The sequence below is a fragment of the Vombatus ursinus genome, unplaced genomic scaffold, assembly GCF_900497805.2.
Source record: "Vombatus ursinus unplaced genomic scaffold, bare-nosed wombat genome assembly UNPS02010219.1, whole genome shotgun sequence".
Classification (NCBI taxonomy): Eukaryota; Metazoa; Chordata; class Mammalia; order Diprotodontia; family Vombatidae; genus Vombatus; species Vombatus ursinus.
Window position 1 is genome coordinate 9,209,644 of NW_020949997.1, and position 144,179 is coordinate 9,353,822.

The 144,179-nt window shown below is 38.3% G+C and overlaps 2 protein-coding genes across 6 annotated transcripts; both read left to right on the plus strand.

Moving 5' to 3' along the window:
- The first annotated feature begins 33,806 nt into the window (after positions 1–33,806).
- Positions 33,807–82,857, plus strand: TTL (tubulin tyrosine ligase). Of its 3 annotated transcripts, none has more exons than XM_027853956.1 (8): positions 33,807–33,865; positions 34,161–34,385; positions 48,234–48,312; positions 55,115–55,356; positions 60,969–61,104; positions 63,235–63,504; positions 75,647–75,790; positions 80,536–82,857. In XM_027853956.1, the coding sequence occupies exons 2-8, from the start codon at positions 34,229–34,231 to the stop codon at positions 80,648–80,650; spliced, it is 1,143 nt and encodes a 380-aa protein (XP_027709757.1). In that variant the 5' UTR covers positions 33,807–33,865; positions 34,161–34,228; the 3' UTR covers positions 80,651–82,857. The 3 variants fall into 3 exon arrangements, 2 of the variants coding, with proteins under 2 accessions (XP_027709757.1, XP_027709758.1); XR_003568419.1 differs by lacking the exons at positions 33,807–33,865; positions 80,536–82,857 and adding exons at positions 70,308–70,410; positions 71,199–71,312 and having other exon boundaries at positions 34,069–34,385; positions 75,647–75,733; XM_027853957.1 differs by lacking the exons at positions 33,807–33,865; positions 75,647–75,790; positions 80,536–82,857 and adding an exon at positions 70,308–70,438 and having other exon boundaries at positions 34,069–34,385.
- Positions 82,858–93,238: 10,381 nt separating this feature from the next.
- On the plus strand, positions 93,239–115,722 carry POLR1B (RNA polymerase I subunit B). Of its 3 annotated transcripts, none has more exons than XM_027853966.1 (15): positions 93,239–93,466; positions 95,683–95,850; positions 96,169–96,315; positions 97,358–97,490; positions 99,519–99,655; positions 99,780–100,003; positions 100,815–100,986; positions 103,742–103,913; positions 104,858–105,139; positions 106,574–106,707; positions 107,768–107,938; positions 109,405–109,561; positions 111,197–111,393; positions 112,517–112,770; positions 114,745–115,722. In XM_027853966.1, exons 1-15 carry the CDS (start codon positions 93,290–93,292, stop codon positions 115,625–115,627), a joined length of 3,408 nt encoding a protein of 1,135 aa, XP_027709767.1. In that variant the 5' UTR covers positions 93,239–93,289; the 3' UTR covers positions 115,628–115,722. The 3 variants fall into 3 exon arrangements, with proteins under 3 accessions (XP_027709767.1, XP_027709765.1, XP_027709766.1); XM_027853964.1 differs by lacking the exon at positions 93,239–93,466 and adding an exon at positions 93,827–93,931; XM_027853965.1 differs by lacking the exons at positions 93,239–93,466; positions 95,683–95,850; positions 96,169–96,315 and adding an exon at positions 96,546–96,634.
- Positions 115,723–144,179: the final 28,457 nt, after the last annotated feature.

The window sequence follows — 144,179 nt, forward strand, 5'->3', positions numbered from 1 at the left end:
CATTTGTCTTTTAACCTCCTTCCTCCTGCTTAATATGAGCAGCATCTGTCTCAAACTTAAATTAATTAGACTTTAGGTTAAAAAGTACCTTTCATCCTCCATTCTAATTACTGTACCAACCTGCACCCTTTCAAAAATCATTTATAGGAATCACCTGTCAACAAATTACCTCAGGCTGTCAAGGTATGAGGCCCCATGGATATTCTTAACTTCTTCTTGTTGTCATGTCCAACTCTTTGTGACCCAATGGAACCTACCGTCCATAGGGTTTTCTTGGCAAAGATGCTGGAGTGGTTTGCCATTTCTTTCTCCAGGAGATTAAGGCAAGCAGGGCTAAGTGACTTGCCCAGGGTCACACAGCTAGTAAATATCTGAAGCCAGATTTGAACTCAGGAAGATGAGTCTTCCCGATTCCAAGCCACTGCCCTGTCCACTGAGCCACCTAGCTGCCCATTGAGGATATAAAGACAAAAAACAAAATGGCCTTGCCCTCAAGAAACTTACATTCCAAACAAGAATAAGATATGTGCATAGGTAGGTATAATAAAAGATGCAGAGTTAAAAGTGGTAAAGGAGAGATTGGAGTAGCTAAAAAAAAATCAAGAAGAAAGAGGGCACTAGAATTTAGGGAGGATCAGACAAGGCTTCACAAAGGAGGTAGCACCTGAGCTGAGCCTTGAATGAATATAAACTCTGAAATGCAAAGATGAGTAGAGGCTACATTCCAGGTATAAATGTCCAGAGGAAGGAGGGAAGGAAACATGTGTTTATTATGTGCCAGGTACTGTATTAAGCACTTTACCAATATTAGCTCATTTGATCCTTACAACAATTACGGGAGGTAGGTGCTTTTGTCACCCCCATTTTACAGTTGAGGAAACTGAGGCAAACAGCAGTTAGGTGGTTGCTCCAAGTCACTCAGCTATTAAGTGTCTGAGGCTAGATTTGAACCTGGGTCTTCCTGACTCCAGGCCCAACACTCTATCCACTGTACCACTTAACTGGATAAACAGTCAAGTATAATCCCGTTTGGATCTAGGTTTATAGATTGACAGCTAGAAAGGGAGATCTGGTACAAACCTTTCATTTTGCATATGAGGAAACTGGGCTGTGATGATTTTCCCAAGGTGAGACAGGTTGTAAGCAACAGAGTCATGATTCAAACCCAAGCTATCCAACTCTGCCCCCAGAGCAGTCTTTCTGCTGCATCTACTGACCTAACCCTCATTCATACTCTGCTCTTTTCCCTCACATCCACCTAAACCACAGATTTACACATACTTTCTGTGTTTCCACACAAAGCTTAAGAGAAAAACTAAAGTTTAAGTTCAAGGGAAAAGCTGATCATATTGTTTCTTCAAATTAGACACTTAAAGCCCAATCAGGTCCTATAAACCACTAAGATGAAACTGTCCTGTCCAGTGTATCAGGGGCACTGACATTCAGAATCTTTCTTTCTTGGTCTCTTAAGACTCAGAATCCTTCTTTCCTGATCTCTAAGACTCAGAATCCTTCTTTCCTGGTCTCTAAGACTCAGAATCCTTCTTTCCAAGTCTCTAAGACTCAGAATCCTTACCTATCTCAGTAGCTCCATCTCAGTCAACTAATGATGGAAAGGAAACCTGCCTTCCAACTTGGCAAAGAGAGCAATATAACCAAGAGTCTGTTCCTATGAAGGGGTAATGGTGGGGAGACAAAAGGGAGAGAAGCCCCGCTGGAGGCTGACAGCTTGTTGATAGTCTGAGCAGGTTTTCTTTTTCCATGAAACCTCCATGCCTAACAGCAAGGCATATTAGAAATGATAAAAGTCTGAACTATAGATGGTTTTTGTTTAGAAAGAAGCCAGGCAGTGGCATTGTCTGTCTCCACATGCATCCCCCTCTCCCCGGGGATGTAGACTGGTTCTCATACTTTTTAGTCTCAGGACAACTTTCCACTCTTAAACATTTTTGAGGACGATCATTTGTTGTATTTGCTTTTTTGTTTGTTTGTTGTTTGTTTGGTTTCTATCTATCGATACTTACTGGATTAGAAGTATTTGCTAATTTATTTTAAAATAACAAAAATGAACCCATTACATGTTAACAAAAATAATATATTTTATGGAAAATACATTTTCCAAAAAAATTGCTAAGAAGAGTGTCATTGCTTTATATAATTTTCTTTGAAATCTCTTTAATGTCTGGCATGAAAGAAGACAGCTGGATTCTCATATCTGCTTTGCTTTCAATCTGTTGCAATCTGTGGGTTTGGTTGAAGTATGTGAAGAAAAGCTAGCCTCACATAGATATCTAGCTGGAAAGGGAAGGAGTATTCTTAGACAAATAATGTCTTGGTATTATTATGAAAATACTTTTGGCCCCATGAATCCCTTGAAAAGGTTCCAGGGATGTCCAGGGGTCCATAGACCACACTTCATTAGCCACTGTCATACAAATGCTGAGTCGGGTGCTAGACAGCATGGTGTCCCTTTAGTGAACATCACAAAAAGCTAGTTGTTTGTTTGGGGGTTTTTCTTTCTGTTGTAGTTTTGAAGTTTGATAGGTGTAAATCATAACTCAGTGAAGGAGACTGTCCTTTTTGGGAGTGTGCTGAAGTCAACTAGAAACAGATACTGAGAACTAATACTTAAATTTTCAGGGTGAGCATTTACACGTTGGGGCAGCTAGGTGGTGGAATGGAAAGAGTGCTGGGCATGAAATCAGTAAGACCTGAGTTCAAATTTGAATTCAGACACTTACTGGCTGTGTGACCCTAGGCTAGTCACTTAACCCTGTTTGCCTCAGTTTCCTCATCTGCAAAATGAGCTGGAGAAGAAAATGGCATACCACTCCAGGATCTTTGCCAAGAAAACTCCAAAAGGGTTTATGAAGAGTTGGATATAACTGAAAAAGACTAAACAGCAAAACAACCTCACAAATAGTACACTAAACTCTCCAAAAGTGCAGCTTTTGAAAAAAAAAATCTAACTGTCCAGATGGCCTAGGCACATTATCAACTCCAGGATACTAAAATGAATTATTCTGGCATTTCAGAAAGACCCTTGAACTTTAAGGCAGAACTCCTTGAGGAAATCACTTAATCTATCTGAGTCTCTAGAAAATGAAATAATGACCCCTGTATTGTCTATTCACAAGCTTGTGAGGACAATTCTTTGAAACCTTAAAATACTATATAGATGCATCATTATTATCTTGGGATACCAGCTAACATTTACACACAGCACTTGAATGATTGCAAAGTGAGTCACAAATGTTTTGAACCCCACAATAATCCTTAAAGTAGATACAGGCATTCTTATCACCATTTTACGATTGAGAAAACTAAGGCTCAGAACACTGAAGGAATTTGCTCAGTTATATTGCCAGTATGTGTCAGAGGTAGATCATCACTACTACCATCTTTGCTATTTCACCACAGAATCTCTTCTACATTCTTGCACTCTTTCTTTGATCTTCTAAGCCAAGAATGAATAAAAATATATTTTCCCATTGACAAGACAATCATTTCCTTTTGTTTCTCCTTTTTCTTAGATGATGCAGGCACTCCTGCCAAGGCACTGAGGGCAGCTGATGGTAGAGAAGCTGCCAAGCCAATTACAGACTAATACTCTACAAGATTCCCTTCACTACTGCTCTCTAATTGTTTCACTATGGAGAGCACCCCTTTCCAAAGGGGGTATTATTGTATACAAGGAAGGCATTCTCTTCAAGAGTCCAGGATGTCAATGTAGAAAACAGGAACTGCACTGGACATAAGAGCGGGGAAAACTAGCTACTCTTGGTTTTATTCTCCTGGACGATGGTTCAATTCTAAGACTCTACGTAAGAAAAGTAAATCCTTTAGGTGGCAAGGTATGTGGAGTGTTGTGCTTGTAGTTAGGAAGACATGAATTCAAATATTGTTTCAGACATTCACTAGCTGATTGTGTGATCCTGGGCCACATTTAATCTCTCAGTCTCATTTTCTTAATCTGTAAAATGGGGATAATATTAGTACCTACCTCCCAGGGTTGTTGTGAGGATAAAAGAGATATTTGTAAAGTACTTTCCAAAATGCTTAAAGTGCTATATAAATGTTTCTTATTGTTGTTGTTGATTATGGGGGATGAGGATTAATCTGGAGGCTGTGATGGTAGAAATTAGTTCCAGAGCAGGAAAGGAGTTAAAACGCAGGATTGGAAAGCCTTGCCAACACTGCAGCCAAAAATCCTAATGGAGCAAGACAACAGCTCCCCACAGGACCTCCATGGGCAGGCTGTAACCAGGCCCTGGAAAGAACATCCCTGAGTCCTACAGCTGTCCCTTCATCTGGCTACAGATCATATAATCAAATAGTCCATCTGGTTCCTTCAAGGGTCATCAACCAGTAAGAAAAACTGAAATGGGAGAAATCTAGAGAGGAAAAAAAAACAGTAACCTAGAAATATAAGGAGCAGATGGGGGAATATGAAAGATGTAAGAAAAGGGATTTAAATAGCTTTTCTTTTTTAAAATTAATTTTATTTTTTTAATTTTGAACTTAAATACCAAAAAACCCACAAAGAAATTAGCATTTCCCTAAAACAGTTGAACTCAAAAAGAGGATCTTATATGAAACCATGAATCTCCGTTTCATGCCTCTTGCTTTTTAAAAAGTGTATAATAAATTCCATGTGATACTTTCAAAACTGTCCAGCTTATCTTGGTTTCCGTCTGAATTTTTTTCTTTTCTCTCATGTGCACTTTTTGAAAATATGATGGTTCTCTTTCTCTCTCTCTCTCTCTCTTTCTTTCTCTCTCCCCCCTTCCCTCCCTCCCTTCCCCCACCATGACTGTTGTTAATCTCACCTCTCTCTCCTAATACCATCTCCTCTCCCTTAAAAACTGAGAGATGGAGGGGAGAGCCCTTCTAACAAATAAATGTAGTTAAACAAGGCAAATCCACACACAGTGGCCTTAACCAAAAACATATATCTCTTTTTGCACCTTAAGTCTATCTTGCCTCTGTCAGGGGGAGGGTGACATACTTCATCATAGGTCTTCTGGAGACATGGTTGGTCATTTCATTGATCAGTGTTATGTCTTTGAAAACTGTCTTTTACAATGTTGTTGTCCTTCTGTAAATTGTTCTCTAGATTCTGCTCATTTGCCTATATGTTAGTTCACACTTCCTAGGATTCTCTGAAACCATCATTTCAGCATTTCTTACAGCAAAATAATATTGCATTTTATTAATATACCACACTTCATTCAACCATTCTGTAACTGATAAATACTCATTTACTTCATTGCTTTTCCCCTCTCCTTTTAATCCCCCCCTTAAGAATCACAAAATGTGTTTTGCTTACAACGATTCTTTCTCAGTATTATCCTTCCTCTTAATCCTTCCCCTCCATCTCTACTTGTTTCCAATTTGTGTATATAAATGTGTTAAACTCTTTTTTGTCCATTTCAAATAAAAGTGGGATTCGTCTGACTGATCTCCCCATTCTTTCCTCCATTTTTATAATTTTTTTCCTCTCAAGCATCAATTAGGAGAAATAGCACGTGCCACCCCCTTTTTCCCCATTTCTACTGTAGTCTAGTTCTTTTAGCATCCTTTCTCTTTTTACTCTTAAAACTCTCAGAATGAAACCAGTTCACCCCTAGATCTTATATTTTTCTTATTTAGCTCCCTCAATGCCCTGTGAAGACACTAATGTTTTGAAAGGATTCTTCTTTCTTCTCCCCCTCCTAGAATGTTAACACCACCTCTAATAAATGTTTCTCTCTAAGTTTCTCTTGATTCTGGTATTTGTATTCAAAGGTCCTACTCCACTCTGGTCTTTTCATCAATGCATAAATATCTCTGAGGATGTCATTCTTGGTTGTAAGCCTCTCTCTTTTTCCTTTTAGAATATTATATTCCAAGATTTCTTATCAAAAGTCATAGAAGCTGCTAGGTTTTGTGGGATACTGACAATGGCTCCTTGGTTCTTGAATTTTTTTTCTGGGTTCCAGCAGGATTTTTTAATATGGAAGTTTTGAATTTGGGTTATGACATCCCTGGAATTTTTTCTTTTGGAGTTTCTTTCAGGAGGTTATTAGTTGATTCTATTTTCATCTTGCTCTCTGGTTCTAATAGTTCTGGAAAGTTCTTGTTTATGATTTCCTAAGCTATAGTCTAGGTCTTTTTTTTTTAATCAAGGTTTTCAGGCAGTTCAATGATTCTTAAATTATATCTTCTGTGTATATGTACAATCTGTATCAGATTGCTTGCTGTCTTGGGGAGAGGAGATGGAAGGAAGGGAGGGAGAAAAATTTGGAATTCAAAACGTTACCAAAAAATGAATGTTGAGAACTATCTTTGCATGTAATTGGAAAAATAAAATAATATTAAGTGCAAAAACTATCTCTTCTGATCTTTTTCATATCAGATATCTATTACAATTTCTTCTATTTCTCCATTCTTTAGATTTTGTTCTAATATCTCTTGTTGTCCTGTGGAGTCATTCATTTCTGTTTGGTATACTCTAGTTTTTAGGGAGTCAGTTAATTGGATAAGATTTATTATTTTCTCTTCTAAAATATTTATTCTCCATCCAATTCTTTCCTCCAGAGCTTTTCTTTCTTTCTTTTTAAATTTCTTGCTTTATTTCTTCTAGGTATTCATATTGTGCTTGTAGAAAAATCATTTTTCCCTTTTAGTCGGGGCTTACAGGCACTATGTAGTTATTTCCTCCTTCTAGGCAGTAATTTTTTGGCACCTCTAGAACTCTGTGTGTGTGTGTGTGTGTGTGTGTGTGTGTGTGTGTGTTAATGCTGATCAGTGTCTTCCTTTATTTCCTCATCTCTCCAGCTTTAGTTCCTAAATTGGAATTTGGAGCCAGGACCAGGTTCCCCACCTGCTGGGTTTTTTTTAACAGCTCTACTTGGTTTCATCCTGAGTCACATGGGTTTTTGTGGTGACCTCTACCTCCCAATGCCAGGTCTCCCTGGATTTTAAAGGTTCAGAGTGTTAGATCTTTAGGGCTCTCTGTGGCATCTTAGAACAGAGTACTCGGAAATTTTTGTGCCCATGGGGCTAGGATGTCTAGATCTGAGTGCTGGCACACCACTAGCTGGTCACTACAGCTCTCTGAGGCTTCCAAATTCCCCATCCTGGGGCGTTTTTTCACTACCCTAGGGCTTTCTTGGGGGATCCTTGAGCTGCCTCCAGACACAGAGCCCTACAGGCTACCCTTGTCTCTGGCTAGGATCAAGTATGACTCAGGTTGTGAGCTTGTATGCCTGAACTGGAGCTAACTTTGCTGGTGGCCCAATTTCCAATTGACTATGAGCTTCTGGCTATTTTTTTTTTTTTTTACAATTCTGGGGTAGAAGTAGTCACTTACTGAAGTTTTTATTACATTTCTTAATCATTGATCATTCTGGTTCAAATTTCAAGTTTTTATTGAAACAGATATTATTGGAGCTAGAGTGCCATCTTAGCCAGAAGTTTCTCACTTATCTTCTCTCATAATCAGAAGCTCTGAGGAAGAAGATTGGAAATGTATAATAATGTGTATTTACATAGTGTGTCACATAACATTTTGTTCTCATTTGATTCGCCACACAATGCTGTGATCCAGGTGGCAGAAAAATTATTTATCGCCATTTTACAGATGAGGAAATGGAGGCACAAAGTAACAAAGTGACTGCCCAAGGTTATACAGCTAAGAAGTGTCAGAGCAAAGACTCATTTCTAGAACTTCTGGCTCTGAATCTTTCTAGATTGTTCACAAAATAACTGACCAATAATATCATTCCCAAAAGCAAGGTCCACATCCTAGGCAAAATTGTAAAGTAAACAAAATGTATATTACTAAAAAAGACCCTTTCCCTCTCAACTTTCCTCCCTACCTCTTTTTGCTAGGAAAGGCACATCATAAGCTAATTAGCATAAAGGTTTTAGTAACTTGTTCATCCTTCCAAAAGGACCAATGACATGAGGAGGCTTATGTCTTGACTTGCAAGTCATTATTACTTAAGGTGTTAACCATTGCTGACTCCATGACATTTTAAAAGAGGACCCCAGAAAAAGCTGTTCAACCAAAAGGAATGATTCCATAATAGTGGAATTTCAAGTCCTTTAGCACCTTAATGTGAAGGACAATGGACAATGGCCTTCCAAAAGGAAATCAGACTACACAGGCAAACGTATTCTACATCTCCATGTGAGACTTGCGTCATGAATCAATTACCTAATGAAACGAAATATATTGCAGCTGCAATAGGAAGACTTTAGGTTAAACCTGAGCAAACTTTCCATGACATAATCCTATTGAAACTGAGAGGGAGAGGGGACAGTTTTGTCTAGGATAGTGAGAGTACTATGGACTTGAAATGGAAATGGGGAGGGGAGAGATCACCAATGAAAGAGAGGAGGCTATATTGCCTGGGGTCCTCCTTGAGTATTATAGCATTAAGGGGACAAAAGAAAGAAAATCCAAAGCATCTCTCCCTAGGGCTCTGTGCATGACCCCCATTACTCTTGTATTTCAAGGAATTTTGGTAATTCAATTCAAGACATTTTTTTAAATGCCTATTATATGCAACTGTGGCATAGTGCCTGGAGACCTTGATGAAGAGCTGGATTCAAGTTCTCCCTTTGACACATATTGGCTATGTGGCAGGTAACTGGACAGGTAACTTAACCTCTCAGTGCTCTAGTCAACTCTCTAAGACTATTAGTCATAGAGAGGGATTTGATCTGCATTGGGAGATGGATTGGACTCGATCCAGGGGTCGTTTATACTACTGCAATTACATGTCCAAGTGAAGAGGAGGGGGGTTGTGGGGTGCTCCTAGATGCACAGAGGCACCCCAAGGACGAGCAAGTGTGAGGCAGTCTCAGCCTCTTGGGCATGAAGAAAGTTCAGCGTCTGAGTGGGGGCTGGGGTGGATAGGCCACATGATGCCCATGAGGACAAGCTGGCGGGAGCCTCAGCCTCTAGGCTTGAGAACTGCTCATCAGAATGGGGCAAAGATGAGTCTTAAGTACAGAAAGACTGGGGGAGGGGTCTAGGAGTGGCCAAGCAGTTTGGAGTGATGGGAGGAGGGGTCTAAGGAGATCTGGATGGGAGTGGCTAGTAAGCTGGGATGAACAGAACTCCTGGGTCCTGGACCTCGTGGGGCCTAGCTACGATTAAGGGTGAGAAGGCAAAACAATGGAATGAGAGGCCAGTAGAAGGGGGAAGGTGATAAAGAAAAAGGGTCCAGGTGAGAATTTCCATTTAGAATGTCTGAGAGATTTGAACAGACAGTGAGAATAGATAATGAAGAGAACTGGAAGGGGGGAGGTCTGCTTTTCAAAAGGAAATAAAGCAGCTTCCAAAACTTTAAGGTTTTCCTGGGACGGGCAGACAACTGAAGACAGGTTCTTTTTGGAGCCAGGAAGGAAAGCGCATTTGAATAATATTTCAAAGAGACAATCTAAAAGTTTTAAAGTTTTTCTGGGAATTGTAAACAAAGGAGTCAAATTCCTTTTGAAAAGGGGAAAAAAGGGAAAAAGAGCAAAGGTAAACCTCTTCACAAGGACTTTCAAGGAAAATGGAATACCACTGCCTCCAAAGAGTTAAATCTGAGGGTCATCCAATATGTAATGGGAAGATATAGGACACATGGGTAGATTGTAACACATTACCAACCAAGAAATAGACAGGAAAGGGAGCATAATAGATGTCATCACAAAGATGGGAAGGTCATTTGGCAAAAAGCAAGAGATCACTGACAGACAGCTTGTGTATTCAGACAATGTCAAAAGATCAAGGGTTATTAATATTTTTGTGTCATGGACTCCTTTAGCAGTCAGGTGAAACACATTGACCTCTTCTTGGAATAATGTTTTTAAATGCATCAAATAAAATATACGGGATAAAAAGGAAACCAATTGTATTGGAATACAGTTATCAAATTTTTTTAAAAACAAGTTCACAGACTCCAGAACAAGTACCTCTGAATTAGAGAAAGTGCCCAAGTCCATCAAATGGACTCTCTTTGAAAAGTGTATGGAAAATTCATTCTGGAAAGCAATTTGGAACTGTATACAAAATGTTACTAAATTGTACCTTCCCTTTGACATAGAAATACCATTACTAGGCCTGTACTCCAAAAGAAATCAAGGAAAGAGGGAAAGGATCCATATGTTCAAAAATATTTATGGCATGTCTATTTGCGGTGGCAAACAACTAGAAAATACGGAAGTGCTCGTCATTTGGAGAATGACTGAACAAATCATAGTACATGAGCGTAATATAATATTATTGTGCTGAAAGAAATAGTGAAAAGGATGGCTGATTGATGAAAAAGACAGAAAGATTTGTATGAGTTGATACAAAGTGAAGTAAGCGGTACCAGGAGGACAAGTACACAATAACATTAAAAACAGAAACAACTTTAAAAGACTTAAGAACTCTGACCAACACAATGACCAACCATGATTCCAGAGGACCAGTGATGAAGCATGTTGCTCACCACCTGACAGAGAGGTGATGGAATCAGGGTGCAAAATGAGACATAAACTTTAGGAACACAGCCAATGTGGGAATTTGTTTTGTCTGACTATGCATATTTGTTACATGGGTTTTGTTTTCCTTTACCTTTTTTTCAATGGAAAAGGATAGGAGGAGGTAAAGAAAATAGATTTTTGTTGATTGAAAAAACTTTAACTTAATTAAAAAGAAAAATGTGTTGGAGTACATAGATAATAGTTGCACAAGATAGGCAGGAATTGCTAATTGAGTTGGAGAGAGTATACATAGCACTGAAATCCCAGATCCCATGGAAGCATGTACAATGTGTTGTGCTAGGTGGGAGGGAAAACAGAAATAGAAATGCAGTTGTTCCTGCTCTCAAGGAGATTATATTCTACTAAGAGATTTCAGTGTGAACCAAAACTGGTTTTTGTCTTTCTTTGAATCTCCAGCACTTAGCATAGTGCCTGGCACATAGTAAGCTTTTCATAAATGGTTATTAACAGTTGACTTTATACAAATTAGTAAATAAGAAGTAATTTGAGGAAGGTGAAAATATTATCAAGTGCACAGGTCAGGAAATGCCTGGAAGAAGAGGTGGTACTCGCTGTAATTCTTGAAGGTAGATAAGAAATCTGAGGGACAGAGACAAAGAAACGGTACATTCCTGGCATGGGCAGCAAGAACTTTTCAGATGTACAGATTAATGGATTGAACAGTGTATGGAAGATTAAGGTCACTGCACACAATTGTTTCCCAAGGTAGAAGAGAGGAGTACCAAGGAAACATTTCTTATCTCGATAGCAGCTTGAAGGACCAGATGGCAGAGAAAGACAGGTTCCTAAGGAAAGAAGAGGACAGATACTGACATCAGCAAAATAATCAAATGGAGCCTTGAAATGGCAGGACAACGGGAAGTGCCTGGAAAAGATCTTGTACAGACCCGTCTCACTGTGACATTCAGATTTTTCTCCCTCTGCCAACACTTTTCTGAAATTCAATCTGACCAGCAATTGTGAATTAGGAATGGCTATTTTAGATGTTTATTCATATGCCTTTTCTATTTATTTCTCATTTGCAATCCACATGTGCTCATTTCCGAATACTCACAACAATCTTACCAATCTTCTGTCAAGCATCTGGTTTTTGTCTTTCTAATTAGCCCTATTTGCAGCTAATCTTTAAAGAGCTCTTTGGGGGGGGGGGGATGATACACTTTGTTTTTAATTCCTTAACCAAAATTGTTTGTTGTTCATCCTTCTTTCTCAAAGAAGACAATGACATCAGGAAAGTGATGTCATGACTCGCAAGTGAATTGGATTTCAGTGAGGCAGAGCTGTGCAAAGTCATCGGTCTCACTTTCTCCTCCAGAGTCATCAGAGTCCAGTGGCAAGACATAGGTCAAGTTGATTGGCGATGGCCCAGGATGCAGTGGGAAACCTTGGTCATTTTAAGGTAAGGTTTTCCCCAGGCCTCAGTTTATCTGAGGCAACACCTGTTCAATAATTAAAGACTAGGTAAAAATTGGGGCAAAAGATGGCCCGGTTTGCCTTCTTAAAAGAATCACTGTGGGAGAGAAAGACCCTCAGAGTGTCTGGCCCAAACAGAAACAGTTGCTATTTGCCCTTTAACTAAGAGGAACAATGTGAAAAGAGCTTCAAATCTAATTCCCACTCCCCCACCTCCAGTATCTCTCAAGTTGAACTATCTAATTCTGGCTGCCTAGCATTTCCCTAGTAGGGTCCACGAAACTAAAATAAATAAATAACTTTTTTGGTGGATAGAGGAAGGCATCACCAGTAAGGGATAGTTTGATGCAATGAAGTTTGTGGGTCTTTTGTTAATAACAAAGATAAAATAGGGAGGCATGGCTAGACAAAAAAATCATTTGAAAAAAGATATGAGTATTTTAGAGGGCTACAAGCTTAATATGAGTCAACAGTATGATATGGTAGCCAAGAAAGCTAATGTACTCTTGCCTTCATGGAGAGGCAGAGCTTCCAAGAATATGGAAGTGATAATAGTCCTGTGCCCTGCCCCAGTCACACCACATCTGGCTTATGTTCAGTTCTAAGCACAAAAGTTTACAAAGAACATGGTTAAGCTGGAGAACATCCAGAAGATGACAATCAGTGTGATCAACGGTTCTGAGTTCATGCAATGCAAGATCTGGTTAGGGGAGCTTGAGATGCTTAGCCTGGGGAAGAGGGACATGACAGTTGTCAAGTATTTGAAGGATCTCTGTTGAGTTCCAGAGGTCAGAAGTAAGAGCAATACATGAAAGCTGAAAAATGCAAATTGAATTGTGAGGTAAAGAAAAACTTCCTAACAATGAAAGCTGTCCAGAGGTGGAGAGGGTCTTCTTGAGGGGTAGCTAGTTTCTTCTCACTAGACTAACTTTAAGCAAAGGTATGCAGACATAACTGTTATTCAGTTATAAGTTCAATTAGATGATCTTCAAGGAAGCAAAGTAGGACAATGGGGGAAAAAACTGGATTTAGAATCAGAAGAACTAGGTTTGAATCCTTGCTCTTCCACTTGCTACCTGTATGACTTTGAGTAGGTCAGTTCACCAATCTAGGCCTCAGTTTCATCATCTGTAAAATTAGGGGATTGGACTAAGTGCAGGGAGGTACTGAAACCAGCTCAAAATGGCTCACAAGAAGCAGCAGGTAAATTCTTCAGGTGGAGCATTTATGCCTCAGAAATCAGCAAATGTTACAGATCAGGGCTTGATTTATTGCATTGCTGATTGTCCAGATTTAAGAAAGTGATGAAGAAAATGTTAATAACGAAGATTAAATTTTAAAGTGTGATATGCAGACATTTCTTTTTGGGAGAGCTGTGTGACCCTGGGCAAGTCACTTAACCCCATTGCCCAGCCAAAAAGAAAGGAAAAGAAAAGAATTCCTCTAAGCAGTGTAGAATGGAGAGTAACAACACCAGATTAATCAACTTGGTGAGCACCAAAACTATGGGCTGGACCAAGGTAGTATAAAGCACATAGAACCAAGGGCAGAGTCATACAACAGAGCAGACTCTGCAAAAAAGGCTACAGCCAATACAAGGATCTAGAACATCTCTAAAGGCCTTGTGATGGAAAATGCTATCCACATCCAGAGAAAGAACTATGGAGTTTGAATGCAGATTGGAGCATACTATTTGCTATTTTTTTTCTTCTGTTGTGTTTTGTTTCCTCTTTCTGGTGGTTCCCCTTATTGGTTCTAGTTCTTATTTACAACATCACTAATGTGAAAATATATTTAGCCTATGTCAGATTGCACACCTTCTTGGGGAGGGAGGTGGGGAGGGAGGGGGAGAAAAATTTAAAACTCAAAAGCCTATGGAAGTGATTGTTGATCATTCAAAATAAATTAATTTTTAAAAAAAGACTACAGCTCCTTGCCTGATGATTGACCACACATGGAGCCCCCATACAGATAAAATCAGCATCCTTCACTACAATGGACAACAACATCCATATTCTATACAGGGCCCTTATCACCACGTGTCTGGATTATTGTATTGTACACTTACCCATCTAGTTTCTCCCCCTTCCAATTTGTCCTACCCCTTTAATATTCCCCAAACATCCCAGGGGATGATGACACTTCCCTGCTCATATGACTTCCTTTTGTCTCTTTCATCAAGTTCAAAGTCTGTCCCTATTTGGACTGAATGTTTCTTGAGAATATGTATCATATCTCATATTTTTTTCTGTCTCTCCAAAACCACCTAACGTAGTCCTGGACATGTAGCAGGGGCTAATTACATACTAATGAAGTTTAATTTTATTAAAATCTTTACAATTGGGGGTTAGCCCTTTACAGGTTTCAAGAATGAATATAGTGATATCTAACAGCGAAGAATGTATATATAGGATCTTAATCAATATTTTGCTACTTGGCAATGGTGAAGAATAGCTTAGGAAATAGTCTGCTGCAGATAACATTGATCTCCATTTGACCTCATAGGAAAATCAATCTTTCGTACCAAATGGATCCCAGAAAAAACATACAGTGAAAGTCCTATTAAAGTATCCACATAACACTTGCCCTTGAAAACCATCTTCAGGTTAATTAATAATTTTTAAATCATTTTTTCATGTTAAAATTTAGAGCAATGTTTATTAACTTAGCTAGAAAAAGGTGGTCCTTGCCTCACATATCATCCCATACATTTTAATTTTTGGTCAAGACCCATGTAAGGAGCTCCAGGTGTCAAAACTCTCTCTGCTAAGGTAGATCAATGACTTCCCTGGGACTTACAGTCTTAAAAAGTTGTGGGGGGGGGCAGCTAGGTGGTGCAATGGATAGAGCACCTCCTGAAATCAGGAGGACCTGAGTTCAAATCCCACTTCAGACATCTACTAGCTATGTGACTCTGGGCAAGTCACTTAACCCAGATTGCCCTCCCAAAAAAAGTTATGTTAGTGACTTGCCCAGGGTCACTCAGCTAATGTGTGTCAGAGGCAGCACTTGAACCCAAGTCTTCCTGACTCCAAGGCTAGCTTCCTACATCATATGCAGATTGTCTCTCTATCCTATACTTTTTTTGTTGTTGTTCCATACCTGTAAACTCCCTTTACCAAAGCAGTTAAACAACAGTTCTACTATTCATAATCTTGGAATTGCTTGAGACATTGAGAGATTAAGTGGCTTACCCAGGGTCACAACTAGTTGTATGTCAGAGGCAGGTCTTAAACCCAGGTGTCTCTGACTCAGAGATACTGCAGCCCTTTCTATCCACTATGCCATGTTGCGTCTCATTTTGTAGATACTATTAATTAGTTATGTGAGCTAGTAAGTCAACAAATGTAAGATATGTAAAGATATAAGTAAATAAATGAAAATTGGCTAATAAACCAGTTAGCAGAATAGGAGCAACACTTTTTTTTCTTTCACTAGTAAAATATGGGGATAAGAGGTGCATTTTTTTTTTAACTAGAACAGGTTTACTTCAGCTATCTGCTACATCATTTAGGTTTCTAACACCACAGTGTTGATACTAAGCACTGCTATTATAAGCAAGGACCAAAGAAGAAATCAGATAAAGATAAAAAGACAAAAGTCATTCAACGAGGTAAGATTCTGGTACTAATAGAAAGGCAGTGTGGCTCAGAGTAAAGAGCAGAGAAGCTGGAATCTATGAACCTTGGATCTAAATCCCAATTCAAATACAGCTTGGGTGATCATGGCAAAGTAATTTCAGCTATATGATCTCATTTTCCTTATTTATAAAAATGAAGGGATTAGAAAAGGTGATTACTAAGGTTCCTTGCAATTCTCAATCTTCTAATCTTATGAACTGGAAGAAATTATGTTGATGTGTTGAATGGTGATATCTGAAAGGTTTGTCATTGTGAGAGATGATCTCTCAGATGTGAAACCTCCTCAGAGGGTTAATAGCTTTTGTTAATAGTTCTCACAAAGGGCAGCAATTAGGAGATCACTGGTCATTTGGAGAGAGATAAGGTCAGAAGAGGGATAGTAAGAAGAGTGGGAGGAGAGAAAATGGAGGCACCTGTTGTAGATGACTTTCTAATTGTATTGTTGAAACACTCCCTTCTGACCTTGTCAAAACCCCCTCTGACCCTGTTTTTAAGCACTTAGCAGAAAGAATAGAATAGCCCTACCCCCAACCTAAAACCCTTGCAAGACTTCCTGCCTTTTCTTGTCTCTGGACAAACTTGTGTACTCTGTTGCTGGGGCAGATTTCCATGAAGAGATTGTGGCCCCTGAAGCCCAGCCTATGGGAGAAGGGGAAGGGGGGTAGGGAGGAGGAACTCACATTAGGATATAAATAAGCCTTGCTTTTTGTAACCAACTTGTACCGATATGTGCCGTTAGGGCGATGGGTACCAATGCACATCCTCCCTGGCCCTTGCCATTAGGGCTACCAGGGCGGTACCCTTTCTCATGAGAAAGCAATAAACTCCTTTCTGCTTTCAAGGTAACTAAGTCTTTGTTTTGAATTTGAGTAGTGGTCTCTGTCCCACATGTCATGAGGTATTGCTGTAGAACAATGGGAAACCAATGAAGATAAAATTCTTCATAACTTGGCTCCTTCCCACCTTTCCAGCCTTCTCACACTTTACTCTCTTCCACAAACTCAGCCATCCAGCTACAATGGCCTCCTTGTTATTCCTTGTCCAGGACATTCTATCTCCATACCTGGAATATTCTCCCTCCTGACCTTTGCCTCTCAATTTCCCTGGCTACCTTCAATACTCTGCTCAAATGCCAAAGGCCTTTCCTTCCCTGTTTTACCCACTCCCCACCCCAGCTGCTCATGACTTCCCTTCTGCATCTTCCATCTCATCTGTATACAACTTGCATGTGACCAAATTATTTATATGTGGTGTCCCCCATTAAAATGTGAGATCCTTGACTTTGTTTTTCTCTGTATCCCCAAAACTAGCTGTTTCTTGCACACAGTAAGTGCTTAAAAATATGTATTCACCGACCAAATGACCCCAAACTGAATAGTTCACTAAGCTGTCAATTAAACAACATCCGCTAAGTGATATTCTAACAGGGGAAATAGCATTTATACACCTAAGTATAAACAAAGTACATACAATGTAATTTTGATTGGGGAGAGATAATAGAAGAGGGTGGGCACTGAGAAGAGTATCACCTAAGAGGTAGTGCTTCAGGTGATCTTTGAAGGAAATGAGGCATTCAAGAGATGGAGGGGAGGAGTAAGAATATTCCAGGCATGGAAAACAGTGTATGCATGGAGGGGCAGCTCGGTGGCGAAGTGGATAGAGCTCTGGCCTTGGAGTCAGGAGGACCTGAGTTCAAATCGGGCTTCAGACACTCGATACTTATTAGCTGTGTGACCCCAGGCAAGTCACTTAACCCCAATTGCCTCACCAAAAAGCCAAAAAAAAAAAAAAAAGAAAAGGCACAGAAATGGAAGATAGAATATCATCTGGTTTGTTTGGATCAAAGAGTACATTAAAAAAGATGGTAACATGTAATAAGCCTGGAAAAGCAGGTCATGAAGTGTTTTAATGCCAGAGGGGTTTGTATTTGTATTTGAGGCAATGTAGAGATGTTGGAGTCTCAAGCAGTATAGTGACATGATCTGACTGTTGCTTTAGGAAAATCATTTTGGCAGCTTTGTGGAGGATGGATTAGAGAGGAGAGAGTCAGGAAAACCAATTAGGAGGCATTTGCAATAGTTCAGGGGAAAGGTGACAAAGGCTTGAACTAGATGGTAAGTAGAGAGGAGAGGACAGAGAAGAGTGAACTAGATTAATTTTCCTGGGCGAGTTTGGTTTAAGCAAAGAGTCGATAAGAGGGAGGGTTTTCTCACCTCCCTGAGGCTCTACAAAGTGTGTTATTTCATCCTCCAGAGTTTGACAGGTAGGGCCTTCTGTTCCTTCTTACTGGTGGGTGGTAAGAGCTAAGGAATGACACAGGGAGTGTGGGCAGAAATTCAGGAGTGACTCCTCCAAATCTTTATTGCCCAATCTGTTCTAGAAGGATATTTCAGAGGGTGGCCAGGATATCCTGGGGAGGTCTGGCCTAACCAATGGAACCGCGACCTGGGCCAGAAGACGGGAGACCAGCTGTCCTGTCTGCTGTGATCTCTGCCTCGGCAACTCAAAGTGATCACAAGCACTGAAAATACCCCCATGAAAATGGACTGCTTGTGGCTGCTGGTAAGTCTCCTGTCCTAAATTGGCTTTTTTTCCCTTTATGCCCCTCCTTTGCTCTCTGGCTGTGTGCCCAACTTCTTCTCAGAAGAAGGAAGAGTTAGTTGAAAGAAATAGATTTAAGTTTCTCATGAATCTTAAGGATTGTTCTATATATTCTGTTTGGACTCTGTATTTATGTTCCAGCTAGCTATGTGACCTCAGACAAGTCACTTCTCTGGGCCTGTTTCCTCACCTATAAAATGAGAGGGTTACACTGGATCAAGAGTTCTTGACCTGGGGTCCATGAACTTATTTATTTTATATTTTGATAACTATATTCCAATATAATTGGTTTCCTTTGTAATCCTATATATTTTTTATGCATTTAAAAACATTGTTCTGAAAAGGGATCCATAGGCTTTACCAATTCAATTTCATTTCAATTCAATAAATATTTATTAAGCACCTACTATGTTCCAGGCAGCTAAAGGCTAGGGATACAAAAAGAGGCAAAAGATAGTCCCTACCCTCAAGAAGCTTATGGGGGAAGACAACACGCAAATAAATATATACAAAGCAAGCTACATGCAGGATGAATAAGAAATACTTAAAAGAGGGAAAACACTGAAATTAAGAGGAGTGAGGGAAGGGTTCCTATAGAAAGCAGGATTTTATTTAAGATTTAAAGTAAGCCAGAGAGGTCAGTAGTCAGAGTGTATGAGGAAGAATATTCCAGGAATTGGGGATAGCCAGAGAAAATTCCTGGAGCTGAGTGATGGAGTGTCTTGTTGGTGGAGCAACCAGGAGGCCAATGTCACTGGACTGAAGATTGCCAGAGGGATCCATGACATACCCCAAAAAGGTTGAGAACCCCTGGCCCAGATAATCTGTGAGGTCCCTTCCAGTTCTGACTTTCTATAAATTCCATGAACTTATATCCCAGGTTTAGAAAATGATGGTGCCACATATAAATGAAGAGAATGCCTTGCTCTAGTGGCTAACATTCTGAGTGGTTTCCATGTTTGAAAAGATACTACAAATTCATAATTAACTTGGCTTATTCACAGGACAGTTACACTGCATACAAATGTGGGTGGGTAGCCAGAGCATGAGTCATATGGGTGGCAGCCTACCATGACAAAAAGGAATGGGGTGTGCCAAAATGGCTTTGCTAATAGTGGGGTAGTGCCTGACACCAACAGCCTTTATTACTAAAGAGGTTGGAAAAGAGACTATTGATACACCCTGCTGAGCTATTTTGGACATAAAGATGGCTGGCTGGTGCTTTCTCTCCCTCTTCCTTTTCTCTTTATGGGCGGTTCATCATTGTATTCTTCTATTCAGTAACCCTAGAAGAGGCAAGAGAGGGGAGGAGAAAATGATTCAAGGTGGGAGATGAAACCATACTAACAAGTAATTAGAGTAGGTGGCTGCCTACACAGTGTAATTTGAGGGCCCACAAGAAAGTTTGCCTGCCCCAAAATACCACCCCTTCTGGTCTGAAATGATACCATTAGAAATTCATTCTTTTGGATTAAATCACTACTATTCTTCAAGAATTCTCTTTAAAGTGCTATTACCGGGGCAGCTAGGTGGCATAGTAGATAGAACTCCACTCTTGGAGTCAGGAAGACCTGAGTTCAAATCCAGCCTCAGACACATGACACTTACTAGCTATGTGACCCTGGGCAAGTCACTTAACCCCGATTACCTCACTAAAGAGAAAAAATATATATATTTTTAAAATGCTACCAGAGTACAGTAAAAAGAACCAGATATATACTAGAACAATATACACAATAGCTACATAGTGTAATGAAAACATACATAATTTACATAATGTAATGAAAAAGAAAACGCCAAAAGAAAACCAAACTCCAAGCAATGATAATGTGCAATCTTGGTCCCAGAGAATAAATAATAGTATATACTTCCATTCTCTGGGCAACGAAGTAGGAGACTATGGGTGCAGTGTTACAAATACTCTAAAAAAAAAAATACTTTCAAACATGGTCACTGTATTGGTTTTGCTTGATTTTTTATTTGTTCCAAGGGCTGGCTTCATGTTGGGAGGGAGTGTTTCATAGAGAAATCCAGAATGCTATATTTAGAAATGATATAAAAATAAGACAACAATAAAGCTACATTTAAAAACTAAAATGCAAAGAGAAAGAGCTAATACTCACAGGTATGGTTGCATGTTAAGTCAATGATAGAATAGAAGGAATTAGTTCATTCATTTAAAGTTACTGAGTCTCCTATAAGCAAGGCACTATGGAAGGCCCTATAAGGACAGCATGTTAAGATGGATTCTTGTCTTCCAGGAGCTTACAATCTAGTTAAATTATCTAAGATTGCTTTCCATGTAACAAATGCACTTTTATTGATATGAAGGTGGATGTGAGAATTGAAATGGGCCTTCTAGCCCAACCCCTTGTTTTACAGATGAGGAAACTGAGGCCGAGTGGCTAAAAGATTTTCTGCTAATAAAGCTCAATAATGAAAAAGTTAGGACTAGAACCTAGGTCTCCTGACTAAATTCATTGAGCTTTTCATTATACCTTGCCAATCCATAGCCTAAAGGCCTACTTCCACAGCAGACCAGAACAGAGCACTGTACCCTACGCTCAGAATGAAGGTACCATGTGCTCACTGGTAAGGGATTAGTGAGAGGAAGTGACTACCTGACCTTGGAGTTCATGGAAGAGGAAAAATGACCTAGATTTTGGGGAAAAAAAATACCTTAGATTTTGGGAAAGCAGATTTTTAAAAACAGTAAAGACAACCTCTACCTATTTTGAATTCTGTCTACGACTGGTTTTTGCTGAACACCAAGAAAGGAAAGGGACAACAATCCTACCACGGGCACGTAGGATTTCATGCCACTTCACTTTAAGCCAATAATAATAACTGACATTTATGTATTGCTTTAAAATTTTCAAAGCAGCTAACATTCTTCTCGTTTTGAATGTAATAGTAACTCTGTTAAATTGGTAATACAGGAGTTCTTATGTCTCTCTAATCCACCCACCCCCTTTTTTTAAGCAGATAAGGAAATTGAAGCTCAGAGAGATTAAGATGTGGTCACACATCTAGTAATATTCAGAAATAGGGTTTGGACCCGGGTCTTCCTGACTTCAAGTCCAGTACACTGTCCACTATATATTGCTTAAATTCTGATTACCAAAGAAAAGTACATGAAGGCAATGCCCTTGTTGCCTCTTAACAAGAAATATCTTCCTTCCTGTTCCTCAAGGGTGTCTTTAAGAGTGGTCATGTCTATATCCATAATCACTTGAGCGGTACCCAGAGAAAGGTAAAACTGATCAGAAAAGGTTCCTGTCCAAATTTTCCAAAACCTGAAATAAGGATGATGTTCACAGATGTTTCCAGCATCGTGTAAAAAGAAAATTTATTGAAAATAACAGATTGAGCAAAGAATATCAGCAGCATATTAAACCAAACACTTTTTCCCCTGATGTAAGATTTTGTAATGATCTCAGTTACCTTTCCAAGTGGAGGCATCAATAGCCCATTTCCCTATCAATTATTCATGCTGGCATAAACACTAATATCAACAAAAGCCAGCTAAGCCTTTAGAGATCATGTTTCTACTTCCAAAGTGATCTAAATACACACACACACACACACACACACAATTACACAAAACTAACACCTCACATTTCAAATACAATCAATGCCCTACTGTTCAGCATTGTACAGGAAAGAAGGTTATAGTTCCAGCAAAAGTTATAAGACCATTTGTTGGGGAAATCATAGCAGGGATTCATGATCTATAAGGTCATCAGCCTACATAACCTACAAGGTTCCTTTCATGCCTATTTCCTTCAATCATATAGTCACCTCCAGATCCCAGGCTTCAACTCTGGAATATCCGGAAAGAAAGATGTCATCAAAACATTCACCAGCCAGGCACAGCTCAAAGCCAGCAACTGCAACTAAGCTGACCCAACAGTCAGCTACGGGAGTAGGTTTTATACAGTTTCAAACAGAATGAATCAGCATAAATCCTAACAGAACTAAGGAAGAGATCAACGGAAATTAAGCATTGTAAAGCGACTAATCATGGCCAATCTCAACAGGGTAAGAAAATCTTACCTGATTAGGGATAAACAGGGGAATATATGTGTTGTGTACACACAGAAACCATTCCAAAGATACAAGCTGGGATAGGGCATAAGGAAAATTCTGCATCACAAAACAGTCGTGATCTTTTGAAAGTAAGTCCTAAAGGCTTTCTTGTTCCCTCTACAGTGAATTATCTTTGAAAGCAGGAGGAAGAGGAGGAGGAAAAGGAGGAGGAAGAGGAGGAAAAGGACCTATATGTACAAAAATATTCATAGCAGCTCTTTTTGTGGTAGCAAAGAATTGGAAATTGAGGGGACACCCATCAATTGGGGAATGACTGAACAAGTTGTGGTATATGATTGTTATGGAATACTATTGTGCTTTAAGAAATGATGAGCATTCACCAAAAATTAAAAAAAGAAAGAAAGAAATGAAATGATGAGCAGGATGGGCTCAGAAAAACCTGGGAAGACTTATATGACTCACATACTGATGTAAAGACTTAGAAGACTTATATACTGATGCAAAGAGGAAGAGAAAAGGAGGAGGAGAAGGGAGGAGAAGAAGGCAAAGAAGGAGAAGAAAAAAAGAAGAGGAAGAGGAGGAGGAGGAAGAAGACAATGCACTAGACCTCACAAAAACTAGATTGAACACAATTAATTCTGTCTTTAAAGTTTCAGGAGCTTCTGAATCTTTCAGTGCACCTGTGACATGACTACGAACATCAGTTATGATGGTACTGCAGATTTGCAGACGTGTCAGTTCAGAGTGAGTGCAGTTAATAGAATGTCCATTAAATGCAACAATACTGTATTTGAGGAAATATCTTTATTCAAACTATTGTCTTTTCCATTCCTATCACTATGACTCTGATAAATGTCCTATTTTAAATGAAAAAAAAGTGATTGTTTAAGCTTGTCTTTTCATTTGCTGCCAGAATATATATTCTTCCATACAGATATGAAGACCTATGGACCCATGGTGGGAGGTGGCCTCTTTTCCAAAAGAGCTTCGTCTTTGGTATTAATGTGGGTCTGAGTTCAGTCCTGGTGAAGTCTGATTTACAAATGAAATAGAATAAGGCTTTTTTCATACTCACTGACTCATTACCAGAGCTCCCAGAGAAAATGTTTAAAATAAGGCTTAGAAAAGGTTCATTTTGGCTTCCTCAAAATGGATTAACAGGGTCCCTTCTAGAAAGCTATTTAGATTTACAAAGTAAATCAGGTATAGGTCAGTTATGTATTTTCTCCAGCATAAAGGAAATGATTAAAACACAAGACTCATAAGAATGCATTAACAAGCACTTAAAACATGATATTGTAACTTCTAGTTCCTATTATGTTCTCCTGGGAGACTGACGCTTAAAACATGAAAACATGAAAACATGAAACACTTTGGTGGATTGCTAACAGGCATTTCTCTTTCACCTTGGATCTGAACTGTCCAAGCAATGCACAAAAGGTACATCTTTTTTGTCTAACCAGGGCATGACCCTAGTGGTCATCTTCTCCTCTAAAAATCTGTTTCAAAACTATCCCCAAAAGGCTATAAAAATGTGCATATCCTTTGATCCAGCAATGCCACTACAAAGTCTATATCCCAAAGAGATCAAAGAAAAAGGAAAAGGACCTATAGGTACAAAAATATTTGTAGCAGCTCTTTTTGTGGTGGCAAAGTATTGGAAATTAAGGGGATGCCCATTAATTAGGGAATGGCTGAACAAGTGTTATATATGATTGTTATGGAATACTATTGTGCTATAAGAAATAATGAGCAGGACAGTTTCAGAAAAACATGGGAAGACACATGAATTAATGCAAAGTGAAGTGAGCAGAACCAAAAGAACATCATATACATTAACAGCAATATTGTACGATGATCAACTGTAAATGACTAGCTACTCTGAACAATACAATGATCCAAGACAATTCTAAAGGAATTATGATGAAAAATGCTATCCACCTCTAGAGAGATAACTGATGAAGTCTGAGTAGAGACTGAAGTATGATTTTTTCACTTTCTTGTTTTTTTTGCAACACAGCTAATATGGAAATATGTTTTGTATGATTTCACATGTATAATTGATATCACAATTCTTGTCTTCTCAAGGAATAGGAAGTGAGGGGGAAAATTCAGAACTCAAAAAAAATTAATGTAAAAAATAAATAAATAATATATTCTTTTAAAATATTGTTTCAGAGATCACCCCCTACTGGGTAACCAGCACCAGACCTAGGAGTTCCCAACCTCTTGAACTTATCATGTTATTCTCAAGTCTAGAAGCATCCATATCAGCATTGCTATTGTCACCTATCCTTGGGGTGGGGGGGCACAAAGCAGAAGAAGCAGGCAGGGCTTTAAGATTCTAACTCAGATTCACCTAGCTAAATATTTGTTTTGGGCCGCTTTAAGAAAGCAACTATCACAGCTGGAGGGGAAGGGGAAAATCTCATTCCCCCTTAAAGGAAATCCAAAGGACAGCACATTATCATATGTTCAGAAGAGAGGAAGAAGAAATTGAGAGTGGGAGTCTTCTTGCTAAGTGGCCAATTCTTTTCTTTCTTTTGACCCTGTCCCTCCTCAGAAGTATTTGCTTCTGATTACCCCCTTTCCTAATCTGCCCTCCTCTCTATCATCCCCCTACTCTCTTGTCCCCTTCCCCTCCTATTTTCCTGTAGGGTAAGACAGATTTCCATACCCAATTGAGTGTGTATGTTATACCCTCCTTAAGTCAAATCCTATGAGAATAAGATTCAATCATTTCCTCTCACCTTCCCCTGGTTCCCCTCCACTGTAAGAGCCTTTTCTTTTCTGTTTTTTTGTGAGATAATTTACCTTGTTCTACATTTCCCTTTCTCCTTCTCCTAGTATAATCCTCTCTGACCCCTTAATTTTATTCTCCAGATATGACCCCTTCATCTTCAACTCACCCTGTGCAATCTATCTATCTATCTATCTATATATACATACATGTAATTTTTCCCTCCAACTACCCTAATACTGACAAAGGTCTCATGAGTTACAAATATCATCTTTCCATGCAGGAATGTAAACAGGTCAACCTTAATAAGTCTCTTATGATTTCTCTTTCCTGTTTAACTCTTCATTTTCCACTTGAGTCTTGTATTGGAAAGTCAAATTTTCTATTCAGCTCTGGTCTTTTCATCAAGAATGCTTGAAAGTCCTCTATTTCACTGAATGACCACTTTTTCCCCTGAAGAATTATACTCATTTTTGCTGGGTAGGTGATTCTTGGTTGTAATCCTATCTCCTTTGCCCTCTGGAATATTATATTCCATGCCCTGCGGTCCCTTAATGTAGAAGCAGCTAAATCTTGTGTTATCCAGATTGTGTTTCCACAATACTTGAATTGTTTCTTTCTGGCTGCTTGCAATATTTTATCCTTGACCTGTGAACTCTGGAATTTGGCTACAATATTCCTAGGAGTTTTCCCTTGGGGATCTCTTTCAGGAGGGGATCGGTGGATTCTTTCAATTTTTATTTTGCTCTCTGGTTCTAAAATATCAGGGCAGTTTTCCTTGATAATTTCTTGAAAGATGATGTCTAGGCTCTTTTTTTGTTCGTGGCTTTCAGATAGTCCAATAATTTTTAAATTCTCTCTCCTGGATCTATTTTCCAGGTCAGTTGTTTTTCCAATGAGGTATTTCACATTTTTTTCTAATTTTTCATTCTTTTGGATTTGTTTTACAGTGTCTTGATTTCTCATAAAGTCACTAGCTTCCAATTGCTCTATTCTAATTTTTAAGGAAGTATTTTTTTCAGTAATCTTTTGGACTTTCTTTTCCATTTGTCCAATTTTGTTCTTTAGGGCATTCTTTTCTTCATTGGCTTTTTGGACCTCTTTTGCCATTTGGGTTAGGCTATTTTTTAAGGTGTTATTTTCTTCAGTATTTTTTTGGGTCTCCTTTAGCAAACTGTTAACTTGCTTTTCATGATTTTCTTGCATTACTCTTATTTCTCTTCCCAGTTTTTCCTCTACTTCTCTTACTTGCTTCTCAAAATCCCTTTTGAGCTCTTCCAAGGCCTGGGACTGATTCATATTTTTCTTGGAAGTTTTGGATGTAGGAGCTTTTGACTTTGTTTTCTTCTTCTGGTTGTATGTTTTGATCTTCTTTGTCACCAAAGTAAGATAATATAGTCTGACTCTTTTTGCACTGCTTGCTCATGATCCCAACCAATTACTTGAGTTTTAAACTCTTTGTTAAGGTAAGAGTCTGTTTCCAATGTGGAGAATGTACTGTCCCAAGCTTTGGGGGTTTGTACAGCTGTTTTCAGAGATACTTCTAGGGACCTGAAAAGTGTCAGTTCTTCCAAGGTGCTATGATAAGGGGCAAGGTGTTTCCTCTCCACTGCCACAACAAGCTCCACCACACCAGCACTCCTCCTCGCCCCAGGACCGCCCCTCAGAACTGTGACCCAGATCCAAGCACAGGTAAAGCAAGAGATTCCTGCCTTAGCCCTGGCAAAGAGATCCTTGCAATCTGCCTCTGATCAGCCACTCAGTTCCCACTTAGTCTGTGGGCCGGAAGTTCAGAAGCCAGCTGCTGCCCTGGGGTGGCTGAGATCTAGCTTCTTCTCTCACCGCAGTAAGAGACTTTTCCCACTGACCTTCTAAGTTGTCTTTAGCATTCGTGGGTTGAGAAGTCTGGAAACTGCCACAGCTGCCTGCGATTCAGTCCTCTGAGGCCTGCTCCAGGGTCGCTGCAGCCTGCACACCCACGCTGAACTGTGCTCCTCTCCCAGCCCGGCGCGATATACCTTTCCGATCAGCCATCCAGGTTATATTGGGCTGGAAATTTGTTTTACTCTGTTTTTTTGTGGGTTCTGCTGCTTTAAAATTTGTTTAGAGTCATTTTTTATAGGTATTTGGAGAGGTTTGGGGGAGAGCTCTAGAAAGTCACTGCTTTCCCTCCCCATCTTGGCTCTGCCCTAAGTGGCCAATTCTTTCCAGTCCTCTTTGATGAGGAATCTTATACAGATATTGAATGACTTGCCTGAGGTCACCCAGGCAGAGTCAAATTTAAACCCAGGTGTTTTGACTCCAAATCCAGCACTCTTAGGCTATCAATATACTTTTTAACATACTCAAGGAAGAAAAATCTCATCTTACTTGATAGTACTCTGATTCTTTTATGGATTCGTGATCTCAGCCAAATTAGAAGGGAAGAAAGGTACTCGTTCAATAGTGCTCTCCAGAAATTAAATGAAGTGTCCTCTCATAGTTTCATAGAGGAAAGTGAATATGTCAGGGATGAAAAAAAGAGCACGTTCAATGTATTTTAGGCAAGCTTCTTGGGTTTTTTGTGTGTTTGTTTGTTTGTTTGCTATAGGCAAATGCTAATTACAAATTTAAAAGTATTTACTGAGCAGCCACTAAAATAACAGCACATTTAAAGTGCTTTCCCTATAACCATCTTTGGAGGTGCAATTATTATCTCCAGTTGATAAATGAGGAAATTAAGGTTCAGTGAGGTCACCCAACTAATTGAGCTGTGACTCAAACCCATTACTCCCCCTACTCCAAGACTTTTTCTACTATGATGGGTCTCTCAGTTCTCTGCTGCAATGTGTTTCAGGAGATGCAGAAGAAATTGAAGATAGGTTGCTGTTCTCAGGAAACTTAAAAGTCCAACTGGAGATATGAAAGGAGAGAGAGAGAGAAAGAGACACAGAGAGAGAGAGAGATACTAGAGAACAATTCAAAAAGTCCATGATCTACTTAGCGCCTAATTGTAGGACAGGGGCTCAGAAAAGACTAAAGGTACACTTTGTGGGCTCACTCAGTAAGGTAAGATTTCATGAATGAGGTGATATTGGAGGCTAATGAATGAGTGGGCTTTGCATAGATGGGTGAAGAAAAAAATGTTCTTTCTGACAGTCTTAAGAATTTTCCAACAACTCCTTTAGCTAAATCTAAGTCATAGAGAAAGAAAGGAGAAAAAAAGGAAGAGTAGAAGAGGATAGAGATAACAGAAAAAAGAAAAGAACAAAAAAAGGTAAATAGAGTTAAAGAATTACCACTCCTAATTCAAAGAGACTAAGGGTTCTATTCAATTACTTCTTTTAATCAATAGATATTGATTTTATTTTTGAATGGAATTCTAAAACATGGAATCTTTTGTATCTAGAATCATAGCATTTTGGAAATCACTTATTCCAATCTGACTTTTTATATTTAAGGAAACAGCACTCCAATAAATGCCTTTGATGCTACTAAGTTACATCTGATATTAATTACCCTTTTCAGATCAATACTTGATCCAATATTTAGAGCTGTCCAAAAGTGGACTTAGCTATCTCAGGTAGAACCAATCACTAGGGGTCTTAAGGCAGAGTTTCTTAAGAAGCAGCGTAGTAAAAGAGTAATGGATTTGGAGACAGGGGACCTGGGTTCTGATTCTGACTTTGTCACTCACTAATTTTGGGGTATTTACTCAGGTAGTATGGTAAGAACATTGGTATAAAACATAATGGTTGGTTATGTACCAACATCCGCCCAGAAACTCTCTCACCAGTACACACAAAGTCCTGGGGAAAGTAGGCTCAAGTACATATAGCAAAGTGGTAATTCACAAATTCTAGAAGTCCTTTTGCTGGAATCCTCAATACATTCCCCTTAGACCTGGTGTAGCATTTCTGCTGGGTTCTTTGTAGAATCCTGAACCTGTGTCCAATCTATTTGTGGCTCCCAAAGCAGACACTGTCATCAGCTGCTAGGATGTTGATGAGAAGTCTATAATTTTCCAGACCTTCCAAAGATCAAAAGGTCCTCCTCCCACCAATGGGGAAATTGTGAGAGACCCAGACTGTGACTGAGGTGCTCTCCTCTACCAGCCAAGCCAAGGCTCTCAGGGTTGAGTCTGTCTCCTGGTTCCACATTCATTCACATTTCTCTGGTTCTGAACTAGCTTCCTGGTTTTAGACCCCAAAGGTTAACCAAGACCCACAACCAACAAAATAGATTTCCTGTTGCACATAGATGTACTTGATTGATTCAAAAAGCTGTCTGGCCCATACTTACACTTAAAGAATAATTGAGATATTCTTCCCTGATAAATGTATCAGGATTTAGGAACTTGGCACTTTAAATGGGCTGGGGTGATTTGATTAATTTACTCAATTGACCCTCACTCTTATAAAGGATACATATTAGTAATTTGGTTGCAGGGAGAACACTAACCTCTAACAACAACAACAATAATAGCATTTATGTAGTACTTTGTAGTTTATATTATCTCATTTTGATCCTCACAACTAGAGAGATAAGGAAATCTAGGGCACCTGCAGCTTGCAACACTATGTCTAGCAGCATCAAGAGCAGAGGGTTCCCCTGAAAAAAGCCTAGGGTGGTCAGAAAGTCCCAGAAGAGGATTTGGATCTTGAAAGCTCCAGGGAGCAGATGTGATCAGTGACCAACATGACAACACAGCACTTCAGCTCTCAGACCCCAGCACCACTTAGACTGGACAGCCCAGGACTACGGACTCTAAGGCCCCTAACATTGTGTCCTGAGACAAAAGAGAAGTATTGGAAGATCCATTGCTCTGAATCTCAAAGATGGAGACAACAGTCTAAGCCTAAGGGACAGAAATCAGCACAACCAGAGTGGCTGGGGTGAGACCAATCAGGGTCAAGAATGTAGCAGAGGGTAGCACAAAACTCCAATTCAGAAACTAAAACTGGGGAGATGAATATTAAAAAATGATTGAAAATCTAACTTCATAACAACTATAAGCAGAGACTCAAAGAAAAAATTTTATTTTCCACAAGGAATACATAATGCCTAAAAGAAATGAAGCAAGAGATAAAAAAATGAAATAAAAGCTCTGAAATAAAGAACTGGAAAAAATAAGTAGCTTATGAGAGAAAGTGGTCATTCTTTCCTAAGAAAGGGAATCTCTGAAAACTAGAATGGACAAAACAGAAACCAAGACTCCACAACACAGCAAGAAATATTAAAAACAAATCAAAACAATGAAAATAGAGTAAAATGTAAAATATTTTATATCAAAAACAACTGACTGGAGAAACATGAACACAGAGAAATAATTTAAGAATCAGTACATTTCCTGCAAACTATGACCAAACAAACAAACAAACAAAAAACCCTGGACCAGTGCATTTCAATAAATCATAAATAAAAACTGCCTAGATCTATTAGAATGAAAGGACAAATTGAAGCTAATTCCACCAATCAACTCATGAAGAAAACTCCAAAAGAAAAAGTCCCTGAAATGCCACACCCAAAGTCCAGAGTTTCCACATCAAAGAAAAAATACCGTGAGCATCCAAAAAGGAGTTCAAGTACCAAGGAACCAGTCAGGATCATAGAAGACATGGTAGTTTCTTCTATAACAGGAGATTCTTGAATACAATATTCCAAAAGGAAAACTATATAGGCTTACAACCAAAAATAACTTATCCTGCAAAGCTGAATATAATCCTTTGCAGAGAGAGGAAGAGGAATGGACCTTTAATGAAATGGAACACTTTTAAGCATTTCTGATGAAAAGACCAGAGCTGCATAGGAACTTTGAAATATAAACATTAAAAATCAACAGAAACCAAGAAAGGGACATTTATCTGAGTAAGTGGAAGAGGTTTTATGATGATGTAGCACTAACATTCTAATAATGGGAGAAGAAACAAGTCCCTTCAGAACCTCAATGTCTTCAAACATTATTGAAGGAGTTAAAGAAGAAAAAGCAGAGGTGCTGGGTGAAGTAGGACTGGTTTTATTCTAAGGGTTTGAAGAAAGGGAAGGGAAGGGAAAATAAAAAGAAGAATACACTTGTGTAGAAAAGAAGGGGTAGAACTTGCTATTTAAGAATAGGGGGGGGGGGGCAGCTAGGTGGTGCAGTGGATAGAGGACTGGCCCTGAAGTCAGGAGGACCTGAATTCAAATCCGGCCTTAGACTGAACACTTAGCACTTATTAGCTGTGTGACCCTGGGCAAGTCACTTAACCCCAATTGCCTAAAAAGGAAAAAAAAAAGAATAATTGGGTTACCTGAAAAGAATATGCAAACATGAAGGAAGAGTAGAGGAAGTGGGCACCACATGAACCTCACTCTTATCTGAAATGGACAAAGGAGGGTTGAACACACACAGTTTGTGGTAGAAATACATCAAACTAGACAGGGAAAGGTGAGGATAGGGAGGAGTTAAAAGGAAGGATAATGTGAGGGATAGAAGTAAGGGTGTGCCTCAGACAACTGGGAAATACCAGAACAAATTATGATATATGAATGTAACAGAATATTATTGTGCTCTAATTCTGAAATGATAAAAGAGATGATTTCAGAGAATCCTGGGTAGTATGAACTGACACAGAGAGAAGTGACCAGAACTAGGACAACAATTTATATAAGTGCAGCAATAATGTAAAGAAAAACAACTTTGAAAGACTTAAGAACTCTGTTCAAAGCACTGACCAACCACATCTATAGATGACCTAAAATGAAGCGTGTACCACCTCCTGACAGAGAAGTGATAGACACAAGGTTCCAAGGGACATAGTTTTAGACTTGGCCACTGTATATTGGTTTTGCTTGTCTTTCTTTATTTATTACAAAGGATTTAAAAAAAAATTTCCTTTCTCTTTCTCTTGACTTATACCCGGATAGGGAGAAGATGGAGTTAACAATAGTGATGCCAAGCGGGGGTGGTGAGGTACGGGACTATAATGTCCAAAAAAGAACATAAGAAAGTTCAGAAGGAGGCACAGAAAAGTAGGGGACAGTTTTAAAAATGTAGAATCTATTATATATTTTTTAAACCCCAAAGCAGAGATTTGTGGTTTCATACGTAATCCTCATTTTATATTCTGCTGTGTGTATGGGAATATTCTTTGGGAGGGTAGGATTAAGTCAGACTTTTAAAAAAGAGGCATTTAACAATAGTCTAGGCAAGAAGTGATGAGGGATTGAATTGGAGTAAAAGAAGTGGGAATTTGAGAGAGAAAACTTTGGAGGAGGAGTCTTAGGGGATGATGGGAAGGTTATGAACTCAATTTTAGACAGGTAAGCTTGGAGGTGACTATAATGCTGGTTCTATAAAATAAAGTCAAAGATTTCAGCTCTGATACTGCAGAAAAAAAAGAGCGGTATGTCTAAAACTGAAGGCCTGGTAGGAAGGTTAGGGATAGTGGAACTGGACCGTTGAGTTAAAAAAAGTTCGTGGCAATAGAGAGTTGAGGAAACCAGCCAAATGACCTGGAAATATAGGAAATGTAAGGGATGTCATATAGCATATGATTCCTGTTGAGCAAAGGCGGAAAGGAAGAGGAAAGAGGTAAGAAATAAGGAAGAGGTAAGAGAATAAAGGCCAAGAATGTTTAAAAAAAAAAGGACATTGTCAACAGAAATAGCACAATTGGCATTTGGAGTTCAATTGCACTTCAGACACTAAATAGCTGTTTGACTACAGGCAAGTCACAACCTCTTGGAGCTTCAGTTTCCCATCTTTAAAATGGAAATAATACTGCTAGCACTCCTTCCTTCACAGAGATATTATAAGGGAAGTTCTTTGCAAATCTTAAAGCACTATATAAACGTGAAGCATGAAGTCCAAATTCTGGAATGTCCAGCACTAAGCCAAACACACGAGTACCTGATAGTCATCATTAACATTCCAGTCTCTACCCACTACTCACCCAACGTGGTCTTTCTCTCTTCTCTGACCCTTCCCTTCTAACCACTCTCACTTCATGTAACATAAACAGGCTTCCTCTAAAACCTTCATTAAGGGTCCTAACTACTCTAAATGTTACATTTTAGAGGGGCAGGTTGTCTCAGAGGTTGTAATAAAGTACCAGACTTTCCTTGCCCTCAAATCCAACAGTGCTGGGTTAGTTTTTTTGTTTGCTTTATGACTGAGTGTGGGTAACAAACATCAGAAGAGAGATGTTGGGGGTGCAAGAGGGGCATGTAACTCTTTTTTGGCCATTGAAACAAAAAACGTGAATATGACTAAAAAACTAAAATAGAGAGATGGATGCAGACTGTCCTTTCCCGCTGCCTTCCTCACTAATCTGTCCCCAACCCTCTTCCCCGCTTCATCTCCGTGAAGGACTCTTCCCCTCTGCCCATATTCCGAATGTTCCCTCTTGCATTTTCCAGCTGCGACTACTAAAATCCAGGAAAGTGGGCCCACGCACATCCTCTTGGGGACCTCTAGCCCAGCCATGGGAAGCTAGATAGTTAGAGTCTGCAGAAGGAGTGGCAAGCGGAGAGCTGTAGAAGCGATGATTACTAACAGGAGACTTAGACAGTCGGGAGAAGAGTGGAAGCGCACTGGCGACGTGCACGTAGCTCCTCCTCCTTGACCCGTGAGCTCAGCCCGGAATCACAGGGGAAGGAGGAGGAGCTAGCATGAAAGAAGAGGAGCGCTGCTGAGGCAGTGGCTGTAGCTAGGGCTGGAGCTGGGGCTGGGGCCGGGGCTGGAGCTGAGGCTGGACTGAACTGAGAAAGAGCCCGAGCGGTGGCTGCCACCTCAGACGCCCGGGTGCCCAGCTACCTGGGAGCGGAAGGCCGGCCGGGGGCTGCTGACGCCCCAAGAGCCCATGGAAGGCAAGGCTGCCGAGCAGAACTCGGGGCTCCGTGGGCTGCGGGTGCTGGGGGTCCCCAGCAGGTAGGCAGTGCTGCCGCTGAAGGGTGGGGAGGGAGTGTCGAAGAGGTTGGCTCTGAGCACGCCGCTGCTGCCAGGGAGAATCCCCACATTGCCCGGAGGAAGAGGGGGAAGGCGGCCGCTGGTGGGAGCCCCGAAGCGGGGGGGTTGGGGGCTGTCCTAGGCAGAGCGGACCTAGTCCGACCGGGGCCGAGGTCGGTGCCCGGGCGCCTGGCTGCTGGGGCGGGATCCGATGCAGAGCCGGGAAGGCAGCCCCTTCATTAGCTTGCGCGTCGCATCCTTCGCTGTCGCCCGCCAGGGCCAGACTTGTTCTTGCAGCTGCCGCCGCCACTGAGACCTGGGCCGGGGCAGCCCTGCCCTGACATCATGTACACCTTCGTGGTGCGCGACGAGAACAGTAGCGTCTATGCCGAAGTCTCCAAGCTGCTCCTTTCGACTGGACAATGGAAACGGCTGAAGAAAGACAACCCCAGGTTTAACCTGATGCTAGGAGAGAGGAACAGGCTGCCCTTTGGGAGACTGGGTGAGAGACTTCCCACTCCTTCCCCTGCCCACCTCCCTCCTATTGCTTTTTTAGTGCATGCTCTCCTCTCATCCTGAGGAAATAAAGACAATTTATCTTTTCCCATCCACGAAGGTGAAACGATCACATAAGGTCTGAGAGTCCATTAGGTTTAATCCCTCACCCCTTCACCCAAACCAGACTTAGGGTGGGTTTTAAGCTGACGCTCTTTTCCCCTGATTCCTCTCTTCCAGCCCATCCTGAACAATGGGCCGAGTCAGAAATTTATATTTTGGGAAGCTCTGCATAGTGCGGTGGAAGAGGATTGAGATGCTCTAGGAGAAGGGGAAGTATTGGCACAGAGTAGGGTCCCGAACAGCAGCAGCTTTGCGTCTTGGGTGTTGCCTGCTGCAACAAGGGAGGGACTCAAATCTGGTATTCACCAGTTAGAAGCCCTGAACTAGGGTTATACCCAGTATCCAAGGTAATAAATTATGTCTCTAGGCTTTATTTCTTAAAAAAGATAAAGTTTTTTTTTCTTGGCTTTAAAAGAAAAAGAATCAGTTCTAATAGTCATTCATGGTTGGCAACAAAACTGGGCAGTCATTCTGCAGCACCGACAAACCGCCTTTCAACTTGGACCTGGTACTTCATTCACCCTTCAGCTCTTTGAAATATTCTGCTGAGTGATTCCTTTTTCTTGAATTCCTAGGGGAGTAGTCTATTTAGGATTGCCCCTTTAAGACTGAAAAATCCAGCAATGGAAGACTTGGTTAAATTGTAATGAGATAGGAAAGTAACAGCTGGACTCAAAAAAAAATGAGATTAATGAACCAATCTAGTAAAAAGAGTGTGTAGTTGGATAGGGTATTAAATTTAAATTTTTTCTTTTTTGAAAAGTATATTTGCCAATTATTCAATGAAAGCAGATCTTATATAAAGTTAAGATCTAGGATAGATCTGACCCCAAAATGCAACAAGACCCGAAATGATTACTGTAGGCTTAGTACTTAATCTTTTCTTTTCATTCTCCTCTGAACACTTTGAACAAAGTAGCCATATAACTTGTATACCATATGTTCATTCTTCCTTTTGAGTACTTAGGCTGAGTCAGTGTAATCCATCCATTCATCTTTTCTGAAGACTTGGGCATGGACTATATTCAATCAATATAATTTTTTTAAACCCTTTGTCAGCATGCCTGTTAATAATTTTGGTATTTCATGTTTAGCTTATGTGACTATAGCATTGTCCATTTCTTTCAATGTTCAGTTTCTTGTAGTATTAAACAACAGGTCACTGCCATGTGAGTAAAAGGTAATTTTAAGGATGAAAATAGCCCATGTAATAGAATCAGGTTGCAATGTATCATTTATATATATCTTAAGTATAAATGTTCCAGGTTCTTTATAAAGAATGAAATTGTATCATTATTCTTTGAAAGGAGGGAAATGGAGTCTTCAAATTACAGGTCATTTTTTAAAAATTAATACAAGATAACCTTAGAACCTTTTGGAATTTGAGATCTAGGTGAAAAAGAACTTAGAAATAGACATTGTATATTGGAATATATATCAAAATTAGCCCAAGTTTCAAAGAACTGATTATCAGTCTTACTGCAAAACTCTCCATCTGATTTGGCTCATTGTCACCTTCCCTCTGAGAGACAAATGGAAGTGTTAGCTTTTGAATGAGCCAAGATGACTTTGTTAGCCTGGTGACCAACATTTTGCTCTTGGAGAGAATGTGTGTTGTCCTAGGTGGTTGCTAACAGAATTTGGAGAAGTAGAATGACCAAGTGTTTAATACCTGATGAGAATGACAGATCTAAGCCAGATGTCATTTAAAGGAATCTACATAGGCTGAGTGGGAAGAATGGTGTTCTTCTTTACTTAGCTTATGTCTGTTCTTTATTGTCAGTATTCCTGTGAAATGAGGTAGGAGGCAAGTAATTTCATTCTGTTTTATAGAACCACATCCACATTCTTTGCTTAGATCTGCTCTAGTCTGTTTTGTGTTTTCACAGTTTAAAAAAAAAAAGCATGGAGCTGGATAGACATATTTTCAGTTTAGAAATCTAGCTGACTTAGGTAATAGCAATTGCCATGCTTAAAGCAAAAGAAAAATCCTTTTATCAACCCTCAGCCTCAGAAATCTTTGGCAGGGGATGGAAAAGATGCGGCAAGACATCTGATTCATCCTCCAGTGTCTTGGAAGCTCAAAAATTTACCCAGAACAATTTTAAATGTATGAATGAAGCATTTATTAGGCATTTATTATGTGCAAAGTATTGTGCTAAGTGCTGGGGATACAGATAAAAAAGTAAGATGATCTCTGTTCTCAAGGAGCTCACATTCTAACTGGGGGGACAAAACATATAGAAAGTTTCAGCTGCAAGTAGATGGAACTGCTCCTCGGTCATTAGGGTGAAACAGCAAAAGCAGAAGTTAGTAACTCTTTTTTAATGTCATTTCCACTGATAAAATCATAACAGAGTAATATTAAGTGATTAGACAGGAAATTTTTAATTAATTTAAGCCAAGACATTTTCCAGTGTACCTATTCAGATGTATGGCATAAAGCATGGCGTAGATTTTTCCATATCTTCTCAGACAGTTTTCAAGTTAAAATGTACTTACTGATACTTGCAGGGCTCCCGAATTTTTGTATTTTATTTTGCTTACAGTGATTCTGAAGAGGTAGCATGACCACAGTGCTGAACTTTTAGTCAGTTCAAATCCTACCTCTCAAAATTACTAGCTATGTGGTCCTGGGCAATTCACTTAACCTCTGTGTACCTAAGGCAACTCACTTACTAAGTCGTAGATTGTGTGGCAGTTCCTTCTGCTGATGAAATCATAGATGCTTCATTTATTCTCCTGGTACTCAAGTTTAGTGGTGGCAATACTTCCTGTCTTCTTAAGGAATATAAGTCTAACAGAAGAAGTATGACAGATGGACTGGAGGAGGGGAGAAAAGTGGAGGCAGGAAGATCTGTTAGGAGGCTGTTGAAGTAGTTCATGTGGGTAGAAATGAAGGCCTATCCCAGGATGGTAACAGTAGGAGTACAGAGAGAAGGCTAAGGCAGCATACTGTTTTGGATAAAGCATTGGATTTGAGTCAGAGGATCTTGTTTTGAATCTGCCACCAACTACTTGTATGACTTTGGCAAAGTCACTTGATATTTTGGGGTCTCAGTTGTTCATCTGTAAAATGAAGATGTTGAACTAGGTGACCTCTAAGGTTGTGGGTAGTTCTAAATCTTCGATCTTATCATTGCCTACAATTATCCTTTGAGGGGTCATTTTAAGTACCTACCTATTAGCACTAATGTAACCATAAAGATAAAATAGCTATAAAGAAAGTTGTTTTTCCTTATAGAAACTGAGAGGCCATCAGCACAGTTTTGCATGACCTAGAGGAAGTGATTCTGAAGTTAGCTAACATGTTGTTTTTAATTCAGGCTCTTTAAACCCAGATGAAAACATAAACCTCTACTTGGAGTCAAATGAAGTGAAAAGTAGCTCCTCCAAGTTAGAGCTTCTTGTCCGCTCTTTCAGTATCCCCAGTGGGGCTTGGATGACCTCATGTCTGCTGAAGATAAACAGGATGCAATTAGACAAGAGGCTGGTGGGAAACAAGGAAAAAAATTTTACATCTAATTAGAGAAATAACTGGATTTGGGTCTGGCCTGACTTTTCAGTGATTATTAAATCTCCATTGGGTCTGTAGCACTGGATAGAAGGCAGCATGGACACAGACAACAAATGAGATGGTGCCCGAGGACCCAGGCTGGGGCCCTGACAATGCTATTTATTTTACTCCAGCAAACATTTATTAAGCGTGTAGTGTGTGCAAAGCAGCTTGGTAAGTCCTAAGAGTACAAAGACAGATGAAAAACAGTCCCTGCCCTCAAGGAGCTTAGAGTCTGCTGGGGGAATATTAACTATGTGACATTGGGGACATGACTTCTGACTCTTATGGGGATAATAGCTGTTGCCCTATCTCCTTAAAGGGATGTAAGAGTCAAGCAAAATAAATTACAAAATGCTTTGTAAATCATGAGCACACTGTACACATATACGCAATTGCCATTAGAATGGGGGAAGAAAGCATGATTGTGCATTTTGGAGGGAAAAAAAAGAGGGTTATTTTCTCAAAAGTTTATTACCCTAAGAGAAAAAATTAATATATGTGTATGCACTGAATCCAACAAGAAGATATGACTATTGGTCCAGTAGGATGTGTTACCCAAATGCATGTTATTTTGAAATAATATTTGATGTTTTGATTATTGAAATTGAAATCAATAATAATTTCACAGAATTGAGAATTTCTGAGTTGGAAGGGTCTCAGCAGCTGTTTAGCTCAGCTCATATCTGAAAAAGAGTCCCCTCTCCAGTGTTGGAGGGAACCACATAAGTGATCAGCCAGCCTTTGCTTGAAGATTTCCAGTGTGGTAGAATCCACTTCCTGAGACAGCCCATTCCACTTTGGGATAGCACTGATTGTTAAGAAATTTTTCTGCTTGTCAAGCCTAAATTTTCCTCTTCAAATTCCACCTGTTACTCTTGGTTCTGATTCCAACTGATTACTGAGTCGTTTCAGTCATGTTCAACTCTGCATGACCTCATTTGTGTTTTTCTTGGCAAAAATATTGCAATGGTTTGCCATTTCCTTCTCCAGCTCCTTTTATAGATGAGGAAACTGAGGCAAGCAGGGTTGAGTGACTTGCTCAGGGTCACACAGCTAATAAGAGTCTGAGGCCAGATTTGAACTTGTGAAGATGAGTCTTCCTGACTCTGGGCCTGGCACTCTATCCAATGCACCACCTAGCTGCCCCTTTCACATAACAGCCTTTTAGATACTTGAAGACAGATATCATGTCCCCCTTCCCTAGACATCTTTTGTTTAGAAGTGCCTACTAGTCCCTTCTTAATTAAGAAATTGAACTAATATGCATTTGCCCTTTGTGCAAGTGGCTCAGGAATATAACATACTTATACAAATAGCAGTTGCTAATCCTCTTTTACACAAGTTGGACTTGTGCCTCACAGTGCCAACCAAATTTTTTGGAGTGCACACAAGGTTTACAGCTATGAAGATAAAAGAATAAGACCCAGCACTTCAGGTTACCATTGAAACTGAGGAATCAAGAACAGCATGGTGTTGGACAATATACGGAAAGTATAAGAACATAAACAACAGAAAATACTGAAATCAGAACATCACCAATACTTATGAAAGTAAGTTCTGAAGTTCACCCAAGACAGGTAGAGGAGAGGATCAAGGAAGACTTTGCACAAAAGGTGAGCTTGTACAGAAATCAGAGAAATAGAGAAAGAAAGGGCAGCTAACTGGTGCAGTAGATAGAGCTCCGGCCTTGAAGTCAGGAGGACCTGAGTTCAAATCTGGCCTCAGACACTTGACACTTACTAGCTGTGTGACCGTGGGCAAGTCACTGAACCCCAATTGCCTTACCAAAAAGCAAAAAAAAAAAAATAGAGAAACAATGAGAATGAGATTGTGGATAATAGAAGAATAACTCATAGACATTAGAAATTCAATGAGCAAAGATCTTACCAGTGACATATTTAAAGCCTTAGAAGTTTTGAGCCCTGTTTCTTCATCTGCAAACTGAGAGGGTTAAGTTAGATGAACTCTCATGTCCTTCCATCTCTAAAGCTAAGATCCAATAATCCTATTAACATGTTTTTTTTTCTTTTCTGAAGAGGCTTTTAAAAGATATTATCTTAAATTATAATATTTCACATTTATATGGTGCTTTTAGGTTTCCAAAGCACTTTACAGACATCCGCATTTGATCCTCACAACAGCAATCTAAAGCAGGTGCTGCTATTATCATCCTCTTACAGATGTAGAAACCAAGGTTCTGAATGTTTAAGTGACTTTACAAGATCATAGTTAGGGTCCAAAGCAGGTTTCAAAGCCAGACCTTCTGAATTCCAAGTCTATCATTCTAGCCAAAGATAAGTTAGTTTTTATAAGAATGCTCATTTAAATCCCAAATCAAGAGATTAGCAATGCTGTATCAGCTTTCCCTAAATATGACCAGATTGGTTTCTGCTTTGTTTTGCCTCATCAGTGGTAAAAGAAATTCAAACTTAAATAATATGGGTATTTTCTTAGGTTTATTTTTCTTTTCTTTTCAATTTCACTTACACACAAGGAAGGCAGTGACAAGTTAGTTACTCTTCTCATAGGGAATTAAAGAAGTGAGAAAAGGAAAATAAAAGTTGTTTGGATTCTGGTTAATTCTTTCTGTCTTTTAAAAAAGTGGTATCAAACTCAATTAGAAAGGGATCCTTGAAGGCCACATATTGACTTAGACAACCACAAATAAACATTGTGTTTTATTTTTATTTATCTTGCTAAACATTTCCCAATTACATTTTAATCTGGTTCAGGCTGCACTTGGGAGTGGGTACAAGTTTGACACCTTTGCTGTAAAGAGGAAGAGAGGAAGGGAATATACATCTCTGTAGCACCTACTATGTGCTAAGCGGTTTTTACAAATATTGCTTCATTTGATCCTCACAACAACTTTATGAGGTAAGTGTTATTATTATCCCCCTTTTAACAGAGGCGAGCAGAAGTTAGGTGACTTGCCCAGAGTCACATAGCCAGTAAGTGTCTGAGGCTGGATTTGAACTCAGGTCATCCTGACTCCAGGTCCAGGGCTCTATCCGCTGACCCACCAGTTACCTTGAAAACCAGTGAAAGAGAGGTTGTATCCATTAGACAATCTCCTTGCTACTTGTTGTCAAAATCAGGGGATAATTTAAGGTACTGTCATGTGAGAGGGTTTGTGGAATCCCTCTGACCTTGAAGATTATTCTGATTGGGGCTAGAATTGAGACTAGCCATCTTCATTCATAGGAGTTTAGATTTAGAACCAGAAGAGACTGTAGAAGTCATCTAATCCAACCTTCTCATTTTATAAAAGAGAAACCAGGGTCTTCAAGGTGATGTCACTTGTCCAAGGAACAATAGGTAGTAAGCAGCAGAGCTTGGATTTGGAGGTTTCCCCAGCACTGCCCCAAATGGGAATTTACAGAGAGGAGGAGGAAGAACAAGTAGCCGCTTTTTGGAAAGCCTTGTCTCCCAAGGGCATGATCTATGCTAGTGACCTGAACAAAATAATTATTCCTACAACCCAGCCCTGGACTGAGGATGAGTAAGAAGCCCGTTGGTGGTAGAACATATTGGTTAATAACTCCTGCTGCTTAACATAGCACGTGTGCAATTTAGCAATTAACAGCTTTGTGGTGCTTTGCCATGTGTTCTGCCTTGCAAATCACATTGCTCCCTTGGCTCGTGGGAACCGATCTGACTGTTCATCGGACAGGTGTCTGATGTACCCGATCCCTGTGGCCAGCTAGAGGACCAACTGCAGAATTCCTAGGCTTAAAGCAGACCACAGCCAGCCAGGAGTCTGGAAGCGGGTCAGGCTTAAAAAGTCCCATTAATTTTCTATCTCTCAATTGTCTTGGCTAGCAGGCATTCCAGTTAACAGTTGTTAGGGGTTTGGAGGTGAGTCCTAGAGAAATGTGAAGAAAACAGGTCTGTAATGTAAATTTGACCTGCAGACTAGTGTTTCAGCAGCAAATGCATGGATGTATGGCAGCTTGGTGACAGACTAATTCATCAGTATAATAATTAAGTGTATACGTACTCAGTGTTCTAAAAACCAGTTTCCTTTCTTGTCTAATTGTCAATGTAGTAGAAAGAGCACTGACCTAGGAGTGTGACTTGGGGTGTTCTAGTCTTGGCTCTGCTATTAAATGTCTTTGTGACTTACAAGTTATTTCCTGCCTATACCTCAGGTTTCTCATTTATAAAATGGGAGAATTGGAATAAATGAACCCCATGGTCTCTTCTAGCTCTAAAATTTGAATAAAATAGAACTCTGTAATCCTTCCATCATTCAAATGTCTACATCAGGGATGGGGAACCTGCCACCTAGAAGCCACATGTAGCCTTCCAGGTTCTTGGGTGTGGCCTTTAGACTGAGTCCAAGTTTTTCTGAACAAATCCTTGTATTAAGGAAATTTGTTCTGTGAAGTTTTCATTCAGTCAAAGGGCTGCACTTGAGGACCTAGAGGGCCACATGTGGCCTCAAGGCCAAAGGTTCCCCATCCCTGGTCTACATAATACCCAAGTTTTCAGTCAATCAACAAACATTTATTAACTACTTACTTTAAACCAGACACTGTGCTAGGTGCTGGGGATACAAATACAAAATCCTTTCCATTTGACGGCAAGAAAGAGATAACTATATATCACTCTGTATGTGGGTAATATACTTTGATTCTCAGCATAATCCCCAAAAGATAGTGTCACCTTCAGGCTTCAAAATCCTTTTATAAAGTGATGGTTCTCATCATTTGGGGATTTGCCTTCAACATTTCATCTTCTCTGCCCCTCCCTTCCACCAACCTTTCCCTGTTCTTTTTGGCAAATATAATGGCCACCTAGTTCTTGGTCTACCTTGCAGAGTAAAAATCTAGGCGTATAAGTAAACATTTAACATCCCATTCAGTATTTTATATTCCTTTTTTTCTTTGCTGTAATATCGATATCATCCTTGATACCTCACTCTCATTCTACACATCCAATCTTTTGCCACTTCTTGTTTTTTTAATGTCAACAACTATTGTGTGTGTTAGCTCATCTCCATTCACTCAGCCGTCATTCTAATTCAGGCTCTCAGTTTCTCTCACCTAGACTATTACTATAGCAGCCATTTTGATCTCCCTGCCTCAACTGTCTCCACATTCCAGTCCATCCTCTGTTAACTTGCCTGGATGATTTTCCTAAAAGCATTTCTCACAGTGTCATTCTTCTACTCAGTAAAACTCCAGTGGTTGCCTCATACCTCTAGGATAAAATGCAGACTCTTCTAGTTTGACACTCTTAGCCTGTCATGACCAGCCCCGATCCTACCTCTCTAATGTATTGCATGTTATGCACCTTCAAGCATTCTGCTTTTCATCCAAACTGGCCTCCTTGCTGTTCCTCACACAGCATGCTATCTTTCATTTCCATGTCTACAACATGCCTGGATTTCATCCTGTCCTCATTTCTACTTCTTAGAATTTCTAGCTTCCTTCAAAGTTCAACTCAAGCACCATCTCCTACATGAAGGTTTTCTGGATTCCTTAACCCATCTGTTAATGCTTTTCCAACAAAAAAAAACAAATTTGTATGTATTTTGTAGATCCATACATTCATATGTGTATATGTGTGCATACACACTTCTCCCTGCACTAGATTATAAACTCATTGATGTCAGGGACTGTTTCACTTTTGTTTTTGTTTACCCAACACCTAGCACCTGGCACTTAATAAATGCTTGATTGTTTATACACAATTTTGCTGTTGGACTGAACTGGGAGAAGTTACATCCATCCATACACTCATTTCTGTTCCACTTCATCTTAATGTCCCCTTTATCTTACTAGCTTCAAGTTTCATACATGCAGGTTAGATTAGTCTTCTCCTCTTGCAGACCATGAAAATGATAATGTGCTGTAAACAACCTGGCATTTCTAGTTCAAGGTGTTGAATGACATTTTGGTTAAGTGCTTTGCAACCTAGTAGAGTAGAAAAAGCCCTGGATTTAGAATCCAAGCACCTCGATTGAATCCTGGTTCCATTATCATCTGTGTGATCTTGGGCAAGTCATTTCACCTTTGGGAGGAGGGAGCTCATTTTCCTCTATAAAATGTATGGCTTTGTGTGAATGATGTTTCAAGTGTGAATGATGTTTCAAGTTCCCTAGTTCCAAATCCTGTTATGGTCATTTGGTTCCTAGAACTTGACTTTTTCTTTTATAGGATCATAGATGTTTATCCTAAAACCTTATAGATTAGGAAGAAGTCCATGAACTTGTTTATTTCAACAGAATTAGTTTTGTAATCTTATAAGTATTTTATGCAGTTAAAAGCATTTTTCTGAGAAGGGGATCCCTAGGCTTCGTTAGGGTACCCAAGGGCTCTGTGACACCAAAAGGGTAGAATTCCTGTTATATGTCTAGTCTCATTCCCTCATTTTACAAAGGAGGAAACTGAGTTCTAGAGAAGTGAAAGTGACTTGGCAAGGTCACACATTTAGTATCCATCAGAGCCAGAATTCAGTCCCAGATTCTCAGGCTCCAGAGCCAGGGCTTCTTTCTGCCATATCAGACTACCTTTCATTTTGTCCATTGTATATATGTTGGCCATATATGTATATCTATGCTATGTCACAGTTGAAGGTGTTGCTGTTGAGTTACAGCCCCTGAAGATGTAAATTATCATTTTTCTAATACCAGATAGCCCTTTACAGTTTCCAGATGCTTTCAAAGACATCTTATCTAGTTACACTCTTTATACACATTATTAAATATCTGCTGGATAGATATCCCTATAGTAGACACTACACCTTCTTTTAGGCCCCAAAGTAGTAAAAGAAAACCCTTTTGTCATTATAGGAGAAGACAGCCTACAGCTTACTTTCCTGTCTTAATGTTTCTCACTGGATAGTTCTGCTACTTGCAGAAAAATTTCCAATTGAGACAAAACACTGTGGGTCAGAGTAAAGTGAAATTGTCCTGGTTTTTAAAAACTGTATAGTAAAGGAGGAAATTTTGATATTTGGGGTCTGGGGAGGGGGCAGGAGTTTGATGACCTAAAATGATAATGCCACAGAAATAGATACTTCTGACATTCAGAAATTTGTAAAAACCAGAAGACATCTTAAGATAATAGGAAATTGCTCCATTAGAAAAACATGTACGAAGGAACTGCCTTCCTGGAGGGGAAGAGATTAAGGAAATCAATTTAAATGTTTAGATAAAAAAACTTTTTTAAAGGTTGGTAGGATAGCCAAGAAAGCTGATGCACTCTTAGGCTCATTAAGAGAAGAGAAATTGTCCAAGAATAAGGAGGTCCTATAGCTGTTGTTCTCTGCCTCAGTCAGGTCATATCTAGAGTATCATGTTCAGTAATGGGCAGCACATTTTAGGAAGGACATTGATAAGCTGTGGATGGATAGTCAAAGGGAAGGCCACTCAAATGGCTTAAGGCCTTTCATCCATGACCACTTGTCAGGTATTTTGTCATGAGGATTCTTTTTCAGGTATGAGAGATGAACCAGACAGCCACTGATGTCCTTTCCAGCTCGGAAATTCTCCTTTTCTGTGAATCTTGATTCTTACTCCTATCCGCCATATGATCCTTTCCCTTTTTCCTTCCTTTCTCTTATACTCTCTTTCCCTTATGTAATTGGTTTTAGATGAAACATAAAAGAGAGAGAATTTGTTGAGGATGAAATTTAGAGGGCCAGCCCAGTAAAACCTCAAATCTGTAAGTAGGGTTTTTGAAGCAGGGCAAGTACTGATGACTCTTTGCCCTCTAGCTGACTTTAGTAACATGCTTTCATTAGGACATAAATAGCACCTTTCATTCCCTTCCCTTTGGCCCCCCTCTCCCCAGCCACCTCTGCCATGAATATTGTTCAGTGTGATACTTGGAAGCTGAAAGCTGAATATGGTTGTGTATACTGTGAAAAGAGGACTGAATCTGGACTCAGAGATTGTTGTTGTTGAGTTGTTTTTCAGTCTTGTCCAACTCTTTGTGACCCCATTTGGGGTTTTCTTGGCAAAGATACTGGCATGGTTTGCCACTTCTTTCTCTAGCTCATTTGACAAATGAGAAAACTAAGGCAAACAGGGTTAAGTGACTTGCCCAGGGTCACACAGCTAGTAAGTGTCTGAGGCCAGATTTGAACTCAAGAAGGTGAGTCTTCCTGATTCCAGGCCCAGCACTCTATTTTGTTTAGAGGCAGGAGTTTCTTGTTGAAAAAGTGACTTAGTTGTCTCCCTTTCTTGCTAAATCCTCATTTGCTACAGCACTGGAAAAAATTTCTGAGTTCACATCTCATCTTTACTACTTACAACTGTGCAATCTTGACTAAGTGACATAATCTCTCAGGGCCTTAGTTCTTTATCCGTAAAATGGTGGTGGTCAGGGAGGGGCTGGAGTAGGTGACTCCTTTCAGATCTAAATATGAGCCTCTCTGAACTCCAGTATGGTGCTTTCTACTAAATCACACTGCCTACCTTTTGTAATCTGCCTTTTTGCTTATAGTGAAGTATATGATTGGGAAAAACAAACAAACAAAAGTTAGCTAGTGAGGTTAAGGGAGGAGGTAAGCATCGATCTGTTAAAATGCCTTTCAGGTAATCTCTGATTAATGGAAAGTCCCTGCAACAGGTAACCCCCCTACTGGGATAAGATAGTGAATGTTGATACTTGATTGTATACCCTCCATGCTTCTCCAGCAAATCACTCCAGCTATCATCCCCAATCTCTCTTATCTTCAATCTCTCTATATAAAATGACATTTCTTGCCCTATAAACATATCTTTCCCCCATCCTTAAAAGAAAGCAACCTTCTTTGACCCCACTTTCCCTATGTCTTTCCTCCCCTTAGTAGCTAAGCTCCTTGAGAAAACAGTCTATAATAGGTGTCTCTGCTTCCTGTCCTCTCACTCACTCCCACTGCACTCTGGCTTCCAGCCTAACCATTCAGCAAAAACTGCTCTCTCCAAAGTTGCCAGTAAGCTCTTAACTGCAAAATCTAATGGACTTTTCCCAATCCTGATCCTCCTTGAGGTCTCTGTAGCATTTGCCTTGTCAGTCACGTCTCCTGAATACTGTGTCCTCTCCAGGTTTTTGAGACTCTGCTCGCCCATGTTTCTCCTCCTTTCTGACTTATCACTCCTCAGGCCTCTGTTAGTTCTTTGTCCATGTTATGTCCGATGACCATGAGTGTTCCCAAGGCTACATATCCTGAGCCTCTTCTCTTTCCCCTCTATACTAAAAGCCCTTAACCTTTTTGTGTGACGTGGACCACTTTGGTGATCTGGTGAAGCCTATGACCCTTCTCCGAATAATGTTTTTAAATGCACAAAATTTTTAAAATGTAAGATTACAAAGGGAACTAATTATATTGAAATATAGCTATCTATTTTTTTAAGTTCATGGAGCCTAGGTTAAAAATCTGTTCCCTAATATTATTTCGCTTTGATTGTTTCATCAGCTCCCATGACTTAAATTCTCAATCTTTATGCAAATAATTCCCAAAGTGGGGCACAGTGGATAGAGCACTAGCCCTGCAATCAGGAGGACCTGAGTTCAAATCCAGCCTTAGACACTAACTAGCTGTGTGACCTTGGGCAAGTCACTTAACCTCCATTGCCTCCAAAAAAAAAGAAAAGAAAAGAAAAAAATAATTCCCAGAATTACATGGGTCTGAGCTACAGTCACATATCTCCACCTGCCTTTTGGACATCTCAAACTGGATGTCCCACAGGCATAGCACATTCAGCATATCCAAAACAGAACTTGTTATCTTTCCCCAAAAACTTTCCCCTCTTCTGAACGTCCCTGGTATCAAGAGCACCACCATTCCCCTAGTCACCTGCAGGTGTCATTCTCTACACCTCACTCTCAATCCTCATCTCTAATCTATTGCTACATCTTACTGTTTCTACCTTCACAATATCTCTCATTTATGTCCCCTTCTCTGTATTCAGACAGCTACAACCCTACCTGAGGCCTATATTACCTCTCACTTCGCTCAGTGCCTGACACATAGTATATGCTTAGTAAATATTAACTGGCTGTTTCTCAAACAGGGAAAGCATAAACTGGTTATAGTATCATAGTTCCCCTTTTCCATGTAATATTGTTGGATAATGATGATACAGTTGTTTCTCTTGGTATTCTGTTGCCCAATCCTTTTTCCTTGTCTTACTCAGCCATTAAAATTAATTCCTTAACTGCTTTTTTTCCTTTATAGGTCATGAACCTGGTCTTATACAGTTGGTGAATTATTACAGAGGGGCCGACAAACTTTGTCGAAAGGCTTCTTTAGTTAAGTAAGTGTACATTAAACCTTGTTTAATTTTTTTCATGTATGCATTTTTGTCATGTTGAAAAAAATTTTTTTAAAGAAATAGAAAAAAGTTTGCTTTATCCTTATTTGGTAACACACTAGAACTCTGTTATGACAGCTAGGTAGTGTGGTGGATAGAGTGCTGGGTCTGGTGTCAGGAAGACCTGAGTTCAAATCCAGCCACTGACACTTACTAGTAGTATGACTGTGGACATGTCACTTCACATCTATTTGCCTCAGTTTCCTCATCTGTAAAATGAGGATAATAATAGCACCTACCTCAAAGAATTGTTCTGAAGATCAACTGTGATAACAATTATAAAACACTTAGCACAGTGCCCAGCACATAGTAAGCATTTTGTTTAGCTGTTTTTCAGTCACGTCCAACTTTTCCTGACCCCTTTTGGGGTTTCTTGGCAAAGATACTGGAATAGTTTGCCATTTCCTTCTCCAGCTCATTTTACAGATGAGGAAACTGAGGCAAACCAAGTTAATCGACTTGTCTAGGATCACACATCTAGTGTCTGAGGCCAGATTTGAACTCAGGAAGATGAGTCTTCCTGACTCCAGGCCTGGTATGCTATCCACTACACCACCTAGCTGCCCACAATCTGCACTATATAAATGTTAGTTGTTAATATTATTATTATTATATTTGCTTTTTTAAAAAGAGCAGAAGTTAAGGCAAGAAGTTAAAAGTCAAGTTAAGACAAACCTGCCCCTATGACCCTATGTGATGAGAGTTTAGCTTCCTAGGCACCCAAAGGATCCCTCAGTAAGGCAGTCCTGCAGATAAAGCAGTATCCCCATCCTAACACACCCTAGGAGCAGGTTTTAGTGAAAATCACTAATTACACTTTTGTGTCATTCTCTTTAAATCTGTATCAAGGTGCTATGTTTGCTCATTCGTTCTCTTACCCTTTTTTTCTTAAATGATCCAAGTCAGTGTGCATCCTCATCTCTTGGTTCTGTTTCTTTTTCCCCGTTTACATTGTTTTATTTTCCAGATTTCTTTGTATTCCTCAGACTTGTTGGTCTTTAATGGCTCCATTACACGAATATGCCACACTGTCTTTAACTATTTCCTTTTTATTGGACATTTAGGTTTCTTCTACTTTTTCATAATTACTATCATGCTGCTAGAAAAAAAATCTGTGAACAGGTAGCCCTCTTTTTGTTCTTCATATCTTTCAGAGTAAATTGCTAGCAATGCAATTATTGCATCAAATGGTATAATTATCTTTGTAGCTTTCGTGGCATACTGTCAGATTGTCCACTATCAATAAATATCAGTGAATTGTCAAGGCAGCTAGGTAGAACAATGGATAGAGCACTGGAGTCAAGAAGACCTGAATACAAATCTGGCCTTAGACATTTACTAGCTGTGTGACCCTGGGCAAGTCACTTCATCTCTGCCTACCGCAGTTCCTCATCTATATAATGGGGGATAATAATAAAACTTGCCAGCATTGTTATAATGATAAAATGAGATATTTGTAAAGAGCTTTGAAAACCTTAAAGCAATATATAAATGCTATTATTATTGATGAATGTTAATGAATATTAATAAACATGCCTATTTCTCTACAACCTGATGGGCACCTTCTTGATTGCCCTTCCCAAAATGTTCCTTATCTGGCTTTCTTGATTATGACTACTGGGTTGTCATGCCTAGAGTATTCTTATTCCTTTATGGTTCTAGTTTTGGACTTCTTTTGACTCATCCTCTCAGCTAACTTCTGATGGTTTGGGGCTGGCCTTATGCCAAGGTCCTCTATTCATTTACACATGAATAATTTACTGAGGCACTGAAGTAGTATATCGTGAAGCAGCCTTATTTACTGCAGCTTAATTTAGTTTCAGTTTGGATTGGTTTAGAAATGATCTCAGGTTTGATTTTTATATATGTATATATGTATAAAGTAAAAGTATTTATTGTTAAAATAGTAAAATAGGATTAAGGTCAGTAAGTAGAATAGAGTTTGGGTTAATAAGTCACAATAGGTAACAATAACGTAGGTCTCAGTAAGTAACAACTTAAGTCTCAATTGGTATCAAATCTTACCACAATCAGTCATCATGATCAGGGGAATCATCTATATCTGGATCACACGGCTGGGGAATTCCAGATTCAGCCTCCAGAGTCCCAACAGGAAAGTCCTGGGCTACGTGTCCATACCACAGGGGGGACTTCAAAGATGGTTCAGGACCACCTACCTTTTTAGTAATGCCTCCTAACAAAAAGGCAGTTTGCCAAATAAGTGTGTGATTGGTGGAAAAGGAGCTGTTCTCAAAATATCCTTAAGAGCATTCCTGTTTGTGAATATTCACTTCCTGGAGGGTTGGCCAACCCTTCCTGGGAGCAAATACTATAAACAGTCCTTCAACATCTAGCTAGGAATAAGATTAACATGAAAAAAGAGTCAGGATCAAATTTCAGGCATCCTAAGCAAGGTCAGAATGTCTTTTTGAATTCATTCATCACAGGTAGTTGGGCCTGGAGTCAGAAAGACTCAAGTTCAAATTTAGCCTCAGACACTTACTGATTGTGTGACCCTGGGCAAGTCACTTAACCTCTGTTTGCCTCAGTTTCCTCAATCTGTAAAATGAGGATAATTATAGCACCTACCTTGTAGGCTTGTTGCAAGGATCAAATAAAATATTTATAAAGCACTTAGCACAATGCCTGGCACATAGTAGGTACTATATAATTGCTTATTTTCTTTCCCTTTTCCCTTCTTCCCCACTGAGAGGACCTGGGCCTATTGAATAAAGATTGACTGAGGGTAACAACTCCATTCACTTAAGGAAGAGTACTCTTTAGGCAGCTAGGTGGCACAGTGGATAAAGCACTGGACCTGGAATCAGAAAGACCTGAATTCAAATTTGATCTCAGATACTTTCTAGCTGTGTGACCCTGGGCAAGTCACTTAACCTGTCTTCCTCAGTTTCCTTAACTGTAAAATGTGAATAATAATAACTAATTATAGCACCTACCTCCCAGGGTTGTTGTGAAGCTCAAATGAGATGACATTTGTAAAACACTTAGCACAGTGGCTATACAAGCCAGCCACTGTAAGCACATAATAACTGCTCCTTCCCATCCTTTTTCTTCCCAAAGTCATAGGAACCTTAGGTTTAGAATATATACTTTATTATAAATATCCATTAAACTCCCAAAAAAATAAATCCTACCAGAATTTAGGGAATAGTGATTGGTTTCCTCTTATTTGGAAGGGCTTTTTTTACTCAGTTTTTTTTTCAAAGAAAATGTTCTGTCTGCTACTTTTCCTTTTTTTCCAATTTTTTTTCCAAATTAAAAAGTAAAATTTTTTAGGAAGTGGGTTGAAAATATAAATGAGAACGTTTATTAAAACAGACCTCTTCATAACCACATAAGTTGTCTTTCTATGACATTTTAGGTGTTCCATGAGAAGCCAAAGTCACTACAGGAAACACTAGAGTCCAAATACACATGTATAGTCATTTTCTATAGTGGTATTTCCCTGTGAACAGATTTCTAATCAGTCTGTAAATGATCTCCTAAGAGTAGCATGGTCTGGTTGTGCTTAAAAAAAGCTTGGATCTTACATCTCCGACACACAAGAACTGATCATGCTTTACTCTGGGTTCTTCATGATTATTCTCTGAATGACAAAAAGGATTCATTCGTAACTGGTGCTGAAGTAAGAGTTATAGCAATACCAAAGTATTCCTAGAACCATGGCTGTGGTTAACTTTTCTGTGATCCTAGACTGTCATAGCTTTTTATTGTTAAATATTTAGCTTTTCATTATTGATGGGTTCCAAAATGTACTGACTTAAAGGCAGCTAGGGTACAATGAATAGTGGCTTGGACTTGGGAGTCAGGAAAACCTGAATTCAAATCTAACCTCAAACACTTACTAGTTGTGCGACGCTGGGCAAGTCACTTAACCCTGTTTGCCTCAGTTTCCTCATCTGTCAAATGAGCAGGGAAAGGAAATGGCAAACCATTCCAGTATCCTTGTCAAGAAAACCCCAAATGGGGTCACAAAGAGTTGGACAGGACTGAAAAACAACTGAACAACCTAGAGAACACAATTAGGTCAAAGTAAAGACATTTATTGAGATGATATCCTGAGAAAATGAGCTGCAAAACTTTCCCCTCCACCAACAGATGCCGTGGCCAATGGATGGGGGGTAGGGGATAGGGGTGAGGGTGACAAATCCCTTCTCTCTCCCCCAAGAGGCAGAGATTCCCTCTCTGGAGCTGAGGTCTTACTCCATAACTGGCTGTCTTCTTGACTGCCAGTGAGAGCCCACACTGGCAGTCAAGAAGAGAGCCAGTTATGGAGGAAGACAGAGAGCCCACACTGCTCAGAGCTGTCTTCTGCCTCTCTTCTTTTTTCCTGAGAACTGTCTGACTTTCTGAAGAGCCACCTGGGGTGTGGCTGAGCTCCCATCCAGTCAGTGGCTTAGCTGCCCCCTAATTCCACCAAGCTTGATTGAAACCATTCTTCCCACCTTGTAAAGGGGCCACAAAGTGCCAGTACTTCTTTATACTTCATTGTTGTCTGTGTTAACTGCCCCTTACGTTCTGTAATTTCATCAGCCGGTCTGAGGTAGCGTCAGTTGCTTAGGTGTCCCCAGATCAACAACCTCCACCTCTCCTCCCCCAACTACAGAAAAAAAAGTCTAGTTCCCTTAACCCTCTCCCTGATGTGAGGCTAAGAGGAGTGGATTGTAGTGAGGAATTCAAATGTGACTGCGAGTTGACAGGTTTGCTAGGCGTCTTTTACTTTGATTTCTAAGATTAGCTCTGAGTCTTCAGTCTGTTTTGTGTGTTCACTAAGTTCCTTCATTTCTACTTGAATACTAGCCTGACGTAGTAACTCAAATATAGTAAGGAGCCAACGAATATTTGCTTATTTGATGTCTGAATACATAATGAATCATTCAACAAGCAATTATTCAGCATCCACAATGTTCTAAGCACTATCCTAGATGCTAGGGATACAAAGATAAAAAAATGAGGTAATCCCTGCTTCTGTCAAGCTTATGATCTATTGATGAAAACGATAGCTAGGTGGCCTGGTGGATAGAGCACTGAAATTGGAGTCAGGAAGACTCATCTTCATGAGTTCAAATCTGGCCTCAGATACTTAATAGCTGTGTGATCCTGGGCAAGTCACTTAACCCTGTTTGCCTCAGTTCCTCATCTGTAAAATGAGCTGGAGAAGGAAATAGCAAACCACTCCAGCATCTTTGCCAAGAAAACCCCAAATGGGGTCATGAAGAGTCCAACATGACTGAAATGATTGAATAAAAACAACAATAACAACAGCATTTATATAGCACTTTAAGGTTTACAGCATGCTTTACATACCTTTCCTCATTTAATCCTCATAACAAACCTCTGAAGCAGGTGTGATTAACAGCCCCCTTTTACAGATGAAGAGACTAAGGCATAGAGAGGTTAAGGGACTTGCCCAGGGTCACCCAGCTAGTATTTGAGACAGAATTTGAACTCAGGACTTCCTAACTCCAACTCTAACACTCTATCCATTGTGCTAACTAGTTGCATATATCTACATACATAAGTAAATGGGAGATTCATAAAAAATAGAAATAAGATTATTTGGAGAGGTGGGAGAGACATGAGCAACCAGGAGAATGAGAAAAGGCCTCAAGCAATGGGTGCTCCTTAAGCTGAGTTTGAAGGAAGTTAAGGATACACAAAAGAAAAGATAAGTAAAGGTATGTTTTCCAAGCTTGGGGGGAGGGGGGATGACAAGCTAGGCAAGGAGGTGGAAGTGATTAAGTTTTGCGTGTGAGGCCAGTTTGAATTGAACGTATCAAGTGTGTGAAGGGGAGCAATGTGTCATTAGCTTAGAGAGGCAGAGTGGAGCCAGATCGTGAACGGCTTTAAATACCAAATAGAGTAGTTTGTATTTTATCTTAACGGGAACAGGGAAGCACTAGAGCTTATATTTTTTTAAGGGAGTGGCACAATCAAACCTATACTTTAGGAATATGATTTTAGCAGCTATGTGGAGGATGTATTAGAGAAGGTAAAGGCTTGAGGCAATAGCCAGCTTCTTACCATAATTACTGGGGTCCTCTCTCCATTCGAAGATGTTTTCTTTTTCTTCAGAAACTGAAGATAGCTCTGCACTAACAAAGAGAACTGGAGAATTGAGCAAATTGTTTAAATAACTCAGGTCCCTTCTACTACCACCCCTGCTGTTTTCCCCTCATAAATTATCCAGATAATTGAGGCAAAAGTGCTTTTTTGTTTTTTTAGCTTGTGTTATCCAAAATAACTTCTTTGACTTTTCATCTTGCCAGTGTAGGTCTGGCTCAGTTTTTCAAGAAAGGTATTCTTGTGCAAGAAATGTTGATTTGAGAAGTTGTACACTGAAGGATAACAGGAAATATCTCTAGTTCTTTGTAGATACTATAAAGTTATTTTGGACTAAGTGCCATGTTAGAATGAGCTGGAGTATGCTTTTGACATTCCATTTGGCAAATGGACTCAACCCTGGGGGTATATCGGATTTCCCTCACGTAAGGGCCCAAGGACAAGAGCTAAGCCAGAAAAGAGTCCAGTCTTTGACTAGTCTATTCTTTCTGTAACTTCTTGTCACCTAGGTTGAGGAACCCAGGCCTTCTTAAAGAGTGATCAGAGTGACAAATTGGACTTATTGAAACATGGATTTTTCTCCTACCTCCCACTCCCCTGCCCCAGAAGATAGTCTTTGGAATTAAAAAAGGGCGACTGACCATCTGTTGTTATCCATTAGGTTAATCAAGACAAGTCCTGAATTGACAGAATCATGCACATGGTTCCCGGAATCCTATGTGATTTATCCGACTAATCTCAAGACTCCTGTGGCCCCGGCATCACCCTCTCAGAATGGAATCCGGCATTTGATAAACAATTCAAGGACAGATGAAAGGGAAGTCTTCCTTGCCTCCTATAACAGGAGGAAGGAGGGTGGGGAGGGCAACGTATGGATAGCCAAATCCTCGGCAGGTGCCAAAGGTTAGTCTCATAGCCACGGCAAAACTCGAAAGAATATTTTTCTTCCTCCATTTTATCATTGGCCTTTGTGTTTGAAGATGACGCTTTGTAATTTCAGTGATACCTTTTTGCTTCCCTAAAAATATGATGCACTGGATCATCTTAGCCTGAGTAGCAAGATTCAATCTGTCTCCAAGACCAGTTATGAAATAGTGAAAGTTTTAGATGAACTGGGAGTAGAACTACATAGTTCCTGATGGCAAATCAAGTTTTCTGTCCATGAGATCAAAGTGGAATTGATGAGTCCTGTCTCCGCAAATGAATGACGTCATATTGAACATTATGGCAGTCTTATCAATTCTAGCTTTTCTTTGGAAACTGGTACCAAAAAGTAGCCATTTGTAAGCATCCCTGTGTTATACACCTGCCAAATCTCCAAATCACTGCTCTAGCTAGTAATGTTTAAAGGAGAGAAACTGAATAGTTAGCCTCCCTTTTGAGTTATTGGGAATCAGCACAGTTTCTCCTTATAATTTTGTTTCTCTTCTATTTACCTAATAAATAAGTGGACTAATGTTTGTGGGCTTTAGGGAAACTGCTTTTTAAGCTTGGGCATAATGATATCAGGGCAGCTTAAGGACTGTTGCAAAAGTAATCTATGCAGTTATTCTGAAAAAGGTTTTATGTGTCTAATCTCAACCATGTCCATCATATAGCATGTGGACGTATGATCCTAGAAATCAGGAGACTTGGCTTCTTCTAGATCTGGCTCTGTCACTGACAAACTATATGATCTATGGTAGGTTGCTTTGTAGATTTATGGAACTGATGATTTCAAAGGGACTTCAGAGATCATCCAGTCTGGCCCCTACCCAAATTATGCCTCCAGCAGTGATAATTGAGCCTTCTGCACAGTGATTATTAACTTTCCCCTTCTTCTCCCCCCACTCCCAAACAGCACCTTGTATAACTGAATTGATTTTTTAATAATATTTTATTTTTCCCCAGTTACATGTAAAGACAATTTTTAACATTCGTTTTGAAAAAAAAATTTAAGTTCAGAATTTTCTCTCTCCCTGCATCACCTCCCCTCTCTGAGACAGTAAGCAATGTGATATCAGTTACACATGTTCAGTCATGCAAAACATATTACCATATTAGTCATCTACAACTAGAATGGTTAAGAAGCTGACTCTTCATCCACATGACTCCTCTTTCATTTCTTTGAAGGTCACTATTCTCATCATGTACCCCTCTATGTCTTCTCTAAGCTAAAAATGCTCCTTTCTTTCAGCTGTTCCTTGTATTGCATAGCTTCAGCTCCCCTTACCGTCCTGATTACTCCCTTCTAGACATTTTTTACCTTATGAATGTCCTTTCCAAGATCTACTGCCCAGGACTGGACATAATATTCCAAATGTGATCTGACAAGGGTGGAGTATAGTGGAGCTAATATCTGTCCTAACTCTGGATATTCTATTGCTACTGTTGTACCCTAATATTACATTTATTGGTGGCTCCCACATCACACTGTCAGCTTCTAGTGAGTTTGCAGTCCACTAGAATCCCTAGATCTTTTTGACATGAACTGTTTCTAATTCTCAGAGCTGTACCTGTACAGTCGATTTTGAGAATTCAAGTGATGGAATTTGTAATTATCACCATTAGATTTCAACTTGTCAGCTTCATCCCATTTCTGGAGCCTGTCAAGATCACTTTGAATCCCAGTTCTGTCATCCAGGCTATTAGCTCGCTAAATCTCCCCACTTCACATTACCTGAAAATTTAATAACTATGCCAAGTCGGCTTCCCAAGGAAATGTTTAAAATGTAAACAATGGATACAGCAATCTATCAATGACAGAACCCTGTGACATTCCACTAGTTATCTGTCAACTTGTTCTAAACCCACCTAACTGTTCTGTCATCCAGTCTATATCTCTCTGTACGGCCATATTTCCGGCTCTGAGTTTCCTCGTCTGTTAAATGAGGTGACTGAAATCAATCTGGTAAAAGTTTCTTTCAGCTCTCACATTCCTATGATTCTGGATTTGGATGCAGAAGACCTAGTTTTAAATCTTAGCTCTGTAACTTATAACCTATGTGATGATGGTCAAGTCCCTTGGTTTATGAGCCTCAGTTCATGTGTAAGGTGAGAATGTTGCACTAAGATTCTAGGATTCTCCACGGGTGGAGCAAATTGTAGCATCAGAGATTTTCAGTTGAAACATACGTTACAGGCCCTTTAGCCTACTGGATGAGAAAACTGAGGTCTGGAGAGGTTCAGTGTCTTACCCAAAGGCCCAGAGGGAATAAATAATGAGAGTTGGAGTTTTAAGTCCAGTCTTCTCACTCCAAAGTCAATGCACTTCCCACTCGATCAGCCATGTGACCTTGGGAAAAATAGAATCTGAGATTTGGAAGGGATCACAGAGGTTATCTTGTCAAACTCATGCCTGAACAGTAATCTTCTCTATGACATTCCCTAAAAGTGGTCACCAAGTATTTACTTAAAAACCTTCAATTAAGAGGGACCCACTATCTCCTAAGGAACCCTGTTCTATTTTTGGACAAGTCTAATTACCAGAGTGGGCAGCTAGGTGGTGAAGTGGATAGAGTGCTGGACCTGGAGTCAGGAAGACTCATCTTCCTGAGTTCAAATCTAACTTCAAACACCAGTTGTGTGACCCTGGGCAAGTCACTTAACCCTGTTTGCCTCAGTTTCTTCATCTGTCAAATGAGCTGGAAAAGGAAATGACAAACCACTTCAGTATCTTTGCCAAGAAAACCCCAAATGGGGTCACAGAAAGTCAGACACAACTGAACAACAACAACAAAATTAGCAATGTATCAAATTAGCACAAGAGATTATAAGAGACCTAGTTTAAACCATCCCTGAATAAGAATTAGCAACAAATGTCATCCAGCATCCAGCACTGAAGATCTTCTCTCCTTCCTAAGGCAATTTATTCCAATTTTGGATAGCTCTACATTTTTGGGCTCTTTTTTCAATTTTTGCTTATATCAAGCCTACTTCCACCTCGTTTTATAGATGAAGAAATTTGAAACTCCTAAAGGTTACATGACTCCATTACTCCTACTTCTGCCGTCTTAGATCCAAGCAGAAAAAGCCTAATTCTCTATTCCACATTAAAACCCTTCAGATACATGGAAGGTTATTCTTCTATCTACCCTAAGTTTTTTCTCCAGGGGAAACATCTCATCCTAGTCCCCTCACTGTTCTCACTCCCCTCCTGTGGACATGCTCTGATCATTAATGTGCCTCCCAAATTGTGCCACTCCTGACTGCTCACATCACTCCAGATGTCCTCTGATTCGAGCTAAGTACAATGAAGTAGGCACAGCTGTCATTCTGGACACTCTCTATGCCTCTGTATTCAACCTAAGATTATATTAGGTTTGGTAGCTGCTATGTCACATTGTTGATTCAAATTGAGTTTGTAGTCCATTAAAACCTCCAAATGATTTTGACTTGAACTGATCCATATAGCGGATAAAAAGTCTGGGGCTTTTAGGTCTATTTTTTCAACTCTCAAATGAGGGACTCAGATGAAATGACCTCTCAGTTTCCTCCAAAATGTAACATTCTAAAATTCTGAGCCAGTGTTGGTATAGTGGGAAAAGCACTGAACTTAGAATCAGGAAACCTAGATTCAAATCCCATCTCTCCATAGAGAAGTCTTGAAATGTAATAAAACTACATGAAACTTTACTAGGTTTGACCCATGACTTCAGCCTATCTAGATCTCTTTGACTTGTGGCTTTGGTGTCCACCATTATAACTATCCCAGCTTTGTGTGATTTGTAAATCTGATAGGCATACTGCCTGTGCTTTTATCCAAATTACTGCACTTACAATCTTTAAGCCTCAGTTTCCTCATCTATAAGTGGAACTGATTCTTTACCTTGCTACTTCATAGGGTTCTTATGAGAGGTAATGAAAATGTGAATTATTTAAAGCACTAATGTAAAATGTTACTAATATGTTAGAGAACCCAAAACCAGACGAGAGAAATTTTGCTTTGAGAATTGAGGAAATTTTGTGCTCTTCTAAATGAAATCAGTGTGCTTTTGTGAACTAAAAAATAATCCTCATGGCTAATAATAATAATAGTAACATCTAACATTTATATTGGTTGTTGTCCTTCTTTCTTGAAGCAGACCAAAATGATATCGCTATGTTAGAGGCAAGTTACAGTGCATCTAACTGTGGCTAATCAGATCAATACAAGCTCAAAATGCGCCACCAACAGATCGGGCACAAATAGTCCGTGTGAACATTTGGGGTGGATTCTCTAAATTTGCACATCTCACGTCTCTTTTGAGCTATTTCAATTCTGCTTTGCTCATAGAGCACAGCATCTTCTTTGATGTGGGCACGCCATGCTGAGTGGTCCCAGGGCAGTGTCTCCCATGTCACACAATCAATTCCAAAGTTCTTAAGAAAGACCTTGAGAGTGTCCTTCTTCTGACCATGTGAGCACTTGCCCTGTATGAGTTCTCTATAAAATAGTCTTTTTGTCCAGTGTACCTTTGTCCTTCGAACAATGTGGCATTGTCTTCTGTTTTCCTAAAAAGCAACAACTTGGTAACATTTATATGCACTTCGGTAAATGCTTTACAATTATTATCTCATTTGTCCTCATAACATCCCTGAGAGGTAGATGCTATTATTGTTCCTATTTCACAGATGAGAAAACTGTGGCAAATAGAGGTTAAATGACTTGCGTGGGGTCATATAGCTGGTAAGTGTCTAAGGACAGATTTGAGCTCGGGTCTTCTTAAATTCTAGGCCTAGTATTCTATCCACTGTGCCACCAAGCTGATGAGCTTGAGAACATTCTAGTGATCTGCCCTTGTCAAGAAAAAGGAAAGCACTAACAGACCATATATAAAATAATAATTCATCCTTAAATAGTGATTTAATGTTTATAAGCCACTTTCTTCAAAGAAGTGAAATGAAACAGCTTGCTCTGGGACTGAGTTCATTTGAGAGGTGAGGACAGAGATGTATATTTTTGTGTCATCATCACGGATATGATAGAAGTTATGAGTATGGATGAGCTCACGAAGGGACTGAATGTCTATAGGGAGAGCAGGACCTTGGTGGATACTTAAGAGTTAAGGCGTATGTAGGATGATAGTCATCCTATAGTCCTCTGTTAATTAGTAAAATTTCATCTGGAAAAAATTTAAAACTAGAGCTATAAAGTGAAAAATATAAATTTCAAGTTAAACATCCCCTTATAAATCTTACTTATTTTAATCTGCTGTTTTCCTTAATGCAAGAGTGACATTTATTTAGTATACTTATTCATGCTGAAACAGTAATGAAATCTCATCTCCAATAGAAACCTGCCAGTATAATACTCATGCTGTTGTATTAGATTTATGCTGAGGAAAGCATATGCTGGACAAGAGAACTTTAATGATCTTTTCAGACCCTAACAAAATCCGTTGATGGTCAGACTCTCTCAAATGGAAAGAGGAAGGAAAGCATGTGTAGGTTACTGGATGGTATTCTTGGAAGACACCAACTCCCATTTTGGTTTTATGTGGGTTTCTCCCCCCCCTTCTGTGAATTGAAATGACTTGCTTTCTTTCCCCTGTTAGGTGAAGGCATTCTTATTTCTTCAGAGGCTACAGAACTTCTGGATTTTATAGATAACCAAGGACAAGTGCATGTGATTCAGAAATACCTTGAAAAGCCTTTGCTTTTAGAGCCAGGTCACCGCAAATTTGATATTAGGTAATATTTTAATTCATATTTCTGGGTTTTTTTATACTTAAAAAAATAAATTATGAAAATGACAAGGGTGGTCCAAGGCATGTTTGTTAAATCCTTTCACATTATTATTAATAGATTCAAAGAATTATATTATATGCATATAAGGAAATGTTGCACAATATAGTGGACAGAATGCTTGCCTTGAAGTAGAGGAGGCCTGTTGTTAAGTTCTGCCTCTAGCTTATACTGACTGAGTGACCCTAGTCACTCAGTCAGCCTGTAACCATTTATAAGGTGCCTGATATGTGCCAAGGGCAGCTAGGTGGCACAGTGGATAGAGTACTGGACTTGGAATCAGGAAGACTCATCTTCATGAGTTCAAATCCGGCCTCAGACAATTACTAGCTGTGTGACCCTGAGTAAGTCACTTAACCCCGTTTGCCTCATCTGTAAAATGAGCTCCAGAAGGAAATTTGGCAATATCTTTGCCAAAAAAATCCCAAAATGGAGTCATGAAGAGTGAGACATGACTAAAAACAACTGAACAAAAATATGTGCCAGGCATTTTGCCAAGTGCTAAGGATATGAAGGAAAATAAAATTCCTGCTCTTGAGGTACTTTAAGCAGATCTCTAAGACTTTAAGTGACAAATAAGTTGAGGATGTGCTTCAGTGGAAGGAGTTTCTCACAAAGGATTTCCTATAGCAATGAAATCCCAAGTCTAAACAAAAAAAAATTATTTCTATTAAAGTCAGGTTTTTGTTTTTCCAAAAGAACCAAAACCCTTTGTTTTATTATAGACAATTTTACCTAGTGAAATTAGGTGACTTAGTTTCTTGTAATTTCAAAAAGAAACTGAGACTAACAAGAAGGATTCCACAAAATAAATAAATAATGTGGAAAGAGGAGGCTATTCCCTGCCACAGATAATGTGTAGCACAATATCAATGTCTTATTTCCATCCAGCTCTTTATGAGTTTCATGGCTGTGAGATTATCTTTGGAATTTGGTTTATTGTCCAGAGCCTCATTTATCCTAGTCTTAAGAGAGCCAGGCAAAAGGATTGACTGAAGAGAAGAGAAGGGTGTGATGTTCTCTTCTGACCAAAGCAACCCTAAGGTCATCCGAGGACACCGTCAGACAAGAGTGTATATTCTGTGATATCTTTAATACTAGCTCACAGCAGGTATTTCAGTCTTTCCCTGAAGGATATGTACTCTAAACTGATTATTACTCATCAACTAGGATTTCAGTTATCCAAATCTTGTTGATCATGGAGCAAAAAGTTATTTAATGAATAAACTGAACTGCTACTGTCTGAGTTAGTAATTATTTACTGTTTTTCTTGAAGAGGCAATTCAAAATGCTTTTTTATCTGGGGATAACAAATCATTTCACTGGGAGATTCTTATAAGCCTAATGTTTTATATTCAGGAAGTCCCTGTGATTTCCCTGGAAATCACTTCATTTCAGTGATATAAAAAAATTACATTGAGGCAGGTTATTAATTGTCATAAGGTGACACAAGATAAAGAACCAAATTTCTGATAAAAGACCATTTAGATTGAGCTATTACTCTTACGGAAAAGTTCTTCTCCCTGGATGATCACACTGCCTCTTTAGTAACTTTTAATGCAGCTAGATCAAGGGGTTTCTATGCCCTGGAAAGGTTCAAAAATTGTGTGTCCTTTTCCATTGCAGGCTTTGAGTTTCATTGTAACATATGATGTAACTCATTACAAATAGCTGTATAACAAGGAGAAGGAGATTTTCTGGTATTAGAAATATATAAATGTATAAACATGAATAAAAAAGATGTTACCTGGGCAGCTGCCCATTTTGCCTACTCCTGGGTCTGACTTCAGCTTTATTCTTTCCTTCCTTGAATCTCCTCACCAGGTTAAACCAGCTCCAGAATGTTTTTCTGTAAGATGATCTAAATGTGCTACCCATATATTCAATGTAGTTAAGTCTTAAAGTTACCAACACAAACACTGTAAGAATTTATTTAATCTTTTGGGTTGAACTATGCTTCTTTCTTGAGCAAATTTATGGCAAATGGTGAAAATAATCACCTCAGCACATTCTTGTGATATCTGAGTCTTTCATATGCATGGGTAGAAAAGTGACTGTTTTCTTTTTTTCTGGCAGGAGCTGGGTCCTAGTGGATCATCAATATAATATCTACCTCTACAGAGAGGGCGTGCTTCGGACCTCTTCGGAACCATACAATATCACTAATTTCCAAGATAAAACTTGCCATTTGACCAATCACTGCATTCAAAAGGAATATTCAAAAAACTATGGGAAATATGAAGAAGGGAATGAAATGTTCTTTGAGGAATTCAATCAGTATCTAATAAGTGCTTTGAACATTACGCTGGAAAATAGTATCTTATTACAAATCAAACAAATAATAAGGTAATTTCTTTGTATCTTTTTGTTATCTCTGGCAATTTCAAGTGTAGGTTTGGCTTTGTTCCCCTACATGTAAAGGAGTCCCCCTCACTCACCCTTCCCCAAGAATGTAGGCTGCTTCGTGGATCAAGCTGAGAGAGGCAATTGTTAGGGTAATAATAATAATAACAATAATAATAACAACTGATATGTGTATATGGAAAATTGAGGTTTGCACAGAGTTTCAACTACACTCTCAGTGGTGTCAAACTCAAATCAAAATGGGAACCGTTAATCATATATAAGGATCCTTGTGGGGTACATATTGATTTAGAAAACCACATATTACATTATTAGTATTTTATTTTATTTTGACTTAATTTCTTAAATATTTCCCAATTACATTTTAATCTAGCTCAAGATGTACTCCCAATGTTGTGGGCTGCATGTGTCCTGCAGGCCACACATTTGACACTTCTGACCTACATTATCCCATCTGATCCTTTTGACAACTCTGTGAGGAAGGTATTATAGGTATCAGTCCCTTAGGATGAGAAAACTAAGGTTTGAGAGGTTATCAGAGTTATCCACCTCTGTATTTGAACCCAGGTCTCTGCTGACCCCAAATCCAGCACTTCCTTTCAAGAGAACCCATGAAATGGTGTTGGCCCTTTTTTTTCCTTGATGTTGTGTTTTAGGGAAGGTGACTGAACTGAGAACCATGGAGTATTAAAATGGCACCACCTTAAACTTGCTTAAAATATTATACTTTTTCATATTTATACTCGTTTGATTATTACAACCGTATGAGTTAAAAAGGACAGGTGATGGTCTTCTGATTTTATTGATGTGGAAACGATCGCAAAGAGGCTAAATGATTTACTCCAGGTTAATGGTATGACTAGCACTAGAATTCAGGTCTCCTAATCCCTAGTCAATCAGTCTTTTAATACTAGTCCATGGTATCTATCATATGTTCAAATAAGCATCCTGGGTTTTATTTTTTTTTTTATTACATTGCCTCTATGTTGGCATTCTTTGTGTCCCCGAGTGACAAGTAAGCAAATAGAAGCACAGGTCATTGATGCTTGCTCTCTTTTTATTGGTCACAAATTGGCCAAAGGAGTTTCCTAGTTGGCCTTGCCCTGAAGGAATGTATGTCCTGCTGGGAATTACTTTCTACTTGAGATAATTCAGAAAGAGGCTTTTGGGACATCTGTGTTCTGAGAAGGTAGAGAATCAAAATTAAATCCTGGTTGCAATTTAAGTTACTTTGTAATAGACATTCCAGTCAGTACTACTAGATGACAGAAGAAGAGGAGCAAACAGTACTTTTCCAACAAGTAGTGACTGTGGGTGGAACAAAAAAAAAGCCCTTGTATATAAGTTGCTCACTAATTAATTGTAGTTTTTGTCTGATTCTTGGGTCAAAATATTTGTCCTATATACTTTTGTGGGTCTTATCATTCAGAACAAACTGGGCGTAATGGAAGATATCCATCCTAATCCACTGTCTGAAGTTTAACCAATTGATTATTTTATAAGTAGGATTGGTTACAAAAAAAATATATTTAGTGCCTGGATTTGTTATGGATTCTCTTTTGACAGGGTATACCAAACTGCTATTGACTTGATTCACCTTCCCCCCCAAATTAGTTCACTCTTTGTGGAAAATTCAGTTTACTGAATTCATAGAACTCCTCTAGAGTTCTTCACTTATGGCCTTGTAGCTACTTTGAGCATGGAATATTTCTGTTAAGGTACAAGCAACTGAGATGGGAATTAGCCTGTAATAGCAATATACAGGGTGTCCCAAAAGTCTTAGTGTAGTTTTAAGCTTATATTTCAGTCTAATTAAATTGATGGCAATTTTTCTTTGTGAATTTTTAAGAGTATTTTTTCCAGTTACATGTAAAGACAATTTTTAACATTCATTTTTTTAAAATTGTGAGTTCCAAATTTTCTGTATTTTAAAATTTTATTGATGTCTTCTGTTTTCATGCCATGGTTATTTCACAAGACAGAGCCCTTCTCAATTGAACCCTCTCATCAAAAAAGAAAAACAGTCTGATAGAATTTACCCCACTCGTACTGTACCCATAATCTCTACCTCTGTCCTTAAAATAGTGAGGTATGTTTTACCATCTGCTCTCTGGGACTCAAATTTACTGCCTTCTAGTGCCATTTTCATTTAATGTTATTCTGTTCATTATCTGCATTGTTCTGCTTCTGTTCATTTTGTTCTATATTAGTTCATGCAAGTCTTCTCATATTCCTCTGAATTTATCACATCTGTCATGTTTTACAACCTAATAGTGTTCATCTATCACAGTTTTTCCATCCATTCCCCAGTTGATGGATAGCCACTTTATATCCAGTTTTTGCTACCCCCAAAAGTGCAGCTAGGAATACTTTGGTATTTGGTATGTGTAGATCTTTTCTTTTTTTGTCTTTGACCTCCTTGGGGATATATGCCTAGGATTAGGATCTCTGGGTCAAAGGATATGAACAGTTTGCTGAATTATGTTTTATAATTTTCAAATTGTTTTTAAGAATGCTTAGACCAATTCATAGCTTCAACAGAATTGTATTAGTGTGTCTGTTCATTTTTATCACATTTGCCACTTTGAGGATAACTTAATAGCATTTTGCTAAGGACCCATGTTAGTACAGACCAATAGACTAAGGATTGGAAGTGAATGGAATTGATGGGAAATAAAAGCATTATTGATCAAATTGATGATCAAATTGATTGGTGATGATCAAATTGAAAATGTGGCCAGAGTGGAGATGGACTTCTAACTGGACTAACCCTCTTGAATTTAGAAACACTGTCACCATGGAGCTGAGAAAAAAAGTTCTTTCCTGTAGAAAGAAGAGCAGAGCCCACATCCCTACCACACCAGCTGAGGGTCTGCTTCCCAACTTCTTTTTTTCTCTATAGCTCCCCAAAACTTCTTCCAAGTCTGAAATCCTATGAGTACAAGAAACAAGATAAGGAAATAAAAAATGCTTAGCAGTTTTAGTGGACTACCAAAAAGCTAGTGTGATCTTGGGCTTCATTTAAACAAGTGTAACATCTAGAACAAAGGAGATAACAGTCCATTCAATTTAACAAATATTGTTGCTGTTCAGTCATCTCTGTCATGTCTGACTCTTTGTGATCCCATTTGAGGTTTTCTTGGCAGAGACTGGAATGGTTTGCCATTTCCTTTTCCAGCTCATTTTACAGATAAGGAAACTGAGGCAAATTGAGTTAGGTGACTTGCCTAGGGTCATATAGGTAGGAAGTGTCTGAGTCTAGATTTGAACTCAGAAAGATGAGTCTTCCTAACCCCAGGCCTGGTACTCAACCCACTATGCCACCTAGCTGCCCATATTTATTAAGTGTTTGCTGGATAAAAACTACTGTACTGGTAAATAAAAAAAAACAAACCTCTGCATTGGTCTGAGCACACTGAGTGTATTGTGTTCAGTTCTGACTGCTGTGTTTTAAGAAGGACATTGTCTAATTAGAGTGGTGTGCCTGGAGATCAGCCAGTATGAAGGGACTCAAAATTATAACATATGAAGGATACTTAAAAGAACAGGGTGTGACATTAACTCTAGAGGAGAAATCTTGGGGGACTTGTGGATGAGGTGAAGAATGTAATGGATACATTCAGATAGTTGAAGGGTTGTCATTTGGAAGAGGAATGCTATTTATCCCCTGTGTCTCCACAGGAGAAAACTAGGACTAATGGATAGAAATTACAGGGGAACAGATTTCAGGTACCTTTGTGAGCACAGTTCCAAATAAGTTTGCTAATACTGGAAAATGGAATGAAGTGCCAAGTGAGATAGTAAAATTCCTGTCACTGAAGATGTTTAAGCCAAAGCTAGATGACTACCTGTAGATAAGATTCACACAAATCAAATAGGACATTGATCTAGATGATTTCTAAGGTCCTTAAATCAAATAGGACATTGAACTAGATGATTTCTAAGGTCCTTTTCAATGTTTAAATTCCAAGGGGAGAGCAAATAATAAGGTGGTTGGCTTGTTAGAAATAAAACACCTCCAAATCCAGCTTTGTCTTTCAGGCTAAACTTACATACATTTTTAGCCTTTGCCTGTTTTTCCTGTCCCATAATTAGAGGCTATCCCATTGAATTCAAGAATGTAAGAAAACAGACATGTGAGTATTAAGAATATGGTATGCTGGGTGAAATAAAGGAGGCCTATGGTCATATACAAGCTGCTTATGTTAAATAAATTGTTCTTGGGTTTGGATTTTTTAAATAGTATAGCATAAATGCCTTCCCCCCCCCCATTAGAAAGATAGAAGGATGCTATGCATTTTTTTAAAAAGAGCAAAAAACTTTATCACTTTATGCCTTAAAATCTGAAATACTTTGTTATCTCTTTAAATAAGAATTTTAAAATCCAGTCTCTTTTTTTCTGTAAGAAAACCAAAATCTCTTTCTAGGGGAAGAGCAAAATTATAGATTATCCATCCTCAAGGAAGTCAAACTTATAGGGAAGAATTCCTAAAAAAACAACAACAACAACAACAACAAAAATCCTCATTTGATTTGACTATCTTTGCTAGCTATTGTCAAATATCTCTCTTCCCTTTCTTATCTAAATTCAAGCATTCTATACTAAGTGCATCCACTTTTCTGTCACTCCTTTCAAAACCCTCTTTAATCTGACTTTGACCTCATTACTGAACTGAAATTACCCTCTCCAAAATCATCTTAATGAACAATTCTAATGCCCTTTTTTCTATCCTGTAGCTCCTGAAGGGAGGGTCAGTATTTTTTATCTTCTTTGTATCTCCAGCTCTTACCTAAGTGCCTGGCTCTTAGTAAGTACTTAATAAATGTTTACTGTGAAGTCCCGAAACATATTTGGTGATGAAAAGTTAATGCTTCTAAAGCTTTTATTTACTGTATGCTTAAATATGGCAATCATGTTAGAACATAACCATAAATAAAATATATTCAGTAGTCTGAGGTTAGTTTTTGTTCTGTTATTCAGCCCTGAATAAGAGTGAATTTCATTTCCCAGTGACTAGGAAGACTGAAATCTCTCTGGTTTTAATTAAACCTTCCTGCTGTAGAATGGCCACCTAGGCTATGCTATTTGACCTCTCCCCCTCATAACCCACCAGTTTTTAGTATCACACATTAAAATACCAAGTAATTTGCATTTTAAGGAATTAATTATGTAAGGAAAATCCCTAAGTAATTGGAGCCTTTTACATTTTCTATTCTAGTATAATATAAAAAATGGCTGTGGTGGTTTCATGAATTTGTTTAAAAGCCCTTTAAATTTCTTGTTTCTCCAAATATTTTGAGCCCTCAATAGGCCTTTCTGTTCTCGTAACTCACATAACTTTAAAAGGGTAAAAATCATACCTGATCGCATTTTTTAAAAAATATACATTTCTGAAATAGTTGTGTTCAGCCACTTTGGATGATATTCCTAGGAACTGAAAGGATTATCTTTAAGCCAAAATATTCTAAATTAGTTCCTGAAATCATATGAACAATATCAAATGCATGTAAGTTTATAATGTATAATCATAATCAAAAAAGTTTAATTGGATCATGATACAAACTTATAGTAAAAATGGGATCATGGGTCTCCAGTTTGCAAAGGACCTTAGAAGTCATCTATTCCAACCCCTTCATTTTATGAATGAGGAAACTAAGGCCCAGACAGGGTAAATGACTTGCCCAAGGTCACACTGTTAGTAATAGAGCTGGAATTCAGACTCAGTCTTGTGACTCCAAATTCAGCATTCTTTCCATTGTATAATAATGCTTCCCAGCTTTGGTAAGGAAATAGACCTTAAAGAATGATTATGCAGCTGAAAACTGGCTGGAACAGGATTTGAACCAGGTCTCTCTGACTGCATTACAATTCTTTCTAATACTGTGCTACTTTTCTAAAAAAAAAAAAAAAAAAAAGGCCAATTGCCCACAAGCACCAAAGAAAACAAACTAGTGGAAACTATTTAAGCTAAGGGATTAACTACTCTCAGCATGATCTGACAATTGCAAAAAAAAAAAAAAAATACAATGGGATTGTCATTTCCTTATTTCTAGACACTGTACCTATCTTCCTGACTAAGATCATCTTAGATTTTGTGGCCACCCTACTGCAATATTGGCTTATATCAAGCTTTCAGTCCACTAAAGCTTCCAGATCTTTTTTCAGACAATCTACTCTCTAACCATGCCTCTCCATCTTGTATTTGTAAAGTTGATTGTTTGAATCTAAGTAAAAGCCTTTACTTATATCCCTACAAAATTTCATCCCACTTAATTCAGCCCAAATGTCTGTGTTGTCAAGTTTTTTTTTTTTTAGGTCATGACTGTCATCCAGTATATGAAGCCGTCCCTCTCCAACAATGTACTAAATACAGCTTGCTTTACAAGCTTTGGGCTTCTCTTAGTTTACAAAGGTTCTGAATATAAGTTAGGGTTGTTACTTGAATTTATGTTGAGCCTTAAGACTAAGCTGTTGACAGTAACTTACAGCTGACAATGTTCTGTAAAGCAGCTTCAAAGCAGCTCGTAGATTATGCGTATTGGGGAAGAAAATGAGCAAATAGATTTTGGCTATGGTCTTGTGGGAGGTTTTAACTTGGTGTTACATACAAAAGACTTGTTATTAAGCAATTAGCAGCTGATATTGAAGTCCTTCTTCTTCAGGTGGAAAACATTTAAGATGTAGATTTTTAGCAGAAATGTAACTGTTACACCCATTAGTTGATACATATGCTTTTCTTAGTTGAATTTTTTTTGAATTTTTTTTTTTAATTCTCTGGTTACAGACACACTGCAGACCCTCTGATGCAGCAGTGTGAACTGAGATCCTGAAATTTAAAGACCCTAGGCACAAATTGAAATCCTGTTTAATTTCATTGCTAAGTTCATGTAAGTTGCTGTTATAGATTGCTGAGTCTTTTCCACAAACACAATATGTTTCCCTCACCAGTTGTACCTTGCTTAGGAACAAATGGCCTGGGTAGCCATGCTATCTTGACTTAATCAGGAGGGTTCCTCTTAGATATGTGTAACATGTCTGTGTTATAGACATATAACATATGCTGTCAGTGAGAAGTCATCTACCCAAAGCCTTTACAAAAGATCTAAAATTAGTTTCTTGTCATCCCTCCTTCTCCAACAATTGAAGATTTTATATTCCTAGAAATAAGTTTTCATGTTTCAGGTTCTGAGAAATAGTTCTTAAGTGGCAGCATGATCGCATCAATTCAATTAAAAAACATTTATTTAGTAGCTAGTATATGTAGAACATGGTGCTTATACCTTGGGAAAAATACAAAATTTAGATAAAATGCAGTTCTTGCCCTCATGGAGCTTAAAAATAACACAAATATGGATAACAATACAGGATATCACATAGTAAGAACACAAGAAAAGTTCAAGCAAATTTATAAATGGCATGAAGTCTTTGAAAATGTGATGTGATGTTGGAGAGAGAAGGTTGCCCGCCCTCCCCTACCTACTACCTACACACAGAGAGGAGACCTGGATGATTAGATTAAGATGTTCAGACATCTTGGCTGAATTCCAAAACAAGTCCAGCTTTCCCTTATTTGATTAAATTCAACAAACATTTATTAAGCACTTACTATATCTTTTCCTTGCCTATTACATATTAGATGCTTACTAAATATTTGTTGAATATATGTTTGGGACAGGCAATACAGATGGTCAAGGAATTGGGTCCAGAGTTGAACAGGAGGACAAGAACTGGTTTGCCTTGGGGAGGGCAGGCTGGTTTGCCTTTGGGAAATGACCCCCAAGCTTCTCAGGTAAGCAAATGCCCATATTTTTAATTCCAACATTCTACCAGCATTGCTATGTGGCACCTAGACAATGCAGTTGTTTCTAAAGAATTAAAACTGATTACCACATAAAGGGCATTAGAGAGAAGTTCCTAGTGGATGTGAACAGGCAGCAACATATAAACAGTAAGGAACTCTGAAAAACGGGATTACGATATATCCTCAAGGGGCATATCCTCCAATGATACCCTTGAGTTGTCTAGAGGTAGGCCTCTAGCATGTGCAGTGGACTCCCCCTGTGGCCAGCTTATAGAAGGACATAGACAAGAGCCACACAGGATGTGCAGACATGGAAGGGGTGCTGTCTCCATCATTAAAAGGAACTCATGAATGGATGAGACCACAGATGCATTTGAGTATGTGCTAGGAGCTATGCTAGGTTTGGGGGATAAAATCAAAATAGTCCTTGCCTTCAAGGAACTTAGATGAGGAGTAGATGGAGGGAGGAGCAAGAAAGGGAGCATGTATATAGATAAGTAAATAAAAGGCAATTTGAGTAGGAAGTGCTAGTCACTGGGTGTATGACGAAAAGTTTCCTCTGGGAAGTAGCTCTTAAGTTGAGCTTTCAAGGAAGCTCGTAGAGGGAGAAATTAAAAAAAATCAAGGATAAGATTTTCCATTTATTCCTATTAAATTGTGATCTTATTTAATTTGGTCCAGTGTTTTAGTCTGTTGAGATCTTTTTGTTTTCTGACTTCATTATCCATTGTGTTAGGTATCCTTCCCAACATTGTGTCATCTTCAGATCTGATAAGCTTTCCATCTGTACCTTCATCCAAATTATAAAAATGTCAACTATGATAATCCCAAGCAATAAAAGATGTGATAATTATCACAATCCCAAACAATACACTGAGGATGTAAAAATAAAAATGAAACAATCTCTGCCGTCAAGGAGCTTGCATTCCACTGAGGCTTACATGTAGACAGATATGCTTATATGCTACAGGGGTTCTGTATTTTTTTCCCAGTGGGGGAAGTGGAAGGAAGAAAAAAATGCTTGATATATGAAAAAAAAACATGAATGTTTTAAAAAATAATTTGGAAAGGAGAAAGAAATGTTTGATAATTGAAAAAAACATTTAAAACAAAGCAAACTGGGTAGGGGGAGCACTAGCAAGGATTAAGAAAGGTTTCATGTATATAGTGGCACCTGAGCTGAGCTTTGAAGGGAACTAAATATTCTGAGAAGGTGGAGATGAAGCAGAGAATTCCAGGCATAGGGAATAGCCTATGGTAAGACAGGGGGTGAGATATGGAATGCTGAATTCATGGAACAGTGACTGATGCAGTTTAACTGAAATACAGAGTACCTAGCGAGGAGTGATACACATTTTAGAAATGTAGGGTGTAGCCAGATTGGAGCTTTTGATGCCATGATGAGAAGTTTAATATTTTATACTCAAAAATTGGGAGCCACTGAAGATTTTTTTTTTTTTAGCAGACCTGTGACTTAGGAAGAGTCTTTTGACAGTTATGTGGAGGATGGATTGGAGAGAGGGGAAGACTGAAAGCAGGGATGAATGAGGGCCTTTTTACAGTAGTACAGATGAAAAATGATGACGAGCCTGCACTAGGGTAGTGGCCACGTACGTGGAGAAAAGGGGACTGATGGGCAAGATGTTAAGGGTGTAGAACTGATAAGACTTAGCAACTGGTTGGGTGTTAGAAGACAGATCATATTATTGTCTCTTCATAATGCTATTGAGTTCAGACTTTAGAAAAAAATTAGAGGTGTTTCTCTGATTGTTGGTATCTAATTATAGAAGAAGTAATATATATTTTTTAAAACAAAAAGTTGGGCTTTCATCTTCTTTTGTTTTGTCATCAGACATTTGAAATGATTTACCTTCTTCTTGCAGAGGGCTAATAGGAGGAATTAGTTGTAATCAGAGCAATCACCAAAATCGCAATCATAGAAATGAATTTGTTTTAAAGTGCCAATAAGTCTTTTAATTGCCCAGTTTAAAATGTTAATTCAGTCTTTGTTATTCTCTTACCTTTCTGTTTTTCAACTCATATTACATGTCAACATACACTCTACTGGGGGGCAGCTTGGTGGCATGATGGATAGAGCACTGGCCCTGGAATCAGGAGGACCTGAGTTCAAATCCAGCCTCAGACATTTGACACTTATTAACTGTGTGACCCTGGGCAAGTCACTTAACCCTATTGCCTCCCCCCCCCAAAAAAAAACATACACTCTACTGTCAGACTCCAAGATTCAGGCTGTACTGGACTTCTAGGTCTCTGTCCAGCTTGGTTCTCAGAGGTTAGAGGTTAACCTATGGAACATCGCCCAATAAAGTTCAAGCTAGTCAATGGAAACCTGTTTCTTTTTTTTTCAAGATCATATTTATATCTTAACTCATTCAAATCTCCAAATGAGATTCAACAATAACATTTAGATTTTTTTTTATTACATTCTTCGGTCCAGTATTGATATAGCAGTACAATGGGATCTGACTCTCAGAAATTTGAAAATGTATCTTTACCAAGAAGCATGATATAGGGGCAGGTACAGTGGATAGAGCACTGGCCCTAATATCAGTAGGACCTGAGTTCAAATTCGGCCTCAAACACTTAATAGATGTGTGACCCTGGGAAAGTCTCCAGGGTCTCCTCCCTGGAGGACATGTCTCCTCCCCTCTACCAAAAAAAAAAAAAAAAAAAAAAACCATTATATAGTGGAAAGAGAGCTGGCATTGGATTTAGAGACCTGAATTCAAATGTCAACTCTGCTACTTTACTGTTTGACCTTTGGTAGATCACTTCATCTCTCTTCCTCGGTTTTGAAAAAGGAGGGTCTTGGACTAGATGACCTCTAGAGCCTGTGAACTTTGAATTGTTGATAAATTATCATGATTCAGTCTGGAAGCAGCATGGTGAAGTGGAAAGAGAGCTGGCCTCAGACCGAAGAAGTCCTGGGTTGAAGTCCCACATCTTTGTCAGTGCCTCAGGCAGCTGTCTAAGATTATAAATTAAACAGCTGTTATATGTTTGCACTGATGGGGTTTCCTGACCAGGAATTTACTAAACTGATGAAATCACAGTTACAGAATTGAAAGAGAGAAAGAGGAAGAAAAAAGGAAAAGGAAGGAAAGAGAGAGAAAGAGAAGGAAAAGAAAAGATTTTATCTGCTTTTTTTTCATAGCGTCCATTCGCTGGGAAAGAGCAATGTTTTTGTTTTGCTTTACAAAAAGGATTTTGTTCAGATTCCTTTTTCTCATGCTGAAGATACACAGAAAGTATTCTCCTTGATAAAGTAATATATAGTTCTAAGTACTTGAAGCTTTGAAAGTGTGCTTAAGTTGATGTTTTGTTTTTTTTGTTTTTTAATGACTGGCGAAGAAATAGTACTTTAGTTGTGGTTAAACACATTGATAATTTCAGGATTTGGGGGAAAAATTATTGTCTGATTGGTTCTCTCTCATTATCTGGTAGTATCTAACTATGGAAAAGGAAATAGAGATGAAGGGTGGCATAGTGGACAAAGTACTGGACTTGGAGTCAGGAAAATTCTGGTTTGAATCTGGCCTCTGGTTCTTTACTTAACCTTGATGTCAAAGGAGGATGATGATAAGACTTATAGTAACTACCCACCTCACTGGGTGGTTGTGAGGGTCAAATGAGATAAAGCACTGAAAAACTTTGAAGCACTACATAAATTACTACTAAATATGGAGAATACTTCTAATGATGATTTCTATTAACTGTTATCAAACTAGAGCTCTTAATATAAAATCTTCTCCAAACACTTAATATATACCTACCTACTGAAATCTACTGGGACAACTAGGTGACTCCAGCCATTGTCCTGAGTTCAAATCCAGTCTCAGACACTTACTAGCTATGTGACCCTGGACAAGTCACTTAACCCTGTTTGCCTCATTTTCCTCATCTGTAAAATTATCTGGAGAAGGAAATGGCAAACCACTCCAATATCTTTGCCAAGAAAAACCCAAATGGAGTCACAAAGAGTTGGACACAACTGAAATGACTAAATAACAGAACAACAGAAATTTAAGTTTTCCTAAAAGCAGTTAGTTGGCAGTGTGGATGAAGTACTGAACTCAGGAAGATCTGAATTTGAATGCGAACTCAAACACTTACTAACTGTGTGACCATTTCCTTAAGCTATAAAATGGGGATAATAATGGCATCTACCTCCCAAGATTGTTGTAAGGATGAAATGAAATGATATTTGTAAAGTGCTTAGCACAGTACCTAGTCCATAGTAGATGCTTAGTAAGTGTTTGTTTCCTTCCTTACTAAATTCCTTTCTTTTTTCAATTTTACAGAAGCTGCCTTATGTGTATAGAGCCTGCAATCAGCACCAAACACCTTCACTACCAGAGTTTCCAGCTCTTTGGCTTTGACTTCATGGTTGATGAGGAGCTGAAGGTCTGGCTCATTGAAGTCAACGGGGCTCCGGCATGTGCCCAGTAAGCCTGCCCCAGATACTACATTTTGCCTTCTTTAGGATAGATTGATAATAGGTTCTTATCGTATGATTTTTCCCCCTCATTCAGCAAGTATTCAGTACACACCTGCTATGTGCTCAGCACTGTGTGAGATGCTTTGGGGAATAAAAAAGCAGCATAAAATAACTATGGTAGGTCTCATTTATATAGTCCTTTAAGGTTTACAAAATGATCTCCCCACCACAACCCTGCAACGTAGGAAATATGAGTATCATTATCCCTATTTTACAGATAAGAAAACTGAGGCTCAGAGAGGTCATACAACCAACAATTTTCAAATTCCAAGTCCAATTTTCCTTCTCTTTTACCATGCTGCCAATTCTAAGTACATAATCTAACCGGGGAGAAAGAACAGGCTAAAAAAAAGTCAACTAAAAATACATGATAATAATGGGATGAAGGCCACCATTAAGTGGTACAGACAGTAAATGCCATAGGGGTTCAGAGGAAGGAGTGAGGCCTCTGGGCTAGAGTCAGGAACATTATATTTGTTTCAGAAAAGTGAAGAGGATCATAGGGGAAACTCCAGGAAGATAGCACACCATGACCAAAGGTATAGAATTGAGAAAGAATTAGGCCTGTTCTCAGAACTATAAATAGACCTATTTGCTGTTTGGTGTTGTATGAAAATGGTAGAATTTAGGACTGGAAAATAGGTTTAGGGAAGATGTTAGAAGGCCTTGAATGCCAAATGAAGCCATTTCCCTTTTCTCCTATAAGCAGTGGAGAACCACTAAAGGTTTTTGAACAAAAGCATGATGTTATAAAAACATAGTCTTAGGAAGACCTGCTGGCAGTGTCAGGCAGAACAAAAAAAGGGTCCTTCCCCCAACTTAAGAAAGTAATTTTGTCTCAGAGGGTTCTGAGATAGTGCTGTGTTTTGAAAGGAAAGTAATAAGTAAACCATTTCATCAGGGGCTGAAACTGAGCCCTTCATTTGTTTTGTTTTTTATATTTTTTATAGCATTTTGAGTTCTGAGGTAACTCCTTCCCTCCCTCCCAACCCCAAACTAGAGGCCAATATATATGAAACCATGCAATACATACTTCTGTACATCAGTTCTTTCTCTGGAGGTAGATAGCATCTTTCTTCATAGGTCCTTTGTAGTTGACTTGAATGTTCATGTTACTCAGAATAGCTTAGTCATTCACAGTTACTCTTCAAACAACATTGCTGTTACCAGTATACAATGTTCTCTTGATTCTGTTCACTTGACTCTTCATTATTTCATGCAAGTCTTTACATGTTTTTCTAAAATCAACTTGTGTTCCATCACAGTCATATACCACAACTTATTCATCCTTTCCCCAGTTGATGGGCATCTCCTCAATTTCCAGTTCTTTGCCACCACAAAGACAGCTGCTATAAATATTTTAGAATACGTAAGTTCTTTTCCTTTTTCCTTGTTCACCTTGGGAAACAGACCTGGTTGGATCAGTTCACAGTTCCACCAACAGTGCATTAGTGAACCAGCTCCCCTCCAACATTTATCATTTTCCCCTTATGTCATTTTAGCTAATCTGATAGGTATGAGATGGCATCTCAAAGTTGTTTTAATTTGAATTTCTCTAATTAATAATGATTTAGAACGTTTGATATGACTATAGCTTTTATTTCTTCTTCTAAAAGCTGCCTATTCATACCTCTGACCATTTAACAATTGAGGAATGGCTTATATTCTTTTGATTTGGACAAAATTATCTATATATTCGAGATACGAATATCTGAGGCCTCTATCTGAGAAACTGCCTGTAAAATTTTTCCCCCAATTTTCTGCTTTCCTTGTAATCTTGGCTACATTGATTTTATTTGTATAAAACCTTTTTTTATTTAATGTAATCAAAATTATCCATTTTATATCTCACAATACTCTCTATTTCTTGTTTATTAATAAATTCTTCTATTCATAAATCTGATAGGTCAGCCCCTCATTTGTTTGGATAACCTTGAAAAAGTCACTTAACTTTAAGGACTTAGTAACAAAATCACAGACTCCCAAGTTTGGAAAGGCCCTCAAAGCCTCTGTAGTTCAACCCAAATCTAAATTCCTTCTTCTCCATCCCTAACACATGGGAATTATCCAGCTTTTGCCTGGAGACTTTCTATAAGGAGGAATCCCACTGGGGCACTCTACTACATCCCAAAGCAGTGCATTTTGATTTTAGTTAGTTCTACTTATGGAGGATTTTTTCCTTACATCAAACATAAGTGGATAGAGCACCAGCCCTGAAGTCAGGAGGACCTGAGTTCAAATCTGGCCTCAGACCAAACACTTAACATTTCCTAGCTGTGTGACCCTGGGCAAGTCACTTAACCCCAGTTGCCTAAAAATTAAAAAAAAAACAACAAACAAACAACATTAAGTTTAGGTCTTTGTAACTTCTATACCTTGACCTCAGTTCTGCATTTTCCAAAGAAAATCTAATCCTACTACTACACGACAGCCCTTTAAATACCTGGAGACCACTATCATGTTCCCTTTCTGTCTTCTTTTCACCGAAGTAACTGTCCAGTTCCTTAAGCCAGTCCTCTTTTATCATGAACCTGAAACCCTTCAATAGCCCAGCTGTCCTCTGTACTTTCTCCAGCTTATCACTGGTCCTCCTAAAATGTGATTCTCAGAACTGAGCACAATGCTCCAGCTATGGTTTGACCAGGGCAGAGGACAACAAAACCGTCATCTCCATGGATACTATGTGTCTCGATGCAATCTCAAGTCATATTACTGTTGTTGGTTGCTTTATAACATTCAGCTCACATGAGCTTGCAATGCAGTCAAATCCTCACAAATCTGCTTCAGATGAACCTCTAGCCATACCTCGTCCTTGTATATGTGAAATTGATTTTTTAAACCCAATTGTAAGTCTCTCTATTTATACCTATTAAAATTGCCTCTTGATAGATTCACACTAATATTCTGATTTGCCTCGCCTGGATTCCAGACCTTCCTCTGAGGCATACAGGCCATTGCAAGCTTGGACAAATTACTTAACCTCTCTGTGTCCCACACAACTGTTCTTAGGTTTCAGAACACTTGCTGATCCACATTGATAGAAGAAGCTTCTTCACTAGGTAGTTTCCTATAATGTTGAAATCACAGATCTGCCTCCCCACCCCCCAAAAAAATTAAGGACATAATATTAAATATGTTAAAAGTAATGGACTAATAATTAATGTTGCCATGAGCTTAGGGGAAGTATAGCTGTGACATACTCTTCAATCCCAGCTCCATTTCCCTGACTCCTAAAAGGTTTGGCTTCCTGAAGCCTGTCACTCACTGCCATGCTTTCTTAGTTTATACTTCCTAGGCAGGTTCTTTTCTGAAGAGAAGGCAGATCTAAAGATATTAATTCATTTCTTACTAATTCATTTCTTATTCATTTCCTTCTCATGAACCCATAAATTAGCTCAACATACTCATCCAATTTTACTCATTCTGTATTATCTCTTTACATCATCTCTGGAAAAATGCTTTTTTCTTAGCTATACAGTTCATGAGGAGCAACTCAGAGCACCAAAAAGTTTTCATACCGCAAAAGATTTCAACATTTTGACACATCGTAGAAAAGTTGGGTTTCCAGAGTCTTCCCAACAGTGCTGGTGACTTAGTAAAAGTCCCAGAATTGTTTGTTGATTGGATGACAAGTCTGTTGCTGCCGTTGCCTTGTCTGCCTCTGATGCAAAGCAGTTAGAGTTTTCTTAAGTTATGCCTGATGTTAATGTGGTACAGTAAGAAGAGAACTGGATTTGAATTCAGATGACCTAAGTTCAAACCCAAGCTCTGCCAGATGCCACCTATATAACCTTGCAAGCCTTTTAACCATTGTGTTTAAATCTTTTATTAAATGTTAAATTCCTTCTTGTTAATGTATAAGCTATTTCTACCTACTGCAGTCTCAGTGCCTTAATTCAGTTTCCAATAGGTAACTCTTCTATTCTTTTCCATTAAGAAAACTTGCCTTGTTCTGGCAACTAGGACCTCCTCAGAGCATTAATTTTTAGTCACTGCCTCTTCCTGTACCTCTTCCATCCCCCTTCCTTGTCCTCTTGGCATCTGTTGAAAATGTTGATCTACTCATATATAAAATGAAAGCGTTGAACTAAAGAACCTCTAAAGCCCCTTCTTTTCAAAAACTGAGATCTTATGATCACATGGGCACACGGGAAGTGAGGAGCAGACAGATTAGATTATAGTCCTGCATTTAATGTCCCAGGTACTAAACAGCCCTCCACTTAGTAGATTAGACTAAATGCCAATTTCCCAAGTACTTTATGAAGATGATTGAATAAATGTGTTGAGTTTGCACTAGAAGCTGGTACCCAGAATCAAATCAGAGCACAGTTGGAAGATGCTGATTTACCCACACCCTACTTTACATGTATCATGACTACTCTGCTTTTGCCAAAGCAGGGATAGGAAGTGATTTTTTGTAAGCAGGCTGGGAACAAAAGGGTAAGAAAATGCATGGTAGGGGCAGCTAGAACACCAGCCCTGGAGTCAGGAGGACCTGAGTTCAAATGCGGCCTCAGACACATAACACTCACTTAGCTGTGTGACTGTGGGCAAGTCACTTAACCCCAATTGCCTCACCCCCCCCCAAAAAAAAAGAACGGTACATTTGTTTTTCTTATGAACACATTTAATGATTATTTCTCTGTTTCTGTCTGTCTGTCTCTCTACCTCTGTCTCTGTCTCTCCTTTTAGGAAACTTTATGCAGAGCTTTGCCAAGGTATAGTGGATATAGCCATATCCAGTGTCTTTCCTCTTGCTGACACAGTGCAAAAGCAGAGCCAACAGGCTGCATTTATCAAGCTATGAGGAAGAGATGATCAAAGCAACACACCGGAGAGAACTGCCGCACGTTGGGCTTTTGGGGGGCAGGAGGGAGGGTAAGTGGGGGGACAGATTATTGGATGGTTTGAAATCATGCCAAAAATGGGAGAGAAGTGGATTTTTTTTATCTGCAAAGGAAGAAGAAAATAAAAACAAACACTTTCAAAGAGAATCCAGGATGAGCCAGAGGTGCTCGGAATGTTTCACCAGACTCTGCTCTAAACACAGCTCATACAACTTTTGAAAACTGAAGCAAATCTCTCTGGGAGGACAGCAAAATATTACTTTAAAAAAAATGAGGATTCAACAATTTTATGTTCTCATTCTTTTTTTAAAAAAAATCTTATTTTTACTAATAAGGCAACTTTGTGAACAGCATCTCTCTTGCTCAGGGACCCAGTGAAGCTTGGTCCTTTTGTTAATATGTAAGTTCTTTCCACCTGCTGCAGTCTTAGTGCCTTAGCTCAGTTCCCAATAGGTAATTCTTCTATTCTTTTCCATTAAGAAAACCCGTCTTGCTCTGGGAACTAGGAACTCCTCAGAGCATTAATTTTTGGTTACTGACTCTCCTGTACCTCCTTTATCTCCCTTCCTTGTGCCCTGCTCTCCTGGAATCTGTTGAAAACCTGGAAGGAGCAAACACCAACAATCCTGAGCTTAGGAAGAGGATCCAAGCTAAGAGAAGAAGAGGTTTCCTAATAAGATTAGCATCAGTTGTCTATTAGAATTTCCATCACGGGGAGATGGAAAAAGTGTTGATATCATTTCAATCTGACCTATGGGTTTAAGGAAAAGTAATTTAACTCTTTGTGCTAATTCTTTTTTTTACATTATCTACCCTTCTCCCTATCCCCCACCTGACCAATACCAGTAATAAGCAAAAAAAATGGTATCTTTTCATTTGTTACCAGGTTGAGTGTGTTGAGATCTGATTTGTTTTATAAACCTACTTAAGATCTTTATTTTAAACTAACTTATTGAAGTACATTGTCAAGATCCCATTTTAATGATTTTCTTTTGAAAATTTTTAAAAACTCCCCTCTCTCATTTCTGCACTTTGAAAAGTAAACATCCTTCTTCCCAATGATTTTGTTCCTACTCTTCCAACGTCCCTGAATTTCCAGGTCCATAGCTTCCCTATCCATGACCTTTCCTTTGTCTCTTTCTCCTTGGGCTCTATGCATTGTTCAGTCAATCCTGGCTATCTAACTGTGCTGCAGAGCATTGTGGGAACTGCTGGTGGTGGTTGGCAAGTCACCCAACTGGAGCAGTCTCCTTTGGGGAAAAAAAGGGGGCATGCTTTTAAAAGTCCACATGGCACATAAAGGATTTTCCCCCGCCATTCTCTCCTCCCCACCCTATTTTTTCCCTTTTTAAGCTGGATGTATTTTGGATTTCTAAAGCTGACTCTGTCCCTTTTTATGTTTCCTCCCTTTGGAGGACACATCAGGAGACCAAATGAGTAGCAGGTTGGAAGTTTTGAGATCATATTTGTCTTTAATGTGTCACCATTCATGCACTTAGAATGTCAAATAGGGATAAAGACTAGCAAAGAGACCTTTTTGATGGCATTTAGGAAATGAAAGTCAGGCTTCTGCAAATGGTCTGATAAGAAAATGACCCTCCTCTTAGAGCAACATGAAATGTTTTTTCCACAGCCATTGTGCAGTGTTAGGTCTGAGGCACGCTGTATCTCTCTTTCATTCTTGGCACAATAAAACAAACTCTACACGGAAGTTTTTTTTTTTTAGTAGCAGAATTTGAACATGTGATAGTGAAATGTTGCATTCAAAAGGAACGAGATTTATCTGATAGAAGGAGTGATATCCAGCATTCAGCAATGGCATGTTTACTGAATTGCTTGAAATATGGCCTGATTGGGTCAATTCTCACGGGGATTTGGGATTCAGAAATCAGGCACCCACTGGTTCAAAGATAATGAAACACTTGTATTCTGGAGAGAAACAAAATCAGTCCTAATAAAAGTAAATCTTGGAGGCTATAAAGCAGCTGTTTGATTAAATGTTTGAACCTGAGTTAACTAGCAGGCATTTTTTTGGGAGAAGGGAATGTGGCCAACTTCTAAGATGTCCATGTAGAGTCTTAAACTGGCTCTTCATCTTTAACTTTTCTTTCTTTGAAGTGGTGATAGTGGTGAAGCCTGTCTTGTACAGCATCTCAAGAGTGGTAACCAGAACAAGTATTGATATAGTTCTCTAAATAAATAAGTTCTCTAAAATAAATAATTAACAAATTATTTTCTCTTTCTCTCACACCCTACCCATTGGAGGGGAAAACCCAAAACAAATCAGATTCCTTCTAAAAAATATCATAGCCAGAAAAAACTAATTCTCTCAAAGGTCATGTCCCAAAAATATGTCTCATTCTGCACCCCGAGTCCTTTGCTTATGTCATCAGGAGGTAGATGGCATGATTCCTCATTGTTCTTCTGTAGGAGTATTGTGAGACTTAAATAAGATAATGAATATAAAATACTTTGCAAACCTATATAAAAGCCAGTTACTACTACTATTATTGTTAATTAGCCTTCAGTCAAGTGACGACTTTATTCTCTAAGCCTTCTACTTCACTCCTGCTGAGCTCAGGCAATATTTATAGAACAATACGGGGGTATGCTGGTAAATGTTTAACAACCAGGCTCTCCAGTTTAAAAACAATTATGCAAACACACTTTTAGATTTAATCTGCCTTATTTACGCTTCCTTAAGTCTAAACAATCTATAGAACAATAACTCAAGCCCTTATTGCTAGGATTGCTCATTTCTTAGGTGGAAATGCCCAAACTGAAAATTTAACAATGGCCTTTTCAAGCGTCTTAGAGCTGGCTCCAGCACATCCCTGGTCCTCTGGAATCACGGGTGATCATTGCATATTTTTTAAAGTGCTATCAAAATTCTGTTTTCGGTGATTAGAAACACTCCTTTGAACACAAGCCTCCAGTACATTTAGGGATTTTCTAGCCCTGATAATAAATGCAGACCTTACTCAAAATGCAGATAAACTGAGAATGTTCATGCATTTTGGATGCTTCCCAGGGATTCTGATTCAAAAGCATGGATAACTAAGAAATGATTGGGTTCTATGTTTTTGTTTTGTTAAATCACACATAATTCAGTAGGTGGTTGTAAGTTTATAAAGATAGCTATACTTCAGATTACATAAGCATTCCAAGGCTTAGTTGTAGAACATAGGTGTAGCCACATATCTTTGTAAAACTTATTCTGAATAACCCAGCTATAAATGCAGGAGGAAGCATAATCTAGTGGAAAGAGCACTGAACTGGGGGACTAAGAGCCTTGGGCTCCAGATCTGGTTCTATGCTTATCTGGGTGATATTGCATTAGTCAATCTCTCTATTCCTTAGTTTCTCTATTTGTGAATTAGGTTGTTACCTGGCTCAATCTACCTCAGGGAGATTTACTGAGGAAAAATAATGCCTTGGATTAGTCATAAAGAAGGCAAACACATTAATAGCAGAGAAGAACAAGGGGACAAATCTGTTGCCTAGGACTCCATTTAAGCCTTTATTTTAAAGGATAGTTATTTGTTTTAAGTAGTGCCCTGAACGCCAGTGGCCGCGTGGGAAACTGAGCCTAGGTCTCTGCTGTTGTGGAAATTAAAATTATTTTCATTTACTTGTGGCAATTAATGGCCTTAAGCCATTAATAGCTTACTAAAAGCAGATGATAATGAGTGTAAAGATTCAAATTTAAGAAATTACTTTTTAGTTTTTAGTTGTGGCAAATATAAAAGGTGATACTAAGTGTGAATAGTAGGAATTATCTTCCAAGCTTATATTGTAAGTGCCTCTTTCCCAGTATGTTATACTAAAGTCTGCCCCACAATAATATTGCATTGCTAGTTATGATTTCCTTAAAAGAATTATGTTCACATTTATCACATATGATAGCACTTGAGGGGGATAGTGGCCAACTTTGCCAGCTACTAAATAGCAGTGGAGTGGCAACAGGTTTTTTCATTAACTGTCCTAAATGTCAGCCAAGAAAGTACTCACTCACTTTGTGATGGAGAGACTCCAACACTACTGGATTTATCCTAACAAATATTCTGATTTCTATCCATCACAGCTGGGCAAAGAAGAGTTAAAAGAGAATGGTCACAAGTAGTGATGAAAATGGATTTTAATTGATTATTTTCTCTCTCCCACAACCCACCTCATTGGAGAGGGGAAAAACCCAAAACAAAACAAATTCCTTTGAAAAAATATCACTCATACAAAACTAAATCTCTCATAGATCATGTGTTTTATATATAATAACAATATATATAACATATAACAATATAAATATATATTTCTATACCTGAGGCTCAATTTGATAAATTGATCATTTTCTAGACACTGGAATTTGAAATAGTTTAATTTGATATATTGAGAATAGCTTCTTTATCTCTACCTATGTATGTCTAAAGAGAAGACAATTTAGTATATTAACAGACCGTAGGATCATAGATTTGGAGGTTAAAGGGACTCTTAGAGGTCATCTGGTTCAATCCCCTTTTTGCAGATGAGGAAACTGGCTTCCAGAATGAAGTGACTTGCCCAAGCTCACACAGTGGTTATTTTTAGGTCTTACATACCAACTTTTTGAGGAATAAAGACCTGGGCATTGAGGGACCAGCAGTCAATCAACAAATACAATCAACAAGTGCTTACTATATGCCAGGCATCATGCTAAGTACCAGGTATACAAAGACAAAAGAAAAAGTCCCAGTCCCCAAGGAGCTTACATTCTAATGGGGGAAGCAAGATATACATGTATAACTATATACATAACCTATACAAAAAGAATACAAGGTGGTTTGAGCCAGGAAGGCACAAGAGAAGTGGGAGTGGAGAAGGAGCACTGAGGCCCTCCAAAACCTCAATACAGCTGATGTTTAATGCTCTTTGTGAGGTTCTAGGTCTGGTCAAATATGGTTTTCTTTGAGTTTGTGTTCAGTGTCGTATGGACCAGACAGAAGATTCAGAGTTTAAAATAGCCAATAAGTCTCTTGTTTTATAGGAATGAATCAATTCGGGCAAAGGAAGCGAAAACCATTGTTAAGACCCCAAGGATTGTAGGGTTCTGAAGGCCCAGTATTATCACTGGAGTAAAACGTTTCGATCCTTTTTATTTCTGGAACAAAGAAGTTTAGAGCTGGGAAAGACCTTAGAGACTGAAGTGGAATGGGACAGAAGGGAGAATGCTCGACTTGGAGTCAGAAGATCTGATTTTGGGTCTCTACCCCTCCACCAATCATTACCTGGTGACTTTGGGCAGGTCACTTAATCTCTCTTGGTCTCAGTTTTATAATCTATAAAGTGAGGTGATGATCCCTAAAGTCTCTTCCACATCTGATTCCAGAGGTGGTGTAGATCACATGGTTAATCTAAAACAAGACCAGATTCAATGAGGCAACTATTTGAGAGGAAAGAAAAGCTATGTCTTCTATTGTCAACTCTATCCTATTCTAGGGACAATAGAGTAGAATGTACATAGCCAGAGAAAATTATGACTCAAAGCAATACAGTGTTATCACTTTTCCAAGAGAAAAAGGAGATAGATTTTTTTTATAGAATGTAAGCTTCTTGAGGGCAGGGACTGTTTCATTTTTGTCTTTATATCCCCTGAAACTAGCCCAATGTCTGGCACATTGTAGGTACTTAAGAAATATTGAGTAATAGATTGGCCTAAGAGCAAAGGAGAGGAGTGCTGCATCTACCATTTGAGGGGGCCTACTTGACATAACCTTAAGAACCGGGTGGGGGGTAGGAAGTCTGCGTTTTTCCTTCATATTTTGTTACTAACTTATTGTGTGATTCTGGAGAGGTCTCATTAGCCTTTTATGCCTGTTTCCTTTTCTGTGAAAAGAGATCCTAGCTTACCTCCTTATCCACCTCATTGTACTATCCTTGGGATGAATGATTTTGTATATGTATTCAGGGAGATCTGAAGGTGATCATTGGTTAGAAGCAGCAGAGTTTCCTTCCATTCTTTTTTAGAGGTTCACCCCTGAAAATATCAAGGTAGATCATTATCTGGCAACAGGGTAGATAACTTCTATCAAGGATGTTGAAAGAGAAGAAAAGAAGTCTCTGAGGTTTTTTGGTCACACTGAGTGTTATACATTCAAGAGAATGTAGGAACAAGTATGTGGTTTATGAAGCTAGGACTCCTCATAGAAGAAATACATTATTACTTGCATTCTGAATTGGTGAACTGCTTGTTGGAACCGAAGTCAGAATGCTTTATAAATTCCTTTAGTGTCTTTCTGAATTGATTTCTTACCTGTCAGACTACTTAAATTAACTCCCTGCAAACAAAGAAGACTGACTAATGATGTTACATCTAATTCTATCGGTTAGCAACCAGCAATACATTAATGTTAGAAATTAACTTCAGGGGTAGCTAGGTGGGGCAGTGGATAGAGCACCGGCCCTGGAGTCAGGAGGAGCTGAGTTCAAATATGACCTCAGACACTTACTAACTGTGTGACTCTGGGCAAGTCACTTAACCCCATTGCCTAGCAAAAAAAGAAATTAACTTCAAAAGCTAGAGAGATTTAATTCACTAAAAACTAAAATTTCTCATTTGTGATCTGTATGCCACACTGGCATTAGTCCTCTTCCAAAAACACACAAAGCATAAATCATACTGATTCCTATACCACAACTTGAAAGAAAACAGGTGCTAATGACTGAAAAAGCCTACCTGAAAAATACTTTTCCTATAAAGGTATCTTAAGCAAGAATATGTATTGAGCTCAGAATAATACATTGACAGAAAACCAACCTATAATATTAGTTTGAGGAATAATAGCATGCTATTACTAGGAAGAGTATTTTATCCAAATTAACAAAAGGTTTAGACAATTTTGAATTGAAGTTAAAATATGTAATGAAGTAAAATTTGAAGTGTTTCCATGATCATTTAAATACAAGATTATAATACTTGATTAATACCCTAACATAGGTTTGTGTACTTCCACATATCATTGGGTGCTAGTTTTAAAGTCATTGCACACACATTTTTCAACAAACTGCAAAGTATTCTTTGTCTAATATGTTCCTTGCTCCTTCCTGTCCTAATTAGCAAGAGTGAGGTTTTTCCAATTCAGCATATCTAGATCAGTTTTATTGAAAAGTGTGTGAGTGACTTGACTTGTCACAATTTTCAGTCAATATATGGCCAGTCATCCGTGTTAGAAAACAAATTCCATATTTAAAACAAAGTATAATTGCCATGTTTCAATCATTACTGTACTCTTACTCATTTTCTGCCCCCTGAGGTTGACTACAACAATAAATCACAGTGGCATTCAAGCCATGTAAGAGAAATGAAACCAGCCTTATATGTAATCAGACTACTCTGTAGAAATTGTAATCAAGGCCTTTGCAAGATTGTATGCGTGTCTATGTTCAATGCATTTCCTGCTGGTTCTCCAAGCACTGTTACCTACCTAGAAAAAAAACACTGTGTAATCAATGTAGAAATAATATTGCATCCACAAAATCAGTGTTTGTAAAACAAACAACAATAAAAAGAAACATCTGTAACAATCATTGGCATACATAAAGAGTATTTAGAGTTCATGTATTTGACTAATAGTGTATGAAGGTATGCATATGGATTGGACAGGATTTTTGTGACTACATAGTGCAAAGTTAAAAAAAACCCTATTCTTCCTGGAATTCCTAATAGAAGTGGGGGCAGGAGGGAGAAAGATGCTAAATGGAAACTATGATGCTAGACATATTAAAATTATGGACAAAGTTGGAAGGAAGATCAGAGGTCAGGTCCTACCTCTCATCCAATGCAGGAATCCTCCGCCAGATGGCCATCTGATCTCTATTTAAACACTTGCGGTGACAGAGTGCTCACTATTATCATGAGGTGATTCGTTTCATTTTTTGGACAGTTCTAATTCTCAATTTGCCCTTAAATTCTTTTCTGTTTTGCTACAATAGGCAGATTTCATCTAAGTGTGTCTACTATATTACAGTCTTTAAAATATTAAAAAATGAGTATGTTTTAATTCAGTTTGATTCAGCAAACATTCATTTAGTGCCCACTATAAGAAAGAGGCTTTGGATACAAAGATGAAGATGAAGTCCCTGCCTTCCATTAGGGAGCTTTTCAAAGAAATTGGAGGAGAAAGAACATGGATTAGGGGCAGAGGGGAAGAGAATGAGGGAGCTTAATGAAGGAGTTGTACACTGAACTGGAACTTAAACAAAGATAAGGATTAAAATATACAAGATTCAATGAGATTTGGCAACTAACTGGATATAGGAGGTGAGAGACAGGGAAGAGTCAACCATGATCCCAAAGTTATAAACCTACACAATTCAGAGGATTCCAGTGTTGTTAACAGAGATAGGGAGGTTCGTAGAAAGTGTAGCCTTGAGCATTGAGACATTTATTTGAAGTGGGAAATATAAGTGGAGATACCCAAAAGGCATTTGGACATGTAGGACAGGCTTCAGAGATTCAAGACAGATATATACATTTGGGAATCATCTGAGTATGACAACTGAACCTACTGGAGCTTTCATGAGGGCCTAAGGCAGAGCTTTGAAGGACATCCATACTTACTGGGCAATAAATAGATAATGAACATACAAAGGAAACTGAAAAAGGAGTCAAGTAGGAGGAGAACCTGGAAAGAGTATTGTCATGAAAGCCAAGGGTGGAGAGCGCACAAGAAGTGGTCAATTGTCTCAAAAGCTGTATAGGGGTCAAGGAGGACGAATGCTATTTTTTTTTTTACATGACAGCCCTTCAAATATTGAAAGATGTTTATCATTTCTTAAGTCCTTTCTCTAGATTAAGTATCCCTAGCTCCTTCCAATTTTATGTGTTATTTTTCCAGATTCTTCATAATCCTGCTTGTCTTCTTTTTCTTGTCCATCAGTGCCAATAGTAAAGTATGGTGACCAAAACAGAAGCAGAAAACAGTGAAACTATTACCTTCCTAGATTAGGACATTATACTTATAATAATAGCTAACATTTATAAAGTACTTTAAAGTTTGCAAAGCACTTTACAAATATTATTTCATTTGATCCTCACTATTGATGGGGCACTACTGATGGACCCCTAAAAGGCCCGGGACTTTCTCATATGGCTGAGGTCTCTGGCGTTTGCCTGGGGCACCTGGCCTTTCCAGGTCCTTCTCTGTTACCTCCCAGTCACCCAAGCGATTGGCCACTCCTTGACCACTGTATGTAAGTGTCCATCTTGCCCCCATTAAATCACTCAGATTCTTAAAATCTGGCCAATAGTGGAGACTTACTAGGAATCTCATTCACCCCAACTGGTGTTTTAATAAACCTTGTCTTTGGCTGAAAGAAGGCTTGGGTCAAATTCATTCAAGGCAGGACCTGTCACTTGCCCTTGAATTTTGGGGTTCCTAACACCCCTAGACCTCAACACTGCCACTCTGGGAAGTAGGTACTATTATTATCCCCATTTTTCAGCAATAAGTGAACTGAGAATTACCAGAACAGGCTGGTTTTCAAAGAGGCAGAGAAATTAGAGACCAAACTGTTAACATTCACTGGATTATGAAGAAGACAAGGGAGCTCAAAAAAAATCTATTTCTGCTTCATTTACTACACTAAAGCCTTTGGCTGTGTGGATCGCAACAAAATGTGACAAGTCCTCAAAGAGATGGGAGTACTAGATTATCTTATTTGTCTCCTGAGGTACCTGTAAGTGGGTTAAGAAGCAATAGTTAGAACTGAATATGGAACAACTGATTGGTTTAAGATTGCAAAAGGAATATGATAAGGCTATATATTTATTTAACTTATACACAAAGTATGTCATGCAAAATGCCAGGCTAGATGCATCAAAAGCCGGAATTAAGGCTGCTGGGAGAAATATCAAAAATCTTAGATATGCATATGATACCACTGATGATAGAAAGTATCTTGAAGAGGGTGAAAGAGGAAAGTGTAAAGGCTGGCTTGAAGCTCAACATAAAAAAACTAAGATGTTGGCAACTGGCCTCATCACTTCCAAGCAAATAGAGGAGAAGAATGGAAGCAGTGTTAGATTTTATATTCTTGGGCTCAAAGATCACTGCAGATGGTGACAAGTGCCATGAAATTGAAAGATACTTGCTCCTTGGAAGAAAAGCTATGGTAAATCTGAATAGCATATTGAAAAGCAGAAACATCACCTTGCCAACAAAGGTCTGTAGACAAAGTTATGGTTTTTCCAGTACTAATGTATGGCTATGAGAGTTGGAGTATAAGGAAAACTGAGCTCTGAAGAACTGATGCTTTCAAATTGTGATGCTAGGGAAGACTTTTGAGAGTCCCTTGGACAGCAAAAAGATCAAATCAGTCACTGCTTAAAGAAATGAATTCAAGCTTAAAGAAATGAATACTGGAAGGTCAAATGAAGCTAAAGCTTAAATACTTGGGCCATATAATGAGAAGTCAGGACTCATTTGAAAAGACCCTGATGCTGAGAAAGATTGAAGACAAAAGGAAAAGGAAATGGGAGAGGATGAGATGGAGAGTGTCATGGAAACAATGAGCATGAATTCCAACAGACTTTTAAGAGATAGTGGTAGATAGAAAGGCCTAGCATGCTATGGTCCATGGGGTCACAAAGAGTCAGACACAACTGAATGACTAAACAAGAACAACAACAATACTGATCTATAGTTTTGGGGCTTTCTCCCCTTTATTTAGACTCTCTCTGGTTTAGATGTCAAGACCATATTTGTCTTGTGCTCTTTCCAGGATACCTCCATTTTAAGGAGGATGTCCAGGCCAATCATATATTCAATTCTCTTTAGGATGCAATCTTTACTCTTGACAGGATTTTTTTTTACTCTGCCCTTCATCCTCTTCCCTCTTTTCAGCTTCCTTTTATGTGTGGTCTCCTCCCACTAGAAATTAAGCTCCTGGAGGGCATAGACTGTCTGTCTTTCTCCTTATATTTGTATTCCCCACACTTATTGCAGTACCAGGCACATAGTAAGCACTTATTAAATGTTTGTTGACTTTTTGAGTCAACTTGAATCTATTAGGTGTTTGACCCTGGGCAAAGTTTGACCCTTAACTGTCTGCCTCAGTTTCCTTATCTGTAAAAAAGAGTTAATACCTGCCTCCCAGTAGAAGATGTTGTGAAGATCAAATGAGATAATTTAAAGTACTATATACTGTTATTTCACCATAGTACATTTCCTTTCTATGTAGAAATGTAGTTTCTATGTGGAAATTATTCAGTAAAAATGCTTAGTTACTATACGGATTTTATGATCACATCTCAGATTCTCCAGGTGCAGTCTCAGTTCCAAGCAAATAAGTTATGGTTAACAAGATTTTGCAAAAGGTAATCCTCTGTCAGACTCTGCCCTGATTTTTTTTTTAACATGACCAACATGTATAGGTAGCCAGAGAGTGTAGCTGTCTGTCTTAAGCAAAAAGTTAGAGGATCTTTTAAATCCAGTCAGTATGGCTTCCTGGAGTAGTCTAAACAGAGTGATCACGAAGTCTAATTCCAAGGAAGGAGTCATACTAGGCTAGAAGCGCGCTAGTAGAATGAGAATTGAACCTTTGCGTCTAAAGACATGGGTTCAAATTCTATCTCTCTTACTAACTAGCTGTGTGACTGTGGGCAAGTCACTTAATTCTCTGAGCCCCAGTTTCCTCTTCTGTAAAATGAAGGATTTGGACTAAATAATCCCTAAACCAGAAGTGACTTTCTATAATCTAATCTGAAGGCATGCTGGAATCTTCTAATCTGGACACATGCAGAAGGCATTTTAAGCCACTCACTGACGCCATCTCCGAGAAGCCTAAAAGAGCTTTCTTTATCCCGACACAAAGCTCCCTTGAGATATTATGCCCATTTTACAAAGCAAGAATGTGGAGCTGCTTGGGACGAGACTTCTAGTTTCAACTCAGGCAAAGCCTGGGTGAACCTGAGAACTGGCCACGATACTGGGGGCTGGGTCGGGATAGGCAGAGGGCAATCCACACACTTGGGCGGGCAGGAGATAGCTGTACCTTCAGATTCACATAGATATGGGAGACCACTGCTCCCAAGATGAGGATCCCTGAGAGGTGCACGTTGACTTAGAAAACCACACGTATACATATATATACATATATATATATATATATACACACACATATATACATATATATACATATATATACACATATATACATATATATATACACATATATATATATAACTAATCTACTTATTCTGTTAAATATTTCTTAATTATATTTTGGTCTGGTTCGGGTGATCTCGGGAGTTTTGTGGGCACCAAGAGCCCGGTGTTTGACAATTCTGCAACACGTTTTCCTTTGCAAGTGAGAGCTAGGCTTGGAGGAAAAAAAAAAAGCAAAATAGAAAGTACTCCTCACATGGGCTGCTGGGACTTGTAGTGTTCCGGTTATGGGTTTTTTTGTTTTGGTTCTTTTGCGAACGCAGATGAGAACCGTTGCTTCCTCCTCTTAGGACTACATTTCCCACAACGCCATAGGAGCGTGGGGGGCGGGAGTTCGTGACGAACTGCCTTCTGGGACCTGGAGCAGCTGTGGCTGGTTTCCCCCACGCTGGTACCGGCATGGATCCGGCTTGTAAGTGGCGGAACCTACCCAGCGGGCCCAGTCTGAAACACTTGACCGAGCCGGGTTATGGGCTCCCCAGAGAACAGCAGCTGCCGGCTTTGCAGGAACTCACGCGGGCGCACATCGAGTCTTTTAACTATGCTATGCGAGAGGGGCTCAACCACGCGGTCCAGGTGAGAGGGCGAACGACCCCTACCAACTCCTGCTCCGTAACTCGCGCCCCGACCTTCCTATCCCCGCATCCTGCCCCCTATCCAGCGTACCCCCAAGTGTCACGCTCCCCCTTCCCCTCTAGGTGCCGAGCCCTCCTTTCCCTTTCAGGGCTTCCACCCGTCTCCCCCAGTGGTGATCTCCTCCCTAACTCCATTGGTCTCGTGCCCCGACCTTCCCCTCCCCCACACCGGCGCCACAGGGGGTGGGCGGAGAGCTTGCCCCGTGCAGTTCCCGCGTGGCTGGCTGTCGCCGTGGGGGCGGAGGATAGGCTGAGCCAGGAGGGAGGGAGGAATTCTGAGATGCGGGAATATGGGGGGAGCTCAGTCCGGGCAGGATATGAAATGCTGTTCTCTCCATCCCACCCGACAGTTTATAGTCCACTTTGGCAGGAATAGAGAAGAGAAATGTGAAACACGGCTGTAAAGGTATCCTGGGGCCAAATCGTTGGGATTGCAAAATGTCAGGCTTAAAAGTTTGTATGCTAACTATGTTAACTTTGCATTTTCAGCCTGTATTCTGAGGTCAGGTGACACTGGCCTGTTCTTCACAACACACACACACACACATTCTCACACTATCTCTCTATCTCTGTCTGTCTCTCATTTTTGCCCTCAGCTCTGCCCCCTACCTTCTAAAATAACGTCCCACCTTCTGCCAGAAGCCTTTCCCAGCCCTCCTTAATCTTAGATGTTTTCCCTCTGAGATGATCCCCAGTTTATCGTGTATTTTGTTTTCTGCATGTTGTCTCTCTAGCTTTCTCCAGTATTTATCTTGTTTTTACATTGCACTCTCCCATTACACCGTGAGTTCCTTGAGGACTGGGATCACGTTTTTGCCTTTCTTTATATCTGCAATACTTAGAATAGTCTGTTCCATAGTAAGTTCTGGATAAATACATATTGACTTGATTTAGCCTAGAGATTATAGCGGGCCACTCAGAGGTTTGTTTGTCATCCTTGTTACCTTTGACAGTTTATTAAGGGATATTCAGTAGTATTTCTTATGTGTGTGTTGTTTCCCCTCTTCCAATAGAATGTAAATTCCTTGAGGACCAGGATTATTTTAATTTTTGTCTTTATATCAGCACCCTATGTATGTAACGTGGCACCTAATAAATGTTTGTTTGATTCGTCTCAATAGGTTCTGGGACAGGGCTTGTTAAAACTTTTTCCACTGGATATCCCTTCAGCCCCTCTTAAACTGTGGGTGGCAACCCCCTACGGGATATTCCCACAGGAATATACAAAGCTTGAGAAGACATAGCCCTACCCCCATGGAGTTTACAATCTAGTAAGGGGATAAGATAAAAATACGTAATAGAAACTGATATTTACGGTTTTCCAAAGTATGTCATATCCCATTTTCTCATTTGGGCCACTTGGTGAAATGGTGAGGTAGGCACTTAGAGGTTTATTATTCTGATTTTGCTTGGAACTGAGTGACAGGCCTGTGGTCTCACAGCTAGGAAACATTAGAGACAGAATTTGAACTCATTTCTCCTATGCTTGTTCCATTTTACCACATAAAATACAAGACAGAGCAGTGACCTCAGTGAAGTTCTGGTGGAGTGGTTAAGCAGAAGACACATTACCAGAGTTTGAGAAGTGTGTGAATGATGGTACTCGGAGGCAGCAAGTGGAGACTACTCTTCCAAAAAGTTTAGCAATGAAAATGGGGAAGGAAATGAAATAGTAACACAGTGTTAGCCGGGTCAAAGGAAGGCATCTTTTGATGTAGGGGCATGCTTATAGAAGTAAGGCAAGGAGCTAAAAGAAGAGTAAATTCAAAATATTTAAGAGAGGATGAAGGTATGAAAGGCCCAGTAGAGGATGGGATCCAGCGCACACGTGGATGGGTTAGCTTGGGAAAGAAGGCTGACTTCAGTTCTTCCTTTGAAACAAGAAAAAAGAGAGAAGCTGGATGAAAATTTAAAAGTCTAAAAATATGAAAGAGTGGAGCTGAGGGAGTTCAAGTATTCAGAATAGGGAAGATTTTCTGTCATACTGCCCCATAAAGTCACTAAGAGTGGATTCTGGCTTCATTTTCCTTTTCACGTGTAAACCTGATGTCCTGTCACCATCTTTTACTTCTGAAGGCTCGGGGAAACAAATGGTGAAAGTCTTTTGACTGAAAGATCTCAGAAAATGTAAAATAAAGAAAAGGTGTTGTGTTCCAGGCCATTCCACCCTTGGAATTTGCTTTCAAAGATGAACGTATCACTCTTGCTATTGTGGATGCTGTCATTAGTCCTCCCATGGTCCCTAAAGGGAGCATTTGCAAAGAGTTGAAAGTCTACCCAGCAGAATGTCGTGGTCGGAGAAGTACATATCGGGGAAAGCTGACAGTAAGTAAATAACAATGAACAAACAAATAACGAATGAGCCATCGTATTATATTATATTATATGTGCTGTGCCTAATAAATACCACACTTAACTGGGCTGCTTAACATCATTTAGAAATTTATGTTTTATAGTCTAAAGCACTACATGTTATCTGAAAATTAGAACTGCTTCTCTCTGGTTCCTTCCCCCGCCCATTAGAATAAGCATTATGCTAACTGTTTAAAATGAACCTTTTGGTTACTTTTGTAGTTTCAGTTATCTGGACACAGCTTTTTATCTTGGCTAATGAATTTTTTTTTTCCTTCTGTTTTCCATTAGGCTGATATCAGCTGGTCTGTGAACGGGATCCCCAAGGGAATTATTAAACAATCCCTTGGCTATATTCCTATTATGGTGAAGTCTAAGCTGTGCAACTTACATAATCTTCCTCCAAAAGCTCTTATTGAGCACCATGAGGAAGCAGAGGTAAAATGAGATCAATAACTTGGGTTGAATAGAGAAATATTTCATGCATTGAAAATCTTATTTCAAAGTTTGTTTTCACCCAATTTTCCTTCTAATTTATTATTCTTGTCTTTTTAAAAATAATTTTTTGATGCCTTTATTATTTTTTTACATCACCTTAGTTTCTCCCATTATCCCTCCCCCTCTCAGACAGCCATCCCATATAACGTAGAATTTCTTAAAGACAAAAGAAGAGGAAAAAATCGTCATTACTGATCAGTACATGAAAAAAGTCAGAAAATATTGCAAGATTTGTGGACCTCACCACCTCTGTAAAGAGGTGGGTTGGGAATATCCTCTTACATTCCTTCTTTCCAGTCATACTTGCTCTTTATGATTTTGCCACATTCACTTTTGATGTGCGTATTTATATTGTGTTCTTCCTGGCTATCACATTGTCCTACTCACTGTATATATTGTTTTCTTGGCTCTGCTTACTTCACTCTGCATCAGTTTATGTAGATCTTTCCATACTTCTCTCTATTCAGCACATTCATCATTTCTTACAGAACAGCAAATTCCATTACATTCATGTATCAAAATTTGTTTAGCCATTCCCCAATTGTTAGTCATCTCCTTAGTTTCTGATTTTTTTACTATCACAAAAAATAGATATTTTGTTGTATTTGAGTACTTTCTTCTTATCATTGGCTTCTGTCAGGTACAAGCCCAGTAGTGGAGTCTCTAGGTGAAAGGGCATTTTAGTCACTTTATTTGCATAATTCTGAATTGCTTTCCAAATGGTTGGGGTGATTTATTGCACCACCAATAATGTACTAGGGTGCCTATCTTTTCACAATCTCTCCACCATTGACTGTTGCAATCTCTTGTCGTATTTGTCAATTTGCAGGGTGTGAGGTGAAAACCTCAGAGTTATTTTAATGTAAATTTCTCTTATTAGTGATTTGGAGCATCTTAAATTTTATATTAATGTAGTTGTATATAGATATGAATGTGTATATGTAGCCATGTGGTAGTAACATCCCTCTGATTTCTTTGACAGGAGATGGGAGGCTATTTTATAATAAATGGTATTGAAAAAATTATCAGGATGCTAATTATGCCTCGGAGAAATTTTCCCATTGCAATGATAAGACCAAAATGGAAAACCAGAGGCCCTGGTTATACCCATTATGGTGAGTATTGAATCATAACAATTAATACTGGGATGATGGCTTAGAAAAAGATAAATTTAAATTAAATGTTAAAATGATTAAATCAAATGAAGAAAACTTTTATTTAAATTGATTCTTTTTTCTTTTGTACTACTCCATTTTAAATATTTCATTATTAAAAGTTGATTCTAACTTTTGACCCCATCCTGTTTATAATGCACCGTCTTTAGCAGATCATCAGCAAGCCTCTGCTTGAACACTTAGACAAAGACATTGTTGTATAATACTAGTTGATTTTGGCTCAATATAAGAAAGAACTTTCTGACTTCCCAAAATTTCCTGTGGTTGTAGTTCTAAATATGTAGAAGTCTGTATATTTACAGATATATAGATCTGTGTATATATCTACATACATATATATGGAGAGAGAGAAGCAGGCAGATGGAGACAGAGACTTCAAGATTAGCTCAACTCTTTTATCTTACGAGTGGTACAGTATCATCCCTCTAGTGGTGATAGAGTTGAGACTAGGCCAGTCTTTTCTTTCTTCAGTCCAGAGGTCCTTTTACTGAACCACACTACCTACTATCTAATGTAGTAATCTGATCTGCAACACCCCTAGTAGAAAATAGATTAACTATCTAATTTGTTTTTCATTGGGAATTTTATGCCATATTTGTCTATTGTAAAGTGAGTCATGTTCTGTTTTCAGCCTCCTTATTGCAGTGGAATTCACTTGTGTTCTCTTGGTTTTGTGTATTAAAATACAAAATCAACTCTTTGTATAAAAGAACATAATCACTCCATCTTAAATGTGGTTCCCCCTTCCAAAGTAAAAATTCTTCTGTATGGATCATAGGTTCACTGGTTCATAGAGCTAACTAGAGCTGGAAGGTATGTCAGACACCATCTTGTCCAACTGTATCATCTTACAGGGAAGGAGACTGAAGGCTGGGAGTTTGTGTCTTGTCCAAAGTTCCATACGTAGTGAACATCAGAGAGAGGATTGAACTGCAGGTCCTCAGACTCATCAGCCAATGCTCATTTAAAATATACCATAATAACTTCTCACTCCCCTTTAGACTAGGATAGAACCCAGGTTGCAGTAAGCTGTGGGGCTTGGGCAGATGATCTGTAAGATTTCTTCCAGCTTTGTGATTCTCTTATTTTCTGTGTTCCATCTTTCTCTTGCTAGTGTATTTCAACTCTGTTTTGAAGAAGGAAGCCACTTTGGCTACTTTGTCTTTTTTTTTTTTAACTTATATGTCATATTCCCCATAAGTATATACTAGCCCTGTGTAAGCACATCGACAGTTCTTGTTTTATATAATGGACCATTTTGCAGACCTCTGCCTAAAGTCATTTTTTACATAATGTGAATTTGTGGAGGAAGAGGGCCATGGCGTCAGCACGTGATTCAAGGACATGTGAGGGCCAGGGACAGAGAAGTGAGAGCAGGATCCGGAGTACCTGAGGGCTTGGGCTAACCGTGCAAGAGGCTGACACTTGGGAGTCGGACACAGACACAGGCAGTACAGGCAGCACCAGGGGGCCAGGGACAGATGGAAGATAGACACATGAGCGGGTGGGTAGATTGGGGCAAAGGTATCTCTTGATACTGGAGGTCTCAAACCAAGGTCCCACTAGGGGTGGCAGTGGGCAGGTCTCTCTGCATCCATTCTGCTTTCACTTGGAGGGTTCTTTGTTTAGGGTTTTGTTTTTGTTTGTTTGGGTTTGGGGAGTTGGGAGGGAGTAGGAGGCTGGGAGTGAAGGGGCAGGAGTGAAGAGTGAAAACAGTAAAGTTAACATAAGTGTTTTTTGGAAATGTAGAGTTCTTTCAGAATTCTTTACATAAAGTTGAATTTGTGAAATGTGAATTTACATAAAATGAGAACTGTATGAGCAATCAAACTAATTAGTATCTTTATGAGACAAGTTCCTTGAGCTTAAACTATTTATCCCTCTGAGTATAAATTTATCCTTTTGAGTTAGTCAAGTATAGTTGCTGAGGACACCAAGTTTCTAATTTTGTAATGTTTATTTTGACAGGAATTTCAATGCACTGTGTTAGGGATGAGCACACTGCTATCAACATGAATCTTCACTACCTGGAAAATGGCTCAGTGATGGTGAATTTTATTTATCATAAAGAATTATTTTTTCTTCCTCTGGGATTTATACTGAAGGTAAGAGCATTTTTCTTATGAGATTCATCAGGAGCTTCCAAAGCTTCATTCAGATTCTGTAGAGTGAATTATAGATTGGATTAAGTAGATCACTAATATTAAACTTATTTATTTTCCGTTCTAGGCATTAGTTGCTTTTTCTGATTACCAGATTTTTCAGGAGCTTATCAAAGGAAGAGAGGAGAACTCATTTTTTAGGAACTGTGTTTCTCAGATGTTAAGAATTGTAATGGAAGAGGGTTGTCTTACACAAAAACAGGTCCTTAACTATTTGGGAGAACGTTTCAGAGTAAAGCTCAGCCTTCCTGATTGGTACTCAAATGAACAAGCTGCAGAATTTCTGTTAAAGTATGTATTTTCTTCCAAAATATTCTTTCTTTATTGTAGGTTTGGGGTTCAAGGTAGGGGTTTTATGATTATGTATTTGAAGTGCAGTTGGTGTGGAGTAGTTAGCACCCCAGCCTCAGAGCCAGGAAATTCTGGGTTTGGGTCTTCCCTCTGACAACTCATGGCTGTGTGACCCTGGGCACTCATTGCCCCTCTCAGAGCCCCAGGCAATCCTCTGCTGATCTGCATTGGTGGAGGGTGTTTTCTCACTAAAAGTTCCCTATACCAATGACATTATAGGTCTGGCTTTTGCACGTACGTACGTGTGTGTGTGTGTGTGTGTGTGTAGTTGGGTTAGAGAGAATGTGAATCAGCAACTGATTTGGTGGCTCTTCTGGTCCACAGAATCCCTAAAACAAGTTGATTGGAGCAAATGCTTAAAATAGTGATAGCTTTTTCTTTTTCTTTTTTTTTGGTTAGGCAGTGGGGTTAGGTGACTTGCCCAGGGTCACACAGCTAGTGTTATGTGTCTGGGGCCGGATTTGAACTCAGGTCCTCCCGAATCCAAGGCTGGTGCTCTATCCACTGCGCCACCTACTTGCCCCGATAGCTTTTTCTTTTTCATTGGACTTCACCTTACAGGCCAAGTTGGAGGAAAGAAGCTCTGGTATTGGAGAATTTTCCATTTCTCTCCTGAGTCTACTGAGTCTTGAGTATAGATTGACTGATTAATATTTATATATTTTTAATAAATATTTGTGAGTTTGATTAGAATGAAGTAGTATCAATCAGTAGTTGAATTCCTTTAATTTTTTTTCTTTTTATTTAACAGTCAGTGTGTATGTATCCATCTGAAATCCAATGAAGAAAAGTTTTATGTGCTTTGTCTCATGACTCGGAAGTTGTTTGCTTTTGCCAAAGAAGAATGTATGGAGGAAAATCCTGATAGTTTAATGAATCAGGAAGTTCTCACACCAGGACGACTCATCCTTATGTTTTTAAAGGTAAATCAATATATTCTACACTTTGGGCACTCATCTCTTATATTCCAAAGTCAAAGTACACCAACCCACAATTTTTTTCCAAATTTTCCTTAATGTTTGACTTGTAACAAGTGATGTTCTGGGCCCAAAGAGATAGATATAATTTATCATGCAAAATAACCAAGGCCTTCTTAACACAATAACTTGATACAATAATAGAAATGACTTTTTAGAGGGATACAACCTATACAGAGGCAAGAGATAACATGTCATGTATACCGAACAGTTCGGTAGTCCAGTTTGGCTGGAATGTAGAGTGTTTGAAGGAGAAAATTGCCTTGAGAGGTAGGCAGAGAACTTTAAAAGCAGAGAAGTTATATTTCATCCTAGGTTTAAAAGGGAGCCACTAGAATATCTTGAGCAGTGTAGTGACATGGTCATACCTGTGCTTAGGGAGTCAGGAGGGCCTGAGTTCAAATCCAGCCTCAGACCAGACTCTTGACATTTACTAGCTATTTGACCCTGGGCAAGTCACTTAACCCCAATTGACTTGCCAAAATACAAAACAAAACAAAAAAAAGAATGTCAGTTTAGCTTCAATGAAGGATGGATTAAAGAAGGGCGAAACTAGAGAGTGAGAAATCAGAAGGCTATGCGTTAGTCTGGGCAAGACGTGAGAGTTTGAACTAGAGTGAATGTGTAATTGGACAGAGAGGAATGTATGTGAAAAAAATTAGGGAGGTGCAGTCGACAAGATTTGGCAACTTATTTGAACCTGAGGTGTGAGGGAGAGAGAAGAGTTACCAGTGACTTTGAAATTGCAAACCTGGGTTACTAGAAGGATGATGGTGCCTTCAACATAAATAGGAAAATTAGAAAAAGGAAAGAATTTGAGGGAAAAGATGACTTCTCTTTTGGACGTATTGAGTTTGAGGTGCCTATCAGATATTCAGCTGGAGATGTCCATTAGGTAGTTGGTGATATAACACTGGAGTTCAGGGGAGTGATTGGGGCTGGGTATATCAATCTGGGATTAATCTGCATAGAGGTGATAGTTGAACCCATAGGAATTAATGATATTGCCACAGGAAAGAATAGACAGGAAAATAGGTCCCAGGAGAGACTCAGGGTATATCTGTGCATGAAGGGTGGGACAAGGATGATGCAAAAGAGACTAAAAAGGAATAACCCAGGAGAAATGTCTTTATAAAAACTGGAGGAGGAGAGGGTGGTCAATAACAAAATGCAGATGGGAGGAAAAGAAGAAAGATTAAGGATAGACCATCATATCTGACACCTGTTAGATTACTGGTAACTTTGTAGAAATTGTTCAGTTGTTTAGTTGTGTCCTACTCATTAAGACCCCCTGGGCCATAGTGTCCCTGGTATCTTCTTGGCGAAGATACTGGAGTGGTTTGCCATTTCCTTTTCCAGTGGATTAGGGCAAACAGGTCAAGTGATTTGCCCAAAGTCACACAGCTAGTAAGCGTTTGAGGCCAAATTTGAACTTGGGTCTTCCAGACTCCAGGCCCAATGCTCTATCCACTGAGTCATCTACCTACCCTTTGTAGAAATTAGTTCTAGTTAAAAGATGAGATTAAAATCTAGGTCACAGGGGGTTGAGAAGTGAGTGGGAGGTGAGGAAGTGGAGGCAATGTTTACTTAGCTTTTTCTAGGAATTGGGCTGTGAAAAGAAAGATATGGGTAGTAGTTTGAGGATATGTTGGAATTTAGCAAAGCGATTTTTTTAAGGGTGGGGAGATCTAAGCATGTTTGTATGTAAGCAGTAGAGTTGGAGCCAGTATATAAGGAAAGAGATTTGAAAAGAGGTGATGGTAGGAGGGTGGTTGAAAGGATAAACCCAAGGCCAACAAATGGGAGAGAATGAGATTAAGAAGAGTTGACTTTTGCAAGAAGAAAGACCACCTCCCTTATAGTTCTATGAGTCTGCCTTGTCATTTGGGCTTTCCTTGACATATAACCTTTTCCTTCTCTGCTGCCCCAGCTGCTGAGATATTACTAATTGGTCTGCAGTGCTTTCATATGAGAAGACTGGCCCTTTCCAGACCACTCACAGCCTTCTAAATTCTTGAATATAATCTTCTGCTTTTCTTGGCTATTTTCATTTATTGGCATTTAGTGTGTGTTTAAAGCTCTCCAGGGTTGAAGCAGGTTTGACTACTGAGAGGTCTAGTCTCTCAAGATTCAAAAGTTTTATTGACTTTTCATATTTAAGTATAGAAACACATTCCAAAGCCAACTACATTTTCTTTTATTGTCCACATCTCTGTTCTCTCACCTTTTCCCTAGTCCCATTAATGTGAATAATCTAGAAGTGATTATATTTTTCTTCACTTAGTATGTTTAGAAACAACTGAAATAGTGATTTATTCAAACAGCATTTGTTAAGCACCTACTGTGTACAAAATACCATGCTGAGAAAGATAGTTTTAGATAAAAGAAGGTCTCTCCCTTTAGGGACCTGATAATCTAGTATAGTAGTAAGGTATCGTCGCAAATAAACAATATTGCATATTAAATGCATTAGAAAATTATTGAACAAATTAATAGGTATGGTCTGGGGAAGATTATTCCTGCTAGAGGATCAGGGAAGACTTTATGGAAGAAATAGTATTTGAAAGGGTTTTTATGTAGTTCATCAAGCATGATTTCATTTTCTCAGTGATCTGGGTAAGTCATTTTATCATTACAGAGCACTTATGAATTTTTTTAAAAAAAGCTAATCTCACTGCTTTTTTTGTTGTTTTCATTTCAGGAAAAGATGGAAGCTTGGTTGGGGTCTGTTAAAATAGCTTTAGATAAGAGAGCTCAAAAGACCAATGTCTCTATTAACACTGAAAATCTGATGAAAATATTTAGTATGGGATTAGACCTTACAAGACCATTTGAGTATCTTCTTGCTACTGGGAACCTACGCTCAAAATCAGGTGAAATTATTACTTTTTTTTTCTTAAATTATTAAAAAAAAAAAGCTGTCCTAGACTTTTGTTTTAGATGGTTATTATTACTGAAATACCTAAATGAAAACAAAAACTGCCAATACGTGAAACTGAATTCCATTTTTTTCTTCAGTTTTATTAAGTGCATATTAACTTTAACAAGATAAGTTTTTAAATCCCCTAGTTGCTTCTACATCTCTTCCTAAAGTCTTTTTTTATTTGTTTTTTAACATGATATATACTATTCTGATTTTGCTTTTTTTCATTCCACATCACTTCATAAGGCTTCTCTTTCTGGTGTTTTCTTCATATTTGTCATTTCTTATGGCATAACAAATAAAAAGAAATGATGTGAAAATTGGAGAGGATAGCTATAGTTTTGCTTATTTAAGGACAAATTATGTGATTCTGTGTTACCTAAGCACCTCAATTGCCCTTTCTTTTGTCCATTACATTAGCACTTCCACCAGAGTTCTAGTAAATCAGAAATAGATCTAGAGCAGTCATTCTTAATTTAAGGTCCAGTAAATTTTGTTTTTTGATGTTTTGATAACTATATTTCAATATACTTTGTTTCCTTTGCAATCTTAGGTATTTTATTTTATACATTTAAAAATACTATTCTGAGACATTATTAAAAACTTTATTCTGGGATCCTTATGCTTCACCAAACTGCTGGCGGAGGGGAGGGTACACAAAAATAGGTGAAGAACCCCTGATTAGCACAAGGTTTTTCCAAAGGTTGGCTACTTGATGGAAAGAGTAGTATAAGGTTTGGTTGTGCTAGAGGTTGAAACGGTTGACAAAAATATGTTAGTAGTAGTTAACATAGATAAATAAACCTGTTTAACTTTAGTGAACATAGAATTTATTTTATTATGGTAGTATATACATCTAGAGCTTTAAATAGCCTTGTTTCTTGCTTTGTTCAGGTCTTGGCATGCTGCAAGATTCTGGCCTCTGTGTGGTGGCTGACAAACTCAATTTCATACGCTACCTTTCCCATTTTCGCTGTGTACACCGAGGTGCTGCCTTTGCCAAGATGAGAACGACCACAGTACGAAAGCTGCTTCCAGAGTCCTGGGGTTTTCTTTGTCCTGTGCATACACCAGACGGAGAACCCTGTGGCCTGATGAACCACATGACTGCTATCTGTGAGATAGTCACACAGACTACCTATATATCTTCCATCCCACCTTTGCTTTGCTCCTTAGGTATGTTTCTTGCAATTAAGTGAAAGTTTTTCTCCTGCAGTGATTGTGGTAGATAATTGTTCAGCTTTTGGGAGATCAGCAAGGACATAGTTTTTCTGGAAGAATTGCTTTTTAATCTTTTTTTGCTACGAACTGTTGAAAGCACTTTGAAAATTGAAAAGGAAAGCAGGAATTAGCAATGTTAGAGATGCCCCTCTACTTTTTACAAAATTCTCTAATCAAAACCAACGAATGTTCAAAGCCTCCTTTGAAAGTGAAGACCTAAAAGCACCAATCCTTAATGCCCAAAGGCCATGCATTCTGTGTCTAGTAGGTACCTGTTTAATATCTATGCCCATTGACCTTACCAGGTATTTCATGACATGATCTAGGGAGACTCTGTCATGGTCCTTGCCAGGCTCATCTCTATTTCTAAATGGAATTGCATTCCAACTTTTCTGCCCAGGGAATCCCTGACATTCCGCCACTTCAGACACCTTTTGTTTATTTCCTAGTGCTCTTTCCCCTTCCAGTGTAGCCTATTTTGTATTTCACATGAGCCTTCCATTCCATGATGGACTTTTTACCATATTCCTTGTTACTTAGAAGCAGCTTGATCTCTTCCTCCTGTTCTGTATCCTTCTAGCTCTGTGATGTAGAGTGGCATCCAGAGGTCATTCATTCCTAAACTGCACATATGTCCCAGTATTCCAAAGCTTCATCTGTAATGTTTACATAGCAACATTTCATTTTCATAAAGACCTAAGACCTTAAGCAATTTCAGGAATCTATAAGTGAATCCAAAAGTTGAAGAAAAGAAATATGTCCCTGGGCAGTGAGCCGCAACAGTTAATAGTTTGCAGGCCCTTCAGTGACACCTGATACACTATAAAAATCTGCTTGGTATAAGAAAAAACTTAGTAGCAGAATGATCCTTAAGTGGAGTAGACTGCCTTGTTGGGAACTAGTTGCTTTACTCTTGTTGACCCTTCAAGCAAAAGCTAGATTTGTTAGTGGGGATTCTTTTTGGATTAGACAAGGTATCAACCACTGAGGTCTGTGATTCTGACCCTTTTTTCTGTTTACTGTGCTGAATGTTTTATTTAAACTATCTGTGTAGTGTTAATATTCATATAAATATTTTGCTCTGTATATCTTTTTTTTTTAATTATCAGTATTTAACTTCCTTATCAGTAAGGAAAAAATGAATAAAAAACTGAGGTTTTCACCTTTGTGATTCAGTTTGCCATCTGCAAAGTAATGGTACTCTGATTAAAGAAACACTTATTAAGGAAGACTTATAGCTTCAAATTAGTCTCAGGGTATTAATATTAAATGTCTAAAGTGTCTAAAAGTGGTGACAGAGACTATTGGAAACCCTTGTGTAGGTAGTTTTAATAACTACAAGAGTTTTGGTATGGTTGATTGTACCATATTATTGTCCTCTTTCTCCAGGGGTTACCCCGTTTGATGGGACTCCAGGTCAACCTTATAATGAATGCTACCCTGTTATGTTGAATGGTATCATGGTTGGCTGGGTGGAAAAGGATCTTGCTCCTGCCATTGCAGATTCTCTCCGGAATTTTAAGGTAATCTTAGATATGTGAATTGACTTCTCCTTTTTTTGTTTGTTTTTTGAGCTTTTCTTTACTATTTTTTTATTCATTCTGAAAAAGTGGGCCACAGAACAATCTAAAGAAATTTGAGAAAGCATAAGATGGCTAGGATCTAGAATTTCATCTGGAACCAGGTTGAAAAATATTTTCAGACAAGTAAATTGGCTGGCCACCACAGTGGGTGTCTAGCTTAACTGGTTTGAATTAGGGTATACTATCTGATCAACATGTCTTCTGTTCCCTCAGGTCTCTAATTATTGACAAACTTAAAATCTTGCTAAGAAGCTAAACAAAATAAATATTAATGACTATAATTGGGATCCAAAAACTGAGTACCCAGATCAGCTCATTTGGTCACATACAATAAATGTTAGGTTGTATACAATAAAGCAGGCCACACTCATTGCCTTAAGGGATTTGAAAAGAGAAATAAAATAGGTTTTGGGGGGACTGCCTTTATATTTTCAAATTACTCTCTTCAATTAATTCCAAGGACTTTATCCCCTTGATTATTAGGCTATTTAGAGAAATAGCACAGTAGCAGTGCCTAAAATTTTATATCCTTTGCTCGTACTATTTATACATTTAACATAAGACTAGAGAAAGTATTTTTAGCTTTCTTCAAGGATTCTATGTGAGGTGTAAGTTGTCACATATGCTTAACTTAACAATGCATTTTAGAATTAGCTACTCATTAATTGGTTCTGAGATAGGAAATTGAATTACCAGACATAGAATTCTGGAGGAATTTAGAGAACGAAAGAGGTGGTTAATGGCTTAGCCCCTCCCCTAGTTTGCCCCACTGCCCAACATCTGGGTTGAATAAGGGAGAGTACAAGAACTTACAGTTAAATTCCTTCCATTTTGATCTATATTTCTCATTTTTTCCTATATCCAGCCGCAGCTTGTCAGGGATGATTTGACATTTGCCACCAGCTGCATGGTGGTTTGCTTTTTGCTAAAATACAGAACCATCATTCATGAAATTAAAGAGGAGAGGAAAATTTTCTGATTTTCTATCTCTTGGAAATAGGTATTGGGGAAAAAACAGATCCCTCCTTGGATGGAAATAGTTCTTATCCCAATGACTGGAAAACCAAGTTTGTACCCTGGACTATTTCTTTTCACTACTCCTTGTAGAATGATACGACCTGTGCAGAATTTGGAACTGGGTAAAGAAGAACTCATTGGCACTCTGGAACAGGTAGGGTGATATACTTTTCTTGGTATCTATATAAGATGTTATCGTTTGTGTAGGCTCAGGCATCCTTTTAATTGCCCATTTGTTCCATCTGTTAAAAATATTTGATAAAAATAGTTGGAGTCATTTAACCTGAGTCTTGTCAGTTACAAAGTTGTAGATTGGTGCTTTTAGAAATTGTCTTGGGAGTGGATATAAATTGACTTTGTAATGTAATGATGAAAAAAATCTAATCAAGTGGGTTAAATGGATCCAAGTAAGTGGATTAATCTGATCTAAGAAAATTGTACTGAGAGAAAAGGAAAGGAGGAGACAGACAAGGGTAAATAACATCACAGGAAAAAGCACAAAAACCTATTACAGCAGAGGGAAAGAAGGGAGGGAGATGAGCATTGTTTGAACCTTACTGTCATCAGATTTGGCTCAAGAAGGGAATAGAAATCTAACTTGTACTATAGGTAGTAGGAGGGGAAAAGGGAAAGAAAAGGGAGGGAAGAAGTAGTAAGGGAAAAGGGGAAGAAAAAGGAGGGAGCTGGGACTGAGGGAGGCGGTGGTCAAAAGCAAAACATTAGTGAGGAAGGAAAAACATAAACGGAGAGGAGGCGGAAGGATGGAGAGAAAGACACAGAGAGTAATCATAACAGTGAATGTGATATATGAATGTAATGGAATACTATTGTGCTATATGAAATGATGAACAGGCAGACTTAGAAAAACCTGGAAAGACTTGTATGGTTTGATGCTGAGTGAAGTGAGCAGAACCAGGAGAACATTGTACACAGTAACAGCCATGTTGTGCGATGACTAATGTTGATAGACTTAACCCTTCTTAGCAATATAAGACATCTCCAAAAGCCTCATGATGGAAAATTCTATCCACATCCAAAAAAAAAACTATGGAGTTTGAATGCAGATCAAAGCATACTATTTGCTATTTTTTTTTCTTCTGTTGTGTTTTGTGTCCTCTTTCTGGTGGTTCCTCCTATTGGTTCTAATTCTTCCTTACAGCATGACTAATGTGAAAATATGTTTAATAGGAATGTATATGTATAGCCTATATCAGATTGAATGCCCTCTTGGGGTGGGAGGTAGGGAGAGAACAATTTTAAATTCAAAAGCTTACGGAAGTGATTATTGATAAATCAAAATAAATTAATTAAAAATTTTTTTCTTATCTTACCTCTTTTATACATTATCATTTAGATAGAGAGCTTATTATATTAATTTTTTTTAAAAACCAGCTCTATATATTGTTAGGCATTTCTTTAGATCTCAGCAGGAGATGAGGAGTACTGGTAAGCTTAACTTCATTTCCCAGAGTCTATGTAGTGTACATTTGCATCTGATTTCAACCAAATTAACTTAAATTTTTTCCCCCTTTTCTCATGCTTCTAAATATTATGACACCCACCATTGACTGCCATTTATTTCCTTAAAATCTAAACTTTGTTCTTTCTTTTTGGTTTCAGATCTTTATGAACATTGCTATCTTTGAGAATGAGATTGTTTCTGGGGTAACCACACACCAGGAGCTCTTTCCTCACAGCATGCTGAGCGTGGTAGCCAATTTCATTCCTTTCTCTGATCATAATCAGAGTCCTCGAAACATGTATCAGTGCCAGATGGGTAACTATCTTGTTAATTAGGGTAATTACATACTGTTTTTTAAAAACTCAGATATTTTATTTTTTCCCCAACTAACATGTAAAAGCAGTTTTTAATTACATGCTATTTTTAAAATGAAAATAAGACATTCATTAAGAAATTAGAGTCCTTTAAACCATAATCCAAAACCAGGTGTACATTTGTAGAAGCCCTAGTCTTATGTGGTGGTAGATCTGTGACTGGGTGATCTAGCTCAGTCTGTTGTCTTCAGCCCCATTAGTTGCAGTTCTCTCCTGGTTCACTTTATAGCTTGAGAAGGAAATCGATGCCGTGAGTAGTGGGGCATACCTAGTACCTGATACTGGGAGAGCCCGAGGCTGGTGGATTGCTTATGTTTGGGAGTTATGAGCAACAATGGACTAAGTCAATTGGGTATGCACACTAAGTCTGGCAATATGGTAAGCCCCTAGGAGTGAGGGCCTCCCAGACTGCCTGACAAGAGGCAAACCAGGCCAAGTTGGAAACAGCAGGTCAAAGCTTCTATGCCAATTACTAGTGGGGCCTTTGTGGCTGCTGTTGTACCACCCTGGTCAAGAGAGGATAACCCATTTAAAAAAAATAAAGAGTCAGGAGATGGAAGCCTAGTGGGAATATGGAGACTGTCTAGAACTGTCTTTAGGACTTGTCATAGAAATCTTAAAGGGATTTAGTGTGGGACAAAGAAGACTGTCTTTTTGATAATTATTACTGATGGATTTCCTAGCCACCCTGAGGATTTTTTGAAGATAATTATTTCAGAGATTTTTTTTAGTATATTAGTGAAAATTTTTCATCAGGCTCTTTTCAGAACATATAAAGATTTCTCCATGAATCTTAACTGTTGAGAAAAGCACAATTTTAAAAGTTTATTCTTGTGTCAAATGTATATTTAATTTGTCAACTATATAGATATATATTTCATTTGAAAAGGATGCATTTGCTTATTTTTAAATCATCATTGTACTGTTAGTCTTCTTTTTATTTGATATCAACAAAATTATAAAAGCTATCTTCTGCCACTTTGAGTCATTACTGAAAATACCCCAGCATGTGAGATGCTCCATGGACTCTTTGAAATCTCCCAAACTGATATTAAATAATTGGTAAATAATTTTTTTGATTATGTCCTCAATAAGGAGAAGTAGCGTGAAGTACTGGATAGAGCAATAAGGGATAAGGGAATAAAGGAAACCTGGGATCGTATCCTATCTCAGATGCAAGTTGTGTGCCCCTAGACAAGTCATTTAAGCACTATCTTCCACAATTTCCTCAACTGTAAAATAACGATCATATAGCCTGTAATTCTTGCCCATATAAGTTCATGGATATAAAGCACTTTGCAAACTTTAAAGTGTTATGAAAATGTCAGTTTTATAAAAAATACAGCAACATAGGATCTTTGAATAAGCCACCTAAGTCATATATTTTGTGAGTAGGTAGGTTATGGATCTGGATTTTTTTTTTCTTTTTCTCTATTGTCATTTTATATTGCTTGTCATTGATTTTTACATGTGGTATTTTTCCAATGTATGAAAAAAAATGCATTGGGTAGTAAAATAATAAACCTTTAGAAATATTTTGGGAATTCACAATTTTGGGTTGTTTTTTTTTCTCTAGGTAAACAAACCATGGGATTTCCACTTCTTACTTACCATGACCGATCAGATAATAAACTGTATCGTCTTCAGACTCCACAAAGCCCATTAGTGAGACCATATATGTATGATTACTATGATATGGATAACTATCCCATTGGGACAAATGCTATTGTTGCTGTCATTTCTTACACAGGATATGATATGGAAGATGCTATGGTATGTTATTGGAAAAGGAATTTCAAAAACTAAGAGTGACGGGGCTCTTTTTTTAAAAAAATTAATTTTTATTCATAGCTCTTATTTTTATGTTGCCTAGATTTCCCAATGTATTCTCCCCCCGCTCCCCCAACCTGCTGCCTTTGGAGCGATATGCTGTTGTTAAAAAAAAAAAAAGAAAGAAAGAAAAGAAAAGAAAAAGAAGGAAAAAGCTCCAGCAGTTGGCAAAACTAACATATTGGAAAAGCCTGATAGGATACATAGCTTTTTGCATCCATAGACCCCTACCTCTACAAGGAAGCAAAAGTAGGGCTTTCTCATTCTATTCTTTGGAATAGGACACTTTTCAGTTTGAGTTTTCCAAGTAAGAATCTGTGACATAGGTCACCTAAATAGGCAGGTTTCTGGCAAATCAAAAACTCCAAGCACAATGCCTTGAACACAGACCATATATTCATATATATTCTAAAATACTTTGTTTATTCCTTAAATATTCAAGGACCTAATCTGTTTTTGCTGTATTTGTTTAATATATAATGTGATTATTTTAATTGAGTGAACTGTCCTTTTCAGTATCTTGATGAGAAATGATATGAGAACAGATGTACTTAAAGGCTCTGTAATTTTGTCAGTGTGAGCATTCCCTCCTCTAGTACATAGTACAGCTGTCCATAGCCTTTCAGATATTCTGAGGATCACTACAGCCAAACAATTCATCCTTCTCCAGCCAACCTGAACATCTCCAAAGTTATCTAGGCTGGTCCTTGGACAACAAAAATGCAGACCATCGTCTTATACTCCAAGCCTTTCCAGGCTGGGAGAACCTACCACAAGTAAGGCACCAGAGTAGAATATGATAGAAAAAAGTATATTTGCATGTTCCCATTTTAAAGAAATTATTATACTTGCTTGTTTCTTTGTGGGTTATGCCTGCCCTTTCAAAATTCATCTAGTAAGCAGGTTTCTCCAATTTGGAAAGTCAAGTTCAAATTGAAAATAACAATGATACAGCATATTTCATCTTAATGAGAGTATTTTAAAGTCAAATAGAATTACCTTTAAAAGTCTTAATATGACAGTGATTTAAGCAGGTTTCAGATTTATTATTATTTTGTTTTCTTAGATTGTGAATAAAGCTTCCTGGGAAAGAGGCTTTGCTCATGGAAGTGTCTACAAGACAGAGCTCATAGATCTTTCAGAAAAAATCAAACAAGGAGATGAAAGTCTGGTATTTGGAGTCAAGCCCGGTGATCAGCGGATTCTACAGAAATTAGATGATGATGGCTTGCCATATATTGGATCTCTTCTGAAATATGGGGACCCTTTTTACAGTTACCTAAATATCAACACAGGGGAAAGCTTTGTGACATACTATAAGTAAGTTTGGATCCCTCTTTTTAAAAAATTTATTCATTTTACAGGGTCTCCTGAGAAATGTTGCTGTCTTCTACTAAAAGCTTATGTTAAAAAGTGATTGTTAGGCTTATTGCTGTGATGAACACATCTTAGCTACAGTCTCAGGTGTGGTCTTTGGTCAACCAATCTGTGCTGACTTCATTAGCCAGGATCTTTCCCAGGCATCATTTGGGAAAGGAAATCATTAAGGTCCAGCACCTACTGCCTTGAATTTTTAAGTGAATAAACTGCTACCATAGGTAAGGGTTACCTTTAGGGTTTTCATACAGATTCTGTCTCCTCAGAACCTTCTGCAGAGCTAAATTGGAAGCAACAAAAGCTAAACACTGGAGGGGGGGCGCCTTAGTACAGTGTCTGGCACATAGTAGGTGCTTAACATATGTTTATTGACTGAGTGACAGCCTTTTTTTTATTAATAACTTCCTTAAATATAAGTTTAAAAAATGCAAGATAAGCTTAAGATTTTGTTTTCTTGATCTGAATTTAATGCAGTGGATTTTTTTTAGTAATTTATTTTTTAGTTTTCAACATTCACTTCCATTAGATTTTGTTTTAAATTTTCTCCCCTTCCTTTTCCTCCCCCTTCCCCAAGACAGCATGTAATCTGATACAGGCTCTATTTATACATTCATCTTAAGCATATTTTCACATTAGTCATGATGTAAGGAAAAATTAGAACTAATGGGAGTAACCATGAGAAAGAAAAAACAACAAAAGAAAAGGAGAGCAAATGGTATGCTTCCATCTGCTTTCAGACTCCAAAGTTCTTTCTGTGGATGCAGATAGCATTTTCTATTGTGAAACTTTTGGAGATGTCTTAGATCCTTGCATTGCTGAGAAGAGCTAAGTCTGTGCACAGCATGGCTGTTACCGTGTAAAACATTCTTCCAGTTCAGCTCACTTCACTCAGCATCAGTCCATACAAGTCTTTCCAGGTTTTTCGGAATTCTGCCTGCTCATCATTTCTTATAGCACAATAGTATTCCATTACATTCATATACCACAAATTGTTCAGTCATTCCCCAACTGATGAGCATCCCCTCAATTTTCAATTCTTGCCCACCACAAAAAGAGCTGCTGTAAATATGTTTGTACATTTGGGTCCTTTTCCCATTTTTATGATCTCTTTGGGATACAGACCTAAAAGTGGTATGGCTGGGTCAAAGAGTATGCACAATTTTATTGCTCTTTGGACATAGTTCCAAATTGTTCTTTATGGCTGGATCAGTTCGCAACTCCACCAGCAATGCATTAACGTTCCAATTTTCCCACATCTTCTCTAGCATTTATAATTTTCCTGTTTTGTCATGTTAGCCAATCTGATAGGTGTGATATGGTACCTCAGAGTTGTTTTGATTTTCATTTCTCTAATCAATAGTGATTTAGAGCATTTTTTCATATAACTATAAATAGCTTTAATTTATTCCTCTGAAAACTGCCCATTCATGTCCTTTGACCACTTATCATTTGGGGACTGAGAATTTTTTTTTTAATCTTAAGTTTAGTTGGCTTCTATAACAGATTCCATAAAATAGCAGGTAGCTTTTCAGATAGCGTGATTGTTACAGACAGAATCATGAAGCTCTTCAGACGAAGCCTCAATCTGAAAACCTCAACTCATTTTCAGTTCTAAGCAAAAACTCACATAGCAATAATATCCAGAAGAGTTCTCCTTCATCCATTTTGGTATTTTGATAAGGTTAATTTTGCATTTATTGAAAATTTTCAAATCACACACACATACATCCATATATATTTTACAATAAATGTGTATATATGTGTATTCCCTTGGGGTAGTTGGAATACATGTCAACCAAGAAAAAGAGAATTTTTGATCTAATGTTTCATGGAGGAGATATTTTCCTAAATACATTATTTTGAAGAAACTAAGACCATTGAAAAAGCTAATAATAAATATAAACTTTTCTTTTTTAGAAATAAGGAAAATTGTATTGTGGATAACATCAAAGTATGTAGTAATGACTCTGGGAATGGAAAATTCAAAAGCATCTGCATCACAATGAGAATCCCCCGGAACCCAACTATTGGTGATAAATTTGCTAGTCGCCATGGACAGAAGGGAATTTTGAGTAGACTGTGGCCTGCTGAGGATATGCCTTTTACAGAAAGTGGAATGGTGCCTGACATTCTGTTCAATCCTCATGGTTTTCCATCCCGAATGACCATTGGAATGTTGATCGAGAGCATGGCAGGGAAATCTGCAGCTCTGCATGGTCTCTGCCATGATGCTACACCCTTCACTTTTTCAGAGGAGAATTCTGCCTTGGAGTACTTTGGTGAGATGTTAAAGGCTGCTGGTTACAACTTCTATGGCACAGAGAGATTATACAGTGGAATCAGTGGGGTAGAATTAGAAGCAGATATTTTCATAGGAGTTGTCTACTATCAGCGCTTACGTCACATGGTCTCAGACAAATTTCAGGTGAGGACAACTGGAGCCCGAGATAAAGTCACTAACCAGCCCATTGGAGGAAGGAATGTCCAGGGTGGAATCCGTTTTGGAGAAATGGAACGAGATGCCCTTTTAGCACATGGCACCTCCTTTCTACTTCATGATCGCCTCTTCAACTGTTCTGACCGCTCAGTGGCCCATGTGTGTGTGAAATGTGGTAGCTTGCTTTCACCACTTCTAGAGAAGCCACCACCTTCCTGGTCGGCCATGCGCAACAGAAAATATAACTGCACTGTGTGTAACCGTAGTGACACCATCGACACAGTTTCTGTTCCTTATGTTTTCCGCTATTTTGTAGCTGAATTGGCAGCTATGAATATCAAAGTCAAACTTGATGTCATTTAACTTTTCTGTTCCTCTTGTCTTGGTCTCTCAGGATTTTTGTTTCAGATATATTTTTTGCATTTAAAATGATTTTCAATAAAAAACAAGTTTTTTGAGGCGTTGGGGTTGGAGGAATTGAAATCCAGTATTTTGTCTGTGTTATTAAACATTGGTTGGGAATTTTCAGGAAGCAAAATATTATTTTGCACATAGACTAATACAGTGTTCTATAGTCAGTAGAAATTACATGGAATTTTTGTATATTTGAACTATGTTTGGTATCAAAGATGAGACCTGGGTATGACTATTGCACAGTACATTAGTCTGAGATCTCTTAAGATTGCAATGTTCTTGTTATCTGAACCATGTTCCTTATACCAGATCATTACCCATATTGGTTAAAAAAAAAATTTATTTTCTGTTACCCTTCAAAGCAAATTGATACAAAAACCTTAATGTGCTTATAAGTCATAATTTCATCCTAATTTTAGATCATGTTCCACAGCATCAGAACAGTTGAGAGAAGGGCAATACAGGCAGTTCTTCTTTAACTTAAGTAGAACTGTTTAGCAGACCTTCCCCTCTCCTTGTGGGGTTCCGCAGGGCCTGGCCTATGTAGCCAGAGTGGCTTCAGTGCCTGGGGTGGAGGACCTCTGGCATAGGGCTGTAGCATTGCTCCTACCACTGCCACCACCTGGCCAGGAGCTGGTGCCAAAGCATGGACTCACATGAGGTCCTGCTGCCCACCACTAGGGAGTCAAATTTGTGTAATTCGAATTTACATAAAGCAAGAACTGTCTACATATAGCCACGGTACTAAAGTTAGTACAACCACCTTGTTAAGTGCCTACTGTGTGCTAGGCACTAGGGATACAGACACACAACTGAAATAGTCTCTGCTCTCAAAGAGTTTACATTCTGGAGGAGAAAACAACATACACATGTGGAAGTAGGGTTAGAAGTCCAGAGAAGCAGGGCTACGCCTGTGTGGGGTCTGCAATCGATTACTCTGACAGTGAAAACTAAATTTAAAATGTCTGCTTTTAAAATTCCTAAGCAGACTGATGTGCGAAGTTTCACCTTCCATCTAGTCAGACTGACTGACTTTAGTTTGCTTTCAAGAAACTACCCTCATCCCTAGAAGCACAAGGAGACTTAATTGTCCCCTGACTGTGACCTAATGCATCTGTTTTTATGTTAAATGCCCTGGGCAATTGCAACTACATATATCATACCTTTCTTAGACATCTAGAGAAATCAAGAAAACTGTGGATGAAAAAGGAAATCTTGCTAGTCAAGTTCATATCTGAGAGAGGTAATAACTGAATTCACACAAACTAATGAAATCACCAGGAAAGAAGGTGGAGGGCACCGGTGACTGGGGGAAGGACATAGGTGATGGTCCAACAAAGGAGTCAGAATAATCAGAAGGGCAGTGCCACTTCCAGCTGCGGTTTGAACAGGGTAAAATACAGTGGAAGCATTATTTCCCTTGTTCTGGACACTGCATCTCTACATAAAGCTTAAACTCACATTTAGCTTTTTTTGACTGTTGTGTTTTCTAGTCTGATCTTTTTGGATCTTGACAGTCATCTAGCAGGTTAGGACTCTGTCCTAAGTTTGTGTTTTGTGAATTTGATAAGCGTGCCATTTATTAACCCATAATTCAAGTCTGTCTTTTAAAAGGGTCCAAATATCTCAAGCCAAGTACAGATTTCTTTTTTGGTGGGGGGGGGGGCGCACATCATTTTTTATTTATTTTTTTAACATGTGTTTTTAAAACTTTGGGTTACAAATTTTCTCCCCCCTCCCTCCCTGCCCACCGTCATTGAAAAAGCAAGCGACTTGATACAGGTTATAGATGTGCAGTCATGCAAAATACTTCCATAGTAATCATGTTGTGAAAAACTAAGTATATTTCCCTTCATCCTATCCTACCCCCTATTTATTCTATTCTCTCTTTTGACCCTGTCCCTCCTCAGAAGTGTTTGCTTCTCTCCTCCCCCAATCTGCCCTCCCATCTATCATCCCCCTGCTTTCTTGTCTCCTTCCGCCCTTTTCTTCCTGTAGGTTAAGATAGATTTCCATACCCAATTGTGTATGTTATTCCCTCCTTAAGCCAAGTCCTATGAGAATAAGATTCACTCATTCCCTCTCACCTTCCCCCATTTCCCCTCCACTGTAAAAGCCTTTTCTTGTCTCTTTCATGTGAGATAATTTACCCCATTCTACTTCTCCCTTTCTCCTCCCAGTATAATCCTCTCTCACCCCTTAATTTTATTTTCCAGGCATCACCCCTTCAACTCGCCCTGTGCCCTCTATCAGTATCTATCTATGCCTATATATATGTATATATATATGCATACATGCATAAAACTTTTTTCTCTCCCACTATCCTAATACAAAAGACTCATGAGTTATAGATCTCATCTTTCCATGCAGGAATGTAAACAGTTCAACCTTAATAAGTCTCTTATGATTTCTCTTTCCTGTTTAACTCTTCATTTTCCACTTGAGTCTTGTATTTGAAAGTCAGATTTTCTATTCAGCTCTGGTCTTTTCATCAAGAATTCTTGAAAGTCCCCTATTTCACTGAAGGACTATTTTTTACCCTGAAGGATTATACTCAGTTTTGCTGGGTAGGTGATTCTTGGTTGTAATACTGCCTCCTTTGCCCTCTGGAATATTATATTCCATGCCCTCCAATCCCTTAATGTAGAAGCTGCTAAATCTTGTGTTATCCTGATTGTATTTCCACAATACTTGAATTGTTTCTTTCTGGCTGCTTGCGGTATTTTCTCCTTGACCAGGGAATTCTGGAATTTGGCTACAATATTCCTAGGAGTTTTCCTTTGGGGATCTCTTTCAGGAGGTGATTGGTGGATTCTTTCAATTTCTATTTTGTACTCTGGTTCTGAAATATCAGGGCAGTTTTCCTTGATAATTTCTTGAAAGATGATGTCTAGGCTCTTTTTTTGACCATGGCTTTCAGATAGTCCAGTTATTTTTAAATTCTCTCTCTTAGATCTATTTTCCAGGTCAATTGTTTTTCCAGTGAGATATTTCACATTCTCTTCTATTTTTTCATTCTTTTGGATTAGTTTTACAATGCCTTGATTTCTCATAAAAGTCACTAGCTTCCAAATGCTCCATTCTAATTTTTAAGGAAGTATTTTTCTTCAGTAAGCTTTTGGACTTCCTTTTCCATTTGGCCAATTTTGATTTTTAGGGCATTCTTTTCATTGGCTTTTTGGATCTCTTTTGCCATTTGGGTTAGGCTATTTTTTAAGGTGTTATTTTCTTCAGTATTTTTGGGGGGCTTCTTTAGCAAGCTGTTGACTTGTTTTTCATGATTTTCTTGCATCACTCTCAGTTTTTCCTCCACTTCTCTTACTTGATTCTCAAAATCCTTTTTGAGCTCTACCATGGCCTGGGACCAATTCATATTTTTCTTGGAGACCACCTTGCTCATGATCCCAACCAATTACTTGAGTTATAAACTCTTTGTTAAGGTAAGGGTCTATTTCCAGTGTGGAGAATGTACTGTCCCAAACTTCAGGGGTTTTGTGCAGCTGTTTTCAGAGATACTTCTAGGGACCTGTAAGTTTTCAGTTTTTCCAAGGTGCTATGATCAAGGGTGAGGTGCTTACTCCTTTCCTGACCTGTGCTGTGGTCTATGAGTGACCACAAGCACTCTTTTGTGCCTTGGAACTGTGAGGATTTCCTCTCCACCACCACTACAAGCTCCACCTCGCCAGTGTTCCTTCTTGCCCCAGGACCGCCACCCAGAACTGTGACCCAGATCTAAGCAGGGGGACAGCTAAGTGGCTCAATGGATAGAGCACTGGACCTGAAGTCTGGAGGACCTGAGTTCAAATCCGGCTTCAGACCAAACACTTATCACTTACTAGCTGTGTGACCCTAGGCAAGTCACTTAACCCCAGTTGCCTGAAAAAAAAAAAACAAAAAAAAACAGATCTAAGCAGGGGAAAAGCAAGACAATCCTGCACCAGCAGAGAGATCCCTGCGGATTGCCTCTGATCAGCCACTCGATTGCCCGTCAGTCTGTGGGCCGGAAGCTCAGGAAGCAGCCACCATCCCGGGGCTGCAACTGGGACTTGGGGGCTGGGACCCCGCGCTTCTCTCTCACTGCAGACACAGATTTCTCCCACTGACCTTCTAAGTTGTCTTTGGCATTCGTGGGTTGAGAGTTTTGGAATCCACCATAGTTGCCTGTGATTCAGTCCTCTGAGGCTTGCTCCAGGTTCACTGAGGCCTGTGTGCCCACGCTGAACTGCATTCCTCTCCCAGTCCAGCATGGTAATACCTTTCTGATCAACCATCCAGGTTGTCTTAGGCTGGAAATTTGTTTTACTTTGTCTTTTTGTGGGTTCTGCTGCTTTAGAATTTGTTTGGAGTCATTTTTTATAGGTATTTGGAGGGGTTTGGGGGAGAGCTCAAGCAAGTCACTGCTTTTACTCCACCATCTTGGCCAACACCCAAATACAAATTTCTGAGGTACTCCACTCCAACCCTCCCAGTGGACATCAAACCATTAATGTTGACTCTGGATCTGGCTTCAACCAGCAAGAAAACCTATACCTTTTTAATGACTAGGTTGATGAAGAGAATGGTTCTCTGGTTCTTTATGTGATTTTTTCAAATTTTTAGAACTTAAAGAGACATTAGAACTAAGGGAATTGACAAGAATAATATGTGTAATTCTATGATAACCAGTTGCATTTCCATTTTGGGTCCATAAAGGAAACAGGCATAATACTTGCCAATGGGGCACTGTCAAGTTCTGCAGGAAATGCCTCATTTTCTTACTATGATCAATCTAATAGGCTTCTCTAAGTGCCAGAACATGAGTGTTTTTTTTTTTTAGTTGAAGTCATAATTTATGAGTGTGTGTTTTATCTTAATAGGAAAATTATCACTTGGAATCCTAAGATGCAAAGTTATTTTTGGTTCATTTTTTTCTCATCTTGAATTTACACCTATAGGCAGTTGGTGCCAAGATGGCTGAGTAGAAGGAAACAGTGCAGCTCAGCTCCATCTCCCTGAACCCCTCCTTCCACCACCACCCCCATAAGTGACTAAATGGACCACCATGTCTGCCCCCTTGGTATGGTGGCTCTGAATGAGACTGAGAGGAAGACAGGGACAAGGGAAGGAAAACTTAGCTACCAGGATGAAATAAAGGGTTTCACATTCCAGCTCGAAAGAAAAGGGCCTCAACAGAGGTTGTTAGGAAGAAAAGGACTGTTGTATGATTGCTCAGTCCAATACCCAGAGGAGAGGAAACCTTGGAGGGTGAAGAAACAGGCCTTAGTGTAATCCTCAGAGAAAGGGGTCCCTTGGACTCACCTGCAGGACGAAGGAAAGAGCCTTGGCATGATCCCTAAAGGAAGGGGGACCTTGGACTCCAGGGAGAAGCAAAGGCCCTGAACAAGGTTACTTGCTTAGAAGAAAGAGTCCGAAAAACTGATCAAGGAGAAATAGTTTAAGAATCATCTGAAAGCCATGACTAATAAGAGATTGGATATCATATATCAAGAAATCATGAAAGAAAACTGCCTAGACCTATTATAACAAGAGGACAACTTGAAAACAGAATCCATAGGCCATCTGAAAAAAAAATCTCAAAATTAAAACTTCCAGGAACATCATAGACAAAATGCAGCACTTTGAAGTCATGAAAAAGGCAGCATTACAGTCAAGAGAAAACAAAACAAAACTAAAAAACCAGTCAGGGTCTCAAAACATTTGGTAACCACCACCATAAAGGATCTGAGAACTTAGAACCATATTCTAGAAGGCAAAAAGATAGGCTTAAAATTAAGGATAACTTGTCCATGAGAACTGATGATTATCCTGCAAGAGGGAAAAAATGAATCTTCTATGAAATAGAGGACTTCTAAGTATTCCTGATGAAAAGTTCAGAGTGCAGTAGAAACTTTGAAATTCATTCAAATACTGGAGTCAAGAGAAACAAAAGGAAATCTAAGTAATTAGAAAAGACTTATAAGGATGAACTGTTTATATTCTATTTGGGGGTGGGAGGAAATGATACAGGAAGCCCTTTGGAAACTTAATGACAGGGATCAGGGAAGTCAAATGAGACAAAAGGTCTGAGACTGGGAGTGATTTTATGTCTTGGTGATGTTTAAAGGATAGGGTCCTAATCAAGTCATAGGCAAACAATGAAGAGAAACTTGTCATCTCTTAGGAAAAAAGCACCCTTAAGAGAGTGGGTAAGGAGGAAAGGAAGAGGAAATTTTGTTTCAGTGATGGGAGGGAGTACCACTAATGAATGCTCCTATGGGAGAAGAGAGGTATCCTATAAAAGGAAATGGAAACCTTACAATGAGTATCATCTGCAGGGATTTGTTACTTAGACCACTCATCCTGTCTCAGAAGGAGAATCAGAGCTCCATGGAGCAACTGAAACCTAGAAAAGTGGGAAGGCATGGACCTAGGGAAGAGAAAATCAAGTTAAATGGTGGAGGGGGTGGTGATAAAAGGTCAATAATAAATTGCAGAGACATAGGAAGATTTCTGCCATGAGGCAATATCCTTTATTACCTGCAGGAATCAGTATTTTTAAGAGTGAGGCACAGTAGAATAAGAGGTGATGGGGCAAGATCTATAAAGCAATAATAAATTTTCACAAAGGAAGAACTAATAAGCAAAACTTCAAAACCAAAGAAAGGGATAGTAAATGGATTGGCAGCTGGGGTGGCTCTGGGGAGGAAAACAGCCAGTCAGAACAGGGCCACTCTAAAACAGATTAAGCTACAATTCAAGAGACAGTACTGTGTTTACAAAAGGGGAAGGGACATCGTAATTTGGAAAAATAAACTATGAGACAAATGGAAGAAAAACATAAACCTAACTCTCCTAAACTTTAAATGTAAATGGGTTGAACAATTCAATAAAATGAAAGACAGAATGGATAAGGAAACAAGACCCCATAATTTGTTGCTTACATGAAACACATATTAAAAAACAGACATGCATACTATAAAAATGAAGAGCTGAGGGAAAATTTACTATTCATCAAGAAAATACTTTTAAAAGTCATGCTGATAAAGCAAAAACAAACATTCAAAATATAAAAAGGGATAAACATGGAAACTACATTATGCTGAAAGTAGAGATAACAAACCAATATCAATATGAAGTTTATATGCTCCAGATGCCCCAACTAAATTTATAAAGGAAACATGAACTATACTACAAAAAGTCAGAGTAACAAAATTGTGACTGGAGACTGCTACATCCCTCAGTTTTGTATTAGCCTAATAGAAAAATAAACAATTGGACAAATTGCTGGAGAACTAGAGCCTAAAGACTTATGATGCTTTCAGAATGGAAATGCAAAAGAACGTCGATATTTCTCAGCACCACATGGAAGTTTTACAAACGCTCACCACTTATTAAGGCACAGAGATATTTGCAAATAAATGGAAAATAGCAGAAATAGTAAAATAACGTTCCTCACAAACCATAACCAGTTCAGGAACCAAAATGAACTCAAATGGAGACTAAATTAAATCCTAAATTTTTTATATGTATATTCAGTTCTCTTTAAATATTTTGTTAATGTGTGCCTGTAGGGATGTGATTTCCCTCTTGAGAACTGCTTTGGCAGCATCTCAGAAATTTTGGTATGTGATTTAATCATAATTTTCCTCATATAATTATTGTTTCTGATAATTATTGTACAGAGAAGGATATTTTTTCAAATTAGAGGAGAAATAGATAAACTGGAAGCCAAAAAAAATTGGAAATGATACTAAAAACTGATTCTTTGAAAAGACAAAATTGACAAACCTTTATTCAATCTCATTAAAAAGACAACAAAAAAACTTTCTTCCTTCACAACATGACTCATATGGAAATAGGTTTTACATGACTGCACATATATAACCTATCTCAAATTGCTTACTGTCTTAGAGAAGGGGGAGGAGGGAGGTAGAAAATTTGGAACTCAAAATCTTATAAAAATTAAATGTTAAAAATTGTCTTTACATGTAATTGAAAAAAATAAAATACTAATCAAGCTCCCTCCCTCCCAAAAAAATGGCAGCAGAAAATCCAACCAAAAATATTTTGTTGTTGTTCAGTCAAGTCCAACTCTTTGTGACCCCATATGGGGTTTCTTGGCAAAGATACTGAAGTGGTTTGCCATTTCCTTCTCCCAGCTCATTTTACCGATGAGGCAAACAGTGTTAAGTGACTTGCCCAGGGTCACACAGTTAGTAAATGTCTGAGGCCAGATTTGAACTCAGGAAAATGAGTCTCCCTGACTGCAAGACTCTAGCCATGCTAGCTATTGTGCCACCTAGCTGCCTTAGTATGTGTCTAGACTATTGCTAGGCTAGCTAGTTAGACCATAATTGACAGAAGTGAATCCCTATTTGAACACTGATTTCCCTACCTATGTATCAGGAAGTTCCTATGTACCTGATATTGGTTAGTCAGCTACAATTAGGCAAGGATTATAAGGCTTTACTAATCATTATCAGTTTAGCAAATTTCTTCTAACTCAGTGTTAACAAAACCTATTAATCATGATGCCCTTGAGATTGTTGGGTGGGCCAAAGGAGGGAGTACAAGCTACCCGCTAATTGGCTGCCCTGAAGGTCCCCCTGCCACTTGGTCCCTCTGAATCAACATAACAACAATCAGATTTATAAGGGCATAAACCCAGAGATCTGGGTTCTCAATCAGGATGTGTATCCCATTGTTATGCCCACACCATGCCCACCACCTATACTGCCAGTGAGACTCTAGGGCTGGAGCCAATAAGGATGCATGTCTGTGGCTAATGAAATACCTAACTTGGAATCATTTGAGTACTTGTGTTCCTTCTCAGTATCTCACGCACCATCTCCTCACAGCTGAACGGATTATATATGGCACTCATTTAATGTTGTCTGTGTATTCTGATTTTAAAGGGGTGAGGTGGGAGGTAGGGGTAGGGGGAGGCCATTCAACCGTTTGCTCATTTTAAATAATATATCTCCAAGTTAAAATATACAGAGCAATATGCAAATCTACTATCATTTATAATGCCTATTTTACACAGTGAAGAACTACTTCTAGCAAAATCTGGAATTTGGAGTAAAATTAAGAACGAGTTTCTTCAGTTTATAATGAGGCTCAACATGACAAGATAGGCCAGTGATGTAGTGATCCATCCATCTGAAGTAATTTTTCTGTCCACAGATCCTCACTTAACTGAAGCAGACTTAAACAACCATGTTTCTGATCTTAACACAGCTTCTGGACCTACTCTTTTGAACAGTAGTAATTGTTTGGCAAAAAGTATTCACACTTAGCAGTAAGGACCTAAATCTCAAGAGTAACATCTTTGTGGTACCTCAGGTGTTACCAGCCACAGACTGAAACACTATCAGTAATTTTTACAAGTTACTGAAATAAGAAGGACTCGAGTTTAAATGTCCAGTTTTTCCTTAAATCTGGCACACAGATACCATTACAAAAGGATCAGGACTCTGTAAGAAACAACACGCAAGAGACGTAAATGTATAATCAGAATTAAAAGAAACAGGGTGTGCATGTTAACATCCATTTAGACAATGGGAATCTTGTTCCATCATCTTGGATCTAGCAGATTACTTCATCAAAATCATCTACTTCTGGAAAATATTTTCTTCTGGTAATTCTGAGTCAAGGAGGAGTCTGTCTTAGACCACTGTTCACAAACTATCCAGCTTAGATCACATACACTGAGAAATATGTTTCTGTGAATCAACACCTTAGGGCCTTTCACTGCAATGTCAATTGTTGAACAGTGCCTGGAATCGGGCCTTTTCACCTTGTTTCTAGTGACTATTTGTAGAGGTAGTTTTTCTAGTAGATCCACATGCCAGGTTCCAGATCATGCAATGCCCTTTCAGTGGGTATCTCCTTATTTTCCAATCAAATACACTCTTTTTTAATTTCTTTGGCTTCTCCAGCTACATTCAGTTTGTAATTTCTTTGACTTCTTCAACACACCCCCACAATGGGCACCTCCCTGCCCCTTTTCAGCTTTTTTGTGGGTGTTCTTCCTGCATTAGACTATAAGCTCCTTGAAGGAGGAGCTTATATTTTTAATATTTGTATCATCATATTTAGCACAGTGTCTGGCATATAGTAGACATTTATTGACTACTCAGTGTTTCCCTAGGTAATACTATTCAAACATGCTAGTGATAGGATGTAGTATAATTTAATAGGGCTTTACAAAACTTAATCATATTGACCTTCTAGTTATTATTTCACATGATCAAAGCCAGTGCAAACTTAATGCTGTTAACTTATCAACAAACTCATCTAACTTACCTACAAACTCATCTAAAATTTTGAGAGTTTCAGTTTTCCCATGCCATTTGTTCTTTCTATCTTGCCTGAGCCCTTTGGGTGATATAAATGATGCAGTTTATAGGTTAGGGGAAGAATCTTTAAAAGGATCCTTGATGATCTGACCTGTAAAATAGGTCCTGCTGGCATTTAGTATTATCAGATAGTGGTCAAACAGGAAAATATGATTTAAAAGTTTCTTGATTGCTCTCAAAACAATTCAAAGGACCATAGGTGCTATCATTGTCCCCACTTTATAAATGAGGAAACTGAGGCAAAAAGAAGTTAAGTGATTTGCCCAGGGCCACACAGCTAGCAAATATCTGATGCCAGATTCGACCTGAGGTCTTCCTGACTCTAGGTCCAGAATACTATCCATTGTGCCACCTGGCTGCCATGATAGTTCAATCAAAACCAGAAAAGCACTGGTTCCAGTTTGCCTCGATAGTTTAACATACTGCATGTAAACCCTTATGGCAAAAGGCAACTGGGACCCACTGGGCCAAAGTTGACCCAAAGATGTAATTTGATATCTATCAATTAAGTTATAATTTGTCCAGTTAGATTACATAGACTTCATAATCAGTAGTCAGACAATTCATTACATAAACCACTTCTGTATTATATAAGCAAACTTTTAAGCCATCCCCCTATTTGCTTATGAGTGTGTCTGTGTTTGGGTGAGTGGGTCTTAGTTCCTCTGTAAACCAGTTTGCTAGTTATCCTAATTTCAGGTTAGAATTCACAAGGCTCCACACATATATTCTTAGAGCTCCTTCTTTCATGATTTTACTAAGACCAAAAATTTAGAATGTCTGGCAAATTCTCACAGAATTTCTCATAGACAGTGAGATTTCCCACATTTTTGTACTTTTCCAAAATACCAAGTTAACTTTTTTTTTAACACATCAGAATATACACATTTAAATACTTAAAATAGTTCTTAACCAGAAGAGCTCTTTCTTCCAGGTAAAAGTCTCTAATAAGTAACAGTTCAGTACTCTACCCAGTGATTTCCTAAAATCACAGTGCAAGAAATTAGAGACATTACATAACATAAAACAATACTTCAGAGTTGTTTTAATTTGCATTTCTCTAACTGATAGATTTAGAGTAATTTTATATGACTAGTTTTGATTTCTTCATCTGAAAATTGCCTGTTCATATCCTTTAACCATTTATAAATTGGGGAATGACATGCATTCTTATATATTTGACTGGGTTCTCTATACATTTGAGAGATGAGACCTTTATCAGAGATACTTGCCATAAAATTTTTTCCCCCAGTTTTCTGCTTTCCTTCTAATCTTGGCTGCATTGGTTTTGTTTGCGCAAAACCTTTTTAATTTAATGTAATCAAAATTATCCATTTTATATCCCATAATGCTATCTATCTCATTTGGTTCTAAATTCTTCCTTTATCCATAGATCTGAAAGGTAAACTATTCTAAGCTGTCATAATTTGCTTATGATATCATCCTTTAGGTTTAAATCATGTACCCATTTTGACCTTATCTTAGTCTATGGTGTGAGTTGTTGGTCTATACCTAGTTTATACCAATCTGCTTTCCACTTTTTCCAGCAGTTTTTATAGAATAGTTTTTGTCCCAAAAGCTGGGATCTTTGCATTTATCAAACACTAGAATACTATGGTCATTACCTACTGTGTATTGTGTACATAATATATTTCACAGATCCTTCACTCTGTTTTTAGCCAGTACCAGATTATTTTAACAATTACTTTATAATACAATTTGAGATGTGGCATGGTAGGCCACATCCCTTCAAACTTTTTTTTTTCATTAATTCCCTTGATATTCTTAATCTTTTGTCCTTCTAAATGAATTTCGTTGTTTTTTTCTAGCTCTATAATTTTTTGGTAGTTTGGTATGACACTAAATAAGCAAATTGATTTAAGTAGAATTATCATTTTTATTATATTGGCTTGGCCTACCCATGAGCAATGAACATTTTTCCAAGCGTTCAGATCTGACTTTATTTGTGTGAAAAGTGTTTTGTAATTCTGTTCATATTGTTCCTTGGTTTGTCTTGAAAGATAGACTCCCAAGTATTTTATATTGTGTACAGTTATTCTAAATTGGATTTTTCTTTCTATCTCTTGCTGCCGGACTTTGTTGTCAATATATAGAAATGCTGAAGATTTGTGTGGGTTTATTTTATATCCTGCAACTTTGCTAAAGTTATTGTTTCAATTAGTTTTTTTTACTTTATTCTCTAGGATTCTCCAAGTATACCATCATATCATCTGCAAAGTTTGCTTCCTCATTGCCTGATCTAATACCTTCAATTTCTTTTTCTTCTCTTATTGCTATAACTGTATTTCTAGTATAATATTAAATAATAGTGGCAACAATGGACATCCTTGCTTCACCTATGATCTTATCAGGAAGGCTTTTAGCTTATCCCCATTACAGATAATGCTTACTGATGGTTTTAGATAAATGCTACTTATCATTTCAAGGAAAGCTCCATTTATTCCTATACTTTCTAGTGTTTTTAATAGGAATGAATGTTGTATTTTGTCAAAAAGCTTTTTCTGCATCTATTGAGATAATTATGTTATTTTTGTTGGTTTTGTTATTGATATGGTTAATTATTCTTATAGTTTTCCTAATATCAAACCAGCCCTACATTCCTAGTATAAATCCCACCTGGTCATGGTATATGATCTTTGTGATATATTGCTGTAATCTCCTTGTTAGTATTTTATTTAAACTTTTTGCATCAATATTCATTATGGAAATTTGTCTATAGTTTTCTTCTCTGTTTTTGTTCTTCCTGGTTTAGGTATCAGCACCATATTTGTGTTGTAAAAGGAATTTGGTAGGACCCCTTCTTTGCCTATTTTCCAAATATTGTTGGAATTAATTGTTCTTTAAATGTTTGGTATAATTTACTTGTGAATCTCTCTGGTCCTGGGAATTTTTTCTTAGGGAACTCATTGATGGCTTGCTCGATTTCTTTTTTTTTTCTTTTTTTTTCTTTTTTATTTTTTTAGGCAATTGGAGTTAAGTGACTTGCCCAAGGTCACGCAGCTAGTAAGTGTCAAGTGTTTGGTCTGAGGCCAGATGTGAACTCAGGTCCTCCTGACTTCAGGGCTGGTGCTCTATCCACTGCGCCACCTAGCTGCCCCTCAATTTCTTTTCCTAAGATGGGGTTATATTCTATCTCCTCTTCTGTTAATCTAAGCAATTTATATTTTTTGACTTTTTTATTAATTTATTTTAATTTATCAGCAATCACTTCCATAAGCTTTTGAGTTTTAAATTTTTCTCCCCCACTCCCCAAGATGGCGTGCAATCTGATATAGGCTATACCTATACATTCCTATTAAACATATTTTCACATTAGTCATGTTGTAAGGAAGAATTAGAACCAATAGGAGGAACCTCAAGAAAGAAAAAACAAAGCAGAAGAAAAAAATAGCAAGCAGTATGCTTCAATCTTCATTCAAATTCCATAGTTCTTTCTTTGTATGTGGATAGCATTTTCCATCATGAGACCTTTGGAGATGTCTTAGATTCTTGCATTGCTGAGAAGGGCTAAGTCTATCAACATTAGTCATCACACAACACGGCTGTTACTGTGTACAACATTCTCCTGGTTCTGCTCACTTCACTCAGCATCAATCCATACAAATCTTTCCAGGTTTTTCTGAAGTCTGCCTGCTCATCATTTCTCATAGCACAATAGTATTCCATTACTTTCATATACCACAACTTGTTCAGCCATTCCCCAATTGATGGGTATTCCCTCAATTTCCAATTCTTTGCCACCACAAAAAGAGCTACTATATTTTTATACATGTGGGTCCTTTTCCCAAGCAATTTATATTTTTGCACATATTCATGCATTTCAATTAGCTTGTCAGATTTAATGACATATAATTGAGCAAAATAGCTCCTAATGATTGCTTTAATTTCTTCCTCATTGATGGTGAATTCATTCTTTTCATTTTTGATACATGTAATTTGTTTTTTTAAGCAAATTAGCCAATAGTTTGTCTGTTTTTATTGTTTTTCCCCATAAAACCAGCTCCTAGTTTTATTTATTAGTAAAAGGCTTCCTTACTTTCAATTTTATTAATCTTTCCTTTGATGTTCAGGATTTCCAATTTGGTGTTTAATTGAGGATTTTTAACTTGTTCTTTTTCTAAATTTTTTAGTTGCATGCCCAATTCATTGATTTACTCTTCATTTTATTGATGTAAGTATTCAGAGATATAAATTTTCCCCTCACTACCACTTTGGCTTCATCCCATAAATTTTGGTATGTTGTTTCATTGTCATCATTCTCTTTAATGAAATTGATTGTTTCTATGATTTGTTCTTTAACTCATTCATTCTTGGGGATTAGATTATTTAGTTTTCAATTAATTTTTAATCTGCATTTCCACAGCCCTTTATTGAATGTAATTTTTATTGAGTTATGATCTGAAAAGGATGCATTTAATATTTCTGCTTTTCTGAATTTGATTGTGAGGTTTTTATGCCCTAATACATGGTCAATTTTTGTGTAAGTGCCATGTATTGTTGAGAAAAAGGTATATTTCTGGGGCAGCTAGATGGCGCAGTGGATAGAGCACCAGTCCTGAAGTCAGGATGACCTGAGTTCAAATCTGGCCTCAGACCAAACACTTGACACTTACTAGCTGTGTGACCCTAGGCAAGTCACTTGACCCTAATTGCCCCCGCCCAAAAAATGTATATTTCTTTCTATTCCAGTTCAATTTTTTCCAGAAGGCAATCATATCTAACTTTTCTAGAATTCTAGTTATCTCCTTATCTTCCTTCTTATTTATGTTTTGGTTAGATTTGTCTAGTTCTGGGAGAAGAAAGTTGAGGTCCCCCACTAGTATAGTTTTACTGTCTATTTCCTCCTGTAACTCATTTAACTTTTCCTTTCAGAATTTGGATACTATACCATTTGGTGCATATGTGTTTAGTATTGATTTTACTTCATTGTCTATGGTACCTTTTAGTAAGATGTAGTTCCTTGTTTATCTCTTTTAATTAGATCTTTTTTTTTTTTACTTTTTGTGAGATCATGCTACCTCTATTTTTTTTTTACTTCAGCTGAAACATAATAGATTCTGTTCCATCCCCTTACCTTTACACTGTGTATGTCTCTCTGCTTCAAGTGTTTCTTGTAAACAACATATTGTAGGATTCTGTTTTTTAATCCACTCTGCTATCTGCTTCCATTTTATGTGTGAATTCACCCCATTCACATTCATAGTTATGATTGCTAACTGTGTGTTTTTCTCCATCCTAGTCTTTATTTGTTTATCCTTCTCTCTCTTTCTCCTTTCACCCTCTCCCTCCTCACAAGAGGTTTGCTTTTGACCACTGCCTCTCCAAATCCACTTTCCCCTTCTATCAGCTTCCCTCCCTCCTTTTCTCATCCCCCTCACCTTCTACTTCCCTGGAGAGTAAGATAGATATCTATGTCCAGCTGAGTGTGTGTTATTTCCTCTTTCAGCCAATCCTTTGAGAGTGAGGTTCGACCTTTGCCTGCTCCCCCACCCAATATTCCTCTCCACTGTAAAGGCTCTTTGGCGCTTCTTTTATGTGAGATAAGTGACCCCATTCTACCTCTCCCCTCCTCCTTCTCCCAGCGCATCCCTTTTTTCTCACCCATTTTGTTTTTTTGGATATCATCCCATCATACTCACACCCATTTCTTCTGCCTATGCATACTCCTTCTGACTGCTCTAGTAATAATAAAGTTCTTAGGAGTTACAAGTATCTTCTCATGTAGGAATGTAAACAGTTTAACCTTATTGAATCCCTTATGATTTCTCTTTCCCATTTACCTTTTTATGCTTCTGTGGAGTCTTGTATTTGAAAATCAAAATTTCTATCCATCTCTGGTCTTTTCATCAGAAATACCTCAAAGTTCTCTATTTCATTAAATTTCCATTTTCCCCCTGAAAGGATTATACTCAGTTTTGCTGGGTAGGAGATTCTTGGTGGTTATCCTAGCTTCTTTGCCCTCTAGAATATCATATTCCAAGTCCTCCACTCTTTCAAAAAAGTAGCTGCTAAATCCTGTGTTATCCTGATTGTGGCTCCATGATATTTGAATCATTTCTTTCTGGCTGCCTGCAGTATTTTCTCCTTGACCTGGGAGCTCTGGAATTTGGTTATAATATTCCTGGGAATTTTCATTTTGGGATCTCTTTCAGAAAGTAATTGGTGGATTCTTTCAATTTCTATTTTGCCCTTTGGTTCTAGGCTACCAGAGCAATTTTCCTTAATAATTTCTTGAAATATGATGTCTAGGCTCTTTTTTTTATCATGATTTTCAGGTAATCCAGTCATTTTTAAATGATCTCTCCTTGATCTGTTTTTGAGGTCCATTGCTTTTCCAATAAGATAACTCACATTTTCTTCTATTTTTTTTCCTTCTTTTGAATTTGTATTAATTGCTTCTTGATGTCTGATGGAGTCATTACCTTCCAATAGCAAAATTCCAATTTTTAACGAATTATTTCCCTCAGTGAGCTTTTGTAGTTCCTTTTTCATCTGGCCAATTCTACTTTTTAAGGAGGTGTTTTCTTCATTGAATTTTTATACATCTTGGAGATATTGTGGATTCAGTTCCAGACAACCACAATAAAGCGAATATCACAATAAAGCAATTCACACATTTTTTTGGTTTCCCAGTATATATAAAAGTTATGCTTATACTTCACTGCAGTCTACTAAGTGTGCAACTATATTATGTCTAAAAAATCTACATACCTTAATTTAAAAAATACTTTATTGCTAAAAAATACTAACCATCAACTAAACCTTTAGCAAGTCATAATCTTTTTGCTGATGGAGTGTCTTGCCTCAAGGTTGATGGCTGATGACTGATCAAGGTGGTGGTTGCTGAAGGCTGAGATGGCTGTGGCAATTTTAAAAAAATAAGATAGCATTGAAGTTTTGTCTTATCAATTGACTCTTCCTTTCACTTGAATGCTTACAGGCTGCTATAGGGTTATAAGTAGAATAATTTCAGTGTTGTTGTGTCTCAGTATTGGAATGGGGAGGCCCAAGGAGGAGAGAGATGAGACAGTGGCCAGTCAATATAGCAGTCAGAACACACACATTAATCAATTAAGTTCACAATCTTATATGAGTGAGGTTCATGGCATCCCAAAACAATTACAATAGTAACATCAAAAATCACTAATCACAGATCACCATAACAGATATAATAATAAAGTTTGGAATTTTGCAAGAATTATCAAAATGTGACACAGAGACATGATGTGAGCAAATGCTGTTATAAAAACAGTGCCAACAGACTTGCTCGACACAGGGTTGCTACAGACTTTCAATTTGTAAAATGCAAAAACTAAAAACAAAACCCACAATATCTGCAAAGTACAATAAAGCAAAGTTCAATAACATGAGGAATACTGTATGTGGAGGGGAACAAGGTGTAAAAAGAAAATAAGGAAGGAAAGGGCCAGGTTATGGAGAGTTTTAAAAGTCTAACAGAAGGTTTTATATTTGATCCTGGAGATAACAGGGAGCCACAGGAGCTTAAGTGTGACATGGTCCAACTTGTATTTTAAGAAGATCAATTTGAAAGCAGAAGGAGGATAGACCAGCGTGGGGAGAGTCTTGCAGTAGGAAGACCAAACAGAAGGCTATTACAGTCCAGGTATCAGGTGATGAGGACCTGCATCAGGATAGTGGTAGTGGCAGAGGAAAGGAGAGGGTATATGTTATAAAAGTAGAAACACAGGACTTGACAACTAATTAGTTATGAGGCGTGAGAGAGAAGAGTAGATGACATCTAGGTTGCCAGTCTATGAGGATAGTGATATATTTGACAATAATAGTTTCTATTTTAAGCCATTCTAAGGAGCTGTGCCCCCAAAACAGATTAAGCTATTTCAGCATATATAAAAAAAAAAAACATTCAAACCATACCATTATAAATTTAAAAGTCTACATTAAACATTAAACTTCAGTCACAAATACAGTCTCTTTAAAGTTTCCATTGCCATAAATTTCTACACATGGGGAAACTCCTTCCTTCTTATCTGTCTCTCTTTTCTTCTTTTAACTTGGTTAGAAATAGGAACACAAAGAACATGATATCCTTTGAAAGTTTTTGAAACTTTTAGCTCAAAAGCTTTCACTCTTTTTACCTTTTTTCCCCTTGGCTGATCATATCACAGGATAAAAATTCCAAGACTAAGACTACAAACAGTGCTGATTGTATATGCTATACTATACATAAAACAAACACTGCTTTTCTCTTTCCTTAGACTGTCAAGGCAAAAAAAAATTTTTTTCCATGGTTCTAAACTCTCCTATCAGGGAGCAGGACAGTCATTCAGACAACAGCAAACAAAGAAATTGCCTCAACTCCAACATCTTCAAAGAAAAATCAAATGCTTAAAAGAAAAATCCTGGAGGAAGTCTGGCCAGCTTAAAAAACTTTTGTCATTTTTGCTGATTTTATACCATGAATTTTGAATCCATTGTTTATTGTCCATTTTTGAGGCCTCTGGAAGTAGCATCACATAATTGTGAATATACCCAAGACCTTGTCTATCCCCAGGATAGACTGGGACCCACTGACTGCTTTAAAACAGGCTGGCAGAAAATCTTGAGAATTTTCATAAAGATTTAAACCAAGAGTGGATGGCTCTGGTCTTCCTAAGACTGAGGCTAACCACAGATTGAATTGGAGTTGCTATCCACAGGGACTGCCCTAAAGTAGGCTGTAAAAAAAAATGTCTAGCTGTGAGGAGAGTTTTGTACAGGTCTCATATCAGGTTTAGAAATATTTGAACATTTAAGGAAGAGGCTATCCTCAGGCTATCCTCTGGGGTACAGGAATTTATTCTTTCATTTAAGTCTGATATTGGCTGAACACATACAGCCTCACAACCAACCTGTACCCTCAGCCTAATTAGAGAAAGAGAACCTGCGCTTATTTTGTCAGGGGAGAAGAAGCTAAAGGACATGACATTCAGGGCATTCTCTTAGACTCAGTCCAGTGTATCAGCTGAAGAATGAGGTTCTCCCATTGAGACACCAGGTTTACACACTCAGCCCTTACTTTCTATTTTCCCTAACACAAATCTTGGGAAGTAAGGAAAACTTTTGGGAAGCTAGTGGTCAATGAATTATCTAAAAGGTACTCTGATGCAGAGAATGCTATGAGAGAAAAAAAGGAGCCAAAACCATAAAGAAATACTGCATCATCACTTTTCAAATGACCAAACATCTACCTTATATTCAGTTGGACATATTAATGGGAAAGTGACTCTTAAGAGTGGGAAAGAAAACCAGTCACCATAGGATGCTAATTGGGTAAAATCTACCTTGTGAACTTTATAGCTATCAGCCATTTTTTGAGGGAGTTCCATTCATCCCAGTTTATTACCAAATTGTTGGGTAATTTCTCAGTGTGAATTCCTGGAGAATCCACTGGCCAATGAGATCAGCTGACTGGGGGTCAAATAACTTGAGTAACTGAACCAAAAAGAAAAAGATCATTAAAATGCTAAGGAAGACTGCTTGCTCATAGCACCTTCAACTTCTTAGTTTACAAATTAGGTGTTTATAACTTTTCGGGCCCTTTTAGAGTACACAGGCAATCAGCAGCATTATGCAGCAGTTTAGGGCAATAGGCAAAAATGTTTCACAGGAGGAGAAAACACTCAGACAAAAAAGGGAAGATTTGTATTTGTTATTAAAAAGGAAAGAAGAGAAGTTAAGCAGATATTTTTACAACTGTTAAAGTCCATTTATAAGACATCAGGGTTGAGCTAGTCATTTAGAAAAAGCTACAAGTAGCTGCTATTTAAGGACAACTAATAGTCTTTATAACCATGAATAAGACTATCTGCTTTACTATGTCATTGTATAGTTTTAAATACTTTATTTCTCCTTCACAGGGTACCAAAATGTGTTCAAAACATGAAACTTCTCTTGAAGTATTAAGTATGAAATATATCATTAGACCCAGAAATAATCAAACATAGTAGCTTAATGTTCAATAAATCCAAAGTACACCAAATCCTGGGAGTGATTACTCTCTATTTGAGAAAAATTTGAAAAAAAAATCTGGCAAAATTAAGTTTAGATCACTATTTTTTACATCATATACTACAATAAACTCCAAATGGATATGTGACCTAATTATAAAAGGTCATATAATTTTTAAAAATTTTAGATAAGAAAGAAAGGAGGTATCTTTTACAACTATGTTTGGGGGAAAATTGTAAAGTCAAGAAGGCATATAGGTGAACATGGAAGATAAAATGGACAATTGAAATTACATAAAATTTAAATACTTTTTTACAAGTATAACTCAGCTTAAACAGCCTAGGCTTTGGTCACCAAGGCTATACTTTTAGGTGATCAAAGAAGCTAATTTAGTGCTGTTAGAATTAGAGAAACCTGGGCAAAATCTTTGAGGTTAATTTCTCTGAAGGTCTGACATTCAAGATATATAGAGAATTGATCCAAATACATTAATAAGAGCCATTCCTCAATAACTAAAGTGGTCAAAGGATATGAACATAAAGAGCTCAAAAGCAGAAATTTAAGCTGTCAATAACCACCTGAAAAAATGCTCCAAATAACTGAAAAATGCAAATTAAAACTGAAGTTCTACCTTACATCCGTTAGACTGGCAAAAATGACCAAAAAAATGAAATAACAGAGAGACTATAAAAGGGCAAGCACAGCAATATGTTGTTGGTCAAGGTACAAAATGGTCCAATTATTCTGAAAAGAAATACAAAACTCTACTCAAAGAGTCACTCAATTGTACCATTTGAGACTCAAGAATACCACTGCTAGGTATATACCCAAAAGAGATCAAAGTGGGAAAGCTCCCATATTCACAAAAAGTATATATTTATAGCTAGAAACAAAAGGGATCCTCATCAGCTAGGAGATGAATGAACAAATTATGCTATGTGAACATAATGAAATATTATTATTTTTCATAAGAAATGGCCAATGGGACAGATTCGGAGAAACCTATGGGGACTTGTGTAAACTGGTGCACTGTAAAGCAAGAACCAAGAAGACAACTTATAAATGAATTCAACAATGTAAAAGAAAACTGTGAAAGACTTAACTGTTAAGTGCTTGCCAAGGAGAAGTGAAGAATGGGACCCACATTTTCAAATATGGACAATATGCTGATGTGTTTTTATATGATTCTATTTATTGCAAGGAAGGACTTTCATTTTTTTTAGATGTACGGGAAGCAGTAAGGGGGTAAGAATTACACAAAAAGAAAAAAAGAAAAAGAAAAGTATTAAAATAGACTTGGTTCCTAGGTCCCATGATATAAAATCAAATGATATTCATTACTTCAATGCCTAGTGATCCCACTATGAAGTATGAACACATTTCTCTAATAAAATGAACCTGGTTATTGGACAAAGCAAAAAAATTAGACTCATCTATGGAGGTTTTAAATAGGCCTGGAGATAGGCAGTTAGCAGTTCACATGAAGCAAGGAAGTCCAGGCCAGGAGTCATTTAGGAAAGAATACACTGAAGAGAGCAAAAGAAAATTAAGAGAAGGATTGTACAGACAAGCAAGATAATTAATGTTGCAATTACCATGTTGAATTTTATACTTGAAAAAAACAAGATAAATATATTCACATATACACATAGTGATAGATATAGAACAGATTCAATATCATAAAAAATCCTCTCTTCTTTATGTAGTAGGGATTAGATTGAAGTATACTCCATGAAGCATATATAGAAACAGGCCTCAAGAGTTAAGCTTGGATTCCAAAGCCCTAGTTGCCTCTTCTGCTTTGTGTTTCTTTCCCGGGCATAGCTGCACAAATGAAAATCCAAAAATTGGAGGCCGATCTCAGATATTAAGAGATCCTATATCCCTCACTTGGTGCTGACTACACTGAGAAAAGTGTCTCTACAACCTCTATAATGTTTCTTGGAGAAAGCCACCTACAGAAGGATGAGCCCAAGCCCAGGTCTGGTTTGACAACAGTCAAAGCTGAATCAAAGGTGAAATGCTGATTCAACAATCCAAGAAATTGCTTCATGTTTTGCTATTTTAAGTCTCACTTTCCAAAGACTACATAAAAGTAGTTAGAAATTATTGCTTCTACTAAAGTCTTTGTTGCATTTAGCTTTTCTTATGCTGAGGAAAGAACATTCTCCTATACCTGATCTCCATTGTACACTGAACAACTTTTTACTCTCTCCCTTTTGGAGAAATCTCAGATATAAGCCAAACTTAAGATTTAAGTGAGTCTTTTGAAGCTCCAGAGTAGAGACATAAAAAGCCAGAGTGTGAGATAAAGAACCTGACATATTGCTATAGAGATCAGGCTCCCCAAGGACTTAATTCCATTCTTGGGGCAGGTCCAGAGCTCAGAGGGGGCCCTTAGAAGTAAGGGAAAGAATGAACACTTCACCCCTCTTTTGCCCAGCAACAATTATGTTATTGTATCTGTATTTTAAAAAGTTTATGTTTGTGAAGTTCATAATGAAAAAGAATTTTTTTCAATTACTTTATTAGAATTACACCTTGCATATATGAAATACGCTGTTTTATTTGTGAATGGAATAAAAGGTAGAAAAAGAAACCACTACTTTTTTTTTTAAACCTGGTCTCAAAGAGGAAAACTTTAATAAGCCAACCATGTTATGGTTATCTGGAAGAGGTAAAACTAAATTATATCCAAAAGTACTTCTAATGGCCTAATTAAGCATCTGGCATGATGTTAAACAGTAACAGTACCCAAACAGCCTGACAAAAGTGATGGGGGACATGAATAATGCTTCTTTGACTATGATGTCAAGTAGTGCTTGACTTATTTTTACCTTGTTCCAAGTGTTATACTATGTTCCTCACAGCTGGAGATCATTTCTCCAGAACATACTATCTAGTCACTTGTCCACAGCTATCATCTTATCTCTCAGTCCAATTTTATTTTTCTTTAAAGGAAGTTGCTTGTGGCAGGAAATTCTATCAATTGTTTCTAAGATAGGTCCACAATTTATTACTAAGTTCTGGAGAGATCTTCAAAAGACGTTAAGAGTTTGATTACTATTTTTCAATGCCTACCATCAATAGATAATAGACATATAAAAATAAGCCAACCAGAACATTAAACAATATTTATGTTGTTACAGTACAAATGGGACAGGAGCCAGCTCCTGGTTCTTCCTGGTTCTACTCTGGTAGAGTTTAGCAAGAATACATGAACTTTACCTTCATGAGCTTACTCTTTTTTTGTTTAATATTTTATTTTTATTTTTCCCCAGTTACATGTAAAAACAATTTTTAACAGTTTTTAAAACTCTGAGTTCTAAATTCTCTTCTTTGCTCCCTTCTCACCACCCCCCACATTGAGAAGGCAAGCAATTTGATATAGATTATACATGTATAGTCAAGCAAAACATATCCCAAATAGTCATGTTGTAAAAGAAAACATAGACAAAAAAACCTCAAGAAAAATAAAGTTAAAAAAAAGTATGCTTCAATCTGTATTCAGACACTATCAGTTCTTTCTTGGGGGATGGACAGCATTTTTTTCATCATAAGTCCTTCAGAGTTGTCTTGGATTGCTGTATTGCTGAAATAGCTAAGTCATTCACAGCTGATCATCTTACAATATTGCTGTTACTTTGTACACAGCATATTTCACTTTGCATCAGCCCATACAAGTCTTTCCAGGTTTTTCTGAGAGTATCCTGCTCATCATTTCTTATAGGACAATAGTATTCCATCATAATCAAATACCCCAACTTGTTTAGCCATTCCTCAATTGATGGGCATCCCTTGAATTTCTAATTCTTTGCCCCCAGAAATGAGTTGCTATAAATATGTTTGCACATATAGGTCCTTTTCCTTTTGTTTTTTATCTTTTGGGATACAGACCTAGTAGTGGTATTGTTAAGTCAAAGGGTATGAATAATTTTATAGCCCTTTGGTCATAGTTCCAAATTGGATGAGCTCACTCTTTAAGGAAGCCTGTGAAGCTATTAATGTAGATAAGGAGACCAAGGAGATAAACAAGAAGAAAGAACAAATGACATATCAGTCATTTTGACTGAACCAGGTTACATGATCATAGACTGGAAAATGTACCCATTTCTACTTTTCACTGGGGGGGAAGTGGAGGGAGGGAGATTAGCCAAGACAGAAAACTAGAAGTAAATAGTATAGCCAAGCTCTCCCCTACAACAACTCCACAAAGATCTAGTACATGCAATACTGAGAACTAATTGGAAAATCCAAGTAAAAAAAAAAATCACAGTTGGGTCACTTTTCCAATGTAACCACTCAGGCACTGAACAAAGGTCTGCCCAGGACTATGCACCAGGGCAAGAAGTTCCAGATCTGACAAAAAGAGTCTTCTTGTTCATGGGGCAGGAATAGGTATCACTTGGTAGCACTGTCACTCATTACCCAATGCTGGATCACCAACCCAGGGTAGACAGAGGAGTGGACCCAAATCTGGGAGTGTGGGGTAGGTAGTGCAAGGAATGGTCACAGGTACTAGGCTGTGTACTGAGCAAGGTGTCGGTGTAAAAGCAAGCAGCAACTACTTGGCTCTGACCCTGGGAGTAGAATTGGATCTCAGATATGGCTCCTAGCCCAGTCTGAATTCTCTAACAGAATAACCAGGGCAGGAAGCCCCTGACCAAAGAGGGTGCCTAGAAGTTCTTTTATTATGAACTTGCAGAGTTTTCCAGCTTACTAGTAGTAAGATCTAAGTACAGCAGTCCACTGGAGCTCCAACCAGGGGTAAGCCCACATTTGTGTTGCTCAGACCCAAACCCAAGTCAGGAACTTGCATTATTCAGATTCAGGGGATAATACTCAGGCTCCTCCTTGAATCAAACTGCTTTGGGCACATGGAAAGCTTGCAAATCCTCAGCCTGAGCTGTCCCTGAAATCCTGGTACAACACAACACTTAATACCCCAAGAAAGCAGCAGCAGGACCTAAGAGGATAGAAAATAGGGCCAAGCATGGCCCAGATATTCCTTCCAGAAGTGCAAAGAACCTGGCTGTTATCACAAAGCCAGTAAATAAGACTAGAAGAATGAGCGAATAACAACAAAAAAGAATCCTACCATAAAGAGTTATTATGGCAACAGGGTTACTCAAGACACAAACTAAAAAGAGAATGACTCTAAAACATCTAAAAGCAAAGCCTAAAGAAAAACATAAAAACAAAGTCTAAGAAAAACAAAGCTTGGGAGCAAGTTCAGCTAGAATTCCTGTGAAAGATAAAACCCTGAATTAAAAAAAAAACTTTAAGTTTAATAATGTGTTAGTTTTGTTTTTTCAAATGAAATGAGGGTGCTCAATTGGAGAAAAAAATTAGAGCTGTGGAAGAAAGAATTGGAAAAAGAATTAACAGCTTGGCACAAGTGGTACAAAACCTTACCCATGCAACAAACTCCCCTGAAAATTAGAATGTACCAAACAGAAGGTAATGATTCCACAAGACAACAAGAAATACTAAAGTCTAAAAAGTGAAAAAATAGAAGTTTAAGGTATCTCATATTAAAATCTGGCCTGGGAAATAGATCAAGAATTGATCATTTAAAAATTATTGGACTACCAGAAAGACAAGACCAATCACAAAAGAAAACTGCCCACACACAAAAGTAGATTCAACAAACTCTAGACCAGTGAGTTTGACTTAAATTTCTGGCAAAATTCTAGACCTCATCCGATATAGTCTCACCAGATAGGGCAGTGCCCCTTTCCCCACAAAGTTAGAAAAGCCCAGATCTTTTAGTATTAGAGAGTGAAGTAGAAGTAGAAAGAATCCACTGGTCAGGTCCTGAAAGAAATCCTAAAGTGAAAAACACCCAGGAGTATTGTAGTCAAAATCCCAGAACTTCCAATTCAAAGAAAAATTACAGCAAATATTCAAAAAGAAAAAATTCAAGTACCAAAGAACCATAGTCAGGATCAAACTCGATTTAGCAGCCCCCCTATAAAAGAGTGCAGAGCTTGGAATACAATATCATAGAAGGCAAAGGATATAGGCTTACAGCCAAGAATAGTTTATCCAGCAAAACTAAGCATAATCTTACAGTGAGAAAAACAGATTTTTAATGAAATAGAGGATTTTCAGTTACTGATGGAAAGATCAGAAGTAGAAACTTTGAAATACAAACACGGGAGTCAAAAGAAACATTCAAAGATAAACATAAATGAGAGAAGATGGAGTCCCTCAGAACCTATCATCATCATCAGGATTCATAGAGTCTAATATAATAGAGAGCCTGGGAATATTTTTGTTACGTTTTGATACTTTTAAATGAAGTGAATTAGGGAAGGGAAAAGAAATACGAGGGAGTGGGGCAAAGAATGGAGAGAATAGGTGGGGGGAAATTTTCATATAATTTGGATATGCAGACTATATAAACAAGAAGGAAGGGGTGGGAGTAGCAGGTGACACTTGAGACCTCCTTTTCATCAGAACTGGTGAAAGGAAGAAATATATATATACATATATATACATATACACACATATACATATATACATACATATATACATGTATGCATACACATATACACCTATGTGTGTATATACATATATGTGCATGTATATATGGGTATATATGTACACATACATATATATATGCACAATTGGGTATAGAAACACATTTCACTCAACCGGGAAACAGGAGGGAAAGACAGAAGGGAAAATAAGAGGAAGGGCAAATTAAGGGAGGGATTAGTCCTAACCTAAACAAGCTCTAACTAAAGAAATGTATTAACTAAAGAAGGGTTTAAGACAAATTGGACTTTTTTTAGGCAATTGGAGTTAAGTGACTTGCCCACGGTCACACAGCTAGTGTCAAATGTTTGGTCTGAGGTCGCATTTGAGCTCAGGACCAGGATCCTGACTTCAGGGCCAGTGCTCTATCCACTGTGCCACCTAGTTGCCCCCCCCCTTTTTTTAAGTGCTTACAGTATTCATGTATCTGTAAGCTCCAGAGTTTGTTTTTTTTTTATTTTTTATTTAAGGCAATTGGGGTTAAGTGACTTGCCCAGGGTCACACAGCTAGTAAGTGTCAAGTGTTTGGTCTGAGGCCGGATTTGAACTCAGGTCCTCCTGACTTCAGGGTCGGTGCTCTATCCACTGAGCCACCTAGCTGCCCCTAAAGAAGGGTTTAAGAGTTAAGAAAAGATAAGAACACCTGTGATTGGGAAAGGGAAAGAGAAGAGGACAAGGGAACAGAAATAGAGGGTTTAGACAAAGATGAATGTGTCATTCTCTAACCCAGGAAAGATGTGGTTATGCTGTCCTAACCTCTTAAATTGTACATCAGCTCTCCTACTCAGGACACTGAACCCTATGAATGCTAGGCTATGTCTTAAGAGTTAATAATCACCCAAAATCTATTATAATGAGTTTTTCAAATGTTCTGTTCAGACCCTTAATTTCTTTCTTATCTTATCTTATCTTTCTTTCAGATTCTTCAAAGAGGTATAATTTAGTCAGATGAGTATTGTCTAGGTTGAGTTATAATTGTTACATTTCCTTTAAGTACTTAGATGCTATGCTGTTTGGTACACACATATATATATATATATTTAATATTGGTCGTTTCATTAACACTGGGGCCATTAAGCATAATGTAATGTAGTTTCTGTTAGTCACATTCCTTTTCATTAAAAAGGCATCCAGAGAGCCACTATGGTTGTTTTCCTCTCTGCCAGTATCTTCTGTACTATGATTGTTTGTATTTCCCACATGGCACCTGAGATATCCTTTCAATCCCAAAAGTGGTTTGACAGATCCAGATTTAATAATGGCAAAGCAAATGTGGCTTTTTGAGTATGCTTCTGGAAGGTTTCCTCATTCTTTTCACTCTGAGAAGTGTTTTGTGCCTAACAAAGTTTCAAGTTGCCCAGGGTCTTAGTTTTGTCAGTCAAAACCTTTAGTGTCATTCTGGGCCCATTCAAAAGGTCAATGACAAACACATACATCTGTGACAAAACTTTGTTTGAGTCATTCATCATACTAATCTTTCCAGGTTTTTTTTTGCAACAGCTTATAAAAAGTTTTAGACATTTTATGGGGCTTCAGGGAGTTTATATGGATTACCTCCTTCCAAAATCAGGTGTAACACATTATTTCACTTGCAATATTAAATATTAAAAGCATGTTTTTTTAATCCA

Bases quoted from the DNA above. Each gene is read 5' to 3' on its own strand.
- TTL (XM_027853956.1), top strand. From the start codon at position 34,229: ATGTACACCTTCGTGGTGCGCGACGAGAACAGTAGCGTCTATGCCGAA. The intron at 61,105-63,234 runs GTAATATTTTAA...TTTTTCTGGCAG, and splicing joins CACCGCAAATTTGATATTAG to GAGCTGGGTCCTAGTGGATC. The intron at 63,505-75,646 runs GTAATTTCTTTG...TCAATTTTACAG, and splicing joins CAAATCAAACAAATAATAAG to AAGCTGCCTTATGTGTATAG.
- POLR1B (XM_027853966.1), top strand. From the start codon at position 93,290: ATGGATCCGGCTTGTAAGTGGCGGAACCTACCCAGCGGGCCCAGTCTG. The intron at 95,851-96,168 runs GTAAGTAAATAA...GTTTTCCATTAG, and splicing joins CATATCGGGGAAAGCTGACA to GCTGATATCAGCTGGTCTGT. The intron at 103,914-104,857 runs GTGAAATTATTA...TGCTTTGTTCAG, and splicing joins GAACCTACGCTCAAAATCAG to GTCTTGGCATGCTGCAAGAT.